General features: G+C 42.3%; 1 protein-coding gene across 1 annotated transcript; it reads right to left on the bottom strand.

Annotated features, from left to right (window-relative positions):
* Positions 1–668: 668 nt before the first annotated feature.
* On the bottom strand, positions 669–70,817 carry SLCO5A1 (solute carrier organic anion transporter family member 5A1; the record flags this gene model as incomplete). Its single annotated transcript, XM_084280422.1, has 9 exons — positions 669–1,114; positions 2,078–2,142; positions 2,759–3,000; positions 6,470–6,629; positions 18,703–18,901; positions 23,685–23,849; positions 31,729–31,955; positions 38,722–38,854; positions 69,878–70,817. The coding sequence occupies 9 exons, from the start codon at positions 70,815–70,817 to the stop codon at positions 669–671; spliced, it is 2,577 nt and encodes an 858-aa protein (XP_084136548.1).
* Between the last annotated feature and the right edge of the window lie 51,079 nt (positions 70,818–121,896).

The raw sequence follows: 121,896 nt of genomic DNA, 5'->3' as shown, positions 1-121,896 counted from the left end.
ATTACAACTCAACATTTGCAAATGTTACCTGATGCGTAACTTTCGTATGGCTTAACATGTTATTAACAGTACTTGAAACCTTATGTTCTTTTTTAATTTAATGCTTATGTCTGAAAATAGCCCCTTTCAAATTCAGTTGCAGTAATGTCTTTAAAAGCAAACTTTAAACTTAATTTGCTGCACATACAATTATCCAAATAAGTTGCATAGTTTAAACAAGTTCAGTTGTGCTTTGTAGCAGAACTCACAGTAATTCCTCATCTCTTAAAAATACGACTTGCGAATGTGAAGTTGACAATACATTTAAGCGTTGTTGTGACATCAAGACACCAACAATACGAGTTTTTTTCACTCTTCCACTAACTTCTGCTGTTCCTAATACCTCACCTTTACACTGATATTAGATCAGAGCATGGACATTTAATGGACACATCTGAAATAATTACAAACACAATTTTTAAAACTCCATTGTCGGGAGAGGAGAAACAAGAACTTGGGTTGGTTTGAGGTATCCAGCCCTCAGGAACAAACTACGGTTGTTTGCATTAAGCTTTGTTGGTTTTATCACTTGTTACATTTAGATTAAAAATAGAAGGCACGGGTGTTTTACAAGGCGCCGTAATTAAGTCAACCAACAAAACTAATCATTACATTACCAAGCCAGGGGTCTATATCTCAGCAGTGACTTCTTCCAATGCGTTTTCATTTGAGGAATTTATTGCTTCTGAAAAAGGGCCGGGGTATGTCTGTGCTACGCAGTTCATTCCTTGTGCCACACTGATGTCTCCTCGAGAACTGAAGGTAGGGCAGGATCTAGTCCGTGCATAGTTTTGTTGGGGTCCAGCTTGGCCAACCATCTCACTCACAGTGTTCACCGGCGAAGCCCTCCATCTCCGTCTCTCCAGTTGCTCTTCTTTACATTTAATGGAATACCAGGCCAGGAAAATAAAAAAGAATCCCACAAACTTGAGAGCAGCTGCCAACCCAAAGTAGACAAAACGAAACGAGGTGACATCGTATTCCCAACAAGATCCTTGTACGCCACAATCCTGTTGCCAAAGCATGCACGTGGTGTCAATAACAGCCCCAAAATAAATTGGAGTGGGAATGTATGCTGCAACAAAAATAGCAACAGAAATATTACATGTTAGCATATAGTGGAAAACTTCTAAAGAAACTATATATTAGCAAAAAGTGTAGGTCAAGAAGTTTAGAGATTTCTACACCACTGTTCTCAAATTAAATGTAGAATGTGGAGAACTAGTCAGGTGGTCTTCCTGCCAACACTACTATCCCACAGATGAAATGTACCACAAATGGAAAAGAAATTCAAGCAAAGACAACAATGCAGCAGCACCTTACAACAGCCACTGCTTCAATCTGCTGTACCCAGACAACTCTCCTTGAACCGCGTGTCCCCCAAAAGAAATTGCAGTGTTAGTCTCTGGAAATAAATTATGGAAAGGGAACAAAACACGTTATGTCCAGAGCATTACTTGCTAAACATCCATTGCCCATGAGCTGGGAAAGGGCAGGTGTTGCTGCTGTGGATTAAGGAGAAGCAGCACTGAGGACTGCAAGATGCTTCTCACACTGAAGGTGCATGGAAGCAATGGGATCACGAACATTTTAAATTTTCTTTTGAAGACGTCTTCCTCACTAACAGACTTCAACTTCTATGGCTGATTTGAAATTAGACATTAACAATTGCTTCTTATTTTAAAAAAGCAAACAGCAATTGAAATAAAAATCTGCCTCTGAAAAAGAGAAAAACCTTTATAACACACTATTTAGTCACTGTATTAATTTTAAAATAAAATTTTAAACTGTAAAAATATGTTTCTGAGACAAAAATGTTCTAGAAAGTCAGCAGCAAAAATAAAAAAAGAAAATTAAATACATTCTCAGGTACAGCATCTTCAGAAGCTATTAATTTTAGGATCCTGATACAATTAATCAGGCAATTAGTTGCAACTTATGGAATTTTAGTACTTTCATGGTACATTTAAGCTGAACATGGCAAACCTTTTGGAAACACTGTGGTTTACAGGAATGTTGAGTTAACTGTAAGACTTACCAAGAGTTCGTAATAACACAAACTGCATTCCTAGTGCAAAGGGTCGTTCTCCATCTTCCACAGACCTAGTAGGTGAAAAGAAAACTCCTTTGAAGAAACAGTCTTAACAGATAGCCATTGTGGTTTGTTCTGGCTTTACCTCCTAGCTATTTTTTTCTGAGATATAATAAAACCTGTCAAAATCTCTTCAATTTGGCTTCTAATAGTGTTAACTCTTATGGCTCAGAAAATATAGAATGGGTTCCTCCTGTCCTTGTTTAACAAACATTTCAGTCCTGCCTTTGAACCTTTCCTTACCTATGTAAGGCCTGAAGAAATTAAAGAAATTAGAGAAGCTGCCCAAAATATTCATGGCTTCTCATAACAGTTCCCTATTATTTTTTATAGAATCATGGAATGGTTTGGGTTGGAAGGAAACTCAAAGATCATCTAGTTCCAACATTTGTTGTCTCTTTATATCACCTGGAAACTGTGGGGCATGTTCCCTAAAATGCTTTATCATGCTACATATTCTAAATGCAAACAAGTTTCAGTCAATCCATGTCAGCCCTATTCAATTAACTTTTTAAGGATATATATATATACAAGCTCAAGATTTGGCTGCATTGCTCCAGTCTCTTCTAACACAGACACTGGTGACAGCAGGCAAAATGCCTAAACCAAAGCTACGTCGGTTCTCACCTGAGTGTCACTATGATTGCTGACGGCTGGGCGCACGCTGTTATAAGGGTAACAATGAAGAGGAATATCAGGAAGGGGATAAGTGTGTTGCAGGTTCGATCACACTTCCCAGAGACAGCGTAGCCGTTCTCATTCAGGTAGGTCTTGACGATAACCAGCCGGAGCTGGCTGCGCTGGCCCACTGTCGGCGGCGTGATCACCTGGCGACTCTGAACACAGGCACATTCTGTGTAATTTCTTACCTGGGGAGAGAGAATGAGAGCATTTCCACGTTAAATACTTGTGTGAGGACAACACTGCACAATCCCATAGTACTTCCAAATCAGGGATTTTTTTTTCCTCTAGCATCATTACCACAAGCACAAGTAAGGTTTGCACTCCAACTATTTTTAAAGCTGGCCAGGACTCTCCATGATGAGACTGCCTTTCCAGTGCTTTATTTGGGACGAATTTTTTTAAAAATCTTGGAAATTCTGCCAAAGCAATTCAATCACTTCTAACCTGGAGGCCAGAGTAAGAGATAGTTCCTATTGTACTACAAAAACTATTAAAAAATGTTCTTTAAGCAGCACTGATTGTGCCATAGTCTGGAATTTGGCAGTCTGTGACTTTCCTACTCAGGAGGTGTCTTCTGCCATCTCAACAGAAGTCTACCCAGATTCAGCTAAAGAGCAACAAGCTGCACTTCACACTCACAGCCCAGGACCTTCCAGTTGGATGTGGGTGTGGATTCGGATGGGATGTGGCTAGGAGTAAAACCAGAGAATAAAGGGAAAGCAGAGATTAATCAGTGAGACTGGAGGGCATAAGGAGTTCCTGAATGGACAAAGAGACTGAAATTGGGATGAAGAGACTGAATAAAGAAAGGGCATTTCATAAGCAAAGGGGTTTGAGCAAGGTGAGGAAGAGCTAGATCAGACATAGCCTCCAGTCACATTTATTCTAGTACTGTTTTCAACTAATCTAATGGCAAAGAGGTGTGCAGCAGACCAGAACACACTGATGCTAGAGAAGAAATGGGTCAGGACCCATCTGACGTTACAGGAAGCAGTTTTTGGTTTCAGTGTTGGCATTCGTAAAACCTAGGGGAACACATGCACAGAAGCTACACTACAAGACCACCTTAAGGTTACAAATTTAAGCATTTGGACATCAGGAAATATCCAAATTATGGTTGCTGGTCATCTTTAATGTATGCCTTTGTATGTGTGTTATGACATAGCCTCACATTTTTTCCCCCATTGGATTTAGCTGAACATCTTAATAGTATATCTATTTACCCAGTATTTTACCTCCTGTTTTCAAAATGTGGCTCCAGGAATTTTTTTCCTCACACTGATCTTATTCCACTACAAAGACAGAATGACTCATATTTCATATGGATTTTTCTAACACAATCATTATAGCTTAACTCTTTCAAAAAGGAGTAATTTATCTTCAAAGCAGTTATGAGATGATGCACTGACGTTGTTCTCTCAATTTTGTAGCTAAGTAACTGAAACAGACCAAAAGTTTCACAAATGTGGGTGGCTAATTTGAGACAATTGGGATCGGGTTTTTTTCCAGAACATCTGCCATTATATAGAACATAATATATTCTAACTGTAACTTTGCCTGCCTTCAGATATAGATTTGGGCACTCAAATCCAATCGAAATTGGGCTTCTACAAATGGCACTGCTCATGTCCATCACCCAGAATATGAAGGATACAAGATTAATGACCAACTGGATGTTTTAAGTGACTTGCCCAACACTGCTTGGGAATGGAGGCAATGACAGAATCCCATTTCCCAAGGCAGCACTCCACTCTCTAATACCACATGAGGATCCTACAGTCCCTCACCTTATCTCCTTACTGCTTCCAAACGTAAATGCCAAATAGGCATCCTACAGAAAATAATTCTCATTACTATACAATCTTGGTTCTGGCCAGAGAAACCAAGTCTGGGTACTAAAATGAGACAGGCATGACAGAACAGAAATGACAGAGTATAGGAATAAAAATATAAAACAGATACAAAGTGTACATTGGCATCCTTTTCACCTACTTCCAATTTTTAAGTGGATCATTTTGGAAACAGTGTAAGTTACATGAATGTCATAGTTCAGCAATATTTTTTGTGTTACACAGTGGCGATAAGCTTCATTGTTTTTAAAAGCACCCTACACAAAGCATTATTTATTGAAGAATTGCATTTACAGCCTTATTCTATTGACCATTAGCTATCAAGTTAAAACTTCAGTCCATGAAGGATCTTTTCTTAAATTGTAGGAGGAAATAGTATACTTCAACATCTCTAGTGAAGAATACATACTCTCAAAGTACCTCCCTAGTTTGATGTCACGTGAAATGTAGCTAATATCAAACCTATATCTCAATCTGGCAGAGCGCATCTAAGACTTCTATAGACACTGAACATTAAGCACAGGCTCACGTCATGGGCTTTTCCAACTGGGGCAAAGCAGTTTTCTACTAAAAAAACCAGCAAAAAACCCACAAAAAAAAACCTGTAAAGGAAACTAATGCGTTCTCAGCAGCATCTATGCATGAACCCACACGTTTAGACCATTATTGAGTCAACCTGAAAAACCACAGTGCTAGACCTGACATCCTCTTGCTTCACTGGCTGGCTCAGGACTTTAAACCAGGAGACTGGTCCATTATAAAAAAGCTTTCTGGAAAGTACAATCAAGTCCTGAGAAAAATCAACGTTTACATTACTTACTGTCTTTCTTAATTATCCTTTTATTAAAAGACATTTCTGCAACAGAAGAATTTAAGAGGAGTTATTTTTTTAAATGAAATGAGCACAGTCATAATGCTCTGTTGATATTTAGGTCAGACTCTACTTTTCAGCTGTTTTCTTGTGCCTCATCTGCCAAATTTCCATGGTGTGATTTTACCAGCAGGATGCCCTTCCCCAGTCCAGCATAACTGGAAGACTAGGCTGTAACAGGCAACAGTTTTCCACAAAAGAAAGTGGATTAACACTAAGTTCTGGTTACAGAACTGGTTCCAGTTCAGTGACAATCACAGCCTGGAAGAGATTCAGAGGACTATGAGAATGGCCAAACTACTTTATGGTAAGCATTCAGTTTTTATCTAGCAATGCAAACAAAGCACCTCTCAACACACTGGTGTAGGTGCAACAGCTACTAAATTTAAACATTACAACACTTCCAACTACCTGAAGGGTTGAGTTCTTCCGTCCATTTGCAGAGGGAAAAACAGTAACAACAAAAAATACTTCTCTAAAGCGTAACATTGATGAGCCTGTGGAAAGACAGTATGATGTGGCTGCCTATGTTAGCAGAAAGCTGAATTAGATAACATTGACCCAAGGTCCCCTCTCCAAGCCCTGCAGGAGCAGCAGACAGACAGGCCACTGCCACTGAGGATTTTGGAGTGTGTACTGGAAACATCTGACCTCCCTACCCCTCCCTTCACTTGGTTGGGGGATTCACTTGGTACAAATGAGGCTGTGCCTCAAATTTGTACAGAACTTAAAGGAAGAGAGATGGGACTGTGCATCATGTTTCATAACATGGAAAGACTCATGCATGAGTCAGCAGCATAACAATGTCTCCAGAGCTTAAGAGGGGTGATGGTTGCACTAGAAACGGAGCAGCCTTTGATCTGCATCATTCTCAAGGGACTACTCACAGGTTGTGTGTGGGTGGGTAGATGGGTGGGTGGGTGAAGCACTTACCCCTGTGCTATGGTTTCCACCATTGATGCAGCCAGCTAGGCAAGGATTAAAATATGTTATTCCATCTGATCCACAGACAGGCTCGTACTCGTGAATCTTACATCCACAGTTAACATTACAGCTCCCAGTCAGATTCCTGTGGGCCATGGCAAGAGTGGGACTGAAGAAAGGAAAAAGAACATGCTAGTAGAGCAAGAACAGATATCCTGCTGTTCAGAGGGAGAGAATATCCTACTTATTAATTCTGGAACTGAGAGTCGATTATCAAAGAAAGACTGTATTAACTCTAGGTTATCTACATGATTTAAGCAATACAGAAGAACACCCAAGGTATCCCTGACATCAACTAAAAACACAATATAAAAATAATACCAAAATTTACAACTTGTATCTTCTTTGTCCAGGTAATAGTTTTATTTTTCCCCATTTGCTGTGGCTTTTTTCCTTTAAGACACTGGTGTTTTATATGTCTATCCTAGGCTGCAGCAATTTGTTGTTGATTACTGGTGAAGGGCTTAGTGACGAGATGTAAGCATTATGTGAACAAATAGACATCCCTTCCCACATACCAGCAGCTGTTCAGAAAACTTAATACTTGTATTATTTATATGTATTTGTGAAATTTACAGGAATCTTTCTAGATCTGGAAAAGTGCTGTGCTGTTACTAAAATCTCTATATTCTGCTTTCCTGGATCACTCCCTAGGACTTCCTCAGTCCTTCCTGAAAGGAATTGAAGGTAATTTCAAAGCTGAAGGACATGCACACACCAAAAAGCAAGCTCTTCACTATCGACTGCTTCTGCTCCAAACAGGCTGTTGAACAGATCTCAACTGCTAGGAACTGCATCAACTCTTCACTGGCATGTGCCGGACCACCCTGAGCATGTCCTTACCATGGGATGAATGCACAAAGGAACCCCAACCATGGCAGTAGCTCATGGCACTCATCTGAGCTCAGTGGCTCGTGTAACAAGGCACAAATGAAGCACTGCACTGAGGCAGCTACAGGTCTCTCCCAAGGCACCCTCTCCTCCAGCTAACACCTCTGTACGGCACACACGGGCCTGTCTGGAGAAAGCACGTCATTTAGAAGCAGTTTTGGTCTCCCTAAATGGTACTGCCCCGGGTGATGGGAGTCCCACTGCAAGACAGACTCCTAAGACAGAACCAGTACCTGATACTCTGAGGTGCCATGTATGAACCACTGACTGCCAGTGTGCATGGCTGGAATCAAGATTTTAGAGACATATCATCCCCCTGTGGCTCCTCTTTATCAACTATACCACTGGAGATCAATCCTGAAGGGACAAAGCTCTTAGTAATAGCAGAGTGTGTATCTGCAGGATCACAGACTCTTCATCAGAAGGTGATGGGGGAAAAAAAACCTCACAGATTTTGACTCAGGTTAACTAAGTCACACACTCACCAAATTAACTAGTCTTACACATCATATCACTTCCAGTCCTGCAGAAAGCAACTCTCAGGTGACTTAAAAGTCCCCACTTATTGATCAGATAAGCTTTGCATCACTTTTTTTCCCTTGGCAGGCTGCAGACTAATTGAAAATATATTTTTGCATGTGTGTATTTTCTCTGAACACCTTAGAAACATGTGAGACTGTTGAGAGCACAGTTGTTTCTTCACCAGTATCCTGTCTCTGACAGTAGCCACAAGAAGACAACTAGGGATAAGCAAGACCAGGGCAAGTAACCTGCCCCCGAAAAGTATTCTCTTGGCCTCTAATGAGTCTCAGCCAAAAGTAGTTTCTGAATCTAATGTAGCTTTTTAGTTAATAAGCCCCATCTTTTTCCCTTTATTTCACCCACTGAGATTAAATCTTTTGCATCTACATTATGCAACAGGAAGGATTTTTTGACCGTCCACAGCCTGTTATATGAGCCGTTGTTTGGTTTAAATCAGGCCCTTACCAGATTTATGTGACAGCCCCTGCTTCTACTACTTTGCTTATAAATTCTAAGCACATGAAGGCTCCTGAAAAAATAAACTTCAGCAGTTCCTATGGCAAACGTGAAAATATTTGCAAGCTCCAGTGAAATCTTGTAGTTGCCGTTAAATAAACCACATCTAATATTAACGAATCTAATCTAATCAACTCATGTCTAATATTACCTGAAGGCATTAAGCTGGACAGTACCTGAAGGTATGGGCATAAAGCTTTACCTTCTACCTTGCTGCTGCTGAACATGCTAAGGTCACAAAAAGGAAATAACTGTCCCACTTAGTTATATATATTCAGACACAAGTTATTTTCTGCTGTCATTATGCAGCCAAATTATAACGAGCATGAACTTTTAAACAGCCGGTATTATATTTATTGCTATTTCTGCTACACATACCATGCTCCCTGTCTTGTTTCAGGTTCCTGAATTAATTTAATAAGTGTGAAAGCAAGAGGCTGCAGTATGGCTTACTGCTGGTTCAATTTTGTGCATCTCATTTGGAATTTCGGTTAGGCTTAAAATACTACCAGCAACGTGGATGCATTAAGCCAGTGGAAAAGTTACCTGAATGACCTTATTTATACCAATCTACTTCCAAGTGATAGCGCTGGCTGAGGCTAGGGACCCTTGCTCTTATTTCCTAAACTACCTTTCTGTATGGAGTTACGGATCCTGAATTCTGCACCTGCACCCCCTCTTCACCATACAAAGCCATACCAAGCCACTGAAAACTGAAAGCCAGCTGGTAACAATGTTTTCACCTGAAGCTCCTCCTGTTACTCTGGAAAACCCCCAATTTTACTATGTTTTCAGGAACTGCCACCTACCTTTCCTGTGATGCTTAAAGAGCTTTCTTTTTCTGGGGTTTACTCTTTGATGTCTTACTTTCTGTTACAGCTGCACTCTAGGCCTGTAAATGATGCTTTGTGTCTCAAAGTATCCCAGCTTCAGGCACTGCAATATTCAGTATTGCCACATGCAGGTCCTTCTGACAGAGGGCCACTTTCAAACCACTTACTTTATGGGTTGTCATCTGCAATACCTGAATCTTTCTAATCATTTCAGGCGCCCAAGGCAGGTTCTGTGAGGAACAAAGACAGCTGGCACTTCTAAGACCTCCAAAACTTCTGAACATGGAAGTGAGGGCCCAACCTCCCTCCAATGACTTTTTGACCAGCACCCTGGCCAGGAAAAGTTGAGATGGGAGCCAAGAGCGACAGCAAAATCAGGTCAGAATTGGGTCCAGAGCAAACGATCACAGTGATCACACAGCAAGTGTGATCCAGTGATCACAAGCAAATCCAAGAGATAGGAGGGGCAGACCGTCACCTCCAGCTTTCTTCACAACGGCTTTTATCAGACTCAGTCATTTGAACTCCTTAACTCAGGTGACCAAGCTCCTGATAGCCTTCTCCAGAAACATCACTCTTCATGGATTTAGAACAGATGTGAAGTGGAGGAGGAAGCTGCCTCTTCTTCACCAGCTCTGCCATTGCCTCAGGTGAGAACACTAGGATTTAATATTCTTCTCAACCTGAAGGGTTGAGCACAATCATCTCCTTGATGGTGCCCTTATCAGCAAGTTCCAGAAGTGCACTTTCCATCTTTGTTGCTGAATCTGAATTTGATCCCAATCCAGTTCATGTGTCTTCATCAATGACTCTTCACTGCCATGTCGTATCAAGAAAAACCTGGAGCACAGGCCAGAACCAGAGCCAGATCTTCTGAGAGAAAATCCTTTCAGAAGGTTTTAAAGCTAGGTTCCTCCCTTGCTTACTCTTTTTCATTCTTTTGCATCTCTATCCATTCTTCATTTTTTCTCTTTTCTCTTCCCTTGTCCCCACCATCCAGTGGTTACGGTGCTCTTGGGGACATCGGGAATTCAGGGTCTGATTCTCTCTGACTAAATTGCTGGATAGAGGCTGCCACACATCGAGTGAGCAACTCACCTCCTTTTGTAGCAGCCAATTTCCTGACTTCCTAGCAAAACCACACTATTGGGCAGTTCTTCTCCAAAGTGACTGGTAAACACAGTGGCCAGTGTTAATGAAGTGGCTATCAGTGAGAAACACGCAATCCCTTCTGGATTTAGACATATTTCAAATGCTTCCTTCCCATCTTCGAATCACAGCAGCTTAAACACCTGGCTCCCTAAAACCACACAAGAGTCTATGTTTGGACACTTGGGAGAATTTGGGCCAAAATACAAGCAATAGCTTATTTAACTTCAGTACAGTTTGAGAACAAGTAACCATATTAATGTCTGAGACTGCAGAGTCCAAAACATGTTTAATCTGGATTTTGGAAAGAATCCACATATTCAAACATGTTCCAAAGTCATTCTTCAGCCAATACGCTCCTCCACCTTCTCCAGGGTGATCAGAATGGCAGGAGACCTATTTTATCTCAGAACACAGGGCCATGAAGTCTGTCATCTGCATGTTCTTGTGACTCTTCATAGCTAGAGCACATGGTAGCTGAACTGTGAAGAAAGGTGATGTTTTGGGAACACAGTTTTGGATATATTTTTCTCATGTTTTTTATAACAGTGGTACCAGAATCCTTTGCTGTGTCATTAGCTTAGTTTGAAAGGTTACTCTGAATACTCCATGTATCGCATTTCACCAGTGTTTCACAAACTACAGTCACTCTGGCCTCAATCCACAAAGCAGAACAGCTTCTGGATCATCTACCAGGAGGTGGGATCTGCCTAGCACCATAACACAAGACTGTCCCTCCTTCATCTTCCTGACTGACACTTTTAAACTAGCTGACATTTTTTCCACAAATGGAAGCAAAAAGCATTCTCCATTGCATCACTGATTCAGTAGTCCACTGATTAAATATGAAAACCCAGCTTCCAAAGTATTTTGAAGCATTATATGCAAGGTTGAATGTGATAGAGAGAAGTGTCATAAGCAAAATTTAGAGGCTTTTTCCAGAGATTAGAGTATATGTATGAAAATCCCCAACTCCAGGACAGGAACGTGCCCTTTGCCTTCTCAGGCCTGAGTGGTTAAGTGGAGCTGCAAGCATCTGCCTATCACTGCCTTTCATCCATGTGCAGTCCAACCCAGAAGACCTGAATTCTGAGAACAAATGCCAGCTTGACCCCTGCAGAATCTGAAAAGAAAAAAAAAAAAAAAACAAAACCAGGCAGACTAAGCACAGAGCTCCACTGGGCCATGAGTATTTACACTCATGCCATAAGCAAAAATCTTGGCTTGGGAATTATGTTGGTATGTGCAACCTCTCCACAATGGGCTCTGCAGCCTAATATTGAATTAACTGTGCTGCCTTGTTTGTCCTGCTCTCAGTATTGCTCAATGGTGCCACAGAGAAGCCACTGCTGTTTAAAACTAGCTCAAGTATCTCTGCTCTAAGCAGATCAGTAGATAGCCACGGAATTTTAGCACCTCCTCAGGCAGGCAGGAGCTGAACTGGAATCCAGATTGGGTTTGTGGCTGCTGAGATCCTGTATGGACTCACGGACTGCACAGGCTGCAGAGCCTCACAAGGGCTGCTGTTTGCTTGTCTTCACATCTGTAATGTGTGGGCAGGACCGGTGTAAAGTTAAACACCTGGCATCAGACTTTATGTGTTCCTGCTACCCCACAGACCAAAAGGGATGTTCTTCTGCTCCCATCTCTGTCACCCCAACAGATCAGAGACTCAGCTGGGGAGCTACTCTACACACAAAGACTGTCACCCGTGTCACCTGTCACCTCACCTCCTGTCATTAGTGACACTAAGCAGCAGTCATGCTGCTTAGTGGCCTCCAGCTGATTCATTTTTTATGTATTTATACACTACTACTTGCTGCTGCCGAATATGCTTGTCTTTCCAGCTGGGCACTTTTGCAGCCCATCAAATGTTACTAAGTAGCTCTTAAATATTTATTGATTGTCTACTGATCGCACAAATCAGGTTCACAAATTTAGCTCTTGGAGCTACTTTACACTCTATGGTCTAGCTGGATGTTAACCAGAGCCTTTCTGAGTGTTTTCTTTCTTGCACCATAAACAAGGCACAGTTTTAGAAGCAAGCTGCAGCTTGAGCAGGAAATTAAATATCCAGGACTGATATTGGTTCTGTCACCTTCTCAGCTATCAGCTGAAACTTGTCTTATTTGTCATGCTGGATTCCAGAAAGCAATGTGCACCAACACGTCATAGCAACGGGCCGATTTTTCCAGCCATCTCTCAACAGAACCTTTTCTCTGAGGGAAAACACCAAATCATCACAACATTCCTCAGGAACATACTGATTTCAGCAGCACAGTCACAGAGGTTTTTCACACCAACAGGAGAGGCAGCATTTTTGGAGTTTCGCAAGCTCCTCAGCAGTGTGCTGAGCTGGATGTCCCAGATGCCTCAATACTTGGGGTAAGCAGGGGCTCCCCAGCCCGCCTGGGAGACCCTTGTGCCCACGTCCCAGCTGTCAGCAAGGCTTGGCCACCCTGCGCAAAGGCAAGTCCGGGGACAGCCCATGCTGCCAGGAAAGGCACGGCTTGGGTTCCCTTCTCCAACATCTCCCACCCTGTGAAACGCATTCTTTGGACCTCTTATCCCCCCAAAGCCCTTCTCAGCAGTAGACAGGTCATGTTGTTCCCCAGGCAGGAGAGCCCGCTCCCAGGCTCACTCCGCTTACGTAGCTAACTCGCTTCAGCTGCACTGCTGAATGTTACCATGACACAGAGGTTAGGAAATCAGCTTTAAAATAAAGGTGAATGAAATCAGGCATGCAAGAAATGAGAAGCATGAAACTGGAAACTGAGCCAAGACCACTGTGAAAATTTAATCTCAGGGGCATTTTTTGTTTTCCCCAGAAGAAGCCTTAAGTTTACTGATACGCAAAGCAAATATGCTTGAATTAATAACAAGCTACTGCAAGCTGCGTCTCTCCAGCTTTCATCACATTTTGTACCTCAGCAAATCACCGTAAGGTTATTTGGGGGATTTTGCTGTAGTTGTTTACAGCAAATGTCTCGCACGCAAAGAGATACTTCTTCTTTATCCTTTCAGGAACACGTGATACACAAAACCATCTATGAACTCTGCTTCAAAAAGCTCATTATCAGACATTTGTAAGAGCTTCATGCTTTCATCTTCATTACCTTCAGCAGTAATCGTCCTCACTTCTCTTTCTAAGACGGGAAACTAATGGAAGTTGAAGGAATTCAGATGCTGGGGACATGAAATCTCTACTGACGCCTATGTATGTAACTCCATTCTCATCACATGTGATCTACCATAGAGCACACAACAGATTTCTACGAACACTCAAAAGGGGATCGTTTTTTTCCTGAAGGTGTGTATTTGTCCAGCAGTAAGCCGAAGTACTCCACTAATCCTGCCTTATGACTCTGGGAGGCTGCCTACTCTCCACAAAGCGGATGCACAGATTTATGCATCGGGAATTGCACTGAAGTAAGTCCTGCTTGTGAGTTGGCATGTGGGAAAAGCAGCTTCATTTCAATGCACCCGCTGCTGTAGACACACAGGATGTCAGAGAAACATCTGCCCTGCCTGTTCCAGCAGGCGTAGGTGCTGTCAACCTGCAACTCTGCTTCATCTGGCTGCCAAGGACACCCGTCACGCACAAGCACATGAACAGAAACCAGTCCCTCATGATGGTGTTTCCTGAACTATTCTCCCAATTACAAACAATGACGCTGCTCCTTTCATTAATAAGATCCAACTACAAGTTTTCTAAACGTGTGCTGGGACAAAACCCAGAAACCCATCTGACAAATTGCTTTTGTTCACCTCTCAGGGAGACTGTTCTGCATCTCCGTGACATGATGCTGGTAAAGCTAATAAAGAGGAGACTTTTATTAGATGTGACTAACAATAAAAGGGACTCTAGTTCCTATTTTTTTCTTTCTAAATCCTGTTCTCTCATAACTATTACTCTGTGGAAGGCTTGTGGTATAAGAGTAAAGTTAGAAAAGGGAAAGTATAAGGGAGGATATTTTGCCTGGAGTTTTTAGAGCTGTGAACTGTTACTTCAGATACCCAGGCTTGGCCTGAAACTTCACTGTGCTGGCAGGCTACGAACACATCTTGGGAAAAAATGGTGGACCCTCTTCCCATGAAGCTACAACCTAAGTGAAATGAAGTTTAAATTAAACAATGTTTGACTCTATTTTAGCAACAGCTAAACAGTTTGCACATGCTTTTATGCATATTTATTTAGATCGCTGTAGTAACCTATAGGATCATGGAAATATGAAGGAAAAGAGATAAACTCTCACCACACAGTTTATATAATCTTAATATTGGTCTACATGATAAAAAGGATTGATTTAATTTGATGGTAATATTTTTTGTTTGGTATTGAAGGACATTCTGGGTGGTAGAGATCTGCAGGCTCCTTGTTGGCAAGCAGCTGGAATCACAGCAGTGACGCAATTTTTGTGTAGCTGTCAAACAAGGGACCCTCTCACTGTGTTAGCTGGATTCCTTCTTTGTTGTTATTGTTCTGATCCAATTAGTCACTGCCTTTGAGTTAAGAGATCCAACTGGCTAACTGGACTGAAAGAGACATAAGAGTAACAGAAACCCAAACTGGCATTACAAGAGGAAGAATAGGATGTATTTTTTATAATTTTAAGTGCCTTGGTAAGTCAGTTGCACGATTTAACTAAACCTTAATTGCACCAAAGCAATAGAAAGCCATCAGAAAATGCCTGCTTTGATTCATGATATACCAGAAATATGAGAGATGGAAATTATCTGATCCAGGAAACTGTCACATGAGTAAGCTCCTCATGGAGCCTTAGTTGTCTTATACAACTGAACATGGAAGAGACAGGTCTACAGACAACCAAAGCAGCCATTCTCTACTATTTTCCCTTTATTCTGCACTGGTGAGGCCACACTTGGAAGTGCTGGGTCCTGGTCTGAGCTCCCCAGCATGAGAGAGGTATGGACATAGTAAAAGGAGTCTATCAAAGGGTTGCTAAGGTGATGAAGGGACAGGAGCATCTCTGCTGTGAAGAAAGGCTAAGAGAGTTTTGACTGTTCAGCCTGGACAAGAGAAGACGCCAAGGTATCTCACCAAAGTATATAAATAATGGTTAGGAGGGAATTAAGATAGGAGTCAGGCTCTTTTCAGTGGCGCCCATGACAGGACCAGAGGCAACAGGCACAAACTGACACACAGGAGGTTCCCTCCAAACATCAGGAAACACTTTTTCACTGTAACGGCGACTGAGCACTTGGCACAGTTTGCCCAGAGAGGTGGTAGAGATCCCTGGAGATCTTCAAAAGTCCTCTGGACAAGGAGACAATTCCCAGATTCAGGGCCTCCCATTCAGATGCTGGTTATGGTGCAAGCGAAGGGATGCCATAACGCAGTTTGACATAAGGGTCCTTACACTATGTTCAAACATCGAATGTGACAAGACAAGGCTGAGGCACAGAACAACAGATTCTAAAATGCTGAGATGTGTAATACAGAAGTGTCCTTGACCTTCCTGATAACAGAACTGCTGATGACACACCAGCAAGAAAAAAAAAATGTTTGTGCCCAACATAACCCAGCAGAAAATCCTTGCAAATGTATTCTAATCTGTGCATGCCTCCAGGTCCCATCCACTTCCTCACAGCTGGTCCAGTTAGAAAAATACTGAGTTATGAAATATACCAAATTAGGACATATTGCCTGCTTTGCTGAGTACTGGTACAGACATACTTCCATGCTAACTAAAACCCAGCTCATTCATGTAAAACTCTCTGCATGGGTTTACAGCTCCACTCATCAAAGAAAAAGAACTACTTTTTAAATGCAAAAGAAAAGCAGAACTAAACATGCTTGTCCAGAGAAGTTTTGGAGAGGGGAATCTCCTGCAGAGTATGTCTACACTCAGTGCAGTCAAGACCTCTGGGCTGCTGCCAGTGCAGGTACCTCTGACATCAGACCCAGCATAGCCATGTAAAGGGAGAGCATTGTACAAGACAATCTACTCTGCACAAAATAGCTGTAGCTCTTCTCCTATGCGATCTAGCCTGTTGAGACGGCTTTGATGTCCATGCACTGCACTGCATTGGAACTAGAGAATGGAGTATGTGTTTTATTAAACCTCAAAGTGAAAGCATGCTTTTTTGTTACATGAACAAGAACATTCTTTGATGTCTCGGTAAAAGAGCTGCCTACCAAGTAAATAGTTTGAGGCTGTCAAATGATTGACCATGAGGATTAAAAGAATGTCTATCGTGTCAGATATTCAAGATTCATTTATGTGTAGTACTGCTTCTTAATTATCATTCTGAAAATAAATCTTGATTTGAATTCTGCATTTAAAAAAATCATATAGGACTGGGACAGAAAAGTCCTGAACCCTGCTTTACGGCATGCTGGCAGTTCTCAAATTCTAAAGACATTACTGTCTAAGCATAGTGACTTTCATGCTGATTTCAAAGAGTTGATGTAACTTGATTCTTTCCAGAATTCTGCCATTACTCTCTCACGTCTTGTCTCAATAAAAGCAATTAGACAAAGGTGGTAAAGAAGTAATGCTTCTGCAGACTTTCAGAAAAGCTGTGAAAACAAGACTCTGGTTTCAATTCATGCTATGTATTTACTGCAGATGTTCTTATTTACTGCAATTTTGATACTCTTAAAATTACAGTGTAAATGTTATGAGTCAAATAAAAATAGTTTGCCTTGTCTTCCATTTAGAAATAGATTTGAAGTAAAGAACACTTTCTCACGGACAGAAAACTACAGTCTTCTCATTATTCAAACAGGGACATTCTTACTTGCCACACAGTTAATTGCCATCTGAAATTTATGGTTTAATTCCTGATAATTTTCAATCCTTCATCTACTCCCACAGGCTGTCACAAACATCAATAGAAGGTGGACAGTCAAAGCATTCCACCCCCTTTCCATCCCTGTTTTCTCCTTCTGCAGCCCACTAGACACAGATTACATTGCCACACTATTCCCCTCTACAGTCAGCCCATCAGCACAAAGCTGTAACTCCAGGTATTAAGAATACAGAGGAGTACACCAGCTTTCCACCAGCTCATAACTCTCAGTTGCTGGGTTTCCTTGCTCTAAGATCAGTACTTGACAACAATTTAGTAACACCCAGCAACACACAATGAAAATATTCTCTGTGTAAACAGTGTCTTGTTCTCTTCCTCCCTTGCTTCCCACTTACTTTTTGTTTTTCATTTGCCTTGCTCACTGCCCCATTGTAGTTCTTTTTTCCCCCATTTGATCATCTCTTTTCCTGCTCCACACTTCTACACATTCTTCCAAACCTCAAAACGTTAAGAACTCAAAGCTGAGCCCTAAAAAAGCAAGATACTCATAAAGATCTGACACCCAGCATCTAACCATAAATAAAAGAGTAGACGTTGTCTCAGATGTAAAAGCAAAGGGGAAAACATTGCTTCACATAAGTTTGCACTCTTCAAATGTTTACTGTGTTCTTGTGTTTAAGCTACACAAAGAAAGCAACTTTGGGGAAAAGCTAATGTACAAAACAAGAAAGACCAGGCTGCTGAGGAATTACCTTCCAGTAAACTGACTACTTTTGCTGCACTGTCTTCCTGCCAAAAATCCCTTATTTTTTAAAAGTGCCCTTCTATGCATTTCTTAATGTCACAGCCTAAATCCCTCACTCCCAACACCTTCCCACCTCCACATCCTCTTTTTCATGACAGCCTTCTTGATTCTCAATGTATCTTTAAGCATTGCCATCTAGTCCCTGTCTTCATTATGACCCAGCCAGCATTGAAGAGCATTCATACAACTAGCAAGGGACACAGAAACAGCCCACACCGCTCATTTTGACAGCACATGCTCAAGTGATTCCTCTCAAATGGGAACTGTTGACCTAAGACAGTATTACCGTGACAATAAACAAACCTATTCCAAAGTTACTTGTCTAATCCCTTTAGTATTTTCACAATCTTCATGAGCATAAAAGAAAACATTTCAAAACACCAACTAAACTCTGAGCAATCTACTCAAGATACTATTCTTATTTTTCTGCAAAAATAACTTTTTGGCACAAAAGATCCATGTTAATGCATTGTGCCATCCCTCAAAACTGTGAGTTATTGCATAGGATTCATCACCAAGCAGATGTAAAACAGGAGGGCTACATAGTAACAGCGTGTGTTTACACAGCAATACTCACTGGTTTCTCATTTGAACATGTGACTTCTTCAGGACATGGGCATTTTGTACATTTCCTTACCCAGCTTATTGGAAAAAGCTGGTTTTGCCACAGATGATTCCAAGATACTTACCCAGTCGTGTAAGGTATATTTATTCCCCCTAGATTAATGCTTTCGCATCCAACAATGAAGAGAGTTGAAAAGCACAGCAGAGAGACACCACTGCAGATCATCGCCAACTTTGCAGACTCTCTCGCTCCCAGTTTCAGTTTTTTTATAATGTAGCCACCTAGGACAATACCAACACCAGCACTTGGGACAATAATCACACCTGTCAGGAGGAAAATCGAGCAACATTAGTACGGGACCTAGAGAAATGGCATTAATCACAAATACGGGTTTCATTCCCTAGTTAGATGACTACAAATGCTGGACTAAGATCTCCATTGTCTGACTCTCAGCTAGCAAACTGAGTCAGACTTTTCAAATCTCTGGAGTGTTGTCAAAGAATTAATAAAAGCCTCCTTATGATATTACCAGCAGCCAGAGAGCTATAAGAGAACTATTGTACTTACAAGCAGAAACATTGCTTTGTATTTATTTTAGAATGGGGAGAAGGGATACACATTGCTCCAGTTTAAGTACTGCAGATTTGAAGAAATCCAGATTTGGAGACGAACCTCCCTCTTCCTATTCTGATTATTAATTCCAGTGAAGCACAAGTGTTAATACTCCAGGCAGGACCCCAGAAGCCTTCCCACCTGAGAGTGCAGGCGTGAACCTGGCTGCACGTGCTGCCTTCTGGGTGCTTCACTCTAGTTGAATGGCACTTTCTGCCATCAGCAGCCCCATTCATCTCAGCACAGCCACATGGAGTGCAAACTGATCAAAAGCAACTAAAGAAATTAAGATACTAGAATTGATATTAGGGTAAGTTTAAAACTCAAAAGATGTGCTGTGCCTATGAAATTTTTGTTGCTCCGCTGCTGCTTTAAAGTGGCAGTTCAGCAACACATCACAAGGCTGTCCTCGTTTGTCAGGGCTTGAGGTGCTGTAAGTCAGCAAGTGTCTTGTACTTCTTCACTTCCTTTGGCTTTTGCTTCTCACTGACATGTGAGAAGGTCTTTAAATTAAGTCTTATCTAATAAAGATATGTTCCACATAAATAAGGAATTTGAACAACTTTTGGCAACTGAACTTTATAATCAAAATTCTTAAAGACACTGGGCTTTCTAAAGAAGCTGGTATGACTATCACTTGCAAATATCTTTAATATTATTGCAAAGCATTCTCATTCTCTGCTAATGCATCTAAATGTAATGGGGATAGTACATTTATCAAACTACTGTGAAAGTAAAAACAAGAAGTAAAAAACAGTTGCCATATTAATTGTACTGCCATCACCAATGGCATTATAAAATAAAATGTTATTTCAAGAGGATGATTCTTAATAATAACAACCCTTCACAGAATCAAAAACAGTCTTTATCCTAAGAGCAGAAATTAAATGTAGAAATCCTTCCAGGAGAATGAAATTATTTGCACAAAGTTCAAAGCTGTTATCTCTCTCTAACTGTTTTATCTCTCACTTTCAATGACTGAATATGAACGAGGGAAAGAAATAATGCAAATCCTTTCACTTGCACTGAAAATGTTCTCCCTGGGTGAACACGGTAACTCAGCCATCGGAGTGTAGCAGGCTATGAAATCTGTGTCAGTGAAGCCAACATCCCTGCTGCAGGCAGACTGGGATCACTTGCAATGCCTTCTAAATCACCCCCCTCAGGTGAACCAAATGCCATGGACCAAATTTGTGGCTGCACCTGTTATATGAACTAAGGAACTAAGGATCTAGCTGACTGACAATAAATTATCCTCAAGGTCTTGTTCTTCTTCCACCATATAGCTTAGCTTTGAGTTCTTATCCTCTTCTGGACCACAATTTGCCTTTTCCTTCTTATTCTCTTGAGGGCATGAATATTAAAAAAAGCCTTTCTTTCACTGGAACTGAGACTCTGTGTGTGGATGTCTAGCACCTTGTCAAAACTGAGCATGTATATGTTTTGTGAGGCACTAGGCTAGTGGTCTTCCATCAGTGTGTTACACTGCACTGCTGTTTTCATCCATTCTCTGCCACAGCATGAAGATCAGAACATTAAAAATGAAGAGAAGAATGTGAGCAAATTGCCCACCAAGGCTTGCTGTCATTCAGCAGGATGGAAAGGTAAAGGAAAACCTACACAGAAGAAGTATAAAGACCAATTCTTCCATGAAAGTGGAGCTGGGAATGGAGAAACTCTCTCTGGGAGGAAATGGAAGAGAGAGGCACTCATTCCACCCTGTGTGTCAGGAAATCTGACAGGTTCTTTTACCCCAAGTACAAAATCTTCATCCTCACACCCCTCTCTTTCTGCAGGGGATGTGAAATCAGAAGTGATGTGCTGTCAAAGTAACGCAGCTACTGCAGTGCACTCCTAGACGGGCTTCCAGGGCAAAGCAAAGCTTGTACATCTAATCAGGACATGCATTCTTTTTTTTCAAAGGCATTTAGAGGAATAAAGCTGAAGATCTGATACTAAGCTGTTGCACTGCACTCTCCTTCATTTTATAATGACAGTTTGGCTTACAGGATTTGTGCATTTGCCAAATATACTCCTGGGTACAGTGCTCCAAGGCAGTATCAGCTTTCAGTCAGCAATTTTCAAGCTTTGTCCTTTTTACTCTTGTCAGGACGCTGCAGCACTTGAGGCTTTCCACCATGGCAAAAGATGATCTTAACAGCTACAAACAGTCTGGAAACAGAAAACTGCAATATCTGCTAAGAGGACTACACTTCCCATGGAGATCTTCAAACCAATTCTGTCTGAGATATATTATGTCTTTTTCAGAACTAAAGGTAGCTCCAATCCACTTATAACCATTTCATCAGAAGTCACCAGAGTGATATTTTATAATACATAGTGTGCAGTTCTTACCATTACAAATCACTTAAATTCTAACTCTTTTTTTTTTTTTTTTCACAAGTAAACCTGCTAGCAAAACACCTGAAATTTCAACCTGAATTTGTCTAAGATCTACCTGTAGCCAAAATTCAGTGGGGATTTTTGGGGGTTGTTTTGACTTGTGAAGGACTGGAGGCTGTATGCCACCTGCTCAGACACCAAAGACAAAACTCCAAACAAGACAAGACTGCAGCACAAGCTGCACGAGTTCAAGACATGAAGCTTGGCACACAGCATTTTTGCTGATGATTCATGCCAGGTTTGTTTAAATACAGAAACAAACTGAGACTTAATTAAAGAATTCCTGATTATGAATTGAGATGCTAAATGACTGATAAGAAATTTATATCAGCAACATAAGGAGATTCAGCAAGCGCACGTACTCAGCTGGTGACGTACATGTGAAGCATAGATGAAGTAATAGAAATACCATGTAAGGCCTCCTTTTGCTAACCAGAAGCTTGTAAACTGGACATGTCTTTTACTAGATTAGCCCACAGCAATCTAAAACAGAATCTCCAGATTCCTTTTCCTGGTTTTCCCATACAAATATTTTATAAAATTAAAAACTGCTGACTGTAATGCTAAGCTTAGGAACTGGGCTTGTGGAAAGAATGCTGACTTGTCCATGTTGCACATCCAGCTTCAGTTACTTCATCTTCTTCTGTTTTATAATAGTATTTATCAAGCAATTTATAACAGGGAACACAACAGATGTTAATAGCTTCACGCCCTGAATATGGTCATGTCATTTTTTTTTCCTTACTGGCTGTTGAATATTTTGTCTGTCAAGAATGTTTCTAGTTTATCCTGAGAATGAAGTGAGCTATGGAGCAGCAATCCCATCAAGACTCATTACAGCAGAACTCCTATGCATGTGTAGCTACCCTAAGCTTCAGGCAGAATCATGGTCCCATCAATCAACATTTCCTCCTTACATACAGCACACAGGGTTTTCCTGCCCTGAAGAAACTCTCATCCCAGCAAGCTCTCAAACAGAAGTCACCGCATGGTACTTCTGGGTTGTTTCCTCTCTGCACTCTAGAAAGACTACTCACTTTTATTTCAGCCACTGCAGGTGACAAATGATTCCTATGTGAGGTGTCTATGTCTCTGTCTCTCTTCTACTACTTTTCGTCTGTTCCTTGGCTGATGCCCCTGGGCAGATTCACCCCCATACTTCACCCCTGTTCCCAGAACTCACTCTCCACTCCATCACTCCTTCTCAGGCACAATATCTGGAAGTATGGCAGAGCAAAGAACCTGCCTCACAATTAAGAGTTATTCTATATGGGGAAGCACTATGGAAAAGTCAAAAAGATGCTTATAAAGACAAGTATCTTTGATGCAGGTAGGAGAGAAGGGAGATGATCTACATGACATGTTCCAATTCTGCACATTTTGTCCCCTTTCCCTGGGGAAATTCCTATCTCTTCCTCCTGCAGAGCAGTATAAAGCTTAAAATTTGGTGGTTTGTAGCTTAGTTAGAAGTTGGACTTGGCTGTACATTGTTGCTGCAGTAGCAGGGGAAGTGTCACAACTGTACAAGGGCAGTCTCAGACCTGAAATGACAGGTGGGAGAGGATTTGGGAGCTCTCCTGACAAGACTAGATGGCTGTGCACTCCATATGTAGCTAAGGAGAAAACCATCGGCCTGGAGCAGAGAGATAAATGAAGGAAGGGACAGATAAGCAACTTGTCACTGGGGAAAAAGAGAGATTAGGACATTTTAAAGATCAAAGATAAAATTCACATAAAATAAGAACAGCTTTAAAGGATCTTTTAAGGCACACAAACCACAGAAATGCCTGTGGGCTTTCTATCTTGCTTTTGTTGCATCTTTTCTCCCTGGAGACCATTAACACATGAGAAGATGTCTGTCTAGGCTTATGTAAAAAGCCCCAGCCCTTTAATAACCTAAATGGGCTTACATTTTATTAAACACACATAGCAAACACCAAAGAACAGCCTGAATATATAATCAAATACATAAAGCTGGATCCAACCACCTGTTCTAACAAGCATGTTTCCAGCCCATTCCTACATTGATTTTTTTTCATCAGTCAAAGAACGTCAACCTGTTCAACGTTACGCTACGTGGCAATGCCTTACCAGTGTAGATGCTGGCATTTGAAGCTGGGATGCCAAACTGTGACTCGATGAACTTGGGAATGAAGGTAATAAAAGCTGTAACAATGGCACTCTCAGCTGTGTATGACAAACTCACAAAAAGGAATGTCATGTTGCTTAAGATCCTGACAGCTGCTCTTGGAAGCTCTATAAAATGACAAAAATGACAAACGAACGTTATAAATAATGAGCGAGAAACAAACGTAAACTGAAACAAAACAAATTGATTTTCTTTGGGATGGGCAGGCGATAATGGCTTGCTAGCATCTGCTTACATTTGCTGAGCGGAAGGGAGAGCACATATTTGGGATTGCAATCTTCACTGCCTGCTCTTACCCTATCGCTCTGCATCGCCCTGGGGCTGCAGTCCTGCTTTTCGCAAACACAACCGGGGTCTGATATAGCAAAACCCTCTGAAGAAACAGGGCCTACACAGAAACACTATAAAGGGCAGAAAATCAGCAGGAAGACGTATCAAATTTGGAATTTTTCTGATGTCTTATTTTGAAATTTTCCAACACCTGTCACACTGTTGAACCCACAGTACTGACGTTGGCATTCTGCAGGAGGGAAACAGATCACACACTTCACCTGCAACTCTCTCACAGTTGGCAACCTGGGATAACACTACTATAAATTGAAAAGGGAACCAAAAGATTTTTAATAAAATGTTTTTCTGTGTTTCTTTTAGAAGTATTTACAATAGATGTAGACAAAGCATACTGAAAAAACGAAGTCTGTGGTATCAATGAATCTGAACATACCTCACATACAAATCATTTCATATTCTCAGAAGGGATAAAACAGTCAATTAAAAATGAAAGCACATCATTAACTTAAATTGGAAAACTATTCATAGGTGTTGCAATTATCCTCAAACCAAATATCAAAACCCCATGAAATTCAGCACTGTAGCTAAAAGAAACTCTTAAATTCTTTTAATTCAGTCATGTAGTGATGTCATATTATCGTCACAAGATGACGATAGCTCTATTCAAGGCTTAATTTTTTCAGATTAGATGGTATCATTTTTAAACCTTTTTTTTTTCTTCCCCTCAGGCTTCAACTGAGATCAGATTTTCTGTTCAAATGTTACAAATATTACATTCAACCTACTATGGTTTGGGTCTTTTCATCTGCTTTTCACTTTGCCTGGAATTTGAATGCTGCTTGAACTAAACCCCATTCCATTCAATGACAAGAGCGCCCATTAGAAATATATGTTGAGTAAGAACTCCTGAGTGAGAATGTTATTGATGTTAAAAGTTGTCAAGTCAAAAATCTGTCTCTCCCTTTCTCTATTGACTCCAGTATGCTATCTGTATAAAAGCAAACAGAATTTAGACTCTTGTCATGTCTAAACTTGTCAGGCTGCAAATTAGCACCTAAGTTGTCTGACTGCATCCAGTCTCAGCGTATGCCACTCATCAAAATTTATACTGAATTCATCATGAGAGCACAGCTTATAATTTTAATGTAGTCAAATGCTCTCTTGCTGCCTCTGAGATGAGAAATATTGAAAGTTAAATACAAAATTTGGTGGAAATTAGCACTGAAAAATTATATTAATAAGCAGTCATGTATTTGAATCTTAATGGGTTTTACCACCTAAATCTTTTTTTAAAAAATTTTTGCAATGCAAGAACAGAAAGAAAGAAAGAATTTATCAGGAGGTTGAGATAATAAACATGAATATATGGAAACTGTAATGCAACTGTGCACCTTCAGGAACTACAACACGGTAGCAAGTAGAAAGATAAAATGCCATCAGTATTTACCAGTAAGTATGCTGCTCATTCAAAATACTGTTCATCAAAATTTCTCACTGTTCAAAAGGAAAAAAAAAAATATCTGCAATGCCATCAGATGTCAGCCTTCAAACCTCATTAGCTTTGGCTTTGTGTCGGATTTTGGGTTGGGTTGGAGTGGGTTAGCTGATGGGGGCTTAGACACAAGAAGAAACCCAAGAGTAAGAGCCAAGATGCTCTACCTCAGCTTTTTGCAAAGCCTCTTGTGGGCTAGATGACGCAGTCTAGGAAAGCTGCTGCCATGGGGCTGCAGCAAGGCAGCTGTAGCACAACTCCCCCAGGCACGAGGTGCAGGACCCAAGTGCTTCTCCTGCTACAGCAGCAGCAAGCAGTGATGACCGTGCTGCTGCCTCTCTAAGAGAAAAAGCCAGGAAAAAGAAAGAGGGGGTGCCAGATCAGTCCTGCTGGAAACTGAGCTATTTGGTGGCAGGTGCTCATCTGTGCAGAAAACACATGGAGGAAAAGAGTAAGATAGCAACTTTCTTTCAGACTGGACATTTCAAAGAGGAGGATGCACTAAGGGGTCTCTGTAGAACTGAATTGCCAAGGACTGTGTGCAAGACCTTTGCTAAACCCATTAAAGGGTCTGGTCCATATAATGCCTAGTAAATTTTAGCTCTTCCTTGTAAAACTGAACTTTAGGAAAATGTAAGATTTAAAATATAAGATTTAGAAATTTCAGTCTAAAGACACTGAAGAATTAATTAGGTGAAGAACTGCAGAGATAATGAACATGTTGCTCTAGTGTTTGGATGTAGAGCTGTATTTTCTGTTGACTCCTACTTGCATTTTATCTGAGCACTCAGCCTAAAGGTCATTACTAATTTCAAAACTAATTAGTATTTTCAAACTGTATTTCTACTGATAAATAGCTACAACTCAGTGTCTTGGAATAAGCATGAGTTCTCTTACATCCATGTGAAGGATTCTTCAGGGAACAGCTCTGCTGATTACTGTATTTTTTGGCATGAAATAAACCCGAGATTATTCCTGCATACTGCACTAATACACACCACCTGGAGCAGTTGAGGGTTGAAGCTTTTTGTGACTTACAAAGAGCAACTCTCTGGTATATAAGAAAAAGTTGCTATATAGTAAGAAATTTGCAAATAAAAATACATATTCAGAATTATGTTTTCCCTGATTTCCTCTTATGATTGTAGTCAAATCCTGTATGGCAAAATCTGTATTACATTTCTGAATTTAAAAACTAGCTTTAATAGAAAGCCACTGCATCTTGTATCTCTCAACCACACTAATTCTAGCAAAAAGAAGAATGCTAAAAACTTTAAGGAACCTTCCTTTGTACTACATAATCCATAATGCATTCAAAACGTTTCAATGTCATCCTAGTTTTCTGTGTCTAGCAATAGGCCTGGGCTTTGATTTCAGGGCCATTATTAAACTTTTTAGGTTCTGATTTTTAGGAGGTCTTCAAAAAACATCTCTTGTTTTTGTAAGTGTGCACCAGAAACAAACCTATGAGAATCTGCAGTTTCCCTCATTCTGTCACAAATAAATCTCTAAATCTCTATCAGTTACTTTCCAAAACCTGAAACAATCTCTTAGCATGGCTGCAAGCATATTTACACTTCTGTGTTCTGTGCAGTAATTAAAATCTTAAATATCCTCGGGGGGTGGGGGGTGGGGGGTGATTTTTTTTTGTTTGTTTCGGGGTTTTGGGGTTTTTTTGTTTGAATAACCTAATGTGTAACGAAGACTGAATTGCACCATCCTTGCTGGACTGGTTTGCTAGCCTACTGGCAATTTTCTCCCCTCCATGGTCCTTGACAATATTTTTTCTGTATTCCATATTCTTTTTTTTTCTTTAGCGTTCTGGACCATGGCTTGATTCATGGCGTGGGAAAAGCATAAGAAAAATCTGTGAGCAGTACAAACATTCACAAATACTGCTCTATGCAAAGCCCTTAAAGCAGTGTAAACAGAATTTCAATAAAAACTCAAATAATTCTGACTCCACCTCGATTTTTAATAAATTAATATCTTTTCTTTTATCCCCGTTCCTGTGCATGCAGCCCAAGGCAGTGCAATGACTGCAACAAGGGGAATAAACCATCCCAGTCTCCAGCAGAGTCCTCTTATAGCCCATCAGCAAAGCCCCTTGTAAGGGCGACACAGATATTAGCCAAAGGACCTCCTTTCTGCTGGTGCTCCAAGCCCAGACAGCACTATACAAGTCTGCAGCTCTGAAGGAGGTTGCCTCCACACCAAGGTCTCCAGAGCAGCTTCTGCTCTCATGCAGTACAAGGCAAAGACAAGGTCTGAGACAGAATTTCTTGAGACAGAACTGTGACAGAATAGAAATGAGAATTTTCAGCCACAGATGCCTACTTGAAATACATTCTGCAGAGCTAATCACTAAATTCTAAAAATTCTATTTGGCATGTATTGAATTTCATTTACTACTCACATATCATGTAAGCAACCTCATTCAATTCGATCCCTCAACCATTTTCAGGCTGTGCCCTAAGTACCTGGGTGGTGGCCAGAGTGTTGAACAGCCCTTAATACTCCAGCAAGAGCAGGGGTGAGTTTGATCCAATTGTTACTTTTGTTAACTTGATTTAGAGCAGCTCCCTGAAGCCCCAGCTAAGGCTTCTCATCACTGCACGGGGCCATGCCGACCTTTTCTATTTTGAGCTCTTCGAGATGGCCCAAGAAAGGGCAAGGGGGGGAGCGACTCGCTCAAGGTCAGCGGCACAGCAGGATCTCCAGCCCACGGTCTGCTGAGCTCTCTGACATTTACAGGGCTCCCCAAGCACTTCGGCACACAGACCACTGTCATCTCCTCCTCTACCCATCCCTGACAACTAATCCTTGGGTACAGCAGAAACTCCAGGCTGGATCCTGTGATGGGGAAGCAGTTCAGTGGATTTGCCCCACAGCCATGAGCCCCTCAGGAGTTTCTTTTACCTTTGCTGATGCCCTGGCAAACATTATTATCCCATCTCCATTCCAGACAGGGACTGACAGGGAAGGGTATATGACAGCTGGTAAAAGTGAAAAGGCAGACAGGAATATTCCACATTTAAGAAAGGGCTGTACATAGGGACAAAACTCAAACTGTTAAAAACAAAGACAACTATAAAAAACATGCCATTAATTAACAGTACACTTAACATAATATATACATTGTTTTCTTTACAATGCTCCTTTATCCAATTGCACAGGAAGTTTCACTACAGGGGTAAGTAAAAGGGACTGCAGATACAATTTCCATGGCACAAAACCCTAAGGGCATCCAGTGGTTTTGTCTGCTCAGGTTCATGATTTATCTGCATATATGGGACTGAACCACGACTTCATTAAAAATCTCCTCTAACTCATGTTGTCTACACTACCTCTATTTCTCCCAATAAACTAAATCCCATTTTCTTCCTCCTGTGACCTATTTAATGTTTTATTCAAGACTTCTGATACCTGCATCAGAAACAAGCACTCTCTCACATTGTTTACTTGCAACTTAAATAGGAAAAGACTGAATTCTAAGCCCTTGCACCTTGAAATATGAGAAAAAGCAATGATGTATCACTATTTTTACCTGATCCCACCTCTACCATGGGCCAAAATAAAGTTCAGGTAACTGAAGTTGAAGGCTTGCAGCCAGAGCAAGTTTTGGTTTATTTCTTCATCCTATCCTGGGAGCTATCACAGGAGAAAGGACCATGGCTCTCTCTTGCCATGCCTTTTCAATTCCTTTTCATTCATCTACAGAACTAACTTACAAGAAATTAGGACAAGTTACAGCAGGACAAAAATCATTCAGCCAAGCTTCCCAGGTAAGGCAACATCATAGCTGAAGTTTAAAAAAAACAGGTTCTTCCCTGAGACTTTCCTTACCAAAGCTACACAGATTTTACAGATTTAATGGCACTGACCTCTGTCATGGCAGACTACAACATCACTGATATTTATTAATACAGAACAGAAGACGTGACCTACTAAATCATCAGTCTCCCAGCTACTGCCTAAGTGGAGTTTCTGCCCATCATGCTATAAAAAGATGAAGCCCTGAAATTCAATGGGAAGTATAAAATGTGCATTGCACCTCAGAAGAAGCAATGCTGAATGACTTAAGACACACACGATCCTTTTTACCTTCCCATTATACCCAAAATTACCTCAATTGAGAAGCCTGAGGCATGATCTCATTCCATAAAGCCCACTTAAACTTGAAAAATAATTAAATGATAGTGCATTCCTGCTGCAGGCCCTCTTTGCTAGGGTAAATGACACCTAATGGGAAAGCTATTATCAGCTTATAGCAAAATACTTTTCTCTGTGTTATCTCCACTCGCTTCATATCTTTCTGACACGTGGAATACAACGCTGCTTTTCACTGTTCCACGTGGTGCAGTTTCTCCTCTAGAGAAAACTAAAAGTTTTGTAAATGAGAAGCTCTAATTTGGTGGCTCCACTAATATATTAATATAGGATTTTGTAGAAGGTATGGTACACATTTAAGTACATAAATGTATTTTTTTAAATGCTAACATGAGATATACAGTAGTTTTCATTTCTGTGAAAATAAAAAAGTACCAGGAAATATTCACCAGTACAGTTGTTTTCTGTGTATCCACTGGGCCTGTAGTGACATAGCATGACCTGGAAAGTGAAATTATGTACAGAAACAGAGAACCAGCATCAGCAAGCTCACCTGGATGCAGATTTTGTCTGTACACCTGTATCCTTTCCAGGATAGAGCAGCCCCTCTGTCCTGCCATACCCTGCAATGATTAGGGAGGAGCCCAGCAGAGATTGAGCTCCTCTTCCCACTAAATTAGTGAGAAAACATTGACGTGAGTAGCACTAAATTGCTTTTGCTAATCAGAGGGCAGTAGGCTTGAGAGCCAAAAAAAACCCATAAATACTTTTATGGATTTAGGTGAAAACATTATGTATATTCTTCACAAACATAAGGGATAGAGAGTCTTCAAAGACAGAAGCAGACAACAAACTTTCCTTACTTCGGTTCTTTAGCTACTTTGCAAAAAGAGGGAGAACATAGTTCTGAAAGATCTGATATTGCAGGTTTACCTCACTTGCTGGTTGGTTGCCTTGATTAAGCAGCTGTTTTGTAAGCTAATAAAATCAAGCAAATTATGGTCTCCTGTTTTTTCTTCACTTCTATAGAAATTAACAGGAAGTTTAGGGACCCTGAGAGCACAGATGCAAATGCAATGTAGAAGAAATCAATATGCATCTGGGCAAACATTACTTCAAATTACACTGGTTTTGTTCTAAAGCCAGCATGCAGGTTTTGCTAAGCCTTGCCTTCTCAGTGTAAAGAGTGATGATAAATGAGTCATCAAAAAAATCTGCCTAGACTGATATCCAAAGTAACCCTATTGTTCGGGCCAAGTTTTGAGTTCAAATTACATCTAATGGTGCAAAGGACATTTCATGGTTTCTCCCAGTCCCACTGCACTCATCAGGCTACCACAAAACACAACAACCAGCATTCGTATCACCGCATCCAGGGAGGACACAACAGCACTGACAACACAACAGCATTAGGGCACATTCATTCTTGTCCTATACTAATCAATATTATGACACTGTTAAGCCTATATTGTCACCTCTAAATGTGCTGCCTTTCTCCCCATGGCATTTTATCAATGATTGCTACTTAATTAGATTTCATATTAATGGTTTAATTCTTGAATACAATAAAAATCTCTACTTCTTGTCAATCTTTTGATCTCCTCTTGTTTCAAAACCAGCATGGGTTTCACTCACCCTGGCCTTCAGCTTGCAGTACAAAACAGCCAGGGAAGGCTTACGAAACAAATGACCTTTCTCAATTAACTTACCAAAACGCATGAATGTAACTGAACTCGCACATTATAGTTCTTTTTACCTGTTTCACTTATATTTTAAAAAGCCCACTGTTCTACAAAGGATGGCTTAAATCAGTTACACACTTTAAGGTGCACAAATAGGTCTGGTAACAGGTTCTAGAACTACAGGAAATAAGCTACTTGTTTGTTACAGATGCACAATAATTTCAGTAAGTGGATGCCTTCTACTCATCACTGCAGTTTGTCATTTCAGAGGACAACCATCTATTAAGATCTCAATAGCAAAACATTACATTAAACACAAGATGTCAAAATTCTGCCTTCAATTGCACTCAAACAACCCTAGATGACTGTATACAAAATTTAAAACGTGTAAAAATTAAAACCAAACTTCACCTTTAACATTCTTTCCAAATCCCATAGAGGCAGAAACTGCACTGTCTGCTTGCATTTTGCTGTTTGTTTTCTCTTTCATGACTTCATCATCACTTGAAACATCATCAGAGTTCATCTTCTTTTTCTTTTTCTTTTTTTTGTGTCGAGGAGGGAGTTTTTTTGGAAAGGTAAACATGGGAAATATCACAAGGAGCATTGCAATGGCACAAAGGAGAAATCCACTCCACCTAATGCCAGGAGACAGGAACAGAAATGAAAGCCAACACATTACACAAAATTAAAGAACCACAGTGTTTATTACAGGCTGTGCTGGCTAGAAAGACGTATTTTCAAAATATGGGACATACACTGCATTAAAACCCTTAATTAAAAGATGCTTCTGTGGCTTGCCTAGTGATAAATGTATTTATTCAGAACCCACCAAATATTATGGAATAGTGTCAGCTCTGAGTTCCTGTAAATTTTCACTTCTGGTAATAATTCAGTCACAAGCACTGAGAAGTAAATATTCACTTATACTTTGCCTTTCTCAGATAATTCCCAGTAAGGCAACACAGTATTCCTCCAGGGAACATGAAAAAAGTTATCAATGGCATGAGAAGACAAATGTCCAGATGGATACATCAGGTCTAAATCTGTTCTGCTTTCCAGTGCCTACCTCTCACTGCCCTGACAGTCCAATTCTCTCCCTTCCCAATGAAGAGTTCCCAAATCCTGACTGAAAACAACTGGTGTGTCCCAGTTCATGTCAGGGCTTATGCCTAAAACTCTGCAGATCTGTCCTGTGATCACAACCTGAGGTATCCCTTCACAAAGAATTCCCTCTTCTCTTCTCTCTCTGCCTTTTAAGAACGGGATATAAACAACCCTGCAATGACCCCTTGGCTCACGTGGAATTACTTGGGACGTACCCACAGATGGGGTGATAAGATCATGACAAAGCAGGTTGTTCTTCTGCAGCTTGTGGAGGACCACAGCGGAGCAGGTTCCGGGCAGCCCAGGCTGGAGCCAGTTTGCTGGCAGAGCCTGAGGCCATGGGGGACCCACACTGGCATCAGTATGGGATGCCAGAAAAGTGCCCTTCAGACTGCAGGCACACGGCCATCCTCCTTGAGGCCAAGAACCTTAATGAACTTTACCATTGCAACACAGATGGGCTAAAAGGCCTTAATAGAAAGTCCTCCAAAGCTAACCTTCTGCAGACAGAAGTCAACAGAGTATGAGGTAACATAATTTCTCCTCAAAGGTCATCTCACAATGAAAGACCATGTGGAAGCATGGTTAAACCCATATAGATGCACCCATAAAGAAAGACAACCTCAGAACTGACCCAGAGTTCTTCCCATGTGCTCAAAGTGCAGTTCTCACTATATACTGATTTAATTGTACTGGGTGTATGTGGCAAGGTCTTGTCTTGGTAGCAGGGTGAGGGCTACAGGGGTGCTTCTTTGAGAAGACACTGTGTTGGACAGAACCAGTTTCAGCCAGCTCCAAAACAGATCCACAACTGCCCAAAGCTGATCCCATCAGCAATGCTGGTGGTACCATGTGGTAACTTATTTAATAAAGGGTAAAAACCTCTGCACAGCAGCCATGTGAGGGGAGTAAGGAAATATGAGAGAAACAGCCCCGCAGACACCAAGGTGACACAAGAATGATGGGGAGGAGGTGCTCCAGGTGCCAGAGCAGAAAGTGCCCTGCAGGCCCATGATAAGATCATGACAAAGCAGGTTGTTCTTCTGCAGCTTATGGAGGACCACACCGGAGCAGGTTCCGGGCAACCCAGGCTGGAGCCAGTTTGCTGGCAGAGCCTGAGGCCATGGGGGACCCACACTGGAGCAGTCTGTTCCTGAAGGACTGGGTCCCGTGAGAAAACCCTAAACTGCAGCAGTTAATGAAAGAGCATCCCGTGGGAGGGACCCCACACTGAAGCAGGGGAAGAGTGTGAGGAGGAAGGAGTGACAGGGATGCAGTGTTACTGACCACAACCCCCATTATTCCCCATTGCTCTGCACCATGCAGAGTGGAGGAGGAGGAAGAGTCAGGAGTGAAGTTAAGCCTTGGAAGAAGGGAAGGGTATGCAGAAAGTGTTTGCAGTTGGTTTTAATTTTTCCTATCCTACTCTGTTGGAAATTTGCAATAAATTAAATTAATTTCCCTAAATCAAGTCTGCTTTGCTAATGTTGGGTGAGTGTTCTCTCTGTCCTTATCTCAACCCACAAGCTTTTCACCATATTTTGTTCCCATATGGCTGAGGAGAGAAGTTTGGTGGGCATGAGGCAGCCACCCAAGGTCAACCCACCACACCAACCTACACAAGTGTTTGGAAGTTTCAGTGAAGTCAATCTCATTGCTCCAGTATCAAACCATGACAATCAAACACCAAAGCTCTGTTTTCAACTAACAGTTTACAGAACTGCAATGGGACCAATCCACAAACTTCTCCATGAGTCCTTCACACTGACTTCAGTCCTTCACTAACTGCTCTTAACTATGTTATCCCAGAGGCACTACCACCGTTACTGATGGGCTTGGGCTTGGCCAGCAGCATTGGCTCTGTCAGACACAGGGGAGGCTTCTAGCAGCTTCTTGCAGAAGCCACCCCTGTAGCCTCCCCACTCCTAAAACCTCACACACAAATCCAATGCAAGAACAATTTTTACAATTTTGTACATCTTTTATACTTAAAAAAGGACATCAGAAGAGGAAGCTACTAATCATATATTTGTTCAGATTTTAAACATTTCAAAGTGTTGAGTAGACAGGATTACTTCCACAAGAAACAACCACATTTGGCTTCATATTTGTAATGCAAAGATATTGCAAACTGCATTTTTAAATGATGGCAAAGTCATCCACATGTGTAATGGCTCGTGTTGTAAATGGTTATGCAAAGGCAAACACTGAACAACCATGTGTAAAACCGATTTTGTTAGAAAGACTGTACAGGAAGCCTTTGTGAGGCAAATCTAAGTAACTGAAAGTTTTGACTAGTTTTGAAATTATGTAAACAGAAAATCCTCTATTCCTTCCTTTTAGCTGGTAACATGCACGGATTAGAAAGCAGAGTTTTAGGAGGATTAATCAGCACTATCAGACAGGGAATAAATTAGTAGACTGTATAAAAATATAGTAACGTCCCTTTCAGGATCTCAAAGGCAGAAGCTGCAAAGGCACTGATCAAAGAAACGATCTGTGGCAATAATACCCAGAAGTCTGAAACCACCCACTCAGCAGGAAATAGCAGAGGAGGCAGGGACCTGTCATGTAGCATGAGATGAAATTCAAATCCAAAGGGACCATTCTGATAGCATATTGAGTGCTGGAGATGTCACAGATACAGCACTGGATGCAATTATCTGCACTGTCTACACTTCACATCTTCCTGGAGAAATACCAAAGGCTTAGAAAACAGACAAAAGATGATATACAAAATATTAATGATGCCTACAATGGGAAATGAGAGGTCAGAACAGGATCTGTATTTATTAAAAATCCCTTGATTTTTTATCTTCTAAAGTCAAAGAAAAAATATGCAGGAGAATGCCTTAGAGGCATCTGCACAAGCTCCAGGACCTCAAATAAAAGCAATTAAAGCTAAGGAAGGACCTGACAGTGTGGGAGGAATGCCTTTAAACTTCTTGTGTGGAATGCTGATGAAAGACTATACAGGAAGATCCAAGTATTAAACAGATTCAGAACTAGGCAAACACTCAGAAGTGTCAGCAAAAGAAAATTTGATTCAAAGCACCTGACAGACCGCCAAGGGCTACTCCACACTAATGAGATCCCTGTATTGCACATTAACAGTTCTCAAAGACCACATGACGTATGGCTTCTAACAGATATCCCTACAGTTACCACATTTGAATAAAACAGCAATTTTAAACATTTGAGGGGCTGACACAGACAGCAGGTCTCTAATTCAGCCCAGGCCACCTACAGAAAAGCCCTGATGTGCAAAACCCAGGAGCACAAAGCCGAGTTCTGCACACCTCAAGGAGGAATCAGCTCAGAAATAACCTTGAGAAAAAACCATTTACGTTGTTTATCAGGTTTCACAAGACAAACCAAGTTAACTGTCATGTTGAGAAGACTAAGAGGGAATCTGATTAATGTTTATAAATATCTGAAGTGTGGGAGACAGAGGGAAATAGCCAGCCTTTTTCAGTGGTCTGTGGGGACAGGACAAGGGGCAATGGCCACAAGTTGGAGCACAGGAAGTTCTGCACCAATATTCAGAAGAACTTCTTCACAGTGCGGGTGACAGAGCCCTGGGACAGGCCCAGGGGAGTTGTGGAGTCTCCTTCTCTAGACATATTCAAGACCCATCTGGATGCCTACTTGTGTGACCTATCCTAGGGAGCCTGCTTTGGCAGGGGGGTTGGACCCGAAGATCTCTTGAGGTCCCTTCCATCCCCTACAATTCTGTCATTCTGTGATTCTGTATATAAGCAATATACCTTTTAGAAAGGAACAGCTTAAGTAAAAAAAATAGGCTTTACTGTAATTTTTTTCCATATATCATAGTTGTACTTACTATGTTGCCTGTAATCATTACTTCCTTTAATAATGGATTTTTTTCAACTGAGTTCCTGTGATAAGTTAAATTAGAAACCATACAGCAATAATAAAGGAAAGATGAGAATCAAAGACTCTAATTTACTTCAAAGGAGACATCTCAAATACCACTGTCCTTTAACATATCTCAACTGCAGCCTTTAAAAAGCATGTCAGCTGAAGTAAGTGCTGGACTACTCTTATATTCCAAATTCTTACATTACATAAATCAAAATAAACTTGGCTATGTGGCACTTCACTACAAGGAGAAAATGTCATGATCCCAGAAAATATATTTCAGTGGAATGAAAGTCTACACTTCCAGAGCTCTCTGCAATTGTGCAGTGAGCAGCAAGAGACAAAGGACCAGTCCTCACATCGTGAGTCTTCATTTTAATGACTAGAAAGAGAAAAGAGGTGCAGATGCTATGAACACCATCAAACTTTTATGAGACACCACCACAGACTGTGAAAATAAATACCAGAGATGTGGTAGCAGGGGATAGTTTTTAGAAATTAAAGAGAGAAAAAATTGAGAGAGCCAAAAATTAAAAAGTCATACAAGGACCTGGGACACCCTTGAAGGAAAGCCAGTCTCTACAGATCTAATCAATATGACGGCAAAAGGAAACTGAATGACTTGACTTTGCTATGCTGGCTAACATACAACTTGCCTGGCACAGTAGGTGTTCTAAAAGCCTGCCCACAGAAATAATTGGAAGAGGTGACTTCTCACAACTGTTGCCATGGAGCATCATGCTTACAATACTCCTGTAGAATGCTGGGGATTCACCCCCGACACTAGGAATCCATCCCTGCTGCTCACTCTTTGGAGGGAGGATAGTTAAAACTTGTAATTCATGAGCAAGGACAGGCATTTTTTAACCTGATATCTCTGATGCATTTGGCTATGACAACACTGCATGTATGTCCAAGCTAATTGTAAACACATAGTAGTGGCCGTCCATCTGCTGCGGCACAGAGCTTGGTACAAATGGTCCAAGAAGTAACAAACTGATGTGTCCATGCTGGTTTAGTTATTTTACCTTCACCTGAGCTGTTTAAATTAAACTCACACAGATATGCCCACACTACAAGGTAGCTATATCAGTGGTTGCATTATAGATGAAGTCAAAAGTAAAGCTTACCCCTCACTCATACAGCCCCACTGATTTAAATTATTAAATATACTTATAGGCCAGTTCAGAATTTCTGTTGAAAAGTACTGAGCAGATGCTGACTGCCAGCTCTGGTATGTCCTTAAGAACACGTGAAACATGAAGAGTTTTATGAAGAATCTGTGACAGTTTGCTTTGATTTCCAAACTTTTATTCAAGCACAGTCAAAGCATGGCTTTAACACTGCGGCACACTCACGGGACAGATCTTTTCTCTGAGAAGTCAGTACATATGCAAGAGCACAGGGTTGATAACCCCAAGGTCATAGGTTAACTGAGTGCTCAGGTTTGCCTTTCTCTCTCTGATAACTAGATGATCCCGTGCAGCACTGCTCTAAGACAAATAAAGCAGCAATAAATCTTCAAAGGCTTAGGAACACTCCAAAGAGAGAATTTTCCACATCAAACTGTCAGGAGAAATCACTGCAGGATAAATAGGAACACATATGACCTGACTGCAACGGTGCAGTGACACACACTAAAACAACAGTGCATGACAACTGACACTGCACCCCACATCTCGAACGTAGGGTCCTCCTCTGGGGTAATGAACTTAAATCTTTTCTGGACTTGCACAAAAATTTCAAGGCAGATTTATGACAGATCTGAGAAAAGCCAGTTAGACCCTCCTCAAGACCTGTTACCTCAGAGGTACTTCCAAGGGGGCCACTTACCAAAGGCTGCCCAAAGACATCAGCTGACGATTATGGCTGTTACATTTCAATGCTGCTGGAAGCCTACAATTTACTAGAGAGTCATGTGATGATTTATATCATCTGCTGCCTAAATACAAGCCATCAGCCTGAGAAACAACACTAGAAAGGCCACATTCTAATCCCATTCTACCTCCTTCTCCTAGTTCAAGGTAAACAACGTCTACCACTCCTCATCTGGGCATCAGAGATCAGTGGTTCATGCCACCTGCTCTGGAAAACTAAAGAAGGGATTAATCCACCTTCCATCAGGCAGGGCTCAAGATGGCCCCCTGCGAAATAGATATTTTGCCCTGCCACCCCTGTGCTGAGTGCTGTCAGTGAACATCCACAGTGGTCAGAGACAGTCCTGGAGCAGCCAAAAGCAGGAGGGACACAATGGCAAGTGTCCCTCCCCATTCTGTAGGCAGCTAGCATGTAGTTCCTCTTCCTCGGCTTCCTGCTACAACCTGAAACAAGCCCTTGATGGATACAATTTCCCATCCTGTCTCAATTCCATACCAGTAATTTAGAGAGTAGTTTGGAAAAATGCTTGATCCTTACCAGTTTCCAATGAATCGGGGATCACTCTGGTCAATATAAACCGTTGTCCTAGGATCAACATAGAAACCAATAAGAAGTCCTCCTAGCAAGTATCCAGCTGCAGGACCCAGTGCTCCCATTACGTACATGATGGCTGAGGAAATAAAAGGTCAGAATAGGACATCAATGAAAGGAATGTTTCATTAGTTATTTGCATGTAAAATCCAAAAGTAAAACCTTAAAGCAGGGAGCTTTGTACTCTAAAACCTTTAGAGCCCTTTTCTTGCAACCTTCAAAAGCAGCAACTTCTGCGTAAGTAACTTATTGTTAAGAAAAATGCTGCTGTCTGTACAGTTTTAGTCAAGTTATGGATGAAAGTATATATAATACTTCAGTGCTCTGGATGGAAAGCATACATGACTTGGACAATATTTTTCATATTCAGTAGCATTCACTTTGAATCAAAACAAATTTTATTATTTAGATAGAATAAAAATAATGCCAAGCAAACAGAGAAGCAAAGGATAAAAACTGTGTAAGAAACCAAAGAACAAAGTACAACATTCCAACTTCGTTACCATCAGACTAATATTGGATTTAAAAGAACAATCAAATTTAAGAAATCAGATATTCCTGTTTCAGAGAGTGATAGAATTATGTTTTTATCCATATAGGCATGGACTTGCCCCTGTTTCATTATACCATATTTCCTGCAAGACTTCTGCCTTATTCAGAATATTTGATCATTTAAAGTCTTGATGTTATTTTAAAAGAGATTTCCTAATTTTTAAAAGCAAGTAAAATTAATTTTCTAATGTGCAACCATACAGATACATGGTTTACAACATCATCATGGTCTGAACACTGGATAACAGCAAAATCCCTATAGCTTTAAATAACAGAGTAGGAGATACCAACAGAAGGTTCATTAAAAAAAAGGGGGCTGCTATTTGAGAGCTATACTGCAGGGGGGGGGAAGCACAGAAGCAACCACAAAAGGTAAACTGCCTATAGCAGAAAATGCTTCCAGACTACAAACTGATTAAACATATTCATCACTTTTAAGTTATTCTTTCTCAAACACATTTTCAATCTTTATGAAACTGCAATTTCAAACAATTAGATTTTGCTGAAGTCTTTTTTGCATAATGGTTTCCAGAACTGCACTTGCTATTTAAATTTATTCCAGCCATGTTCCCTTCTGGATCGATTGTTAACCAATTCTCTGTATGCCTAAAATGTTCCATCAGACACTGGAACACTGCTCCTTGGAAGTAACTGGTTAGATAAGCCTCATAAAAACTATTTGTAAAATCCACATCATAAGGAACAAAGAAAAAAAACCACAACCTCCATCTACTATAATAAATATTGTTCTACAAATGTTTGCTTGGGAAATTGATTCAAACAACTACTGCAAACTCAGATCTCTAAAAAGTTTACAGAGGAAACACAAAGGGAGTAAAAGAGTGACCTCATTCATTCATTCATTCATTCCAGTATTCAGAAAAAATACTTATGCTGCACTTATTCAGATTCAGTTCCACCACTGAAACAGGCAAATTGCAGCAACTGCTTGGGCTTAGAAGCACTACCCAGGGGGTGTATTTTGCACACCTGGCAACTTCAGAAGGTTTTCTTCATAAGCAGAAATACTGCACAGTAAATACAAGTGTACACTCTGCTCCATTAGAGATGGGAATGCTGTCCACCATTTCAAACGTATTTTAAGATTACTGTATGCTGTTCAGGCTTCAAGGTGGTGTTTTTTTTCATGTAAATTCCAGGCACTATATAACTTTCTGGATCTTTCAGAAAACAGAGAGCCCCCATGTGCCGGGTCCAGGGCTGGAAGAAACCTATAAGCAGACAAGTTCCACAACTGCCATTTTAAGGCACTTTGCACCACTATCATAAATGGGACACAGAGACTTTGACTTCTAAATAGGATGGCAGAGCATGGCAAAAGAAATATTTTCATATTTCAAAATAAGGTACTTAAAAGAATCTGCCCCAAATCTCCACACCTTGCTATGGAATCGTATGGAAAGCTATCTCCAAAAGCCACCTTGGTAGGCTGCTCCAGAGTCCTGAATCCATGAAGTACTGGTGACATCCCTGACATCTATGGACCCCAATGTGCAGAAGTATAGAGGTTCCCAATTCCCAAACAGGCCACCAAGATTAGTAGATGGTATTATATGAGAAGGAACCTAAACTGGAAACAGATTAAATCAGGGCTCAATCCACTTCACAAATAAAAAATTCTGTGGAGAATTGTTTCATAATTTTTCCCACCCATGTCAATAGAAGGTCTCCAGCTTCTGGATGAAAAAGGTTCTGAGACATGCAGAAGATATAAGAGCACCTTCCTCTCAGCCCCTACCTGGCATTTCAGGTATTGCTTTTTGGCCCTCCCTCTTTGTCCCTGATCTAGGATCTTAATCTACAGAGCTGCACTGATTCAACACCCAAGAAGTAACAATTTTATCAGGGGACATGCTGGGGTACTGTGATGCAGGGGCATGCTACGTCGTATCCAGGTAATTGTTTTAATTGCTTTTAAGGAAATCCAGGATTTTTCTTTTAATCTACTAGCCATAACCTTCACCGGTGCCTAGGTTTGCAAGTTGCCTTCACATTTTTTAAGTCATAAAAAACTACACTGTGAAATAGCAGTATTATCTCCTTTCCCATGATAGAGATGAAGTACATCCTACAAGTTATAGCTCTACTCCAAACAATAAATCATCTTCAAAACATAAAATAAGGAAATTGTTAAAATAGACATACTGGCTACAGCATTCACCTGATTCTCTTCTGATTGGTTTCCACTGAAGTGAAAAACTGTACACCTCAGAGTTACCGTGTTAGCCTTGTATGTTCACTGCTGGCAAGCCACTGAAATGCTTCTCTGGAAACCTGTGTCTCCCTAGGAAAGAGCGTCTGTGGGTCACCCACACCCCGCTGAATTTGAGCCATCTGAGAACTACTCATGACATTCAAAACAACCAGCTCAGGCTGGATCTTGCAAAAGTTTTCCCCTAGAAACCTGTCATCACTTGCTGCAATGTAGGATCTTAAGTCTTCAAACCAAAGCACACGTTAGGCTACTAAAACTACATGGTTATTTATCGAGACAATTTCAAAGACCAGATTATTGACTGATTGCAGATTATTTCAAGTTTCCCTTTCCTTCGAAGAACTCAAGGTTGCATTAGCAAGCATATCTCTTCCTCAGGGAAAGCTTCTCCACAGTGGCTTTCCCAGCCCTCCCAAAGCTGGGGCTTTGTAGTTCTACCTCTGACATAAGATCGTGGGTAAGTAAAAATATCCTGGTGCAGACATAATGAGTCAAATGTCCATTTGCCCTCATGATACCCAGTCATAGTTAATTCATTTGAAGCTTTGTACCTGAAGAGCTTCTCTGCCTCACTGAGTATGCCCTCGGCATGGCAGATTATCCCAGGCACAACACCGTACTAGCAAGGCTTTCTAGTCTGGAAACTGCAGTTGGCTGTGGCTAGACAGGCTTAGCCACAAATGTCCATCACAGCTAAGATGTTGGATGGGAAAGAGAAAGGGAGTCAAACCAACAGTCACTGAATTACAAGCAGAATTTATCTACCAAAGCAAAGTAAGATTAAGCAATGTCATTCTTCTCCACTGAGTAGTTTATCCTGAGACATACTGCAGTTAATGTTGTCATTTAGACAACATTTAACAAATTGTAGGTCTATTGCTTTTGTGCATAGGAGATTCTTCTTCAACAGAAGAAAGCTTTACGTAGAGCCTTTGCAGCAGAGTCTTGATGACTATAATAAGATGGACTGAATCCTCTATCCTCTACAAGTTTGAAAATCCCTGTGTTCACAACACATGCATGAAGTAACTTTGTTGCCGAAGAATTTATGGTTTTTTAATCTACCTACAGTATAAAAATATACTGAGACAGAGATCACCAAAACACTTCTAATGTCCTTTTCCTCTTCTCATCACATGAAATGACAACTTCAATATCCGTTGCATATGGGAATATATAAACATGTCCCTATTGCATCCTCAAGCATCATATTGTGCCTAAATGAACAGAAAGTACCAAACAAAATTAAAACCAAAGGTGTATCTTGCTCAGTCGCTCTCATCTCCTCTGTGTTCACATGGATGTCAGCACAGAGTTTATCACTAGATGGGGAGGAACATTTCTGAAAGGTCCCATTGTTCAAATCTTGGCAGCGCATCACTGTAGTACAACTGTTCATGTCATGCATGTGTAAGGCAAGCAGAATTTGACCTTTTTTCTATTTTCAATGAAAGTTTAGAATTTGCAAAATCCTGCAAAAGCTACAGTGTATGTTCTGCAGGGGGGGTGGGGGAGATTGAGCATACGGATATATATGCACACATAATTTTTTCCTGTTGGAACAGTATGGCAATTTTTGTATATTTTAGTGGCATACAAGTATAATCCTTTTATATTCGTAGATTTCAGATGTTTACTCCAAAACCTTAACTATCACTAGTATGAAGGTATTGATTGGGAAACAGAGATACAGAAGATAACACGAATCCCCCATAGTCATGGAGTAAAATGGAAAGTCCAGGGGTATCATTTACTTCATCAAAGCAATAGCCCAGTGTCCTATGCGCTGAACATCATTCAACCTGAAAGAACAGCACAAGGGAGAATAAAAACATTACTGTCATGTGAATTTGCAATATAGGCCACCCGTCTATAACCTGAGGAGTGAGCTTTAAGAGACAAGATGAGCTTCATATAATCCTGACTGTGTCTCAATTTGTCCAGAGATTTAGAGGGCTACAGAAAAAAATGGACAGTCACAAGAATCACTGTCTAGGATGTTGTAAGCAGAAGCAGCACCACCACGCTATGACAGCACATTATCCTCTCCAGCCCCACTGCAGCACATTTCCTTGGAAAGATGAGATATTCTGTCACTGAAGAATAAGCAGCAGGTTATTTCTCTAAGGTGCAGAGCAGGTCTTCATTTCCACACAGAACAAAGCTGACAGGCTGAGGTTTCAATGGGGAACATATCAGTTCCCCTCTATTCCTCTCATGTCCCAGCACCATGATGGGGTATGCAAGGGACAGGTAAGCATAAAGCAGCTTCCAAAGAAACATCACGCCCAACCATAAAGGCGTATTTACTTCATTCTTGTTAAATTCACCCCCACGGAAGCTAGCCCCCAAAAATAAGGTTTAGCCACCCTTTTGAACCTGAGGATAAAAAACTGAGAGGAGCTGCAAGCAGAAGCCAGGCAGGCTTCTCAAAAGCTTTTAAGTCAGGAAATCAGTTCACTTCCTTCTTTTCTTCATGAATACACAGCGAAGACTATCTATACTTGCTTTAGGATTTTTTTCTTTAATGTGGTTATTTGCTCAGGAAAAAACAATGCTTTGAGCATTATTGCAGTTCAGATAACAATGGACAGATCAGATCTTTAAATCATTTCCCTTCAAAATGTATTAGCCTTACTACGACTTTAAAAGTCTCTCAGATCCAGTGCTCCACTCAAAACAATAAACAGAGCAACAAAACTACTCCAGTAGCCTCCCTTGATCTTTGTATAGAATATATGTCACTATTTTCACAGGCAGATTCTATAGCTCTAGGAGACAAATTTATAGATGTGGTGAGTTTAACCATGGCTGGAGATCAGGCATCCACCAAAGCCACTCTCCTTTTCAGCTGGACAGGGGAGAAAATACGTATCGAGAGGCTTAGGAGTCGAGGTAAGGACAGGGAGAGATCATTCAACAATTAACATCATGGGCAAGACAGATTCAACAAGGACTAAAAAACATATCTAATTTATTACAACACACACACACATGCACGCATACGAACACACAGAGTGAAACCAGAGTCAGATAATGAGAAGTAAAACCAGATTTTAAAAGACCTTCCTCCACCCCTCCCTTCTTCATGGACTTAACCTTATTCATGATTTCTCTCCCTTCTTCCCCCCAGGTATCACAGGGGGAGATGGGGAATGGGGGTTTTGGTCAGTTCCAGAAGCTGCCCCTGCAGCCTCCCCTTCTCCACCAGAACCTTGCCACACAAAACTACAACAATAGAGAAGCATCATTTTACATGCCTACCCTGCAAACTAAAATGAATGGTCCAGCTTACCACTCCAATACAAATGCTTACAGTTAAGTTAAAAATGTCTAGAAACTTACCAATGACAGATGAAAAGCACCACTTTTTCAATTTTCTCTTAAAAAATTATTACTAAGATATCATTTGTATCAAAGCAGATACCTGGTTAAACAGCTAAACTGCTTCATGCTTTACATTCTCCATTTGTGGTTGTATTCTGAAACCTTGCAACTATTTTCACAAGATCCAATCTTAACATCACAAAAAGACAAGAAAACCAGGAAAACAAGATAAAATAGGCTGCCCTTCCCAAAGTGTGCTCTCATACACACTGTCACTGCAATGCTGCTCCAAGTCACTTGCTATGCTGGGGAGCCGGTGCCTTTCGTAAATCTCCAAGGTGTTTTTCCACACAGAGGGAATTATGATTTGGAAATGCATAGTTATTGAAACTTAGCTCTCAAGACAGATACACTCACTACTTGTGCTGAACACAGTGAGAATGTCCCAAAATGCACCAAAAGGCAAAACTTTGTTCTTGGCTGTTATTTTACGGACATCAGTTCTCAAAAAACCTCCACATCTTACCTTACAAATCTTCCAAGTCTCAGTCAGTACAGTCAGTATGCACTGTATGCATAAGACAACTGAACACATCCCAAGGAGGTCTGTGAGTTTACAGACTCTAACTTTTCAAAAGAGCATGTTTCCTAAAGATGTTTTTCTTCTGCAAATAACCTTAAATAATGGCACTAGGCAGAGACCCTTCATGTAAATATCTACTGGATGACTCCTCAGGCCCTTCATCTCACACCATCCCAAAGCTACCTTCAATGAAACATAAATGTAATATTCATTTCCACATAGAAAATTTTCTACTCTATATAATTACTAAACTTAATCCTAAGAAAACTACAACTCCAAATTATTTAAAAGGCCTTAACATCCAAAATCCAAGAAACAACTTGTTAGAGAATTTGTCTTATTTCCCATTCATTGAGACACTAAAAGCTAAATCCACAGTAGTGAATTCATCACTCACACTAGTAGAATCCTTAAAGTTAGCAGGGTACTCTTACAAGGCAAGCAGGATTTGGCACTTCTGTCCTATTCCTAGTAAATGGACATCCAAGCTGTTGGCTGTCTTTAAGAGATACCGAAGCAACCTTTTGTCTCACAGTCATTCTTTCCATTAAGTCATGTCAAATGGAAATAGCTTGTCTCTGCCTGTTAAATGCTTGGCTTTGGTTTGGTGGTTTGGTGGTTTTCAGGTTTGGTTTTTTATTTAGGATTTGGTAGTTGAGACTACACATACACACTTCATTTTCATTAGGGACTATCCAGGCATGTGCTTACTGACTCTGTTGTTCTCAACTCTTAAAACTTTTTTCTTTAGTATTGCTCCTAACTAAAATAGAATAAGACCAAGATGTTCATTTGCATCTCATCCCCTTTCCTTAGGTTACCGTAAGTGAAAAATATCAGACCATTGTCCTGGTTTCAGCTAGGAAAGAGTTAATTTCTTTTCTAGTAGTGGTTGGAAGTTAGGATGAGAGCAGTGCTGGTACCACACGGATGTTTCCAGCTGTTGCCAAGCAATCAAGGACTTTTCAGTTGTTCATATTTCCCCACTAAGGAAAAGGGAGGGGACACAGCCAGGACAGGTGACCTGAACTGGCCAAAGGGGGTATTCCATGCCAATTACGTCATGCTCAGCATAAAAGGTGGTCAGGTGCAAGGAGAAGCAGCCAGCTCCAGGACACATGGGTTTGGGGACGGTCCAGTTTTCAGGACAGTTCTGAGCTGTACAGCCTGAGCTATGTGGTTCAGTGAGAAACTGCATTGTGTATCACCAGTTTCATATATTTTGATATAAAGCCATGTTATTATTATTATATCTATTCTTCTGCTATCCCTACCCCAACCCATGAGGTTTTGGTTCCTTGGGTTTTCTTCTTCCTTCTAAACCTCCCTCAACTCCCCCTTCACTCCCTTTAAAAGAACAAGAGGCTGCATGGTGCTCGACTGTCAGCTGGGGCAAAACCACAACAACCCTGACAGCTGCAATTTGGCCTGCAAGCAGATCCCACCATGTAGATCACTAATCATCAAATGTAAGAAAGAGAATTAAGGATTTTTAAATTCCGTGATTTTAAGATTGCAGTGAGGAAAGTGCAGGTCCACAGCTATAAGACCAGCAGAACCTAGCTCAGAATACTTTTTATCTGTCATAGTTTTACATCATGTTCAGGCAGACAGGAATGTATCATTCAGGTCCTCTCATTTCTTTTTGCTGGGAGAATGCACCCACTCCTGGAAGAAAACCAGGTAAGAGCCTGGTGAGGTATTTCAGGCATTTTAGAGTTTGCCATCATGAACCAGAAATGAGTACCAGTTCCTTAGCAAAGTCCATGTACATTAAACACCTTATATCTATGGATCTGGGCTCTACTGGTTATTGTGCACAAACCAGGTAATGGCACATACATCTGGGGCAGCTTGACACACATCATTATGCAAAAACATGCCTCTGTACACAGGAAGGGAACTGTGAGAAAGAAAACAGAGATGGACCAAATATCCACTGAAAGGGAAGGTTAGGTGCTGATAGTCACAGAATTTCTATATATATTCACTCTTCCTTTGTCCCACCAGCAAGACAACGGAACAAAGACAAAAAAAAGGGAAATTATTTCAATCATGTTCTCTCAGAATTAATTTCCTTTCAAAAATTGGTTTCTGCCTAGGAGGCACAGGTTAATTACTGAAAATGTTGGTGATCGCTTTTCCCCAGACTACCTCTCGCTAATAGACTGCAAAGAAGGGCAAAGCAAATAGCATTTCTTCTTGTTTTCTTTGTAAATTGCACTTACATTTTCATCTTTCAACCGAAACAACAGGAATTACAGTTCATTACTCATATCTGGCTGAAAATCTGCCTGTAAGCAAAAGCACATTATTCCAGTAATTTGAAGATGACCCTGTTAGTTTTATTACCATTTATTGTGCTGCTAAAGAAGTTATTTTTCTACATTCAGCAAGGCCGAAAGCTGCAATAGCCTGAATAAAAAACAGCATTAAATAACAATTGGTAAAGTGAAATGCAGAGCCATATACCCATATTTGAAACCATATTGAAAATATTATCACAGGTCAAAGAGTCTGAAAAACATCATTTCCATCCATGTGTAACAGTTATAAATAGCGGAAGCTATTTATTTTGGTTATAGGACAACATCACTTTATGAAAGCCTCTGAAGTTTCAAAATTTGCTCTTTATTCTCATAAGAACAAACATTATTTGGGCATTTTCAGAAAACTGGAATTATGTTGAAATATGTGGTTTTAGGGGAGGTAAAAAAAAAAAACACCACCCTTGAGCTTTGGTTGCTAGACAGGGGTTTCACCTCTGTCTCCACAGAGGGATCACAAGACAGATATGTGAGTTCATTCAGCTCCATGTTCTGCTTAGAGACAGCAGAGATTTTCACTAGCACCAAAATTAATTTCCTCCCCATCCAAGCACCATCTCCTTACCAACAAGAGATACATGATGAAAATGACAGGCTTCCCCTGTCTTCTCCACCACTGCCTGCAAGAAAACACTTTGGGTTTCAATGCAACATCAGAATGTCCTCAATGGCTCTAGTCACAACTTCAAATAGAATTAGGGCAGAAGAAGTAAAACTAGCTAGAAGAAAATGCTAGCAAGATCTAGATAGTCGGGTCTTAGAACTTAGATAAGTATTATCTAAGAGATCTTGCAAGGAACCTGACCATGGACTACATGGCATGGGTACATTGGTAACAGCAAAGCAGAAGAAAGTTCTGTATACACCTGAGCTTCTTGGGCCTTGACTGGATTCTCTGAATAGAACTAAAAGAGTCTTGGGATTTTTATCTTGAATGAAAGAAGAATCACTGTAACTGGATGAGCTACACAAACACGAGAAGCTATGTCCCATTTAACTAGTGATACCAAGACCAATGTAATAAGCCTGCAAAGGTGATTTGGGCAGCAAGAAAACATCATTCTCATACATCTACTTACTGAACAAGCTCAGGAAACAACTTGAGTTAGGAAAGAGTTATCTTCCTATGGAAAGCATCCCAGACTATGAAGCAACACCAGCAAGAAATGCCCCAAAACCTCCTTGCTTCCCCAAAGTGAAAGAGCTAATGGGTGCCCCGCACGGATACAAATTGTTCCCAAATTACCCTGGCACTCTTGACTCAGTCCTGTGAAACAGGACATGGAACACAGAGCTGCTGATCTCCAAAAAGGCCCTGCTAAACCAGAGAGATCAAGGTACACAAACTGTCAGAGGTTTACAAGGCATTTTGAGAGAGAGAAACAGGAAATCTCAGAGAGTCAGAGAGAAAAGAGGGGAAGAGAGTTTTGTAAGAAAGAAAAAGGAAGGAAATTCATTCATATTTTTGCTTTGGACAGAAAGACACCACAAAAGCAATTTGTTAGTAGCAAGCTGATTCTATAAATCTGTATGATTGCTTAGCCAGTTTTAATTAGGGTCCTGAAGGAAAGGAACATTCGTCTCACAGGAAAAAGTAGATATCGACATGCAAAGTCAATAACCAAATTAAAAACTAGGAAAATATTTTAGTTTGACGTTATTAAGTAATGTAGTTTACATTGTGGTTTGGTTTGGGGTTTTTTGTTTGGTTTTGTCTATGTTTCAAGTAACAAAAACCTGATTTACATGCTAACCTGTATTCCCACCTTAAGGGTCAAAATAATGCAATGTAAGTTAAATATTTCAACCTTATCAAAAGCAAGTCATTTTATACATTAAAAAAATAATTATTAAACCAATATATTCCAAAAATCAGATTTAATCAAGTTTTTGCCAGAGTAAAACCACTAAAGCATCTTTATCAGTGCTACTAAACTGCATAGTTTAAACACCAAGGGTCACACTGAAAAATTACTCTTACAAAAGGTTGTCTTCCCTTTTAAGATACAAATTGTCAAGAGTGATTTAGGGCTACATTTGCAGCTCATTCCCAGTCACAGTAAGATATGTTAGTATGTTAATAAAAATAGAAGTATCACTAACTCACCATGTTAGTATTTCCAAGAGAAAAAATATTTCTGTTACAGGGATGTTTCCAAGGTATTTCAACACACCATAAATAGTTGATGTATAAAAACTAAAAAATTCAAAATCAAATATAATTACTTTCACTAATTAGTCAATTTAATTATTCAGCTGACATGTTTTGGGGAAAATTGGACAAGATTCTTTTCTTTAGTCTCCTTTTATTTTTAAATAAAGACTGTTCATTCTGTTTCTTTCTCGCTTGCGTGAATAGAATTAGACATGACAGCTTTGTTTCTTGACTACTTAGATTAGTAGATTATTAAACATCTTTCACTTTTAGCCGGCAAGACACAAAGAATGTGGTGGCTAGATGCTATGAACAAATGAGTTTCAGCCAACTTTAGGCACACTTTGTAACAGCAATGTTTTTAACAGGGTAATTAACTGTTGGAACAATATTCCTAGGGATGCGGCAGACTTTGAACTGCGCGTGGTTCATTTTAAGCTAAACGGTTTTAAAGGACTGGAGATTTGCATTGGGGTAATGCTGTAATGAAATCTGATTCAACACAGATGTCAGAGTATATGAATGTAATGGTCCTTACTTGCCCAATAAAGCATGAAATTATACCACAAATTCTCTTTTCAACTCTAACACAGCAGACCTTACACAGTCAGCATCCTTTGCAAACAAGGATGCCAAGAGACAAGAAACCTCTTCACATTTCCTTCCTGTCCATGCTGCATCAAGACATCTCCAAAATCCTTGCCCAGGTAGGGGAAGGACCAATGCTGGTCCCATGCCTTTTAAATACTTCACCAGTGTTATCAGTTGAGCATTTAGCAGAGGTGACCCCAGAATGGGCAGACTCAGTACTGGCTGCGGCAGCCAGGGAACCTCCAAGTTGTCCTAAGCCACCCTGGGGCATCCGTCTCTGCCAGACTGACTCTGAGAGCACCGACGAACAAGAACGCTCCAGAAAAACTGGAGCTGGTTCTGATGCCTGAATATATAGAAAGTGCTCAGTCAGGCCTGATACTAAGTACCAATGCAAATGAAATATATTTCATTACTTAGATTTTGCTTAATCAAGCAATTCAGTAACCTCTTCTAGTATCTTTGTCCATTTGCATCCCATCTCATGTGAAACACATTTTTGGTTATTTACATCAGGAAGATTGAATTGGGAATTACATTTATGTACACAGTCTGCAAACTATCACAACTTTCAATCAGTTTACCACAACCAAGTTATTTGTTGAAACTTTAGGCTTATGTTTGCAAAGAAAATTAAAGTTGAGCCCTAAATCCCACTGAAATTCATTGAAAGTCATGTCCCTGACTTCCCTAAGCTCCTTGGGAAATCTCAACCTCAGTTATTAAATTACTCTGACAGAGAGATTGACGGGAAGGTCCTCAAAGAATGATACTAGAGTTGCCTGGAATAACCATGATTGCAAGTGTGACCAGTGGTCTCTGCTGCTGTCAGAGCTTATCCAAGTCTAATGAAAATTGATCTGGCATCTTTCCACTCTATAGGAGTTTTTTACAACATGTGACAGAAGAGAGATGTCTTCACATACTGCTGGACCCTTAACTACATTTTCAGATTGATACCGATAGCTTTGTTACCAAAACAAATGAAAGTACAGAGCTCACAGGTAAAGAAACAAGGTGAAAACATTAGTGACCAAAACCCCCGAACATCTTATACTCCCCTCCAATGAGCAGATATAAAGAATGCAACACATTTCTATATTGCATCTTATACTTAATTGCAATTGTAATCCATCCTACTGATAATTTTAACAATCTTGTCATGAGATTCACTTATGACAATATAAACCCGGTACAGCATTCACCAATAATAAACACACAGACTTGAAGATGCAGCAAAAGGCTTAGTTTTGTCTGGTGTGGAACAACTAAAGGTATAATGTGAAAGTTAAAATAATCAAACGTGAGAAGACTGGCAATAAAACTCTCTTAAATTTTAATCACTGTTTCATACTTACTTCTAATATACTCCATAAATACAAATATAATGTATAATAAAGTATTTGCCTTCAGAACAAAAATCTCCCTGGTTATTACATTCCCTTGAACGAAAAATATTATAAAAGTTATTTTTAAGTTAATATAACATGCTTAGAACCATATTTTATACCATTATAAAGAAAATTATATTTGATAAATTCCCATCCCTAATTTAAACTGTGTGTCTATAATAAATTTTTAAAACCATCCCAAGATTACGAGACTACTTCTGCCATCAGCACTGACACTACACTCAGACCACAAATGGCTGAGACAAAACAGGGCAAGCTAAAAAAGGGTCTCTGCAGACCTGAGAAATGGAGACCTCACACACAGGAGAAGTGCTTCAGCCATTTCATAAAGTATTTCATGGTAACACTCATACACAGAATACAGGAATCAAACGTCGCACAGTAAATTCAACTTTTGAGATACCTCTTCCCCCAATTTCCTCCCAATTCCCCAATGCAGCTCACCCGTTGCATCCCTTAGGTCACTGTACGTTATACTGGAGTGACACATCCTTGTCTAGAGGCTGATTCTAACCCCCACAGCTGCATGAACCCTTGTCAAACATGTCACGGCTGCTCCATTAGTGCTCCCAAAACAGCATGGTTCCTACTACTTTGCTCACTGCTTTCAGAAGTGCTTTGCAGAGATTTTCTGAGCCGGAGACGTACTTTCAGAACCAAGAATCTTGTTGGATCAAGCACAGTTAAATCGCCATCTGCTAACTCATATAATAAACCACTCAGACAAATGTTTCTTTCAAAACAGACGAATGATAGTAACACAGCATTATGCTTTTCAAACACTAAAACTGTGGGGAAAAACTTAGCAACTAAAAGATCAAAACATTGCAAAGGAACACTAACAGAGATACGACAGCAGAATCAGGCACTTGTTCCGAGCAGATATAGCTGAATAACCGAACTAAAATGTTACGTCCCAGATTCACACATGTGAAATGATGTGCACAATAACAGCACGCATCTCCTTTTTCATAGGGGAAACAATTCTGAGATAATGCCTCAGGCTCTTATCTTGGGGATATTTAACACACAGATGATGGATAGTGCCTTCTCTTGGTGTTCATATGAATTTAGGACTTTATTTCAGTTGTACCACTAAAGTGTCCAGGAAGAAAATCCTTTTGTTGAACAGAGTATTTTCAGTTTTCATATAATCACAGAAAATATGCGGTCTTTCAATTATAGAAGAACTGGTTCAGGAGATGGGCTAAAAAATAAAACTGTTTGCATAGCAAAAAAAAAAAAAGTGAAAAGCTTCTATCACACTATGTTCTCCTTTATGTTTCTTGATGTAACACAGGAAAAAAAATCCACAGAATTCAATGAAACATCTTCAGATTGTCACAGGATGAAAGAAAATTAGAAAATGGCTTTCTCTCCTTATTGCCTAGTTTCAAGAATATACTGAAGACTCTCAGGTGGAAAACAGGAGCACTCATCTGAGGACAATTCTCTCCAAACAAGTTATTCAATAAAATCCTGAGACACATATTTTATGTGCTGCCTTTATTTTTGATGCTTTATTCCACTTCAAAGAGGTGAAAAATAGAAGGATTTAATTTCTGTCTAGGAAACAAAAAATTTCAATTATTTTAAAATACTCTAGTTATTACTATTGATTGGTATGTTTAATTCCTTCCCAAAGTCACAGAATCATAGAATCATAGAATGGCATGGATTGGAAGGGACCCCAAGGATCACAGAGCTCCAACTCCCCTGCCACAAGCAGGGCCACCAACCTGCAGGCCTGGATCCATACAAGGCTGCCCAGGGCCCCATCCAACCTGGCCTTGAACACTTCCAGGGATGGGGCATCCACCACCTCTCTGGGCAGCCTGTCCCAGGACCTCACCACTCTCTCTGTGAAAAACTTCCCCCTAATATCTAATCTAAAGTCCTCTTCTTCCATGGAGCCACCACACAGCCGTCCCAGCAGTCCTCCTGCCAGTCACCCGCACAATGGCTCTCCCATGTCCCAGGCTGTAGCCATCATCACATAATTAATACAATTTCAGGTATCTCCTTTAGCAAAGATGTAAATGAGGGCCAAACAACCAAGTTTGAATCTTAAAGAATGGAAGCTGTTCCCCCTCCTGCAATTCAATTTTAAAACCCCAGAAAAACCCCAAAAGCACATATTTAAATATTCACTGCCCACCGTTACTTAAAGGGGTCCTAGAGGAAAGTAGGAGAGAGACTGTTTATCAGGGAGTGTAGTGATAGGACTTTATGGCTTTAAGTGGAAAGAGGGTAGATTTAGATTAGATGTTAAGGAAAAATTCTTTACAATGAGGGTGGTGAGGCACTGACACATATTGCCCAGAGTCTGTGGAACCCCGATCTCTGGAAGAGTTCAATAATAGTTTGGTGGGGGTCCAGACAACCTGATCTAGTGGAGGGTGTCCCTGACGATGGCAGGGGAATTGGAACTAGATGGGCTTTGAGGTTCCCTTTCAACCCAAACCAGTCTGTGGTTCTACGATTCTATGATTCTTAACTTTGTTTATGAGTGGGATGAGACAAGCCAAGCTTGAAGAAGAACTGCTCCTCACTACTGAGCAAATAGTTCAGGGGTTTGACTCCATACAACTTTATCAGCTAACATTTCTGTAGGACCATTTATTTCCACTTATTGCTACTTCTAAAACATATAATACCTCACTGTACTTTCTCTAATTTCCTCTTATTAAATTTTAATTGAAAATTCTTTGAGCTCCTATTGTAAGAATAATATATTCAGAATCAAAAGAAATACCTCATTAGGCTGCAACATCCATCTCCCTACGTATTATTCAGTGAAAGGACAGCACTTAATCTCACAGGTTATTCTACACTATTTCATTATTTTTTTAGATCAGATTCATCATTGCAGTGTCTGAAAGCAGATTATGGTATGGACACTTCAGCACAAATTCAATTTTTCTTGGTTCTCAGAAACAAAAATGAGATGTTTGAGGTAAGGCAGAACAAGGTGAGTCTGGCAGCATCCTGAGGAGATGTGCAAGATGCTGGGACAAAAACTACTGCACAGGAAAGACAAGGAGTACGCCTATTACAGGGATGATCAAGTCCCTATCATCTTTTTATTTTCATTTCTCATTTTATCATTTATTTTCAATATCCAGTGTTGCATAAAATCATGTTATATTTAGGTGCTATTCTACACAAGCACCACATTAATGAATCATACATTACTAAGTACAGTATTACCTTGCAAATTTTTGTTTACAAGTAAGAAGTAGATCAGTGGATAATGCAGTTATCTGTAGTGTGGGAGCTTCAAGCATTCCCAATAACAGAGGAAAAAAGCCTGCAGAGAAAATACTCCACTGAAAGATGTGCAATTAGGATGTCACCATTCAACGTATGCTATTAAAAAAAGATCCCCTTTTCCAAAATACTTAAAAATACATGAGGGAATCAGCTATACGCTCACTCCAAGAAACTACAACTAAAGGAGTGAAAGTTTCTGGCAGCTGTTAAAAATTCAGATGTTTGTTGCAGCTGCCTCCCTTGAGGTCTCCAAAGCGGTTCAGACTGTGCCTGTGGTTTCACCCAACATGCAAGTGCCTGCAGGCTGCTGATCCCGGTGGTCCTGTAGAAGACCTCCCTCCAGGTGGCACGCCATGGTGATGTGAAAACACACCCACTAGCTGACAAAAACTAAGGGACAGCCTTCGGGCTGTCCAATTCAAGTTAACAGATCCAATTCAAGTTAACAACAACTCCTTTTTTTCCCTGAATTATTTTGAGAGCATATTGATGCTATTAAGGGTATTCAGAAGCTTGTAATTCAGAATTCAACTCCTTATGTTCATTTTCCAGACCTGTAAGCTATTACTACGGCACTAACAACGTTCAGCTGGCGAGTCCCAGATGACTAAGGAAACGAAGTGCTATCCACTAAAAAAAAATCCATCAAAATAGGAAGATCCAAATGCTTTTGTTCAGCTTTTTTCTTGTGACATACACAGTCATTGAACATTGTGACTCCATAAGCAGGACTTTTATTTATTCCTTGGAGAAAGCATTGACTAATTGTCTGGATATGTAACTCTTGGATGATACTGTAATGTGCAAGAAGAATACTTTAATCGCACAATACCTGCAAAACCTGAATGCATGAAGTACCATGCAATCAGCTCAATACAGGAATGCATTAAATGCAGCGTGACGATGCAACAGCAAAGCTGTTTGTTACCGTAACTGCCAGTAGAAGAAGAGGTGACATAGGGTTACCTAAACACAGGCAATCTCTAAACAAAACCAAAAAGACACTGAATGGCTCTTTGCAGCTATCCAAATTGTCTGTGGTTACAAGTACACCTCAAACTGGATTATATTAGCGCTTCTGCACAAAGAGTAAATGATCCTTTTGTTACTGAGCACTGCTGAAACCCATCAGGGAAACCTTTACAAAATGTCAAAACAGGTAAGCCAGAAGACACAGACCTGGTTTTCTCAGAGGCAAATGGAAAAATTCACACTCTCCAGCCTACTGGAGTCTAACTAGGTCTTGAACTAGGTCTTGAACGACATACTGGATGAATACATGACGGACGAAGAAGAGTTACACAGAGAGCAGTCTTCAAACGAAATGGGGTATTACTTGTTTTTCCCACTCAAAAATGAATGGAAGTTGAAATTAATAATAAAAATTGGGAATTAAAGAGCAAAAATGCATCTCAAAATGTCAAGCTGTGCTACTATGTATACAGATAGCTAAATTTTTTTCTGTCAAAAGTACTTTTGTCATCAAACTCTGAGTAATAAAAATCTTCCCTGATTCCAAACTGTTTTCACAGCGGAAAAGAAACCCTAGTTTACTTTTCCCTAATTAGTTTCATGACATGCATTTTCATTATTACAGGTTATTTAAATAAATTTGGTACAAAAACCCCAAGAGGACTTGTTATCTGTTTAAAAATTAAAAAGCTTTACAGATCAGATCCCACTCCTGTTCAATATCAGGTATACATTATTATCTTCAGGGGGAATAAAAACGTGCCATAGTTAGTTGTGATTTATTAACTTTTCTGGAAAGCTCTTCTGAATCTAATGTTCATTAGATGCCAGACTTGAGAACCACAAGACCACAGCAGCAGCAACCTATCATGACTCTGGCCCCCATTAAGCACAAAAGCATCAGTATTAATTAAACGCCTCCAGACCTTCCTTTCTGCTCTGACTGTGTTTGCTGTAGAGCTAATTGCTTGTCTTCTCCTCCAGCACACGCTTATCATGCCTACCCTGCTGCATAGCAGCCAACTTCATGTTTTCTAAATGGGATGAACAGCCTGCAGATAGTAACACTGATTGCTTCAGATCTTTTCAGGGTACCTCCATAAGACAGTTGAAACGTTTTATGCAGACTAAGTGATCCTGTAATTTTTTCTTCATCTGAATTTTTCATATTAGGAAATGAGATGAATTATAGAACTTTAAATCTCTGCGGCCTTTTTAAAGCAAGTGCATCAATTAGAAGGATGAATAGAAAGGTCTTGATTGCAGCCAACGTTACGATTGTGAAACATTAACATTTGCAGCTGGAAAGAGGGGCTTAGTTAATATGAAGACTAAGAAGTACTAAAGAACCCAGGAGATACAAATGACAAATACATTTATCAAAAAAACCCAGCTCTGAACTGATGACACTGACTTGTGCTCTATTATTACTTGCTTCACAATCCCACGTAAGAGGATTACTGTCTATTTTGGCACTATGTACTACAAGAGCATGCAGCGCATCACCAAGGGGTTGTACGAAGAGGCTGCCTTATATCATCACACCCACACACATATTCTTCAAGACAAATCTCTCACATCAGAAAACCACCAGCTGTCAGTTCCCCGAGCTCCATACCATTTTGTTACTCGAGAAAAGGTGGGGGGGAGGGCACAAAAATAGCCAATAGTCTTTGGCTTTTAATTTAACAGGAATGCAATACAGCCTAAATTAAGGGCAGAATTCTAATATTTTTCAGTCCTCTGCACACAAAAATAACCACCCCACTCCTCACACTCCATATCCTGGCTCAGTAGAAAAGTGACAGACAGCAGCCCTAAGAGCATCCAGGGACTCTCTGACAGAGTCACACGGGTTATGCCATGGTTTCTTCTAATGCTATGCTACTAATTCTAATATCTCCAGACAGGCCACGCAAACAGGGATTAATGCAGCACTAGAAGACTCGCTTAGTCCAGCAGGTGTACTTTGAGGAAATTCTAATGCTCAGACCACAAAATAACTGATACGAGTATCTTAGCAAACTAGACAAGGGAAATTCACTACATCCCTAATACATATCACCATTTTTTTCCCTGTCAGGCACAATTCAAACAAAATGCTGCTGGCACGTAGTGTGGGATACCTCATATATTGTAGAATACCTACCTGCTAATATAAACCTCATGGCTATCAAATCCTTCTACAGCCACCTGTCTGGACCAGTTACATCATCCCAGGAAAGTGGTCAACATTGACCCAACAGTTTCAGTATGCCAACCTGGGCAAACAATGAGCTGTCATTTCTCACATACCCTGAAACTGTGACATATGACAGATCCCTTTTTCGGTCTCTGTAATCCTCAAGATATGCATAAATACACAGTGCCACTCAGAGAATTAAAACACTGGGGTTTCTTGAAAGCATTACACTGTGTCACACCCACGGTAAGCTCTTCTATTTGTAGGATTAAAATTTGGAGTGTGGGAATGCAGATGAGGATGAAGAGGAGAATAAGGATAAAGGGAAGTTAATTACAGATCTATGTGATCATAAACAGCTCGTTTTTACCTTATCCAAATACTTAAAATATTACTCCTTACCAAAAGAACTATAGCTGGTCTAATGACATCAGCATAGGAACTCTTAAAAATATTTTAGTTTGTATATTGCCCTATTTTTCCCCAGTTATTGACTCTCTTCTCATTACTGTAGTCTGAGAAGGCACGTATGTACCCAAGGCTTCCGACTACCAGAGTTAGCAGGTCTTTTCATCTTCTTAACTGTTAGCTGACCAAGCTAGTCAATCATCTTTGTGTCATTTCTTACAGAAGGCTGATCTTTTTTAATTATCACAAACACATAGGCACAGTAGCCTTACTCAGTCTTTTTATTTCGGCTTTCAAGGTGAAATGCCTCCCTTCTTGCTGTCTGCATCCTACTTGATTCTGAGTGTTCAAAGCTGTAGCTTGTAGTTTATGGGTTACAAGTGTCCAAAGGTGGAGCTCAGGACAAAAGCTCAGGACACTTACAATCCATACAAAAAATAAAGTGAGATCGCATCTGGAATATTGTGTCCAGTTCTGGGCCCCTCAGATCAAGAAGGACATAGAACTCCTTGCAAAAGTCCAGCGCAGGGCCACCAAGATGATTGAGGGAGTGGAAAGCCTTCCTTATGAGGAGAGGAGACTGAGGGATGACCTCATCAATGTCTATAAATACGTAAAGGGTGAGTGTCAGTAGGACAGAGCCAGGCTCTTCTCAGTGATGTCCAATGACAGGACAAGGGGCGATGGGTGCCAGCTGGAGCACAGGAGGTTCCATGTGAACACAAGGAGAAACTTTTTCACTCTGAGGGTGACAGAGCACTGGAACAGAGGAGAGGTTGCGGAGTCTCCCTTCTCTGGAAACATTCAAAACCCATCTCAACGTGTTCTTGTGTTACCTAATCTAAGTGATCCTGCAGGATCACAGGGAGGATTCTGTGAATAAATGTCCTAATCAAAACAAAAAATCAATTGCTCGCAAATACCAAGTAAGGCAAGGATCAAAAGCTAGTAAGGAAAGCTCTTTTCTTTATATTTCTGCATAGGCTCAGACACAGAGGTACTCTAAATGCAGAGATTACTCTTTCAGAAATCCTCATCTTTCTCCCAAAGCTTCTGGAGAAGCCATGGGAGTAAACATACAGATACCACTGCCTGCTTTGCTTCTGCATTCACACCAGCCAGCTATATCTTTGCCATTGTAATTACTGTTCCATTAAAATATCCAGTCACTGAGGTCAATGAATATACAGAGCTCCCACATATCAAGACAGTGCAATTACAACTTAGGAACTATAATTTTGGGTACAGCTCTTCCTTCAAGCATCTGTTCACTCCACAGCTCTGCCTTAGAAAAACTATTTACAGTATGGCATTACGTGACAGTAATGCAGTGCTGAGTTCAGACCTTTTTGCTCTCTTTATATAACAGGACTAATATTCCTCCAGTTACACAATGCAGGTGTGGTAACCAACTAAACCTTCCTTCTTTAGGACAACCCCAAAATCCCACTTCCTGCCCTCTGTCTTTAGCAGAAGAAATTTAATTTTCTGAAATCTCTACTTCGGGTAACTAAGTAACCCAGCAGATAAATGCATAAACCTGTGCACGTCAGCACTACTGTACTGCAGACTCAAAAGCTCATGTGTTCTCTATATTCCCCTACGACTATTACACTTCCTTAGGGATCCCCTCAGTATTTCCATCAAGAGACAATTTGATACACATCGCCCAGCATGCTTACAGGAATTACAGACTCTAATATTACCTGGTGGTCTCCTGAAACTTTTTACTTTTTGAAGTGGGAGGCTTATTACTGAAGCTCTTTGCCCTCCAAAAGGTTACATGCTAACAAAACTCATCTTCACTCACTGGGATAAAGTAACAAACAGAAACATAAATTCAGATTCACAAAGCGGCAAACTATTCTGTTATTGTTTTTTTTATCTCCAGCTACTGAAATGGCAGGGATCGACGGACAGCATAGAGACACATGCTGGCTGGCTTCCCTGGACTGCACAGACACTTAGAGAAGCATCTCCAACCGTTCCCAAAGACTCCATCTGGAACTGGCCCCAGCAGATGTTCCCTGGCCCAGAGCCCCTTCTGGCTTTGCCCTCTGCCACCCCAGACCACACCAGAGAGGAGGACTGCTGGTCCCACGCTGCCGGGACTAAGCATTCCCTTCTCCTTCACCTTTCCTGCTTTTTCTTCAGATGGAAAACTCGGTCTCACCAGCATCCGCAAGGTTTTCTGCTCATAAATTTCACATAGTTTTGACCTCTGAGCGTATGAGCTGGGACCTTTCATGGAAAAGGTGGTGTTTTCAGTCATCTTACACCTGGCACAGTCTACCGAGTCAGCAGCTCAGCTGCATACAGCAATTTCTCTGTAGGTACAGTTGAAGCTTAACACACAGATAATATCTCATGCTTCCTTTAGATATTTTTAGACACAAATGAGGCTTGCTTAAAACATTGTGTTTCACTAATTACAGGTTAGCAGCCAACACAGCGAGCTCACAACTATTCCACTATCTATTTCAGTTTAGCGGTCAGGTCGGGTATGAAGATTTTGATCTAACCAAGGACTGAAAAGAAGGAGAAGTGGGAACTAAGGTGTCACTGGGAGCACTGGAGATTAGGAGCCCACAGGCACCTTTGAGTGCCTACACAACACTGAAATAAAGCACCGTGACCAAATCTGTGACAAATACTGGGGTAAACTACAACTTGAGCGTGAAACAGCAAATACCATGCCCTGTTTCGCATCTATCAGAAGATACACTTGGCTGATACATGGATTATCTGAAATATCCTGACTCTAGAGGATAGCTTAATTAATCTGGAAAGGAAAGGATACAACCACAGGAGAATCCATCCAGGATCTACTTATTATCACTTAGAAGCAGCTGACTGAAGACAGACAGATAATTATGGAAAGTTGTTGCTAATTTAGAAAAGCTTACTACATTCAAACAACTGAAGAGCTGGTAGGTGGTTTCCGAGCAGCACTGGATTTTAAGAAAATCGATGCTGAAACACTCTTGAGGCTTTCATTCTGAGCCTGTAAGCACCAAAAATAAATGGTGCAGAGAGGGTAATGATCAGACTGAGGTCCTACTGCGCATGATGCAAAGCAAAGAAAGTGCTAATATACACAAGGAAAAAAATGAAACCAAAAATTGTTTCCATAAGCTAATAAAAAAAGCAGATTGCTGAAAAAAAACTGTACTGAAAATGGAAGAATCAAAGAGCAGGCACAGGAGCATGTGATTAGCAAATATGCAGTTTTGCAAGTACTTCACATGACATAGATTGTATATACTTTATTTGAGTAATTTTGTATCTGCTTGTTCAAATTACAAGTAAAAATGCAGGTTTTTTTCCCAACTGCATCTCCTCCAAACTCACCATAAAATTTAATTTATATCAGAGTGCGATGTTTTTAACTGGTATAATTTGTCTTTGCTGCCAAGTAAGCTGTTTACCTACATGACAATTAGTGCTTTCAGATCAGACCATCAGGTCTAATGGCAGCACAGAACAACACTTCAATTTCTGTGTTCGTACTTCTGATTTCCCAGGTAAGAATGAATTCACTGTGGCAGAAGAGAAGGATAGAGAAAGGAAAGAGGGAAGACCCACGTTTGTCAGCTCTCCCATTAGTGCCATGCAATGTCTGAATTTCTGGCCTTGTGACAGCATGACAGATGCCCAAATTCCCAACTGTTCAGCAGCAAAGCAGGAAACAGCCCATACTTCTCCATGCTGCCGGCCACTGACATATTCTTTCCCATCATGGGAAATGTCCTATTTTTTTAAGGGCACTTGGAAGGAGTTGGGGTATGGATCTGGCTGACTCAAGTGAATTTAGTCATCTGCTGCCATCAGTTTTGCTATCTCCAGCCCATGTGCCTGAATACTCCAACAGAGCCGTGCTGCTTGAATAAAAGCATGGACACCAGGATTCAGAAGGCCAGGAGTTCTTTGTTTCTTGTGCAGAGATCTCACTTATAGACATTCCCTGGGGAAAAAAATTACCTTTTCCCGCTACGCCCTTTGTCACCTTCTGATTACAGCCCTAACAACCCTAAGCATCTTCCCTAGCTACTGACAGGGGTTGCAGAAGCACCCTTGGACTTGGGAGCCAAAATTTTGACAACTCTGGCAACAATTCACAGGAAGGCAGGTGATCGGCTTGTCCTGCCCTCAGAGTCCATGTGGCACCATCCAATCTATCAGCAGTAAGAGACAAAACTAACACTGACTTTGATCCTACAGTCGACAGAGGCAACAACTGCCAGAGGGGACCAGCTGACACATGTGCCATTTCTGCATGGTAATTCTCAACTGTTTTTAGAAAAATGGGGAAGGCATGTAAAAACAACAAAAAGGGAAAACTAAGTTCATGCTTCCCAAGTGACAAGGGGTTTAAAAGTGTTATCAGGGTGAAAAAGACTTAAAATAGGATTAGAAAGAGCACATGAGACTAAAGAGTCTAATATGATTGAGTTACTTCTCTGCTTTTAAAATGCATGGGCAAAATCCGTTCACCTACTTTAAAAATCAGCATTTTAGATGCTGACCTTCAGGATGAAACAGCAGGTCAAGCCCCATTTATTTAATTGTCCATGTTCCCTGCACAGCCTAGACAGAAACCTACACATCTCTGAAGGATAGTAGAGAGAAATCCTGCCTCCTCTCTCTCAACTGCATCAGCACTTTCACAGCAATTCAGTCCTCTCAGGTGAGGCAGCCACTGAATGCAAGTTAAGGGAAATGCCTGAAACACAATGCATCTCTAAACCACTTGCAACAGGAGTAGTTATGGTGACCCTTTACAAAATAGTTAGGGTATCCAGCAGACAGCTAAAGTTTCCAGCCCCGGGGGTAATCGGACACTAGATCCCAAGCCTTCAGTTCCTGGGAGAATGTACAAACAAGCTGTTACTTAAAGGCCACTTTCACATCTAAGTTTCCAAGCTTCTCCAGGGACCACGGCATGTTCAGACACCTGTCTGCCCAAACCCGCCCTGCAGCAGAGCTCACCGGAGAAGAAACGAGCTGCTCTCCAAGAAAATACCATTCCCAAACTCCAGGAGGTGAAAAGGGCACTGTCAGACTCCAAAACAAAACGTTAAGCATTCTGACAAAATGCTAAGTGAGGAAAATAACTAGGCCTGGGACTCCAGTGTGTTTCACATCTCTGTATCCCGCCCAGTCTTCCTCCTTAATAGAAAGCGACAATCTTCTTGCTCCTAAGAAGGGCAAAACACATTTTGCCAGTTATTTCAAGCGATGCTTTGCCAATACAGCTGTGAACAGTGACATAGCTCACAGCAAGGGCACAGTGGGAGAGACACAGGAAAGCATCCCTAAGGGACACGACACTGGCGGGGTAAGTGAAGGTGTATTACTCACGACATTAAATCCTGCAGGTAGAAAACTTCAGGGAAAAGGCTGCCCCACCTTCCACTGAACTCATGGTATGCACATGGTGCTTACACAGACACAGAGCCCCACCATCTCTAAATGCCTAAGAAAACAATACATAGGATCATACTATAAAAAAAAAAAAAAAAGAAAAAATGAAAAAAAAATGAAGCAGGAGACTAAACTGGAGAAGAAAGGCAATTCCTCCACTATAGGAAAGAGCAATAGAAGTGCAGAGTATTGGGATTTTATTATTAGGAACCATGCCTGCTGCCTCATCAGCATTTTAACAGAAAAGGTGTTACAGAAATGCCAGGGAAGCACAATACTTCTGAGTGTTAAATCATGTGTGGGAAAGCAATATAATCCATATGCACAAACAAACCCAGTTCCACTCCACCTGCATCCCAAAATGCTCCCTACATCCAGCCGAGAGCACAGTGTGCTCTGCCAGCCCAGTGTGCAAACAAAGCAAGCACATGTCTGTACAAAGAAGAGAGGCTTCTGACGGGCCAAGTCCTGGTGTTAGCCTATGTCAGCCTATAAACCAAGACGTGCCTTCCACTCGGATAAACTAAAATCCTGTATTTGACAAATAAGCTCAGCACGCTGCTCTTTTACAAGGGAAATACAGCTGGCAATAGAAAATGCTGGTGAACATGCCCTTTTGCTTCATTTTTTGATTCATAAAATCCTGCCTCCTCGCAGACATGCTGTAAGAATAAGTGTGTTGTGCGTGTAGAGTTTGTCAACTGTAGTGATCAATGCTGAGAAAACCCCGTAGGAAACTCGCCTTTTATCAGGTAGCAGGACATGTATTCAATGCAAACCGCAACTGGTCATAGGCTGAATGGTGAGAATAAAATGTAATGCCAGTCAGCTGTTTCACTGCTTCCAGGCGGTCCTTCCTGTTCAGCTGGAAAGCTGATCCTGCCTCAGAGAGCCTTGGTGATGGCACCAGCCATCCAGAGACCCAATGCCCTCAGCAGGCTCCTGTCCTCCAGTGGCATCTGTAACCCCAGAAGTGGCCAGACCAAAACCAATCAAAGCAGCACAAAAATCCAGTGCTTCCCATGCCAAAATCCAGGTAACGGCATGTTACGGAGGCCCAGATTGTTCAGCAACTGCACTCTGCCCCAGAACCCAGCGGGGAGAGGGGGTTGGGTTTCTGATGGAGTACATGAAGCTGCTCCTCCTGCCCTCTCCTTCCAGATGGGACATCAATATAAGGGTAGATTAAACTACAAATACAATAAATACAATCAACATATATACGTGTTGATATGCTTTAGGTTAGTCTGTAAAAGACACAGAGCAGCTGTAAATCACTGGTAAGAAGGTGATTTCCAAGTGGAATACAGTCACAGTGAAATGGTTTACCTAATGCTAGAAACAGCAACCCACAGATGATCCTCATGAAAACAAAGCTAGAGTCCAAAATATTTTTGAAACCAGTCTAAATATTTGTTCTTTTTCCAGGCTAGGAAAGGTTTTTACTTCCCTGGCTCTCAAGCCATTATCTGCATCAGCTCCATTTACACAGGTTTATCCAATTTTTCAGCTCTTAGCTCATAAAACCTCTCTTTGCATTTCAGAATTACGGGTGGCTCCCAAAACCATGGAGAGTCTGCATGAATTTACACTGACTTAGACCCTTTCCCTATATCCTATCTTAACCAGCCTAGAGCACTCTGGAAACTGAAACAAAACACTGTTAGCACAATGACTAATTCATCCATAAGTCATTTTTGGGGGGTACTGGTGAAAGCCATTCCTGAATGCGCAAATATTTTCATTAATGTAACATTTCTGTGAAACCTAACATCGAATTTCTGTGCACAAATTTTCAAAGTAAATTCCTTTTTCTTGATCACAATACCACTTGCAGAAGCAGCAAGATATTGTCAAATCATTCAGGTTCTGCAATGCCACTAATAAAACCTCCCTTTCCAAGTGCCACAGTTTATCTTGTATCACAGTTGTTTTTAAAATTCATGATACAATCACAAGATAAATCAATGTTCAAGACAAACTATTGGATCCTTACCAATAAAAAAAAAACCCAAAACCCAAACCTAGCATTTAGAAAAAAACAAGGTGTTCAAGTGCTACAATTTGACAAGTAGCAGAAACACAATCAAGGACACAAGACTCGCAAAGTCTGATCTGACTACAAACTAAATGGCAATTAATTTAAGTAATTAATTAGAAGGACAACCTGCACACATCAGGCAGCAGGTGACAGACGTGCCTACAGTACATCCAAGAACAGAAGGGAGAGACTTTAGGAGCAGACAAAGACAACTTAGTGACTGCCCATTTTTTGCAGAAAGCGTGCAACTTCCATTTTGGATTATCTGTGATTAAGGGAGCCGGTTCTTGTGTTTCCTAGGCACCTGTTACAAACACCACTTGTTTCCAAGCCTGATGTCATACATTTTCTCAATGCTAGCATCAGGGCATCAAAGCACCGCCAGGTCTAAGGGACAGGAGGGCCGGGAGGTGGCACTGCCTTAACAAGGAAGAAACATCCTGCAGAAGGGTGAGCTCGCACATTGCTATGCAGGCTGCCCAAACACACGTCTCCGCTTGGCACCTCTGTCCTACGGAAAGACCACATACCACCTTGTAAACTGGCGCCCTGCCACCCCGACAGATGGACTTAAGTGTAGGCAGCCAAGAGACTATGTATAAGCATCGAATATGTTTTTTGAGAGCAGGACTTCCAGCCAGGAATGTTAAAACAGCTGTCCACATTGAGCTTGCATGCCTACACTTAAGAGGATATGCTATTGCGACTCGAGCCCTGAGCTGGATTAACTTGGAAAATAAATAAAATAGCTTCCACAGCCACATAAGGTGAGTTTTTGCAAAATCAGGATTAGTGATACTCAGGGGGGCTTTACTGACCTACGATTACTGGGCACACTCACAGGGTGAAGAGCTCCTCGGTTCTGCAGCTCAGAGGAACTTTTATCACGTGCACACTTGTAGAGAAATGTTTCTCATCTGAAGACATCTTTATATGTGTTACATTTCTTTGGGGAAAAAAAAAACCCTAACTAATGCAATACCAGCATGATTACAAACATGTTATGTCAGAGAATACTTCTTTTTTAATTAACTGTCCTTGCTCAGACACACAAAATCTGTGTGGCTCAGATCACTTTCAACAGGATGTCTTCTCTTTGCAGAACCCCTCCACTCCCATGGACCACTCCAAGACTTTTTGTTAATTCACATCTACACGCAGATTTACCTTTTACATTATGACATCGTTTCCATCGCTTGCCCCTGTAATAAAATCTTGCTGCCTTGCGAAACAGGCATTGCATAATGCAAGACGTGCAGTGGCTCGCCTGCAGAGCCATGCCCTGGCCACCTCTACCCCATCCCTGTGCCCAGCTGGGCTGTCCGCTGCCCGCAAATCCCTCTCCTCAAGGATATTAAACATTCCAAACCTCTGAGAAGATCCGAAAACCATGTTTGCTCACATCAACCTGCCAAACGATGCGCTTTTTTTTTTCTTCCCACTGAACTCAGATTGTACCTCCTGCCCCTCAAAAAGTCATTGGCCTGAGTCTGAAGCAAGCTAGATATTCAAACCTGAAGGAGTTAACAGTTTCCTCAGAATTTCCCACCGTTTAAAAAAGATAATACCAAGATTTCTAATGGCAAGCAACATTGCTTCTAGCTCTGAGTAGCTCAAGGACTGAAAGGAGGTGATGGTACATTTTACTCTGTTTAAACAAGCTTTGAGTTCACTTCTTCTCCCTGTGGACACAATCAGATCACAGGCATAAATTTTTCATTTACACTTCAGCTGGGTACCTCATCTTTACTTTCCTGTATCGCTGCGTATGAACTTCATCTCTTTTCCCAGTATAGATCAAAGCTGCCTTCTGTGCCTGGCGACAGGGTCACGCACAGCCTTCCAACAGCTGCTGGTGTCTTTTACCTTTGTTAACTTTCAAGGCTGATCTCTGCCGTAATTAAAAGTTACCTGAGTCACTTTATTACGATTTCCTGTGCTAGAAGCACTTCAGTGGTGGGCATCGTGTCTCCTGCACAGTGAAGATTTCCAACCACTCAGCTTGCTTCCCCTTTCGGCAAAGACTTCTTCCTCCTCTCACACCCTAAATCTCTTTTGCTCTTCACTCCTCACCTACAGCCTTCCCATTTCCTTTTTTTTCTTTTTTTCCCATGTTTTTGAGGACTGTATTAAATCACCTATTTGCAAAAGGTTTCGGTCCCTTCTCTGCCACTCCAAACTACAGCTGCTAACCTCAGCAACAAGAGGTGTGCTTCTTCGCACCGCCAATAAAGCCGATTCCAGGTTAATCAAAACTTCCATACCACTTAACCTTTCTTAGAAGGGAAGAAGAGAAGCAAAGGGCTTTGTCAAACATTTCATCAGGCAGATTAGCACTGCTGTAAAAGCAATAGAAGAGACATAGATAATACCTCTTCCTCTTCCCAAAAAGCAACAAGACGTTTCTCAAGACACTGCACATAAACTGTGCATGACTTTAGAACAGCGCAGGGAACAGTCAGATTGCTGAAGAACAGGTCAAAAGGAATAAAAATACTGATCCGGATCACTACTTTTGCTTATTTAAAGTAATTGCACACACACACACCCCCGAGTGTATTCTTTCCATGCATGTCTAGTTTGCACAGAATTATTATCTCCACAGTTATCATAAAGCCAAAGTAAATTGAACTGCAAATGGTAATGCTGAGCATCCAAAACCCCTTGGCAGCTCTCAGCCTCCTAAGTGCCTCTCCTTATCTGAAAAGAATTTGAAGGAGTATGTGAGGCTCACTTCTTACAGAATCATTGACGATACCAAATGCAAATCCAGAGAACAGCCAGTCTTCTTACCCATTACACAAACTATCAAAAACGTATGGTGTTCGTTATCATGGCCAAACTCAAAAAGAGTTTAGTACCCAGTTATCTGGAAAACAAATCCCTTCCTCCCATCCTAACAGGGACTATCAGGAGGACCTGTCCGTACCTGTTGGAAGCCAGGGGCCAGACAGGACTCCAGTTTTGTTGTGTGCCTTGAGCTCAAATAACTGAGCTTAACCCTGAAGGCTTTTACTTGCTTTTTTACCAACTTTTTTTAACCCATTCTGAGTTGCCTGATGATTTGCCGATGCCAGGCAAGATTCACTGCAGGTTACAGGTAAATGAATGCTGGAAAAGTAAAACAAAGCATGCCGAAAATCCCCCCCCCAAAGTTCTTACAAAACATTCACATCACAGATCTCAGACTCTGGGCTAAAGGCAGACTGGCCAAAACTTAGGGACATATAGTTTCTCCATTAGCAAAAAGAAACTTGAAGGAGCATGGCAAACTTTTAACATTACTTTCCAAAAAAGCCACCAGCTAATGCCGAGTGCTGGAAAGTGTTAGAGAAGCCAACCTCTGCTGTGCCATTCCTGGTGCGGGGGGGGGGGTGCAAGCACAGCCACTTCTACGCAACCTCCATTGGCTTCACCTGTTACCGCTGTTCACCACCCCACAAGAGGGAAAAACAACATTTCAAAATAGGAAAGCATGGCAAGTTCACTTTGAAAGTTCACTTCAGGATATCTTAGCACAGATGTGTTCAGAAGGAACGGGGCAGAAGTACCTGTAACGGGTCCCTCAAAGAGATCTGGGGTTCAGCCTTCAAAGCCCCGCGGTACTTAGATGCCTTACCTAGGTAAAGCGAGGCATTTTCTTTCTTGACATTGTCATCTAAGTACGTTGGTCCCAAGGTATAGATGGGTGTTGAGCCCATGCCAATGAGGATTTGGGCACAGATGAATAAAGCTACGTAGAGAGAGTGGTCGTTTCCACCGGATTCCTTGACACAGGCCGGCGAGTCCCACTGCTCTTTGGCGGTGCCATTGCCAGTCACGCACAAGCCCTCGTTACTGACAGAGGAGTTCAATTCCTGGATCTGGTACGGCGGAGAGATGAAATGAGGTAAGGAGAAGAGCGCAGCCCCCAGGGCGATGAAAAACCCCCCTACAGCCAGCCAGAGCGGCCTCCGTCCGCGCCCCCCGAAGTAGCTGATGAAGACCACCACCACCAGGCTCCCGATGTCGAAGCAGCTGACCAGCAGCCCCGACTCCGAGCTCTTGAGGCTGTATCTCCGCTCGATGGTGGTGATGACGCTGCTCAGGTAGCCGGAGACCATGAGGGACTGGATGAAGGTCAGGAAGCACATGCACACCAGGAAGAAGCGGGAGTCCGCCAGTACGGCGCGCAGGCACACTCTGCCCGGGGGCCCCGCCAGCAGCACCGCCGCCGGCGGCGGGGGCCCCGGGGAGAGCCCTCGGCCGCGCTCCACGCTCCGGGCGAAGCTACCGGTGTCGCCGCTGCCGCCGGCGGGGGGTCGGGCAGCGCCAGCGGCAGCGGCGGTGCCCCCGCCCCGTCCGTCCCGGGGAGCCGGTCCCGCGGCGGGGCTCGGCGGGGCGCCGCCGCCGCCGCTCCCCCCGGCCGCCAGGGGGGAGCCGAGCGCGGCCCCGCGGCCCCGCGGCGCCGCCCCGCCGAGCGCGGGCAGGCTGCGGCACCGCGGCGCCTCCGCCCGGCCCCCCGCCGCCGGCTGCTCCGCCCCGGGGCGCCGCTGCGCTGGGGTCCCCGCCGAGGCCATGCTGGGTCCGGCCGCGGCCTCAGAGAAGCCCGGCCGGCTCCATCGCCGCCGTGCGTCGAGCGCGCTGCGGGGCCCGGCGGGAGCGCAGTATAGCGGGGAGGGGAGGAGGGAGGGGAGGGGGGTGGCCCTAGCCGCGGCCGCCGGCCGCCCCGCCGCACGTGTCAGCCAAAGTCCTTTGTGGCTCCATCCTCCCTCAGTCTCGCTTGAGGGGCCGCCCGCCCGCCGGGGTGCCCCCGCTGCCGGCGGCTCCTGCTCCCCGCCGCCGCCACATGACCGCGGCGCCGCGCTCAGCAGCCGCTCGCCGGGGCCCCACGGCCGGCCCGGCCGCCGCGGGGAAGCACTGCTCGCCGCCGCTGCTGCCGCTCCTCCGCCCGCATCCTCCTCTCTCCGGGCCGCCGATGCCGGTGACAGAGCTCCGATGGGGGTGCTGCCGATCTGCGGGGCAGAGAGCAAGCACGGGAGGTCAGCGGCGCCGGCCCCAGCGACCCCCTCCCCACTGCCCCGTCCTCTGCCCGCTCGACCCCGGGGTCCGCGTTTTGCTCCGGGAGCGCCCGCCGCCCCCACGGGGGGCAGGGCCACGGGAGCGCCCCGGGGACCGCGTCCTTGGGGACAGCACAGGGATTTACATAAGAGCAGGGGCGGACATACGTGAGCCTAGGCTGAGCGCGACCCTTTCATTTGGCGCCGGATGCGGCAGCCAAAGGTCGCCGTGCCAAGACTTTTATTTTCCAGCCTAAAAATAAACACGCTGAAATAAATACTCCTCTACAACTCGGCGGCCCGGCGAGTGGCAGCGGGAGCAGGAGAGGGGAACAAAGCCGATGCCGGGCAGCGGCAGCGGGCGCGCCGGGAGCCGGCACCCCGGGGCCGACCTCACCGCCCCAGCTCTCCCAAGTGCCCCCTGTGCCCGCAGACACGCGGGACCGCTAAGCGACGAGTGATGCCCGGCCCTGCCTACCCCGGCAGCGAAACGCGCCGTTTCGCCTCCTTTGTCCGCTTTTGTCTCCCCGCCGCCGCCTGCTCGGTGCGGAGGGGCGGCGGGCGAGCGGGCGGGGGAAGCAGCGGCAACCCGGGCAACCGCGCCCCAGCGGCGGCTGCCCCCCCACCCCCGGAGGGCGTGCAGCGGGCAGGGCGGGGAGCCGGCGGGGCGCACCGGGCTCCCTCCTCCCGCCCGCCGCGGAGAAGAAAGACAGGGCTACTCACCGTGCCTGAGGCGCGGGCGGTTGGCCGGCGGCCGAGCCGGGGAGCCAGCCGAGCCCTGCGCCCCCACCCCGCCTGTCACCCAACGCCAGGTCCCCCTCGGCCGCCTCCGCCTTCCCGGGCGGCGTGGCGGAGCGCAGGCGCGCCCGCCGCCACCCGCCGCCGCCCGCGAACCGGGGCGCCGCCGGGTCGGGATGAGGCGGGCGATGCCGCCTGGCACTCGTGTCCCGTCCGAGCTCCCCTCGCCGCCGAGCACAGGAGGGGCTCCTGGGGCCCCGGCGCCCTGCACCGACAGGGTAGCGCGGCAGCCCGCGATAAACCAAGTTACCTCCCCTCGCGAGGGTCTTCGGAGCCCCGGCGGCGGGGCGGGCTTTGGGCTGCTCTGGAGGTGCCGAGTGCGGCAACTTGGCGGCCGTCGCTTGAGCGAGTCAGGGCTGAGAGGGCGCCCCGAGAAATGCCGGCGCCCTTGTCAGCCCCAGGCGGTATTTAGGATGCTCCCTGGCGTTGCATCGCGTGGTGTAAAAGGTAATGAAATATTCGGAAAACGAGACCTCGATTACAGCGAAAAGTGAGAAGAAAGAACAAAAGGATATTTATTTATTTATTTATTTATTCGCTCACTTACTTAGGGACAATAGAAAGCCAGGCCACCTGATGATCCACTTCGTCCAGGGTCTTGTTTCCAATGTAAACCATTTCCAAAAGCGGGAAACAAGCACAAAACTTGGGAAAAGTAGTTTGGAGTTTACTTCTCATTCATTTTCCTCCTAATCCCTTTCTCTCAGTTTTGTGCAGTGCTTTCGAGTGCACTGGCTTGTTTTCCCCTCAAGTCTCTTGTTTTCAAAGCCCTAGTGCCGAGGTGAGTCTAGGTAACCCTGCAAAATACATTTGTTGTGGTTTGACAGAGGGTGAACTGATGAGATAGTCCTCTTTCTGTCCTAAGTTTTACCACAAAATAATGCCAAGGAATACACCAAAGGACGACACATCTCTGAATAGCTAGTGCTTTCCTGGCAGGGTAGAGGACTTACCTTTGATTTGTTTCCCATCCTTTTTAAAAATAACCCAAGTGCTTAAGACTGACTCACAACATTTGTTTATTTATTTATTACCTTGGTCGATAAGGCAGTTTCATAGGATACAATTTTATGTTTTTATCGAGCTTGTGCTTGATACCTCTCAGTTCTTGCTTGGCACTCAAACAGCTCAAGCTCGTCACTCAAAGAGCTCAAGCTCAACATAACCAAAACAATATTTTTCCCTAGGTTTTCACCATATTTCTGCTATTGATAAGGCACCCCAAGTTGTACAGTTTGGTAGTTTTAGTACTCTCTTCAATTTTAGTACCCTTTTCAGTTTAGATATGTTTTCAAGGATTTTTGAAAAACTCATTGCAATGATTCTTTCTTAAATAAGGTCCTTAACATGGTTTCTTCTATTTCATCATCCCATGGTTTGTTCTTACTGCAGCTTCTCGCTCTTTGTTCCTCTTCCACGATCAGCCCCTCATGTCCACAGCTTCCTTCGCGCCAGCTCTGGCCCTCAGCAAAGCCCTCAATTAGCTGATTCAGCTCGCTGAGGTGGCAGGAAATACATCCAAGGGAAAGGAACGTTTTTTGCTGGTTTTATGGGCTGGATCATTTCACCAAGGATGGGAGCACAAAAGCTTGCAAAAACAAAACAAACAGAAGAAAAAAAAAAAAGGAAATGAGGAGATCCATGAGGAAAGAGAAAGAGAGGATAGTCCATTTTACCAAGGATGAGCTCTTAATTCAATTTGGTCAACTCAGGAAGCTGTCCCTGAGAACATACATATAAGATGCAGTAAACCATCAAATTTTAGTAACTATTGCTCTTGAATATGATGAACCGGTAATGCGGTTTGTAAGCTTTTATGGGTCATGTGTTTATACATCAGGTCTGGGATCTTGTTCTGTGACCAGGATTGCTGGCCATGATCTTAAGAAATCAACAATACTTTTCATGAGATCACTGAATAACAGTAGATATCACAAAAGCAGTCTCCAATCCCATGGAATATATAAGGCTTCTGCATTCCCAGCCTTCGCAGCAGTTGCAAACAGCACAGCCTGCAAACAGGTATGATTTCAGTTCTTTCCACAGTGGCAAATCTATCAAGAGATAAAATTGTCCTTCAGGCTAGGTGAAGATGTTTGCTGTAGGAAGTTGTTCCAGCTGACTGCGGCTGCCAAAATGCCTGACTTCCCTGCTTACTTTTGGCTCTGAATTAGAGTTAGCTGAGCAAGGAGAGCATTTGTAGTCTGCAGCAGGTATGAGCATCCAGTGCCAAGGGAGGCATGGCAAGTCACTATTACTCTCTTCACTTGACAGGTTGATTACAGAAGGTGCAACAGTGGTACCCACATTCATGATAAAATGTTTAAGACTTACTATGCTTTGAAAGTTTCACCGCAGTGAATTTAAAACAGACAGCATCCATCAAGCACAAAGTTGGGGTTGCAGAATGGTCTGTTTATGGCTACAGCTGCAAAAGAACACAGTTCCCATTTTGCTAGATCAAGGATGTGGGCTGTAATCCTCCTTTTGTTTTATCTGTGTTAGTGAAAGGCAGTAAGGCAGGACAAGAGGGAGACGGGTCCTTTATCTTAACAACGTTCACCTAAATTCCCAGCTGACAACCTCCTTCCATCACAGGCTGCCCCTGAGTGGTGGTGGGTGCTTGCACAGTGCTCTCGACTGCTGTTCCTTGAGGCAGAGAGATGGAAACCTCTCTGGAGAGGGAGGAGGGGGAGAGCAATGCCTTAGTTCAGGATGGATTAGTTTCACAAGCTCTTACCAATTTCAGAAGAGAAGGTAAAGGAGCTACAAAGGTGCCATCTTTTTCAGGTCACACTTTGGTTGTGATGGATTGGGGGTTTTACATGTACTTGCTAGTCCAAGGAGCTGCTGATGCCCAACAAGGTGCCTCAGCCTGGTCTTTTCCAGGCCACAGAGAGAGGGAAGAATTCATCCGCAGGGTGGCATGAGTTGATGACTTTGCTTTTTCTTCAGTATTTTGCATTTCCAGCCAGGTTTTCCACTCAACGCTATGCCACAAACACAATAAATCAGCACACTTGTCTTCCTTCCCCTTTTCTGTAACACTGCTGCCATTTTTGGGCAAGATCTGCTCTTCATTCCCAGCCTAATATTCATAAAGCAATAAGCAAAACAGGATGTGCATTAGGAGGCTAATGGGCTTTAGGTCCTTCTGGAGCGTGAGCGCTGGGATGCTTAAAGCGAAAGGACAAGTAACTTCACTCCTCAGGGACCCGCACCAAGCTAGTGTCCTAATGAACTCCCAAGGGCAACTCACTGCTGGAAGAGAGCAGCTCATTATTTTTATTTGGGATGTCAGAGAGAGTGTTCGTAACAGCAGATCCTAACCTAAAGAGCTCATTTAGCACAAGAAATGAGCTTAACCACACTCAGATAGTGCTCAGATAAATTCACCTTAATGTTTGTCAGTCTCCAGAGAAGAGCTAGCTACAGTTTCATGAATGAAATAAGGACACCATGAAAGGGAGGCAGGTGCCAGGCAATAGGGGGAAGGAAGAAAAGAGAAATATAGTCTCAGAAATAACAGTTAAGCTTAGGGGTGACAGCTATCAGCGTTAAAACTGTACATATCGGAGAAAAAAAGGGCTACGTCTTCTCACCAAGGTCATTCTTCTACATTATGGTCTGCCCTGTGCCATGCTCTCCCATGTGTGGTGCTGCCCCACAATCCACAGTAGGGCCAGGGCAGTGGGAGCAATGGGTTCAGTTTGCCATTCAGTGATCATTTGGCATAGAGAGGTGGTGAGCTGGGCTTGCATCAGTGTGAGGGACCTAGTCAGAAGTAGCAGGTGATAAGGCAACCTGCAAAGGGTAGCACAAGGAAAGCTCTGACACGCCTTGCCCATTGCAGGGCCAAATCTGGCACCATGCCTATAAACATGGGCTCCATTTTGAGTGCCTAGCAGCACCTAGCCATGCCACCTATAGTACTCATAGTGATGGCTCTGTAGGGCTTACTGTTTTATTTTAGAAGATGCCAGGTCTCGGGAGGTAAGCTATAGCCAATCTGCTTGCTATAATTTTAACAGTTGTGTTCAAAATTAGACTTTCTGTCTCAAGCAAAAGCCTGATGTTTATGTGTGATTGTCTGGAAAAGCTGCTCAAGCATCTTAAAAGTGGGACTGACTTAATTATTTACCTATCTCCTATGCAAGCACACACAGAAAAACTCATATTTTGAAAAAGGCACTTAAATGGAAAACGGTTGTTTTTATACATAAGGAGTATAAGGAACAAAATACAATTTCAAAAACCCTAAAAGAGTAAGCATAGAAGAAACGAGGAGAAACTAAAGCATGGTGGTGTTTCTACATACCCTTAACCTCTGGAGATCATATTGATAAATGTCAAATGACAAATTAGGGAGGCAGAGGCTCTAATTCCCAATCCTGCAGCATGTCAGACTATGCTAGGAATTTTTCTAGTGGGACAGAGGGAAAGACACAATGCAGAAAGCACAGGAGTCAGCACAGGACCTCCATGTGGGGAGACTCTCAGGTCTGAGGAGAGCCATGAGGGCTTCCCCATCCCTGCTTTCCTGCTCTGAGGAGAGGAGCAGACCCTTTCCTCAGTTCTGAAGCAGGGCTGGAGCCCTTCATTTGGGCACCACAGGATCCCCGAGGCTCCAGGCAGCTTGAGCCATAGCTCATCCTGCAGCACAGTGCTGTAAATGCTGCAAGTTAGCCCTGAGCAAGGAATATGTAAAGGCAGATACTCCACCAGATAATCATGAAAGAGATTTTTTTTTTCCCAAGTTGTTTACACACAAGATATATCAGATTACTAAACACCAGGCTGCTTTGTTAGGAATATGTATAGGACTGTGGCAGCCTAGCAGCAATAAGATATGGTATATGCCTTGAATGCAAAGGCACAGTTAGTGCCTCTAATTGTTTCCTAAGATATACTTCTGGTTTTAAGCAGGGTTTTTTCCTACTGTCACAGCAATATTGGGCATTAAGGACACATGAGATACTCATGCACTCTACATGGGAGAGGATGAAGGGAGTCGTGCTGTGCTTTTCTATACCATTTCGTTTTCATGCTCATGTTCACATTTTTTCCCCAAAAGTCCCAGTTCCTCTACTACATCCTGCTTTTTAAACGATAGAAGCATTCATCTGAAACTGTGGAAGCATTGTTTGAACCCAGGATCAAAGCCATGAACAAAGACTAAACCAGATATCCCTCTCGCTCCCATTCGCAGAGATCTGATTTCTCAGCATCTGCCGCTGTATTTCAATGTCACCCTTCAGCAGCCTTTTGGCAAGAATTCTGTGATTTTGTATAAGCTGATGCATTCATATTTGGTTAATATTTGCATTATGATCTTAACCTGGCCTGGCCAGAACCAGGACACCATCCTTAAACATTATTCTCCTCTTTACACTTATGTGCCTTCAACTGTGATAGTTTTAAACCTTAAGTGGCAAATTCAAACTACTTTGAAATAACAGCTTGAATCTGTTTGAATTCTTTGCCTGTATCCAAATTCAAAATTCTGTATTAAAATCGAACACCTGATCATTAGTTTCTCTCAGGGGAAACACACTGGCAAAATCACAAAATATCAGCACCACAATAGAAGAAACATGGAAGAATGCCACTGGGTAAAAATATCCTCTCTGAAAGTCAGTACACAGGAATATAAAAACATTGGGAACTCCTGGGTCATCATCACCCAATCCCAGTTACCACAACAGGATAGGTTTTTAGTGTACTGCGGACCACAGTGTTGCCTGACCACAAACATCACAAACTGAAGGACGTAGGGGTTTTAGTACAAAACACCAAAAACCCCACCATATCTATAATGCACCATTAAACAGAGAGGAAGAAAAAAAAATCAATTTCATTGCCAGCTTTTAAGTAAATGCACTGTGTGTCTAGAAGTAGACACATCAAATCCAGCTCTCTCTGGACGGCACCCATGCCTGAGTTGGTGCTCCCGGGTGTCACCCCAGCCAGCCACCTCAAATGGGAGTTGGCAGAGTGACACTTGGAATCAGCACTTGTGCCTTCACACAAAGGGGAAAAGCGTTTCTCCAGGGAAAGTGCACGTCATTTGCAAACAATACCTTGAAATATAATCATGAGCAAGTTTAATTAGCGAGTACCAATAACGTAATCGAACATCCATTAATATATATAAAGGTAGCACAAAATAAAAGTAACACAAGCAGTGATGAGAATAGACTCTCATGAAGCACTTTGCCACCTAAAATGAGATTTAATGTAATCGGTTCAGTAAATCTGAATATTAAAAACATTCTCCAGTTGCCAGTAGCGAAGCTAGCTTCCTTATTTCAGAAGAGCTGAAAAGGGAGAAAACTGATGAAATGAGGAGAATTATACTCCAAGATAAGTCCATAAGACTTCTACTCTCTTCTTTTGGAGTGGTAAAGCCCTGGAGCTACTGTACATCTCCAGCACTTAAACCAAATTCTTTACCTCGACTATGAAAACCAGTGAGGAATGCAGTGAGCAGCTTACAATCATCTGCTCTGAAGCAACAGAGCATAAAAAGCAGAGATGGAAAGAAGTAGCCAGGAAAGCAACTGGTAAATATGCACCAATGTTCAAAACAAACTTAGGCCAGGCATGAGAGTGGGATTTTGTTGTTTTTTAGGAAGAGGGTTTTCCCAGAAAGGCATATTTTATAGCCTTAGGGTCCCTGTACGAACAAAACACACAGATTTCCTAGAGGAATGCATGCAGAATTATCCTGAAGTTATGTATTTATTATTATAAGGCTGAAAGAAGAACCAAAGGAAATGCTCTAAGAGGAACCATATGCTGAAACGTTATTCACCTTTTATGCTTGAAAACATGTTTTTAATGTGGGCACTCTGAAGGTTTAATGCAGCAAGCAGCAGGCTCTGCAGCTGCTGACCCAAGAAAGCTTTCAGGCGTGGCAGCCGTGGAGACTTACATGTGAAATCCAATGGTAAATTTAAACAATTGTGGCCTCCCACTCTGTGCTAAAGACCACTCTGCCATTGCCTGGAGCTCTAATCTTCATGGCCCACATTCTCATCTGAGTCACAGGACAAAGTGATTACCCTGGGTTCTGGAAGATGCTGTTGGATTTGCTCTACCCATAGGACTGAGGTCAGCCATCTGGCTGGCACTGAGGGCAAACACTGGGTTTAATCCAGTGTTCATCAGTTGGGCAGGGACTGGGGAAACTTGTTGCACTGGAGCTGAAGTGAGAGGCAGCAGTGCAGAGACTCAGTCACCACTGACATCACGGGTCCTGCACATAGCGGGGTTGGTCTTTCTACTGTGTTCCCTTGTTTTGCCAGAGACTGCTGGAGATACATCGGGCTGAGAGGACACCTTCTCAAAGGGGAAAAAGCAAGCTAGCCCCATTTTTTCCTCCAGTGAATTTACTGCCCTCAGTCTTCTACTGCAGGCTCTACTGCTGCCTCCAGATGTGATCCAGCTATCTCAGCGCTGTCAAGAAAAGGAAGGCAACTGTTGAAGTGCTTCTTTAAAGGATGGTATTCTGTATCAGCTAAATCACCAGCCTGTGCAACAGTGTCACAGATACTCGTAAGATACTCACTGTCATGACATTTTGGGGAAGGACTGTTCTCCTTTTAGCTTTTAGTTAGCAGATTAAATCACAGCAAGAGATGGGAGATTTTTGCTAGAAACACTGGCTAGAAAAGAGTGAGGCATTGCCAGAAGTGGAATTAATTGCAAGAGGGGCTGAGGGACTGCAGTTCCCTCTTCTCCAAATGCTGTGGAGGGAGCAGGCTCTATCTGTTCCCTTCCTCCTCTCACCCCAGCTGGTAGCACAGTTCTGGTCTTTATATCAGGTAAATGCTAAGCCAGTGACCGATAATACAACTTGCAAAAAAGATAGAGGCCGAGCATTGTGTGAAGGCTGTTGCCCAAAGTGTGCCTCAGAGCACGAGTCCGCTCAGCCAAAGCCAGGCACTATAACTCTCCTCTCCCCTAGATGATAATATTCTATTTTCTGCTTTAAAAAATGCTTTGTATTACTTGCTAAGTTATTGTTAGATGTCTGTAGGGACCATTAAGACCTGGGTGTTGTGCAGTGTTCAAGGACACACTGCAGAGTCTAGCCTCAAGGCTCTCATGGTAGGCTTGAGGTCATACAGGACATCACTGGGACTGCTGCTTTTATTGTTGGCAGGAGCAAACACTGAGTTTCTTATTGTCTTTATTACTCCTCAGAAGCCCTTCTAGTCCACAGGGACAGAGTTTGTCTTTGTACAGGAAATGCTGCAGTATGTTCACTCTCAATATGCAACATTACCTGTGGTGGATGGAATTAAATGCTTTTACATAAAATATGGCTATGTAAAAATAATCAGTTTTAAAAGGAAAGCCTGACTAGAATAATGTTCATAAAGCAGATTCTCACTCAGATATCTTTAGTCTGTCATTGTTGTCCCTGCAGCTATTATTTTGCCTTTCGTGTCATGACACTGCTGGATCTGAAATGTCAGAAAACGAGCTTCCTATCCATCACCTAAAGGAAGAGCTGCTCCCAGCATAAGGACAAAGACAAAGTAAAGCTTCAAGGGCAGTTTTAGCAGGCTTCTTTACGTATTAAATCCCCTGTTTAGAAGTACAAATATTATTCAACAGAGTGAACGATAAAACCATTAAAAAATATTAATACCTACCTACACACATGCGGGCACACATGCACACACACACGCTAGTAATAAATAAAGGGAAAGAATTGAACTGAAGACTGAAAGGGTTTGAATTCAGTGGTGTGGTATAAAACCACTGGAGAAGGCAAACCGAGCTGCAGTAGGCATTTCAAGTCTCTCCTTATATGGTGCCCAGCGCTGCCTCTTCTGCTGCTCATCATTTAAGCAGTGTTGGCCTGTGTTCTGTGAATTAGTACATGGGGCAGTGGTGAATTCAACAAAGCTTGAGGGGTGGTGGGGTGTTAAATGTTAGCTACACCCAAGAGATGAAATGCTGTCCAAAGTCAAAGGGTACAATCTTGGTCCCACGAAAACCAGTGGTAAAATCTCCATCGCCAGGCACTTACACTCCAGGTTATTGTCTCCTTCAACCCATTCTTTGTTTTCTGAGAAACAAAAAACCTACATGCCTCTGAAACATCTTTAAAAATTTCCTTCACTCTGTCTGTAGGATCCTGGATACCTGGGGAAAAAAAATACATCCTAGTCTTCTCAAAGGAGAACAGGCTAGGAAACTGGAACTGCCAGTCCCATCCTCCCAAACATGACCTCCAGTGCCATGCCTCTGAAGTTAGTGCCAGCAAAGAACTTATATCCAAACCACTGTACCCCACCCAAACACAATGTTGCCTCGCTATTCCCCACTGGCAAGGGCCAGGGCATAGGGTGCCAATGCCAGGGCACATGTGCTAGCCACCACATGAGGTGCCTGGCCTTGCCAGCGGGTCCTACAAGAGGGGCAAGAAGTGGCGGACAGTCCCTCTCAGAAGATTTAAGGATGAAGTCCTTAAATTTAGCAGTATTTTGAACTGTTTGGTATTATTCAGAAACGTAACCGAAAAATTGTCTCTCTCTGCACACAGACAGCAAAAAGCCATTCACACCAAGCTACGTGAGGGGAGAGGTTTTACATCTTGGGTTTTCAGACAGAATTCAAACTACAGTCTTCAGGTGCAAGTGAATTTGTTTGAGCTCCACTGCCATCATTTACTGTATATTCCTGCATATCTCCCACTTTCCTACTTTACACCCATGAGAAGGAAGGATGAGAGACATGGGTCCCCAGCTTTCAAATATTCCTTCTTGGAAGACCAAAACCAATTTTAGAACAGAGGACTTGATAATATGCCCATCATTCACAATCTAAATGACAATGTGCAGCATCGGCTGCTAAATGTCAAGGTCATTTGTGGTATTTCTATTTTGAGAAAAATGGGTCCTGCTGTTTCCATGGTTTCACCTGAAATATGTTCTGAGTCTTATTGTTAAAGAACCTTGAAACCCCACCATTCTAATGAAAAAACAGGCATCCTCTTCTGTAGGTAGTTAATTTGAATTTAAACACAAAGCAGTCTGTATTTACCCTGGATGGGTTTATGGACCTCTACATTGTATTTATGAGCAAAACCAGATGTTTGGATTATCTAATTTATCCTTCTTTTGGGCATATTGCACAATTACAGCTTTAATTATTTCTACAGCATAGATTGTTTCTGCAGTAGAAAAATCAGCTTTATTGTTTACCTACACATAAGGAAATATCAGCTTTATTAAAATCAACTACTGAGAAAATGTAGTCATAATGAAAATGCAAAAGAAACACATTATTTTTTAGAGACAAATTCTTAAAGGTTGGCATTGTACTCTATATGTTCATGTTTGGCTGTGGAAATACCTACAATTATTAGAACTGCTAAAATTTCCAGGACAAAATAGTAATTTTCCCATGATTGTTGTTACTACTTAATAACTATTAATCAGAAACAGAATGCTGGAAGGAGATTGAAGAATGACTCACATGAATAAGGCAAGGAATAGTTTAATGAATTTTAAAACCTCAAAATGCAAAATTAAAACTGAGGGTACTGAAAGACAGATTTCCATATTAAGGCCTTCAGCACTGTTTGTGTTGAGTTGCCAGTTTCTGTATACTCATCTTGGCGATATTACTGGCATCAACACTGCATTTTGTCAACAAAATGAGGTTACAGAGATGTAGCTGCACTGATTTATATAGGATTGGCGCAGACACTACATATCAAGGAAGTTCATTGTCTCATTAACTGGACACCTTTACAGTCCAGTTTTAAGCAGCATATAGAATATAACCAAGCATTGAGACAGGTCATTACTTGAATTTGTGTCACAATTTGCATGTCTGGGTTCTGGTGGAGAAGCAGGGGCTGCAGAGATGGCTCCTGCAAGAAGCAGCCAGAAGCTCTCTGCAGGCCCCACAGAGGTAACATCAGCTGATTCAAGGCCAGAGTCATTGCTAATCAAGGCCGAGCCCATCAGCGATGGTCACAGTGCCTCTGGGAATCACATTTAGGAGAAAAAAACCCACAAGCAGCTGCCTTTTGCCACTAGAGAAGGGAGTGAGATGATGTAAGGAGCTGTGCAGACACCAAGGCCAGTGAAGGGAGTAGGGGAGGCACCCCCACTGCTGGAGAGAAAGATGCCCCTGCAGCCTATGGAGAAATCCATGGTGGAGCAGGTTTTCCCCTAGAGCCCATGGAAAAGGCTGAGACCCCACCTGCAGCCTGTGGAGAGGCCCCATGCTGGAGCAGGTGGAGACATACAGGAGATGCTGTGACTCGCATTGGAGTAAACCTCTGCCAGCACTTGCAGCCCATGGAGAGAGACAGAGACACAGAAGTGAGCAAGGGAGAGATTTGCACCAGAGCAGGTTTGCTAGGGGGAGGCTTGTGACCCTGTGGAGGACTGGGACTGAGAGACTGAGAGATATTGTGATTTATGATTGCCTGCTATAGCAGTGACCCACACTGGGGCAGCTGGTGAAGAGCTGAAGTCCTGTGGGAAAGGACTTGCGCTGGAGAAGTTCATGAAGGACTGTCTTCCATGGGTGGGACAGCAGGGGAAGGGTGTGTGGAATGAATGCCCCCCTGGCCAAAAAGGAAACCAACTTGCAAGGAACAGACCGAAACCCCCATTTTCCCCAGTCCCTGCCCCTCCTCATGCCAGGGCTAAATCACCACAATTTGTCCATCTTTCTTTCTGAACATTTCTATTAGTAGACTATCATCAGTCTGTGCTGTCATCATTCATGTGACATCAGTATGTGGCACTTTTCTCATTTACTAGTTACTCTTTGCAGCTGTAGAAGGCATGGAAAATGTAACAACATAGAGCAAACTTGCCATCTTATCTCAGATAAATTACAATTTCATGTTGTGGAAAATCTCTTCATTTCCCCTCTATGAGGCCAAGAGGTTTTAAAAGCAGTGAATGAGATCCAGCTCATCTAACTGTAGTTGTCTAATATGTGACAGTCCATGCTGTGTTCATGGACTAGGCTCTATATTCAACAAATAGAGGGAAGTTGGCAGTTGTCCTCTATCTGTCTTTTACTCTTCATTTCATACACATACAGTGAATAGTTGCACTGATGTGAAAATGCATAGCAAGTCTGTGCAATGAAGTAGCTCTCAACAGTTTTGGTTAGTGTCAGTGGGATTTTACACAAAACTAAAATGCTGAGGGCTTAAGGCTTTTGTTAGCTGGTTTTTATTACCTAGACATGTTACATCTGTCACTATAACCTCCAGTGTTAGTACTTCATTGATACATTCCTCATATATGGTATTTAAATCATAGAATTATTTGGGTTGGAAGGAACCTCAAAGCCCACCTAGTTCCAAACTCCTGCCATAGGCAGGGACACCCCCACTAGCCCAGGCTGCTCCAATCTGGCCTTGAACAGTGCCAGGGACGGGGCAGCCACAGCTTCTCTGGGCAGCCTATGTCAGGACCTCACTGCCCTCACAGGGAAGGATTTCTTCCTGATATCTATTCTAAACCCACCATCCTTCAGCTTAAGGCCATTACCCCTATGGTTTTTAGTTATCAGGAAAAAAAAATTATACACCTTCTATATTTTCCTAGTCTTAAAGGATTAGAACTGGCCAAAGGCACATCCGAATAAAAGCATCGAAAGTTACAACAGTAAGACTGTGGGAATAGTATGAATGTTTCACAGACTGACCTACCATAGACCTGCTTACATTGGGGCAAGGTGCTTAAAAATATTTTCCCCTTTTTTTTTTCTTTCTCCCATTCACCTGCAAAAAGCTCTTTCAGGTCTTTCATAAAGCTCAGGATACACATGGCACATGAGTATTGAAACCTCGGTTGTGTTGTTATTTTTGCACAAGGGTATACAGTGGGTTCATTTGATCAGATTTGCTGGCCCCAGGAGAAAGAGATCTTCTAGTCACTTATCCTGTCTTGCCTACAAAATAGAAACTGTGCAGTCAAGAATTTCAGTCAAGAGTTTATAAGGAAAGTGCTTTTATCATTCAAGAATATAAATATTTTGCAATAGATTTTGTATGGATAGCTTGAGAATACTTCAAAAAAAAATCATATTTTTCATCCTGTAGGACATTTTACTGCCTTAATGTAGGTGTCTATATATAACCTAAGCGTAGAAGTTCCTGCTCTAGTCACCAAAAATACTTGACTCACTTGCCAAGTACAGATGTCAAATGCCATTGGAGATGTCTCAGGACACCTGAGGGCACTGCACAAAGGTGGTAGATACAGCATAAGCTGTGGAGGAGACCTACACCCTTCCAAACTTCAGCAAGAGGTCAGGCAGAACACCCAAAGGACATTAGATTCCTCCATGAGGCAAATTCAAGAGAGTGCCTCATGTAGACTGCTGTTTAGGGGTGCCTTGAAGAGCTCACAGCCGCAAGCATTGTCTGACAGCTGCATCAATTAGGTTTTCAATGGGCATAAGGATGTTTAGATGCCTAGTTCCCATGTCATTACCTACATCTTGGCACCCACATTTAAGTGTCTGTGATCTGGTGCTGAATCTCACTCTGAGTGTACAGATAAGAACGCATGGTGGGAATTATAAAGACTGATGTAAAACTTGTTGTGCAGCAGGTGAAACTGATGTTTCAGAGAACAGCAATTTCCAGGATTAGACACCGCCTGGAATAGGTTGATGGGTAAGGTCCCACTCCAGCAAAGCATTCACCATTAAGCATGCAACAAGTTTTGTCTTTATTCAATGAACCTTTGTACCCTATTATGGGAATTTAGGATGTCCTTAATGGGTCTGCGAATTCAGGACTTGAGCTCGATCTACATCATAGACATTAAATCTCGTGCTTGTGTCCAAGGCTTTGTAACTCCTGCCCACTGTGCACAACCTCAGTCGAAATATGAAAAAAAAAAACCCAAAAAAACTCAGCTAAGTGGATTTCTGAGCACAATCATAAGACAAATACAAAATCAGGTCATCATCATGCTCAAGAGCTCACAGGAGCTGCTATTTTGCTGACATAGGTGAGCTGGTGAAATTACCTTGGCCTGAGCAATGCAGGGGTTTTGTCTTCAGGTACATGGCCTTAGGTCAGCAGTGCACATGAAATTCGGGAACATGTCTTTGAATAAGGAGTATTTGAAATTTAATTTAATTTTAAGAAGCTTGCAGACCATACCTCCCAGGAAGATCATGCCTCCCCATACCATGTCCTCCCAGGAGATTTTAGTGGGTTTTATAACCTACAAAATAGGCTTTTACAAACAAATTTAAGAAGCATTTGACTGTTGAACACATCTGGAGCCAGTGTGGACTTTGTAATAAGAATGTTCATTAACTTTCAGTTCACCCAGAATTTCACTACTGTGAACCTAGACAAAATTCAGATCTCTGCACTCACCGGAATGAACTGTAAGATTAAAAATTAAATGATCATGTTCTTCTGGAAGAAGATAAGGAAGAAAATATTAGGATTTTAACCTCTCTAAAAAAAGAAAAAAGAAACCTATCGTATCTAACCTAAGTATAGCTCCTTCCCAGAGCTAGAAGGATCTTTTTTTTCTGAATAGGTTTTGTAGACTTGTCTGAGGTCTTAGGCCTGATTTACTATTTCAGGGTCTGTGTAATTAGCTTAGAACTTGGTTGAGAAAAAAACTGACAAACTTCAAGTAGAGAGATTTTATTTCATGTAAAAAAAAAATATCCATTCCTTAGCAAAACCACATAGTAAAAATGCCAACCTTCCCAAATCAAATGTGTGGTTATTTTAGTTGCTTTTTAAACTAAAGCCAAGCTTATCTTTATTTTATCTCATTTCTTCAGCCTTCATTGTTTTTCTACATTTGGCTGAACAGTGTGTGCCATTTCAATTAATAAACTATTTATCCAGAAGTTTTGCTGGTATTTCCACTAAAGATGCTGACCTGCTCACCTTGTTGGTACACTCCGCAGCCTGGTTTTGCCCAAACCTGCTCAGACTCAGTAGGAAACACACAGTTCTGCAGTGTAAGGGGGCTGTGAATCTCCACAAGAGACTCGGCCACCCTGTCCCCTCCTTTCACACCACAGAACCAATGCAGACTGGTCTCAGGAAGAGTGAGTGCTTCATCCCCGTCGAGCCTGAAGAAAGAAAAGCTGTTATGTCATCGCTTTCCAGAGCAACTGCACTTGCATTAAGTGTTTCACCTATGACTATTTTACAGCCTGAGGTAGGCAGCTCTGTTCCAGCTCTTTGGACTTTGTCTTTCCTCCTCTATAATGGGTAGCATATGCTGGCCATCCTTTTTTAAATGCCTTGATTGCTACACCTATATATCCCTGTACTAAAAGCACACATCAATCTAATCAACTTTGTTGTCACCTCGCTCCTCTAACCTACACTTTTCAACAGTTCCTCTCTCCTCTGCTGACCTCCTGGTTATGAGGTCAACTCTGAATATCTGCCCTCCCCTCCTTTGCCCTTCTCAATCCCTTCTTTCCAATCTCCTTTCCCAGCATGGCTTTTCCTTTCCAGCTCAGTGCCACTGTGGTACAGGGGTCTGACCCACAACTCCCCTTCTCCCTGCAGCTCCTGATCCCTCCTGACCCCAGAGGTGCATCTGGACCCTGCTCCCTACTGCCTTCCTCCCTGCTGGGACCGTGGTGACCACTGCTTCACCAGCTGCAAGGTCTTGGCCCGAAAGCACAGCTCTGACCTTGCAGCAGCACTCCTCAGCCAGTCTGTACCCATCCTGAGGCAGGCAGGATCCGGATAGTGGTGTGTGCTCTGGATCCCGACCTGAATTCCTCTGCTAAATGGAAGGAGTGAATTCTATAAATGTTTTCTTGTCATGCTGTTTCCTTTCCCAGGGGCATCCTGGTTGTCTGGAGGGTTTTTTTCCCCAATAAAATATAATTTCTTTGATTTATCTGTTCCAGTGGAACAGCAGGGTGTTTCTCAGATCAGATGTACACCCATGAACTCCATAAGCATGAGAACAACCATCAGTACAATTTTGCACTACATTGCTATGACAAATCAGTAAAAAACTGCTAATAAAACCCAGAAATACAACATCATTTTAAGTGCAAAAGTACAAAAGCATCTGGTGAAAAATTGAGATAGCAGGACACAAACATTGGTGGTATCCAGTAAGGCTCAAACACCTAATGGGACCTTGTTACTTGTGCTGTGCTGCCTGCTGTATTTGATTAAATGCTGGTCCCATAGCTGTGGCTCTGGCATTTTCAACCCAAATCACCCATCAGTGGGAGTCCCCATGTATACTAGCTGGCAGCCTGATCCAAACTGGCCCTACAAAAACAGTGAGCAGTCCCAAAAGCAGTAGGAGAGACTGTTACTATTAGTAGCTGATCTATTTGAGGAAAGACGGACCAAGTATGATGAAGAGGTTAAAAATAAGTTCAAAGATTTGTGTGCTTGGCCACTCTGCTTTCTGTTCCTGTTATCTAACATGCTTACCTCAGAAGAAACCTCTGATTTAATTAGAAGTACCAATCTGGGATTCATGCACTTACATAACAAAGCACCTTGGGATAGAATTTTTAAAAAAAAAAACCAACAAACCCCACACCTTTTTACCAAGAATACTCTCCCAAATTATTAATTATTCAAGTTTATATTAATTACAGCATGGAACCGCCCAGCTAGCCAGCTCACAGATTTGCACATGCTTAATTACAGTAGTGTAGGCACTTAAGCCCAGAACCTGTGTGATGCTAATCACACTACAGAAATACTAGGGGGTTCTTCTAGCTTTCATTCTTTGGTCCTATAATAAAACTTCTTCTGTTTTCTAAAATACATCCTGGCGATAGTGCTTTTATTATTTCTTACAGTCAGACAATCTGCCATCTAGCCAGAAAGTTGAAGCTGTTTTAGCTTCTATTTTTAAATCTCTGTGTTTGAATTAGGTTCGGGGTTGGGTTTTTTTTTCCTAAACTCACATCTGCCACTTAAAAAAAAAATAAATAAAAGGGAAAAGCCACAGTTCACTTCATTTCAGTGGATTTATCTGAAATCCTGGCAGGTTGGCTTGACACGTTTTTGCAGAACACATAGGAACACATAGGACATTCGGGATTAAAGTTACTCCTTGTAGCCGTGTCATTAGCATTGTAGCAGCATGCAGGCACTGATTATGTTCTCTCTGCCTCTCTCCCACACCTCTAATCTCAGTGCTGACCTGATTTATATCACTAGCTTTACATGGGCCTGTGTATATTGAAATCCAGGAGAGGGAAAGGGCTGAGATTCCCTGAAAATAAACTCATCTGGCAAAGAGATTAACCCACTTATAAATGCTTTTTTTTTTTTTTTTTTGCCTGTTGCTGAGTGTGCAGAGTTTCATCCATTTAAGGAACACAGGCCTAAATCCAGACACTGACACTGCTTGGGAAGGGAGGAGAAAGAAGCAGATGAAGTAGTAGGCCAAGTGGATCAGTCCCCAGCACAGCAATTTGAATGATTTGGGGGTCTTTTGGAAGGGAAGGAAAAGAGTGAATTAGGAGGTAACATCTCAGAGCGATCATTTGCAGTAGTTTATATAGGAAAATATTCTTTTCCTTCCCAACTATCACTCATTATAGGTAACTTTGGAAAACCTGCTGTACCCTTAAAAGCACTCACAAAGTAGATGCCATCAGTCATCAATGGCAGAGGTTTACATAATCTCACATTTACAATGAGGAAAACAATTTATGGAATAGCTCTAAACCATATTTCAGGCAGCATGACATCACCCCCAGGAGCACACCTGGCTGTAGACCCTGGAGGATCTGCTTAGTCAGCTAAGGTGCATCTTCCAAGCTTGTGGAGGAGATAAGGGAGGGAAATGTCCTTTCCTGGGGTCGCTGGTGTCAGGCAGCAGTTCTGCCTGGAGCAAGCACAGTGCACTTATTTCATGATTTCTTAAAGTGTCATGGCAGTACACATCATCACACCAGAAAATACTGGAGCTATTCTCTTTTTTTTTGCCTACAAATATCTAGCAGTAAAATCTTCTTAAACTCTGGGTAGTCCAAAGCAGAATGACTTCTCCAAGAGATGACTCAGACCCCTAATGTAGGCACTTGAAATAATTTCCAGTACCTCTAAATCCGATCAAAACTACATTAAAAATAATATAGAGCTAGGAAAAACTGTATGTGACCATAACTCTTATCAAAATCAACTAAATCATCCAGCCTGAGCCTGTGGGAGGAATGATGATGCTTCTGTCAGGCAGAAAAATGTGATTGTATTGCTATCAAATCTCTCTCTAAATAAAAAGCATCAAGTGCATTTTTGTACCTGTTACTATTGCATGTCTGGTGTGTCATATTAAATATGCACAAAATTCCTTCTTAAGACAAAATTCCATTTTAAAAAAGGAAGGCAAAAGCAAGATGAGTTTAGATGCGATACAGTGAATAAGCAACAAGAAGACATGGAGAAGACCAAGTAACAATCCCGTTCTGGTACTTTGTCATGTGTCCACAGCCAAGGGTTTTTTCAAGCACTTTGTCTATAAATGTAAATGCACAAGTATTATATAGGCTGCGAGGGGTAATGGAAGAGGCACACAAGACAGTATAATGATCACTTCAGAAATCTATTCTACATTTAAGTGGATTTAAGGTTGAAAGCACTTGTCAATAATTCAAGGGTAAAATACATTAAGAGGCTACAGTAATTAAACAAAGCTCAGGCAATATAAACGGGAAAACAGAGAATTAAAGAACTGATGATAAGAAATCCAGCCATGCGATCGTCAGGACTTTGTGGTTACAGTATAGTGGTATCACAGGACAGAGTTAAGGCTGACTGCCTGCCTCTGTTGTGCCTGCTTTGTCTACATGTAAGTTGATTATTTAAAATGTAAAATTACTATATATTTAAATGTAGTTACTTGCTGACCCTGGTGACTCTCCACTAAGAGGCAATCAGCCCCTCCAGGAAAGCAGCGCAGTGACTGTCAGAACACAAATGAGGTTATTCCCCCATCCATGCAAACATAAACAACATACTTCAGTGAATTAGAGCAAGCAAGATTAAATTAAAAGACAACCCCTGGCCCCCGACAGCTGGGTCTCCCTTCCTGCACACAGAACAGGACATCTCGTGCATTTGAAAACAGCCTAGAAGAAACTGATCTCTGTGAAAAATCATAGAAAACGGGCTGAAAGGGATCTGAGGAGCCCTGTGCAACACATTGCTACATTCCAGCTCCATACAGTAACTCTTTAGTAGGTTGTTGTCAAAGATTGCAGCAAAAGGCACTCAGAATTTAAAGGAAATTGCTGTCACTGTTCTTTGCCTTCTTGCAGTGTTTTGCCTTCTTAGCTGTGACTGGACCTGTAAAGTATTAAATGTTTATTCAAGCAAAATTACCCTTTAAATATAAAGAAGTGGAGAAGTCCTCTGGGGAAAGTGCTGAAACAGCAGATGACGTAATCGAACCTGAACTATGGGCATTAGTCACCCATTCTGCATGTGCCCAGGCTGTTCGAAATGACAGAAGATCCCTCTGGCACACTTGGCATGAGAAAAGAATTGTGATTCCACTTTTAACTCCCTTTCTTAGTAGTGCTGATGGTCCCCATAACATCAAACAAAACTGAGCAGCTGGGAAAAAAGGGAGAGATAATAATTTTCTGCTCTGTCCACCACCACCACTGACCGCACACCCCAAATCAAGGCTGATTAGTTCTTAAAATTCGTGTTTTCTTCCTAGAGAAGGTACTGCTAGATCAGACCAAAGCAAAGAAATAAAATCTCCACCTGAAATGCAGCTTCATTCAACAACACTGGCAAAGATTGTCCCTGCCATGCTATGGCAGCCGTGTACACACAGCATACAGCTGAAGGCAAAACAGAAACACGAGGGCAACTGAATTGAAGCCCATCCACTCTGTTTTGTCTGTGGCTTTGTGGTTATCAGGATTAATAATAATAATAATAATAATAATAATAATAATAATAATAATAATAATAATAATAATAATAATAATATGGATGCTTCCCTTCCAGCTATCTTCAACCAGCCCCCTTTTAGCAACGGCTCTGAAGCAGGCTGCCACAATAATAGATGCTTTCAGCACTATCTGCCTTCCAACCACTTCCTGCTCACCAAAGAGCTGATGCCTGATGCCTGGCAAGGAAAGTTTCCTTCCCAACAGTGGGTACCTGACTCCTCAGTCCCTAAGTCACCCTAGCAGCCTAGTAAAGAGTGTTTTCACTGTGACCCTCTCTCTGCCCCAGGCTAGATGATAGGATGTTTGGGATAGACCAGCTTGGCTGTAGATCTGCGGCTCCTATCATGTTTGTGACATTCCTCTGAGAACAGCTTTATTGCTGCATGTTCTTCTAGGACAGACTAAATCTAACTCATTCTATCAGAGATAGGGCTGTGAAAACTAAATGTTGAGATATAAAGATGTCAAGCAATCAAATGGATTACAAATTTCTAGCTAATATGTTGGCTTCATCCCTGTCAAGCCACAGTCACAGTAGCGGACAGATCCCTGGTCAGCAAGTTCCTCGATTTTGGCCCTCTATTTTGTAATCCTCCTAACTCAGGAACACAATGAGTATAAACAAAGCATGAAAATAAATCTCAAAGTCCTTTGGGGATAGCAGTGCAGTCTAGCTTCATTTGTGTCTTCTTCTTTCCCTGCTCTTATGCTTGGGGAGATTGTTATGTGTGTTAATAGGAATGGAAATGGAGCAGTGTTTTCCTCCTAGATCAGGCAGTCTGAGTAATACTTAGGCTCTAATATAAATACTGGGAAAGGATTCTCAATATTTCACCGTGCTTCTTAAACTAGTTTATTAACCAGCAGTCCCTGTTTTGCTACAGAACATCAGAAAACACATAAGATTCACCTGAGCTTCACCCACTGGGCTTCCCCATCACAGTAGCACTTCGCTTTGAGTCTCAGAGAAAAGATGACCAGGTCAGTAGAAACCATGTTCATTGTAAACAGGCCAAATCCTATGAGGAGCGGCTGAGGGAGCTGGGGATGTTTAGTCTGGAAAAGAGGAGGCTGAGGGGAGACCTTATCACCACCTACAACTACCTGAAGGGAGGTTGCAGAGAGGTGGGCGATGGTCGCTTCAGCCAGATGACAGGAGACAGGACAAGGGGAAATGGCATGAAGCTGTGCCAGGGCAGGGTCAGATTAGATATTAGAAAACAATTTTTTACTGAAAAAGTTGTTGGGGCCTGGAACAGGCTGCCCAGGAGGGTGGTTGAGTCACCTTCCCTGGATGTGTTTAAAAAAAGGGTAGATGAGGTACTTAGGGATCTGGTTTAGCTTAGGAATGGTTGGACTTGATGATCTTAAAAGGTCTTTTCCAACCTTGTGATTCTGTGATTCTGTAAGACCTCTTGAACAAAAAGGAAGTACATATGACAATTATTGCCTCAAAAAGAATATTATTGCCTCAAAAAGAGTATTAAGTTCTGCTTAGTAGGTAATTATATCACACATGTGAATTTTTGGTTCCTCTGAAGTTAAAAAACTTCATATGAGGATTTAGGCTGGAGAGAAGGCTGAGTGGTAGCCCCTCCTGTTACTAGCATGTGGCATGGTATACACAAAGTTCTTGGCAGACTACCACAGCTGAGCATCTCCACAGTCACTGCTGGGGCTGACTCCTGTCCTACAGGTGTATGTGTGTTGCAGACTTGTGTTGATAGCATTAGTAACAAACCCTTCCAGCTGAGGCTGACCAATACTTTCAGTTACAAGCCCCATGTGCAAGCTCTTATACATTTACATAAAGGGCATGTATAAACATATCCATATTGGATTTTCCATTTCATTTAGGACAAAAAATTAAAGGAATCCAAAAAGTCAGTGTCATTGGCAGTAAGATATCCCAGTGCAGGAAACTGTTTGAATAACAACTGAGTGTATGGAACTGAAACTAGATACAAGTTACCAAACGGATGAACTTGGACGGCTGACTTCAAAAATCGGTTCATTTGATTCAAAGACTGGAATTTTGCTCCTTTAGGAAGCATCCAGCAAAATGTCCCTACCAATTCAGCCCCCCAAAGGAGACAGTTTGATTGACATCACAAGCAGAGAGTCAAGAGAGTGTAGTAGGGCTTTGCTCCTGAGCATCGATCACAACTAGAGCCACAGCACAGGGTGGCCTGAGACTGCTCCACCCCTGCAAAACAGGCATCCAGGGACTGGGCAGGAGTAGCAAAAACTGGGCTGAGTCTGACTTTTCTGCCCCTTGAGTAGCCATGCCTGGGGTGGGGGGGACCAGTGATGACAATATGACTGAGAGACACGGCAGAACTTATCCTGTGCTCACAGCACTCACATTGACAATCTCCCCATTAAGTCTGGTGATAAAAATAGCATTTTTATTGATTGTGGGTAATGATTGAAATTACACTTCAAAAATGCTCCTTAGCATTTGTCAGGTGGTACAAACTTGGCTGAGGTTATAGGAGCTGTGTCAATCAATTAAGCTATACATCTTGCCTTTCAACTATCAGTATCCCAAATATTGAGAAAACACAGAAACTGTATTAATACACAGCAATAACTTTCAGAAATGCAGTGAAAGACCTGGGTGGGTACAGCTGCAGCCAGTTTTCTCTCTGGAACCTCTCTGACATGCTCTGCTTTGTGATTCCGCCACATACCATTGTAAAAGTTGACCCCATGCCTTTGGCTTTTGCCTCACTGTTTGATCACACAGCCTCACCTCCGAGAACCAAGAACAAAGAGTTAAAAAGAGGCCTCCTCTAATGTAGCCATTAAAGGCATTAGTCATATGTTGTTTAATGGGCAGTGCATTTCGCCTGTGCCACGGAGATGCTGCTGGAAAAGCAACAGGGCTGATGCTACGAGCCGCTCTCATTTCCACAGACAGCATTTGAGATAAGTTGTTCCCCCAGCAGTCAGGAAATGTTTGGTAGCTGTGAGTCCTCTTCGTGCTTGTCTGCAGGTATGTTACAAGAGCTTGCAAGGCTGATTCAGTCAGCGGTATCCTCAGGGGTGATGCCTTCCAGAAGGCATTCACTTGAGCTGTGATAATGAAGAAGGACACAAATAAGCCAGTGACTGCATTACCCTGCATCTGCTCTAGAGACATGGAGCAACAAAGTAGAAAAGAATTCACAGCTGAAAGTAACACAGATACAGGTGGCAAGTTTCAAACTGGGAATTTCCTCTGTAATGGCATGTCCTGACAGTAGATCCAAAGTCCATGAGCCAGAAGCTACACAGGTATGATTGAATCACTTGCAGCTCTGAGACATGTTTGCCTCGTGAGGTTTGACTGATCAACTGTGTCCTCTTTTGTGTGTAATTGAGCTCTTAAGAAATAGGATTTGTGTGTTGTGGCCATGAGACCTCATGCCCTGCAAGGCCCATGTCCACCTCCCTTGCTCATCACTTCCTGTCCCTGCTCTGTCGGATGCTGACTCAGCCTTTCCCTGTGCAGACTCCAGTTCCACACCTGCAGACCATGGGCCTGGGGGCTCGCAGATACATTTGTGGGGGACATGGGGACTTTTTCCACGATTTGCATCCTGTTATCTGTGGTTAGGTAACATGAGCCTTTGCTCTGTGAAGGAGACCATTCTGCAATTTTAATTCATTGATACTGTAGAAATCTACCAGTGTTAAACCACTGAAAGTGTTTCCCCAGACCTCTGAGCCGAGTTAGTCCCAATGGTTTTTCCAGGTTATGTAGGAGCCCTTTGTGGTGCTCTGTATGGTAGATTAACAGGTCTGCTACAACCCTAGAATTCATAGGTCTGCATGTGATGCTGCCTAGGGATGCTCAAAGGAAAAGCTGGGTGAACTGGGACTGTTCAACCTTGAGAAAAGAAGACTGAGAGGGGATCTGATTAATGTTTGTAAATATCTCGAGTGTGGGACACAGGGGGAAATGGCCAGCCTCCCTTCAGTGGTCTGTGAGAACAGGACAAGGGGCAACATCCTCAAGTTGGAGCATAGGAAGTTCCACACCAATATGTGGAAGAACAACTTCATGGTGAGGGTGACAGAGCACTGGGACAGGAGTCTCTGTCTCTGGAAATATTCTAGACTTGTCTGGACACCTACCTGTGCAATATGAGCTAGGGAGCTGCTTTGGCAGGGGGGGTTGGACTTGATGATCTCTGGAGGTCCCTTCCAACCCTTACAATTCTATGATTCTGTGAAACCAGATGCAGCATCAAATGTCATCTAGATCTACAGCAGGAATTTCTACTTATGCTTATCTATCTAATCCTCAGAGGAAAAAATGAAAGTCAAATTCCCTCCTAAGTAATATGTGAGGAGGAGAGAGATTCAGGAGATATTCGTTCAGGGTTGGGGAGACAGGCATGGTACAGGAGTAGCACAGTTAATGCTGCTAGCACAGACTCCTTAAGAATCACCTGTAGAAACAAGAACATGAAGGATCTGTGCCTTTGGACCAGATCCAGTATCACCAGTGCCAACAGAAAGCTCCTGTTCACCTCAATGGACTCTAAATTAAGCCCTCAGGCCCTGAGAGGCAGCTGCTCCGAGAATTATGCTAGGTCATGGCTGGAGATCAGGCACTGCAGTCCCAGGAGCTGTTAAATATTTTATGATTCAGTTATTAAAAAACATGTGTATCAGCCATCTATCAGTTTAGGTATCCATAACCCTGGCTGCTCCTGGGGAATTGAGGGAGGATATTAGCAAGAGAAATATTTCAGGACTGCAGGAGTCTGCCTTCAATAAGCCAGTACTTCAGTGCACTGTGGGACTTTGCTGGATGCTCTCCCTGCTGTCAGTTAGGCGTGGGGCTTCCTCGTGGTCTCCCTCTGTAAATAGTCATAACAGATTATTCAGGGGTGAGCTGCCCTGTGGATGTCCCCAGCCTCCCACCAGCCAGGGCAGGCACTCGAGAGCAGCCACCTCCTCCCAGGCTCGTACGCACACGGGGTCAGGGACTTCTGGGTGTGAAGCAGAAGGAAAAAGCTTCAGTAAAGAGACTGGCTGCAGGGAGCTGAGCACAGTGAGGGCAGGTTTTAAACAGGCGGCTCAGAGTACGGCTGTGATTTCAGCAGTCAGTTTGTCCAAACTGAATAAAGCTGCTCCCAGCACTGCCTTGGAGGTGTTGCCATTAGAGAGCTGTGGGATAACAATCTTATTTAAAATTAGCATCAACAGTAGCACAACTTCATAGCATTTATTCAAAACAATAGGCAAACAAGCCAAATCACTGTTAATTATTTCCTAATGATTGTTAAAGCCTGCTATGATATGAAATGCTAATCAGCTCATTGTCTTTCAGACTCCTGATGAGAATAGCAAAGCCTACTTGACTAATGCTAGCAGTAACCTAGCTGATTCCAGATGAATAGCAAAGATGTGGGAATTTAAGCCTGTATTTACAGAAAAGAAAAAAAAAAGTTGTAGGTCCTTTAATTGCTACAGCTGGTGAATTTTTACTGCTTTAGTCTTTGTACATTTTATATCAATGAAAGATTCCATGTGTAGATGGATGTAGTTAAAGCCTGTGTCTATACACCAGCTGAAACAACAGAAGTAGAGTGCCTGATTTCTTTCCCAAGCTGAGTCACTGAAAATTAACTCCACCTTGAGATGGTCTGTAGGAAAACCCCATGTTCATAGAAAGGTAGTTTAGACTGTAATACAACCATTTGTAATGGCCATCAAACGAAAAGCGACAGTGACAGTGTTAAAAAGACCTTATTATCTGGTAATATTAATCTGTTCTCTGACTTCCCCTTTTGCTCAAGGACAGTTACAGCAAGCACTGATGCTTTGGAAACTCTGCACAGGAGTGAATCAAACTGACAGGCATCACACCAACAGAAGTAAACATCACATTCTTCAAGTAGTACTGCAAAAGAAAGTAATCTGACACGGAATTGTAATTATAAACCAATTGGCAGCAATGCTATGTACTCTATTTGACTCAAATGTATCAGCACTGCAGTCACCCTTATAACTGCATTATTAGCATGGCTTCATGAAGGGCAAATCATGCCTGACAAATCTGGTGGCTTTCTATGATGGAGTAACAGAGATGGTGGACAAGGGAAGGATGACAGACATCATCTTCCTGGACTTGTGCAAGGTATTCAACACTGTTCAGCATGTCATCCTTCTCCCTAAATTGGAGAGACATGGATTCAACAGATGGACCACTCAGTGGATAAGGAACTGGCTGGATGGTCGCACTCAAAGAGTTGTGGTGAACGGCTCAATGTCCACGTGGAGGTCTGTCATGAGTGGTGTTCCTCAGGGGTCAGTACTGGGACCAGCACTGTTCAACATCTTTGTCAGTGATATGGACAGTGGGATGAAGTGCCCTTCAGCAAGTTTCCCAACAACACCGTGCTGTGTGGTGAGGTTGACACACTGGATGTCATCCAGAGGAACCTTGACAGGCTGGAGAGATGGGCTTGTTTAGCCTGGAGAAGAGAAGGCTCTGGGGAGACCTAATTGTGGCCTACCATTACCTAAAGGTGTCCTATAGGAAAGTGGAAGAGGGACTGTTCACCAGGGAGTGCAGTGATAGGACAAGGGGTAATGACTTAAAGCTGAAAGAGGGCTGGTTTAGGTTAGACTGGGTGATGAGGTTGCTCAGGAAGGCTGTGGAAGCCCCATCTCTGGAAGCATTTAAGGTTAGGATGGAAGAAGCTTTCGGTAACCTGTTCTAGTGAAGGGCCGAGATCCTCCTTACACCACCCAACACGCAGGGAAAGAGTCTGCCCCACTTCAGCAAGGGCAGGCAAATCAAAGTCAGGACCCCATTAGCTCCAGATATGGAAGTGCTGCAGGGGACCAAGGGCTGGTTTCACACCCACTAGCACAGGTTGAGAAGCAGTACAGCCATGGCTGTGTTTTGTCTCAGTAACTAAACCTGTGGATATAAATATACTGGGTGTTCATCTTAATTAAACTGTGTTTTAAAGGTCAGACACTACAGTTCCTATGTGCAAGTCCTGGATGTCAAAGCTCATCCTGTACAAAGCAGTCCTTTAATGACCTCCCTTGGTAGGGGTTACTGCCCTCACACAAGTTCCCCGGCTGTTCTGGCTGGCTGAGATGAGGCAGATAGCTCAACCATCTGGACGCCATCTGCCTCACAGGAGTACTGAGTCACGCTAGTGAGGGCTGAAGAGACCCCGTACAAGCTGTGATGTGAAGAACCCGCACAGGCAGAGAAAATCCCTCTGCAATCCCTGCAAGGGCACCACAGACCTTGTCCTAAATCTCTACTGCGACTGGTGGAGTTACACTGACGCAGGGCACGCGCGGGGTCTTGCCCCGTGTTTGCAGGGATACAAGGAACCTTTCTTGTGGTTCTCCATGTGCATCTCTGCCGGGTGGCAGGCTGGGCACTTTGAAGCAGGTCCTGGTCTGCCTCACAGCTGACAGGCAGAAAAGAGATTTGTATATTTGCCAGATGGAAAAAGCAATAATGAGCCTCGCTCCCGGTCCCTAAGGAGATAAGGAGGTACTGTGTGCTCTTAATTATAGCCTCCAGCCTGGATCATTACCTGGGAAGCAGAAAGTGGGAGCATACATATACATTTACTTGCAAGTCGCTCCTAAAGTGATTCTGGGTGGGCCTTTGCGGAGACCTAAAACAAGCAAGAAGAATAAATTGGGAAACACGGGGACACTATGCTTGCTGCAGCCTCTGTTTCGTTGTGCATTGGATGTGCAAGCGCCACACGGAAAGGGGTTTCCAGCAAAACGTCTCTCCCTCTCAACTGGCATTTGACATCTCGGTGCTGCAATGCCCCCTCGCCAGGTCACACAGATGGACTGACAGCCCTGGACACCCTGCACAACGCACCCACTGGCCTGAAGTCTCAACCTGACCCAGAGAGGGGAGGAGAGGATGAGGGGAAACCAGAAATGACCACGTTTGGAAAGTCTGAGTATTTTCAGCTGACTGCATTAAGGAAAATGAAATGTTCTCAAAGGATATTTTTAAAGCTTGTTTTCATTAAAAATAAAAACCTCTGTGATCTTTGAAAGGGCAGTGGTAGTGTGGTAGACATAACTGGTCAATAACTGTGATGACAAAACAGTCTTTGCAAATGTTATGAATCATTTAAATCAACATTTAAAAATAGCATTATAGCAACACTTCCTACTTCTGGAAATATTAATGAGGAAGGAACTTAAAGTGCAGTTAACTGTCTGCTGGATTGTAATCAGGGACCTGTTCCTCTTGGCACAGGACTTGATCAAACTTTTGCCAGTACTTTCTGCAAGATATGCAATCCCTGCAGAAAGGGTCTGCACACCACAGTCACTCCCTGGCTTTGACAGACAGCTTGGAGAGGATCCAGCTCACCTAATTCAACCCCTCTATAGATTAGGGATGCTGCCTGAGCTGGTTTTGTGAACTTCTTTGTCAGTCAATGGAATTAAATGCACCTGAGGAAGGCAGTTCATCTTACTTAGTTTAAGATAGGATGGCACATCCCGTGAAGATGCTAATCTGCTTCAGACTGTAGGTTCTAGGTGCTCCAACTGAATTTAAGGGTACAGATGAACTAGGTAAGATGAGGCCCTTCCTTGCAAAATGGAAGGAGTCACAGGCACAAATGGATAGCAGCAATGCCCAGCTGGACAAATCATACCTCAGTACCTTCTGCCTTGCTCTGGTCTCTCCTGCCAGCCCTGGGGTAAGCCCAAAGACTGAACCACCAGCATTGCTATACTATGATGTCTACAGAGCCTTCTCTCCTGTGGTTTCTGTCTTTTTGTCTGGCCTCCAACCTTTGTATCAGGGCAATATACTTTTTTTTAAATAAGACTATTGCTCAATGGTCCAAAGAATTTAAATAATCTGACCTTATTTTGTGAGTTCAAATGCACATTTTTCAGAATGAAAGGAAAGTAAAATATCATAGTAGTCTTCTTCCAGTTCTAGTTTCTATCCTAGTGTTTGTCTGAACTTCTTTTACAGGCTGAATGTTGTGTTCCAGCACAAGCCACCCAACCTACTCTAAGCAAAAAGTCTACGGTCCAAAGAACCATTTCTACAATTACTCTAGAAATGGCGTTGGTCAGATGCCAGCGTGGCACAGCAGGGACACAGTAACACGTTTCACTTAGGACTTCATGTCCAGATTTGCAGCATGACCAAAGACAGCAAGTCAGAATAAACAATCCTGAGCGTGTCCTAAGGGGCCATGTCTCTTTACAGTGTATTGGTCCAATATATGTATCTGAACTCAGAACTAAATACATGTATCTGCCTTAGAACTGTTGTTCTTTGCCTGCTCATATACATACCCATGTCAATGTTTTCATTATGCATACGTTACATATGTATGGGCAAATTACACAATCACAGAATCACTAGGTTGGAAAAGACCTTTGAGACCATTGAGTCCAGCCATGAATTGTTCAATCTCATTGTTGTTTATAACTAAAGTTTATAGCTAGATTGGAAAAATGGGGTTTTCCTCATAAAACTTTCCCCTTTCTGTGCTTAGACAGTGGGTTACTTTCATTATTCTGATCTGTAACCAAGTCTTAACTACTTTGACATCTCTTTCCTATCAACATATTACATTCCTGTGCCATTATTTAATTTGCTGTAACTCTATACCTTACTGGGTTCCAGAAACTTGGGCACTTCTGCATGTTTGAGTGTGCATTGTGGGGCAAGTCAGAATAGGAGGAAGACAACAACCCCAATTTTCTGCTCTATTTCAGAAAGTGCTGGTGTCCTTTCTTGCCCTCTTCCTGCTGACTGGTAAGAAACAGTGACAGATGGAAAAGTTTGATAGCACTGCATTCAATATACCCTTCCTACCCCAGCTGCAGTTGTACCTGCAGCTAAATACTTGGACCATCTGTCCTTCATTGACTAAGGAAATGAAGACATGCAAAGACATGTTGACAAAATCAGCAGCTGCTCTTCACCGGGCTATTTGTTTGCAGTCACTGGCTGTTCTTGAAAGATGGGCAAATCCCAGCATTTTCACAAGTACAACCACCACTGAGGAATACGGACCAGACACATTTCAAGCTATTATTACATTTTGTCCTTTATTAGATCTAGAGTGTTGGGCATCTGGTCCAGAAGTCTGGTCTCAGAAGTCTGAAATACGTGAGTGAGAGATGTTAAATGTTATCCTTCACTGCCTGTGATACGGCAGTATCAGTGCTCTCAGCAGACCATTTGGACAGCAGATCACTGCTCTGTTACCTGGAATAGATATGTTATATACCACTCACCTGCAAGTAATGCCCTCGGAAAATGGTGTTTGCAGGGTGGATGTCATAAACAGCAGCAAAGGGAAACAGTTACTGGAGAAGTTGCTTTTGAGTCTATACCTCTGACTTTTTAAGAAGAAAAAAAGTTTAAGAGTGATGCTGGAAATGTTTCATCAAGGGAGATTTTGGAGTAATAACTCAAAACCATAATAGCTACACGTTGTTCTGGTGTTTTAAGAATATGACCATTTTTCTGTAGATCTGCTATCCTACCTAGATCTGCTACCTGCACCAGTTAGTTAACCCACATTTGTCCTTGGAGTCATACCACACTGATCAGCTCAAGTGAAAAAAATCTTCAACTGGTCCTGGGAAGAGAGAGGATTGGATTCCTAATTTTCACCTAAAAAAAGGAATATATAGAGATGTGCAGTGACCCTATTTCACCTGAATGAAGAGAAGACCATCTGTGATTATTGACCGTCACAGGCAGCAATAGTTACTTTGAAACTCTCAAGTTTTGAGACTTTAATGAAACAGATGCTGTAAATAAAACATTTTACATCATACCAAACAGGCCAGCTAAGGCTGAATTACTTTTTAAAGGTGAACACTCCAAGAATGTCATATGTTAAGTTCCTGCCCTAGAGATTGTAGACTCTTAACAACAAACTCTCACATAACCAGACAGAACAGCACTGTCAGGCTCACAGCCATCTTCATGGTTACTACAAGGTGCACTGCAGTTTCAGGATAAACTGACACTTCTGAAGAATCAGGGCATTACATATCTTAGTCCTTATGACTCAGTCAGAGAAAGTTCACAGAATGACTGAGGTTGGAAGGCCCTTCTGGAGGTCATCTGGTCCAACCCTTGAGCAGGGACACCTAAAGCCACTTGCCCAGGACTGTGTCCAGATGGCCTTTGAACATCTCCAAGGATGGAGACTCCACCACCATTCTGGACAACCTGAGAGTGTTGGGTGCTCAGTCATCCTCACAGTGAAAAAGTGTTTCCTGATGTTCTAAGTGCACTGGTTTGTGCCCATTGCTTCTGGCCTTGGCACTAGGAACCATCAAGAAGAGCCTGGCTATGTCTTCTTTGCATCCTCCCTTCAGGTACATGAACACATTGATGAGATTCCCTCTGAGCCTTCTCTTCTCCAGGCTGAACAGTCTCAGCTCTCTCAACCTTTCCTTACAGGAAAGATGCTCCCATCCCCTGTGCTGTGGAGCCCAAACCTGGACCCAGTACTCCAGATGTGGCCTCACCAGTGCCGAGCAGAGGGGCAGGATAACCTGCCTTCACAACTGGCATCCATCATTCTTCCTAAGGTAGCCTCAGATGCTATTAATCCTCTTTGCTGCTAGGGGACATTGCTGACTCGTGTTCAAGTCAGCAACCAACAGGACCCTCACAGGTCTTTTTCTGCAAAGTTGCTTTCCACCTAGGTGGCTCTCAGCCTGTACTGATGCCTGGGGTTGTGCAGGACTTTGCAATTCTCCTTGTTGAATTTCTTGAGGTTCCTGTCAGCCCATTTCTCCAGTCTCTTGAGGTTCCTCTAGATGGCGACATGATCCTCTGGTGGTACTGGAAACCTTTAAGATACTATTCTGCAGACTTCACCAGCCTGTGAATATCAGTGGGAATTCTGCATGCTGTGTGCTTCAAGGTCAGGACTTATATAAATAAATATGAGCAAAGCCAATGACCTACATACAGGCTAAGTGTTTGTCTTCAGTAGTCTGGCTGGGGGAAGATGCCTGGATGAGTCCTGGCTCTGTGCTGTGTTTTGATCCCATGGAAATCAGAATTTGAGAGGAACGATGCCCAACTCTTGTCCTAGCTCTATAACAGGAGTGGACATCTAGGTTCAAAATAGATGTTCTTTTGGGCTTTGCTGTTTAGGTCTACCTGCAGTGACCTACACATGAACACTGTGATTTAAGCCATAAAATAACTTAGTAAATGTGCATTTGGGTTATATACTTCACTGTAATGATGAGAGCTTTATAACTTCTGCCAGCTAATAAATAAAGCTCCACTATATATTTACACATTGAGTGACTCTGAACAAGTAGTTCAGAGTCCCAAAGGATTTGAAAGGTATCTGGAAGAATGTCCTGCCCTGCACAACACAGCCCAGCTCCTGAATGGATGCAATGCATGCTTGGCTCCTGCTCCCAACTGTATGTCAAATGTCTACAAAAAACTGAAGCTGATTGAGAAAAAAAAAAAAAAAAAAAGAAGAAAATGAATACCTCCAAATCTCCTCTTTTCCTCCTGCATTTTTCTGACTGCAGAGACAACCCTCCCAATGTGTTTCTGTGCTGACATGGACATGTGCCTGAGTCACAGCAACTTTCTTTGGATGAGGATCTTTTCAGAAAACAGCCAGAGGTCCCACAGCTCTACCTGCAGGCAGCCCCAAATCTCTTTCCACTTTCATTTGCAGAGAGGTGCAGGAGCACAGTCTGTACAACAGCAGCCACCTTGAATAGGACACTGGCCACATTGGTACCTCCTGGGGAGGTTTTCCCTGTTCTTTTTCCTTTCCTAAGCAGCACATTGGTCTGTTGACTTCCTTTGCTTCTGAGAACTTAAATGTAACGTGCCATTGACAGTCTGCTTGAGGAAATGGTTTCCAATCCATTTTCTGTTTAACATGGCCTCTCAGACATTGAAAAATCATTAATAAGGCTATTCCAACCTATTGTGTTTCCCAGAGTTTAGGATTTTTTTCATTAGCTGCAAATAGTGTCAGTATATGAGTACGTAAGACTTTTCTTCATCCAGGATTTTGGGGGGTGGGTGAAATGGCAAGTCAGTACTACCCGGTAGTAGACAACAGCCAGAGATCAAGAAATCTGAGTGTATGCAACAATATTACTTGCCAGAAAGTTATCCCAGCGCTTCCAAGGAAAATGGCTTACAGAGTGTAGAAGGACCTAAGAGAAGGCAAAGAGATGAGCTATTGTCAAATGTCCAATGTCTACAAATTGTCTCCAGCAGTGGCAGGAGAGCAGGTAAATCACCACAGTCCTGGCTTGATCACACACAGGCCTCCTGCTTCCTCAGTGCACTGAGCACTGCGCAACATTATTTTTATCTAGCTAAAAGAAAAGGACAGCTCTACCTCTCAAGAGCTAAAACCTGGACAAACAATGCAAGAAAGTATTTCTGGAGCCAGAGGATCCCTAGTAGGTAGGAGATCTGTAGTAGCCATGAGACTTGTGATGTATGTATTAATATGAATTTGCACAAGGATGCTGATCCCACATTTCTGATTAGCTGAGCAGGTAGGTGCAGTTGCAGCATGGTCATCAAGGAAACACAAAAAGGACTGTATTTAAACCCTGTGGGACTTTAGCTGCAACTCAGTTGAAGTTGTTATTCGTGCAGGACCTGGAGCCCACCTCAGCTGGGTGGTGAAAGTCCTGGTCACTCCATCCCCCCAGCCAAGGAGCTTGTGAAAGGCCTTGGTAACAGCAGGGCACCGGTCCTCCATAAGAGGCAGGAGCCTCAACACCCTCTGGCAGCATCTTGGTGGCACTGGCCCTCTGACTGCAACAGTGGAAGAAATCCTAGATTTGGTCCCTCGTTGGAAGAGGACTTTCTTCTTCAGCTACTTGCAGAATGGCTCCAGTATGCAAATGTCTCTGTTGCACCTGTGCAATGTCTCTGTGCAACAACTCTTTGCAAGCTTTCCTCTGCTGCTGCAGTGATGAAAAAAAAATCTCTTCCTTACTGAGCTTATAAATCATGCTAGATAACTCAAAAGTGAAACAAATCAGAAATTCATCTCCATTCATCCAGACTGACTTGTCCTACAGTATGTGATGACAAGTATTTTCCATAGAATGTTTTCCCATAAACTTTAAGAAAAAAAAAAGGGGGGTGGGGAATTTCATTATGAGCTATAATGGGCTCTGCTGCATTTTGGGAATAGCCTCTGTATGGGCTGTGCATATTAAATGTAACCATATTCTTGAAAAAGGAGAGTACATTTAGTCTCCTGTGGTCCACAGCTAGAGAACAGACAGGGACAAACTGACCTCAAGTGCAAATGGATAGTTTAGGCTTAGTAATGTAGATAATGCTGTCAATTTTCCCAATTCTAATGCAAGTCTCAAGGTTTGAGATACCCATAATGACTTCATAAAGACCCACCTCTTGAAGATGAGTAAATACACATCATTCTGACCTTTTTTCTTATAGATGTACAAGATCTTTTCCCACAAAAAGTATAGGGGGTTGGGGTTTTTTTTAAATAAAAGAGTACCTGAGAAAATTCACTTAGAAAGCAGAAGATGGGGGGGAGAGGGGCAGGACGGGGGGAGAAGGAGAGGGGATCAGACCAACCCCTCAGTTTGTAGCTGTCACTGTCCTGATTTTGTGAAGCTTGACTGAGACTCTCCAGTGGCTGTTTACAACATGCATTTGTATTTCTGCACAGGAAAAGCACCATGTGGGCCATTCTTAGTTCCCTAAATCCTGGATTTAGGCATTTGAGGAAAATCAGTGCCTGGGCTGAGGAGGCACCAGTGCCCAGTATTTCCAGCCCCAGCGAGAGGTGGTGACCCGCAGTGGTACCTCCGTGCAGCGCTGGAACACGAGGGGGTTATGCATCCGTGGTTGCTCCTTTCTGCCCCCTGCAATTAGGAGAGAGGCCCCTTGACATGACCTGCGGTTTGTAGCTGCTGTAGCCAAGCGTTCCTGTTTTCTAGCGGTAGCAAGACCTGACGCTACGGTTTCGCCTCACACAAAAAAAAAAGTCATTTCAATATTTGGCCAGAAGAGGGCAATATTACGTCACCGAAACCACCCAAAGGTCACACTGATTCCTTACGGGCCAGAAATTCATACTCTGCAATCAAGCGTGGGGTGAGGAATAACGCTTTGTAGCAATGTAACATGGCATTTCTGCTCCCTTTTACAACTGTCGCATTTTGCTGCTCCATACAGCTTGCGAGCACGTCCTGTTAGAGCCCTGCTCACCAGAAGACCTCCCAGCTGCAAGCCTCCTGAAGTTCCACCTGAAGAGTAGTGAATTATCCTCAGAAAGCAGGGGTTAATTTTCTTCAAATATGCTTGAAGAAAAGCAGAAACAACCAAATAAATTTATTTTAGGTTTTTTGAAAGTTCAGAGAAGGGAAAGCCAGGTAGAAGAGTTCAGCTCTCACACTGCTGCACTGGCATTGCAGACCTGCGTGTGTGAAAGGCGGTGGTCATGTGCAGCAGCCAGCACAGCACCCCCTCTTATCCTTCTCACCTCTGCCTTCTGCCTCTCTCTGCATTCCATTTCCAACCAGTCTGTCCTGCTGGTCTTCCTGGTACAGATGTTTTCGGTGCATTTGCCTCTACATTCTGTTTAGGTACTTTTAGCAGTCCTGCTCTCTGCTTTTGCACTTTCCCTTTGAGCTTTAAACCTGTGGATAGACTGTGTGTATTGCTCTGTGCTTCTCTGACCCCTTCTTGTACCTCCCTCCTATTTGGGGGGAAATATCTCCCTAAGCCACCCCAGTAACAGGCTCTAAGTCATAAAGTCACCCCAGAGGGGATCCCCTTAAAGGTTTTTCTCAAACCCTCTGGGTGGCATCAATGAATTGTTTTGTGAGAACTTTTGGCAGCTCAGAAATACTCTCCAATCACTCAACTAGGAAAGTGAGTAAAACAACTTTTATTCCTGTTCTTAGTGTTCTTCCTGTGCAATGAGAGCCGGGGGGGTGGGGGGGTGGGGGTGGGGGGGTGTCCCACAGGAACCTGGGGGTCAAGAAGGCAGTCAGATGGCACAGATGAGCAGAGATGCCCACCACCACACTGTTTCTTTAGAAATACCTCATGTTCAGAGAAGTTCTGCCAAGTCCGGCACAAGTTTCCTGGCAGACCGTGCCAGGGTTTCAGTCTAACATTAACACACCACAGATGATCTTTATCGGGAAGATCACCCCAGGGCAGTGCAGACAGCCAGCTCCATCCTCCAATTTGCCAGTTTCAGTCTGTGTTTTTCAATATCAAAAAGTCGAATCTTGCACAAGTTGATGTTCCCTACAAAAATGTTTCTTTCTGACTATAAGCAAAATGCCATGGCTACACTCTTCTAAAACATGTTTCATATGACCTTTCATTTTCCTCAATAGCAAGAGACAAAGTAGCTGACTCCTGCAGAAACACTGTACACTGTAACAGCCATGGCTTGAGCAATTAGCAGCTTGTGTGATTCAAAGAGCTGAAAAGAGCTTTACAAACACTAAATAAGGAAGCATATCAACCCTAATAGTTAATATAGCCAAGGAAAAGCAAGGTTCAGCTGACACACCACAGAAAGTCACTTTTGGAGACCACAGCATTCACCAGCTCCACAGTTAAAAAAGAAAAGAAAAGATAAAAAGTCAGATAAATTTATGTTAGTCCAAACGTGTAGTTTGGCCTAGATGCTCTTGTGAATTGCTCCAAGAACCTACTCACCTGCATCCCATCTGACTGACCAAAGGAGTCGTTGTGGGATAGTGGCTTACAAGTAGGAGAGCTGCCTGTTGTGTCACCAACTACCACAGCATTTCAGCAAACATGCAGAGTCTAGTCAGGACCACATCTTCTAGTTCATGAGCTTTCATGAGATCACAGCACAGACAACAGGGCTGCTACTCAGAACTTGGGAAAGTTGGCCAACATTTCCTTGATCATAACATTCTTCATGGAATAATGCTACAGAATTTGAACTGCCAGCGAAGGCAGGCCACACTGTCATCAGTTGTTCTGTTGTCCCTCAAGTACTCACAGGAAGTACTGAGTACTCAGTTTCATAAGTAACAATGATGTTGCTGCACTTACATGTTTGCATCTGCATAAGAAGGACTGTGGCACTGTGGGCTAGTTATTAACTACACTAATAGAAATCGTGGCATATCCGTGGCAAGGTTTGCACTACCAGAAAACTCAAAGTAATCTCAACAGAACCTGGTCTGTCTTACACAAGTGCTGGAAATAGTTATTGAGGTTCAAACAGTCTGATGGTCATTCTGGTAGATAAGCCTCCACAGCTTATATATTTCATCATTTCCCCTGTGGCAGGAGTTGCAGTTTCCTAGATTCATGCTGCTGTTACACAGCCATATAAAAATGTTCAGTCTGTTGGTGAAAAAGAAAAAAAAAAAACCACATAATCACTAGGTAGAGCAAATAAAGTTGTCCTCTCATTTTATTTTTTTTTGTTTCCTTTTTCTTAGGAGCAGGAGGTATAATGCAACTGCAGTGTCTATCCATCTATCAGTCCTCTAATGTCTAGAGATGTCTGAACTTCTTGGTCAATTGTCCTCATAGACTGAGGTAAAGGCCTCAGAGATGTTAAGTTTCTGCAGTTTGTGCAAAAGTAGTGGTGTGGCTAGAGGGAAAAGACCCCAGACAATGCTCCAGCAGAGGAAAGGCAGTGCCCACAGCTCCTGACCAGGCAGAGGCACTGCTCTTGCCTAGCAAGCATGGACTCAGTGAAGGAACAACAAGGGAAGTAGACAGTAGTGAATGTGGGAGACAGGGAGACATGTCACACCTCCTCCAGAAAGCAAGCTTAGCGTTATTTATAAAACTTCACTGTCCTTTTTTGCCTTTCACTAATACAATTTACGTATTTTTATTGATTTCCTGCATTTTGCTTTCCAGCACCTGAGATCCACTTTACTGTGGTTTATCTTCTAGGGCAATAAACCTATATTAAATTTACTGGAATCATGAAAGTTAAATTTGCCTAAAATACCTCAACTCCATCTTACTATTTTGGGACTGGTTTGTGCTTTTACTTTTATAATGAACTAGCCAACCACATTAACTCAGTCGCCTGTGACTCAGTGGTGCAGTCAGTATTTTCAGGGCTTTGAAAGACAAGGATAACATTTAGTATATGCTGCAAATGACTCCTTACGACTGCTAATTGCTGTTCTTTTGGTTGGAGGCATCTACATTTTCCCATCTATAAATTTAGAACTGGAAAAATCATTAGTTTTCCTCAATTGGTTCTACAATTTTTAGTCAGACAAAGTGCCCATAAAAATTTGATATCCTGACCCACAGCTCAATGGACACCACAGGGCCTGGACTGTGAGGAGCAAGAGGGACCTCCTGTGATTCTCTCTACTGTATGTACATCATGGATTGCTCCCTAAGGCTGTGCAGCTTCCACTTGAGCAATCAGCCAAAGATTAAATAAAAATGTCTTTGTACATGAGACAGGGAAGCTATGGTGAGAATCCATATGCAAGGGTGTTAGTGAAAAGAAAATGGTTAGCTGATAATAGATGGACTATTATACTACAAAATATTAAGGGGCAGTGGAGGGAATAACATATGCAAGAAAACAATTCATTAAAATTGAAGCAGTTTTCTGCAAAGCTGAGATAATGATGAAACTTTATCAATTATAGGATGAAACCTTCAAAGGAAATTTTTCAAAATCAATGAAAGTCAAGTCCTCTTTTTTCCTTGTCTTCTAACATTTTCTGCATATGTATAAATAGAGATGTGAAATTGCTGGTTTGTTGTGGCACAATCGCCAGGACAGCTAATAAGTTATTTCAGGGACTGAAAAAAGTATATTGATGAAAGGTCCCACTGTAGTGGTTTGTGGGAGCCAGGAAAGTGGTAATTCCAATCACACAGAGCCATTGACCAATGTCTGCGGTCAGACCACTTGACCTTCTTGTTCTTCAGTCATCCTAGCTGGAAAGTGTATTAAATGCATCGCTCCTGGAAGATGACAAGTGTGCGTTCACGCATTAATGTGTGTTTTACCACATAGAGGATATTGCACTTCGCCTCCCCCTTCAGTCTACAGTTTCTGGTTTCCTGAAATGTTAGGCAGAATCCTGGGCAAGTGATGTTTTACGTTTCCTAAACCTTTTATATCCTCGAAGTTTGAGAAATTAGATAGTATTAGCTTTCCTCTCTCGGATTTCTAAAGACATTTCAGGCTTCTCTTTTATCTAAATCATTTTATGGGCCATTAATTGAATAGATAATGTTTCTCCCCAAAGTCTGAAGGGTCATTTAGCATTTTCTTCATTACTACAACATAAGTACAGTGTGTTTTCAGCCAGAAGGCTGATTGCTACTTTTTTTTACAGTTTTAGCAACCAACAAGTGAGCCATCCTTTGATAATCACTGTTCTCAACAGCTGTAAATATTTCTGCTCATATTTAAGCAGGAAAATAATAAGGGGGGGGGTTGTTGAAATGGCATGACTTCTAGTGCCATGGTTGAAAATTCTGACAGGGCAAAGCAGTCATGAACTTCAGTTTTGGTAAGACTGGATGAAATCCCCCTAGCCACCAGCTCCCATGAAACTCAGGGGAAGTTTTCATATACTAAGTAATAAAATATGTGGTTGTAAAGAAAAAATCTAGTTGTAATATACAGTTCAACTCAAAATCAGTTTAGTAAGCCAGTTTAATCTCTGCTATTTTGTTGATCACCCAGTTGAAAGTGTTGCTTAAGGAATCACTGCCATTAGTTGTCCAGTGGCACAAGCAGTCTTACTGCCTAACATTACATTAGGTTGCCACAGGACAGATGAGTCAAGCTTCTTACAGTTACTGGTAGTATTCTAAACATTTGGCAGTGTCCTCGTTACAACTGAGATAATGTTCTTCACAGTAGTTAGTGTGGGGCTGGGTTTTGGATCTGTCCTGGAAACAGTGTTGATAACAACATAGAGATGCTTTGTTACTGCTGAGCAGAGCTTACACAGAGCCAAGGCCTTTTCTGCTCCTCATTCCACCCCTCCAGCAAGTAGGCTGGGGGTGCACAAGGAGTTGGGAGGGGACACAGCCAGCACAGCTGACCCCAACTGACCGAATGGCTATTCCATACCATATGACATCATACCTATCTTATAAGGGGAAGAGAGGCAGGCAGCAGTGTTCAGAGTGATGGTGTTTGTTTTCCCAAGCAAGCGTTCCACATGACAGAGCATGGAGATGGCTGAACACCTGCTTGCCCATGGGAAGCAATGAATTAATTCCTTGTTTTGCTTTGCTTGCACACATGGGTTTTATTTTACCTATTAAACTGTTTGCATTTCAACTCATAAGTTTTCTCAATTTTACTCTTCCAATTCTTTCCTCCATCCTGCTGGAGTAGGGGGAGTGAGTGAGCAACTGCGTGAGGCTTAGCTGCTGGGGGAAGCTAAACCACAACTGGCCAACCTAAACTATGTTGAGTCTACTGGGCCATTATGTTGCACCTCATGCGAAGGAAAAGGGACCACACACTCTCCTTGGGCTTCTTCTGCTATTGCAAACTATGAATCAGTCCTGTAAGGCCTTGGAAATGTGCTGACCTGCACACGCTCCTTTCAGACAGACATGGAGGGGAAGATAAAAGTCCCTTGATCAACTTGGTGGACACTGTTATACTTCTTGGGTTTTGGGGAAATAGAAATAAAACTAGGCCTAGGGGTTCAAAAAGGTCTGCAGGTCTAGCATTAAACCTTTATGCTAATAATTAGCCTTTTTAAATAAAGGCTATTCTAAACAGCCTTTCTAAATTAAGGATATTTACATTCTACAGTATTGCTTCTGTGGGCAATCTTTTTACCTGAGTGTGTCTTATTTGTAGTGAGTCTTTAGCTTCTTAATTTTTTAGTAGCTACTTGTGTGGAAGACATACTTTAATGAGGTTGCACTGGCAAGGAAGAAAGGGAGTCATTTTTATATAAATACCAGTAACTAATAGTTAACAGGTACTTCAAATTTTCAGAGGCCACATCCAACAACTACAGCCTAATATTATGGCAGATTATAGTCCATTATATAATTTTAAGTCATGAAAACTTCAGGGTATGTTTTGAAAGACTGTATGCTCTCTTGGTGAATAGGAAGTAGCTACACTTAATTTCTAGAATTAGTCCCTGTTGTTGCAATTCATGTAGAACAGATCATAATTTGTACTCACGTTACTCCTCCTTATGGTACAGTTGCTCCAGTGATTGCTTCTGAATTCACATGAAGCATTGATTAAGCAGATCACTTAGAGCACACAAATTTTAGCTCAGTTCCTGCCTTATTGCAAAGAAGCAATGGGGCAAAACAGGGAAGAAACATCATAACACATGTAATGGTGTTTTTGCATACATGAACTGTGAGTACTAATGCAAGTTTTAGATTCTCTGTGAATTGAAAACATTAAGTCATCGACTTGTGCCAAGAGTTGTCTGAGCTGCCAGAAGAAAATTCCATATACTTATGATCTTTTAGAGAGAATGAAGGAACTCAAAAAAACTAATCAGCTTTTAGTCATCTCTGATCATCCCTCAAATTACTGCAGGCCCAGAAAGGAATTGAAAATGGGTATATGCTGCACATTTGGTTTTGACTATCACCAACACAAAAGGAGAATCTCAAAAGAACACAGTGGGAAATCTTTAGTATAGTAAAAAGACTTCGAACTGGTACAAAATAGCCAGAAGACTACACATAAATTAAGGCTTTATGTAGTACTTTCTAGTCCAAAAATACACTTATCTCCCATGGGACAGGAAAGTGTCGTATTTTTAAAATACTGGTTATATGACTGCATGCTCAAATTGGATCACTGCTTGTGTACATATTGGTCATCAGGTTGGTTTTTCCTTCTGCATGTGGTGAGCAATTGTATTTGTACATCACTTAATTTATATACATATATATTTAAATCATTGTTGTTGTTATTATTGTCATTACTATTATTATCCTTATTTTTCTCTCCCTTTGTCACCCTATTAAACTGCCTTTAACTCAACTTGTTTTAGTTTTCCATTCTCTTTCCCATCTCCTTGAGGGAGAGGGGAGAACAAGCAGCTGTGTGGTTACTGGCTAGAGTTAAACCATGACAGCATTACATGGGACACATTCTTTATGAATGTATTTGAAGTAGCCACCAGATTTCATGTAGGAATTAGTGCCTGGATGATGAAAGAACTCGGCATCCAACACAAAGTGAGTTACTGCCTATCATAGTCCTTTTAGAAATGTGATTTCAACACCATGACCATCAAGATAACTGAAAGACTGACTATGTCTTAGCTTTTTTAAACTATCAAATAGTCCAGTTTTCTTTCTAAGAATCCCCTGAGCATCTAAACAACTACTGGGCAATAAATAACAAAGACTTCATGTATGACATGACACGACACGACACGACACGACACGACATGACATGACATGACATGACATGACATGACCTGAGGAAGAGGAAGAAACAAAAGTAGCAGACTACACAAGGTGCTGTCTGTGTGAGAAGACATGGCTTTCTGACCATGGGCTGTGGCCAAATGCCAAGCTGGCAGATACTTCCCAGGGAGAGGCAACATAAAAAGTCATAAGGAGGACTAGTATATTGGGAGGAGAGGGTCTAAAAGAAGAGCATTTATGGACTCCTACACCCATTGTAGAAACACTAGAAAACATGATACATCTTCCCTTACTTATATTGCATGATTTGGGATAAAACTTGGATTCAGGCAGTAGAAGAAGTCATAAAACCAGCCAAAGAGTCACTGAACGAACGTGCAGGGTCATCTTCAGAGTTGTGTGAATATTTTCACCTCTTTCTGCTCTTTGGATGTCTATTCCAATCCTCCTTCTTTAGCTCCCTCATTTTCTTTCCCTCCCCTGAGCCACTATAAGTAACACTGTAAGTAGCACTGTTTGCTGCCATCCACAGCTCACTGTGCTGCCTCATGATTTCCTTTTCCTCCTTCTGCACTTATCTCATCCATTTGCATTGAAAGGTCTCTGAGACAAGGGACACTCAAACATTGTGTTTTCCCAGCACCTTTAGGCCAACTCTGGTTCCTGAACCAATTTATAAGGTGCTAATCTACTCACTACAAGAAGCCACAGAGTATCTTAACAGACAGTGCTTTTAAAACAGCTACTCACCACTGAAGTTTGAGACCAAAATAACACAACATATCTACTCTTTGTGACATTCATAAGAATACTTGCAATGCACCTTTCAAATGCCAAAATAAAACAGGTTCTTTCTCATAATTTCTTACGTGCATATCGATGAAAAGCAAATTATTTTTGCAATGAGCATAGAGGACTGAGGACCTTTTGGGAAAATATTGATATTGTGAAATGGAACTCCTCTATGTTTTTCATCAAGCACATTAGTCATGTGTCCGTGTGCATTTTCTCAAAAACTAAATGGATTGGTGATGTGTTGGTAATGAGATAAAGGCTTGCAACTGAACATTAAAGGTTTTGGTGGGAGAAAACCTTTGATACAAGTCAGAATCAACCTTCTGAGAACATGAAGAAAGCTTGTGGCTTCCTAGTGAACATCCAGTGAGCTTCTGGTCTGGGTGGAAGCAGGAAGATCCTACTGTAAGTAGGTAGAATTACATTAGAGATGAGCAGCAGGTAAGATAGATGAGTCACAATCTGAGATAAGTTATTAAAGAAGCAAACCAATCCCATGAAGAATGTAGGAAAAAACCCATATAGGCTCATATACACCTTCCTTTCTAAGGATGTGCTGCAATCAGAATTGTGGTTGTGGCAGGCGTAGACCTTTACCTTTAAACTAGCCAGTGAAGCTGTTGGTATCCACAGAGTCCAGCAGGAGCCACCAAATACCCAGAACAACACTGAGTTCGCCATTCATTTATTGCAACAGTGGTCTACACTAACACAGTTACCTTTAGCTAAGAGATCTGACATCCTAGACTCTTCAGGTTCCTCCATTTTGGAACCTGTTCTCCTGAAGGCAGAACATGGCAGAGGAGAAGGAATGAATGAGGAGAGTGAGAAGAGCTGTTACACAATTTACATGAAACTGTAAATGCAGTTGAATTGCCATTTCCTCTGATGGCAAAAAGGTCTCAAGAAGTTCCTGGTTCTCATTTTTTCACTCTTCTTGCCTTCACACTGTTGGTTTCCCCTGCTGATTTTCCACTCTGCTGGGCTGATGGAACTTTGTGGTACAGTTCTGCAAACAAAATCACCTTGAGGAGGAATTCCAAAGGAGAGAACTTCCCAAACTGCCTTCAAAGGCAGGGAAGGCAGAGTACCTATGCAATAGGACTAATTTCTCCTACTGAATTCCTTCATCCGTATGATAAAATAGATCAGCTTTTATTTTACAGTGGGACCCAGGACAGAGAACCTTGATATCCAAATTAGACCACTGCTGTAGATTAATTTAACTTCTATAAGGGGTTTTTTTTGTACTTATCTTAACTAACCTAGCCAGCTCCGGCTTGCCTGACTTATTTTGCCCAACCCGTGAATGGTGAAGCAAACATTTACCAGAGAACAGTCCATTAGCAGCAATCAGTGAAGACTTTGTGAAGTACAGTGCATCAGTACTTACGGATGCAACATTTTACACCAAGATTTTGCACTCTTTGGGTCTTCAGAAAAATTATGACTAAACAAGATCTCTGTAAAAACACCCACCCCTTTATGTTTACAATACATTCTTGTTATTTACAATTGTGGTTCTATGTGATGGTTCAGCAAGATCTTCTAATTCCTAGGAACTAGTCTTGCATAAACTAAAAAACTGCCTCACTGATATTTATACAGCCTTGAAAACAGATTTTTTAAGGCATGTAAATTAGTATATTATGTAAAACTAGACCGTACACAAGCTTTATGACGAAATCATTGGTGTTGTGCCCTTATTTGAATTTCTATATTTACTTAACAAAAGGTTTTGCTGGGGCTTTTCAGTCCATATTTACATAGATCCATCAAAGATGGCATAGTTAGACGCAGGATGTAGTTGAAACTAGACAATAGCGCAGCAGGGTTAAGGTATTGGGCTGCTGCTAAAGTGTTTTGTTAGGAAGATCTGATAAGTGCTTAGACTTTTTGCTAAAATAAAGACCCTAACAACAGTGGGAATTCAACAGGGTAATCACACTTAATGCAGACTGTTTAGAGCAATTAGAGGTGATTGGCAGCGTCTTAAAGCCCTTAACCAGAAACAACATATAAAAAGAACTGACCTCAATTGGATTTCAGCTTCATTGCCAGTTTCAGTCTAATGCATTATATCAACTGGCTCAATGCATATTAAAGTATTTTTTACTGGTCCTGTGCCTGTAAAGTATTGTTACGGAGACCTCCTCTGTCATGGAAATACTTAAACGCTTCCCGAGACACGCAGCCCTATCAGTAGACAGTGTAAATAAAGAGTTTGTACTCGCCGAGGGATAAATCTCTCTTCCCTGATGTCCATGAGGTATTTATCAATGAATGGATCACGAATGCCACGGGGCAGGCAGAGAGACAGTGACAGATGATCCAATAGCCGAATGGACTGCAGAGTGTGTTTTTAATGCAAAACCAAAGTTTGTGAAGGCTCATTTTCAAACAACTGTGGATTTGTGCCTATAAATAACACAGAGAAGATATATTTAAACTACAGTGAATGCAATACTCTGATTTAAATCTATGCTAACATACCGAAGTCACTGAAATAAGGCTGACTTTCCTTTTCTCAAGGATTTAGCTCATAGCCCTGTGTGGAACTAACTAATGTAATGAGTCAGCAAGGCAGTTACACACACCTGAGGGTCCTTGGCAGGGTATATTTCTGTAATAGTGTCTTTGGGCCCAAATTTGTTACGGAAGACACATACTGAAATTACCAAGTGTTGAGGAGCAGTCTGTCCTGAGGAGAAGAGCTGTTTGAAACAACAAAGCCATACTGTGCTGATCCAGGTAGCGACAGCACATGGTCAGAAACACAAATCATCATCTAGAGCTATTTCAATTATGGCAGTCTGGATCCAAACTACCATATTCTCAGCTGAAATGCAGGGCTAGAGTAGCTCTGCTCCTAAATTGCTGCAGTCCCGAAATTGGGTGGCTTGACTTCATGAACCATGTTGTCCTGGTCACTTTCAAATCTCTAATACTGCCCACATTTTGTATGCATTTTATAAGTTTATATTTATACTTTGCTTTTGTCTTGGTATAAAGACATTTTGTGTCAGTCTGACTTAATCCATTCTAAAAACCAATTATCTATATTAGTACGTTATTACTGTTGCAAGCACTATGTAGTAACCGTGGGTGTTGGAGTGGTTGTGAAATGATGTATGGAGGGAACATCCAGTTAGCCATGATAGCCACTCCAGCTAGTGCTTTTTGAACTGGAGGAGAAGAGGGCAATGCTAAAATCCACAGATGGATACCCTCACTGCTTTGGCAGCAGAATTTATGCAATGTAATTCATGTATTTCCACAAGTTCAATATAATGCCCAAAAAGAATAACAGCCTTCTGCCAGTCCAAATGCACAGTCAGGTGGGCATATGCCAAGAGCCATCCTCTGGATAAAATCTACATAAAACCAAGAATTTCCCCTAGATTTTGCATTATGACGGACAGCAATGCAAGCTGCTGGTTTAGCTTTCTTAATCAGAGCCCTAGGTTGGCTTAATCAGTAGTCATAATAATCCCATCTACACAAGGGTGAGAATTGCCTCGGTTCAGTCAGAACCAACAGATAAGCTTCCGGTCTGCCCCACTCACCTGGACTCCCTGCATGGCCATAGGCACCTTCACAGAGATATTCCTCCCACCCCAAGGTTTGTAAACCAGGTGGGACAAAAGGATGTCCACAGTGACTGTCTACAAGAACATACACAATTAAGTCATTCCAGGCACTTGGCTTTTGGTGATTAATGTTTGGTTGAATGTTTGCACAAGGTGTCTAGCACAGTCCAGAGGTCAGTAGAATTGTGCCCATCTTCAGTGAAAGGATCTGTCCTTCCAGGCTAGTGAACAATCCACCCACACAGATCCCCCATCCTTCCACTTCAGCTATGGATGCTAAAAAGCCTTTCCTCTGCTTTCAGATCCAGTAGGAATTTTCTTTTTTTGTTATACACAAAAGTCCTTGCACACACAGGTAACTCCTGAGCCATTTGCTTATTATCCACTTTGTTCCTTACTGGTCATAAGCTAGATGTCTCAAATCTCTGCTTGTGCATGCATTTCACCAATAAGAGAAGAGGTAAACCACATTTTGTATGGTTTATACATTAGGATAAACAATATTCCATTATTTTACTGCGTAAGATATGAGAAAAAGTGAAATTAAAATAATTTCACAGAGGTGTCCCCTCAAAAAACATAGAAACATCATTTTGGTTGCTTGGCTGGTGGCATAATTTTGAGGCTTTTCATTACACAAGCAACTTCACTAAGTTTTCTTTTAATTTTTAAGACATTAACTGGAGGCAGAGGCTTATGGCCACTTAGAATGCTAGTTAATTAAAAAAAACGTTAAATTAACATCCTTTCCCTTGCCATGGGGAGCACACAGCCAGAGGATAATGAGTTTTATTAGCTCTCATAATGTCAGTGTTGATTGCATCCAAATATTGGATCCATTATTTGTCAGTCCCCAAAGAACCACCTAGAGAAGCAAATGGGTCAAGGATTAATTGATCAGTGCAAGGTTCTCTCCTTCCAGTCATGGTCTTGCTCCTGTGCCATTGATATGTGCAGCATAGGAGAGCCAGAGTGTTTCTAGACAGGGTTATTTCTGCGCAGCACCTACCAGCATGTCACCCTCCTTTTGCCTGCTGCTGCATGTAGTCAGTGACAATGCTGCAGCCTTTCAGCAGCTGCCAAAAACTGTCACAAAAACCACTGGTCTCAAGTGGAATTCCCTAACAACATTTTTTAGATTTTGCTTGTTTGTTTGTTTTGTTTTTTTAAACCTCATGCTAATTTCTGGAGATGGAGACGTTACCTGAGAATGTACCCCCCTCTAGGGAAATCTCACCAGGAAAGGACTCTCCAGCACAGGAATTTGGAGAGACATCTCCACCCCAGACTAAGGAATAGATCAGTGATTAGGACACTTGGCTGGGATGGTGAAGACCTATTCTTCCTCTAAGCCAGCTTTGTACTAGCCCTGGGCTACTACAGGAGGAAGAGATTTTTCCTTAAGCTCCTCCAAAGGCTTTCCACTTTGGCTAAACAAGCCATTGCTTGCTGGGTGACAAAAACTGTGTTACTTTGTAATACAGATTATCAAACATCTGGTTGCTATTCCCATAACTCCTAGGCAGACCTCTCCACACATTCCCTCTTGACTGCACCATCAGTGACGTTTGGCTGTCTCCGTATTCATGGGTGAAACAGGCAGAATACCAAGTCTATAAAAAGGGGGTGTGTGGGGAATCATTCTGCTGCCTAAATCACATCTTTGATCCAAGAAGCATCAGTAGCAGCACAAAGGAAGTGGAGGGCAACCAGGAATGAAGGAACAAAATGCTGTGTTTGGTAGCAGCTAGCTCTTAGTTCACGTTCATTAAGTGATCAAGTCACATCTCTCCTGCCCCTTTGTACTTCTTCGCGGGGGGGTGGGGACAGGAGACTATGATTTCTTTTATAAAAAAACATGTTTCCACCTCAGTGAGGAACAGAAGGACGTAGAAGAAACATTTCTTAGCAATTTTTCAGATAAGACATTTTAGGGGATTTTATCCAGCTTTTATTACAGGCAGGCCTGAACTGGAAAGCAAAATGGCAGATCCCCATGAAGATCCCATTGGTTTGGTGTCGGAGATATTTTCCAACCTGTGAAGAGCTGGTAACACTGCAAAGTCTAATAAAAACACCACAACTCTAATAAAAACACCACAAATCTAGAGGAAGAAGGTAAAAGCAGTTGCTTCCACTGTGCATTTCTGTCAGATATAGGTGAATTTTCAGGAATTTCCCTCATTCCACACATCAGGCCCAACCATTTCTGTTGTGTACTTGTTAGTTTACCCTTTGACTCAACTCTGTGGTAACCCGGCCAGTTCTGCAGCCAGGGCTTGTAGGTTCCAGCAGGGTCTGTCTCACCTTTCTGAAATTAAACAGAAAAGCATTATTTCCTACCCCTTGAATTGTCCATAATGTAGATTTAATTTTTGATTGACACCGGTAAAAATGATGCTGAAGCAGTTCAATGCTTTAGATACGATGAACTGATACACTCAGTTTCAAAATACATCATTATACTAAAAATAAGCATTGAATTGTATGCATACATTTTTAAAATTATTCATAAAATCATTCCAAATAAGTAGAAGTGCTGAAAATTATAGCATTTTGCACTGTGTTTCAACAGAATTAAAATCTGGAACAGATGGGAACAGAGCTAAACACAGATTTTCAAGAAAGATGTCCATACATCTTCTCAGGCTACTGAGAACTGGACAACATGGTACCAAAATTCCTGAAGTGTCTTAATTGTAAATGTTTTTTGAGCTCACTGCCAAATGTAGCTTTGCAATCTCCCCACATAGCTGTAGTTTAACATTGGCCACGTGAAAAGAACATACTCTGTGCCAGCTTTGGAACACAGCTCATGGGGTTCATACAGCTGATAGAGTGAACTACGACCCAGCCATGATTGGCACCAGTGTTCATGGCTCCATGTCACTGAAAGTTAGGTGATGTGACAGTGTGAGATATCCCCCTCTTCCCTGTTCATTCAAATTCCTACTCAGTGGTATGTTTCTGTAATGCAGCTGCTTGCGGGCACATCCTCTGCACCACACTGAAAACTGACCTGATTTTTAAAAAAACAAAGCAATGAAAAAAGGCT

The sequence above is a fragment of the Gallinula chloropus genome, assembly GCF_964237585.1.
Source record: "Gallinula chloropus genome assembly, chromosome: 2".
NCBI lineage: Eukaryota > Metazoa > Chordata > Aves > Gruiformes > Rallidae > Gallinula > Gallinula chloropus.
This window is presented reverse-complemented; position numbering and strand designations above follow the sequence as displayed.